The sequence below is a fragment of the Zea mays genome, chromosome 4, assembly GCF_902167145.1.
Source record: "Zea mays cultivar B73 chromosome 4, Zm-B73-REFERENCE-NAM-5.0, whole genome shotgun sequence".
Lineage (NCBI taxonomy): Eukaryota > Viridiplantae > Streptophyta > Magnoliopsida > Poales > Poaceae > Zea > Zea mays.
The window spans coordinates 147,125,890-147,270,068 of NC_050099.1; positions in this window are offsets into that span (position 1 = coordinate 147,125,890).

The following is a 144,179-nucleotide window of genomic DNA, read 5'->3' on the forward strand; positions in this document are numbered from 1 at the left end:
AAGGCTAAAAGGGTTTCTCACCAGCGGGGGAGACCTCGGGGAGGCTGGCCACGACGCCTGGTGGGTCGGCGTTGTCTGCCAACACCGGCGAGAAATCTCGACGATTCCAGTCGATTTTAGACCACAACGGCACCACGCACGCAATCTATATGTCCCGACGAAGCCCCCGACCACAATTGAAGTTCTGGCACTAGCGTAAACGGGAAAACAACTCACAGCGGATTCTGTACAAGCTCCAATCCCCCAGGCAATGGCGTTCTGATAGCTGGCGAGGTTGCAGATTTGGAGGAATAGGGGCGATGGCCTCAGTATTTATCCTCCGGCCAAGAACTCGCCGAGGTGGGGGTGGAGGTCTTCGGCGGTCCATTACAACGGCCTGCCGAACCACGCGGAGAAGGTAGTCCTGTGCAACCGGGCCCACCCACCAGGGAGCACGGGGGAGGCTCAGTTAAATACACCAGGACGGAGCCCAGCACAGGGGGTGGCCGGCGCGCGTTGTCGCAACAACCCGAGACATCCGTGAGTCCGTTGAGGAGAGGTAGGTGATGCTCCTGCGCAGTTGGCCCCAGCAGGCAGCGTTTAGTGAAGCAAAGCTGGCGCGCGACGGGGAAGGACGTGGCTGACGGTGCGGGCCCAACATGTCAGTGAGCGGGAGCGAGTGAGTAGTTGGCCTATGCGACGTGGATGAAGTGGGCCGGTAGGAGATTGGCCCAGAGCGGTTATGGGTTTTATCTTTTTCTTTTCTTCCTTTTTATTCTCTTTTCAAATTCCAAACTCGTGTATTCAAACTTAAATTTTAAGCTCCTGTTTAAATTTTTAGGTTTCCAAATGTTCTAATGGAAATATAAATTCTACTGTTTACAAATTTTATTCTTCTTCCCTTGTTATTTATTTATGGGAGGGATGAACGGTTTCGTAAACATTTCCTTTCTCATTTTCTATTTCATGTTTTTTATTTAACATTGGAGGTCAAGTTTATGTTTTCCATAAAATGCCTCACCACAAAATCAACAAGATATCAATCTTGCTTTATCTATTTATTGGTCACTTAACTAATTTAGTACTCTTAATTGATTATGAAGAGTGAAGGTCCTAATAATTTCCCAAAAAAAACTTCTAGAAACACTATCATAAATATTATTATTTATTCATTTTATTATTTTTTCTACCAAATTTTAGGTCTTACACAGACGATGATCTTCGGAGTGCAGAGGCCTTCTCAGAGCACTATTCTATCACTAAGAGGGATATTGCCGAGGCAGCCATGCAAAATGCTACACGGCGTGCGCTTTCGCAGTACTGCTTGTTGTTCAGCAGGGTAGCTGACAGCCTCGACCTGATGTACTACCCTCGCCGTTCAACCGACAGTGCTCGAGGTGTGATGTCTCGCCCGTTGGTGAGGGCAATCCTAGGCTGAACAACATGGTCAACCTAGTCGTTGTGCTCAACACTGAGCTGGACCACACCCTTGACGAGTTGGGCAAGGTTCGAGCGGAGGTCGCGGAATTGCATGCTGAGCGCGCAGCGCGCCACTATCAGGATGGTGGTTCTCCCGCTCGTGTCGGGATTCAACACCCTTACCGCTCGTCGCCCCGTGGTCGCTTTGAGTATGGCACCCCTGATTGCAGGACCCAAATAGATTTGGAGCCATAGATCGACATAGTCAGAGTTTGTAATAATGCTTAATTCAGTGCCTTAGTCTTATTCAGTCTTAGTTAGGGTTAGTTTGCTGGTCATATGTTTTGATGCTTGTCGTGATGAACTTGTAATGAAGCTGGATCTTTGTAATGATTGTCACTAAGGTGTGGGCATCCCCTGCAACTTGGTGTAGTTATTAATAAAGTCAGTTATTTAGTTGAGCAACCAATTTATTTCCACTTTCTCTTTATCTGAGAAGTTGTGTTGGCTGTGTTGAGAGTCAGTGAAAATGATCAATTGTTCAGTATTATGAAGATTTCCGTATATATTTTCTTGTGCTAAAAGACTGCAGGAGCAGCAGGCACCCCAGGAGGAGGCAGCTCAGCAGCAGTTGCCACCGCTACCCCCGATGACCATTGAGCAGATGTTCCTGATGCAAACTCAAGCAGTCCAAGCGATTGGCCAAACTTTAGCAGCAATGCAGCAGGTGCAGCAGTAGCAACCCCCACCTCAACCCCAGAAGCAAGTTCAGATGCCACCAATGCCTAGAGACAAGAGAGCGGAATTCATGAGGAGCCATCCCCCTGTCTGTGCCCATTCTGCTGTCCGCATGGACGCCAAAGATTTGCTGCGTACCGTGGAGCGTGAGTTGCACACTGCTCAGTGCAACGATCATGAGAAGGTTCTATATGGACCCCGCCTGCTAAGGGGAGCAGCACAGTCCTAGTGGGATTCTTACCTCGCCACCCATGCTGACCCTAAAGCCATCACCTGTGAGGAGTTCAGGGACAACTTCTATCGTTACCATGTGCCTGAAGGACTGATGATAGTAAGGAAGGAGGAATTTCTAGCATTGAAGCAAGGCCCCCTGTCTATCAGCGAGTACATGGACAAGTTCCTGCAGCTGTCACGCTATGCACCCGAAGATGTTAACACAGATGCTAAGAGGCAGTACCGTTTCTGAGAGGTTTGGTTGACCCCCTTCACTACCAGCTGACGAACCACACTTTCCAAACCTTCCAGCATTTGATCGACAGAGCAATAATGACTGAAAGGAAGCGTCGGGAGATGAAGGACCGAAAACGCAAGATTGGTGGATCTCAGACTAGGAGTAGCAGTCGTCCCCGCTACGCAGGCAACCCACCTCAACAGTTCAAGCAAAGTCACCAGCATCAACATCAGTGTTAGCACCAGCAGCAATATCAGAGGCAGTTCCCTCAACAGCAGTACCAGCAGTACCGTAAGAGCAACCAGCAAGGAGGAAATCGGTACCAGCGTCAGAACAACCAGGCATCTCGCCATCCTGCCCCAGCAACCAACCATAACAACCAAACAGCTCCAGCGCAAGGAGGAGGTTGTGCATGTTTCCATTATGGGGAAAAAGGCTATTGGGTGAATCATTGCCCAAAGAAGACAACTCAACAGTCGCCAGCTTTCAACACTTCAGCAAGACAAGGAGCACCGCAGCAAGCACCAGGAGGCTGTGGCCAGGCCTACAACCGTGGAAAGGTGAACCACGTGGAGGCCGAAGCAATCTAGGATGCACATGACATGGCAGTAGGTATGTTTCCAGTTGAATCCTATCGAGCAAAAGTATTATTTGATACTGGTGCCACGCATTTTTTTGTTTCTACATCATGGGTAGAAGCACATAACATCCCCGTAGAACCAATGACTCCACCTTTAAGAGTTAATTCAGTTGGGGAAAGGTTCGGTCTGATAAGATGTGTCTGAATCTAAGGATTGAAATAAGGGGATAGACTTCCCCGCTAACCTAGTACTAATGGGTACTCAAGGGTTAGATGTCATCCTAGGCATGAATTGGCTGCATAGAAACCAGCCACTGTCAGTTGTGACAAGTGGCTAGTAAAGTTAGTGTCCCCATCCGGAAAGGAAGTAGTAACTGAACTATTCATGCCTGAATTCAAAGGAGCCTGTCACCATTTGTCTGTAGACGGCAAAGAGGCCAACCTGATTGAGGAGATTAGAATTGGGTTGGAGTTCCCCGACGTGTTGCCTAAGGAGTTACCAGCATTACCACTCGAGCATAAAGTTGAATTTGCCATAGAGCTTATCCCAGGCACTGTGACACCCCAGGTGTCTAATTCATGTTATGTCGAAAGATTTGTCCCTAACTCGAATCGTCAGTGGAAATTTCTATTTCTTGATCACGTTTATCTCCATTTATCAAGTTACTTGTGAAGGTTTCACCGATTTCTGATTTTATTCGATCTCTAGAAAGGCCGAATTTGGAGCCTGTTAAAACATTTATTTCTCGGAACGAATGCAAACTCGAAAATAATTCTCGAATTATAAATCTCATCTGAAGCTCATTTAATCAAACTCTCGATGACTGTTATTTGATCTGAGCCCGAGTCTAATTTCTCGAACCTCGATCGATGTCCAACTATTTTAATCTAAGTCCGTACTCTCAAACAAAATACTCGATATGTCGTCCTCTAATCAATTTTATCCGACTCGGCCAAATATCTCATGTCCGAACCGAACTCAAAACCCCGTATCGACAGCAATTTTAAAATATCACGATTCGCCTTCTCCGACTAAAAATCCAAAGCCGATCAAATCTTAGGACGATTTATTTTCAAATCACGCGCAGGTAATTATTTTCGAGCGAAATCAAATTAGACTCTCGGCTGATTTAATCGCTCAATCGTCCAATCGTCCGAACTCATTTTTCGCTCTGTTCTCCGTAGAGACGAAATCCGCAGGAGCATTTTTTTCCGGAAAATAAATTAGCGCGGCCCGATTTAGCGTTTTGGGCCAGCCCAACCCAGCCTATTAGGCCCACTAAGGAAACCCTAACCCTAGGGCTCATCTATAAATAGGATCCTTCTCCCTTGCACTTGGCAATTTTGCACTCCCACCCCTCCTTTTCTTTCAGCCGCCAGCAGCTTCTTCCTCCCTGCTCCACGACAGCAGCAGCCAACACGCAAGAGCTCCTCCCCCTTGGCCAGCCATGGCGCGGCGCCCCCTGCTCCTTCTTCCTCGCACAGCAGTAGCCGAGCGCCCTCCCTGCTCCTCCTCCTGGCGAGCGGCTGCAGCAGGGAGTCGTCTTCTCCGTGGTCGGCCAGCAATCGAGCTCCCCCAGCGTTTCCCTCTGATGTCCATGGCGTGGGCGAGCTCTGATCCATCGCGCCCTCCTCCCCTTCTTCTTCCTCAAGCCAGCAGGCGCATCCCTCTACTCCCTGTGCACAGCGCCCCCTTCACCTTTGGCTGCGCCCCCTGCACAGCGACCTGCTCCCCCTGGCTCCATCACGCGCAGGGCATTTTCTCTGGGTCCAAGCTCGAGCAGATGGCCCGCCGTCGCCCATGGCCGACCTCCACTTCCCTGTCCATGGCGTCCAAGTTCCCTGCGCCCAGCTCTTCGATCCAAAAACAGTAGCCCTGCGCAGCGCCCCTCTCCAAGCTCGCCCCTTCGCTGCTCTTTCCCATGACTAGCGCCCCTGTTTTCCTCTCCCAGCCGTGGACAACACCCTCTCCCTCCATGCAATCCGTGGTCGACCCCTGCAGCAGCGTTTCCCTGCAGTCTCGCGCCGCGCATGCTCTGCGAGTGCTCGACAAAATGCCTGTGAAAGGCTTGGTGTTGTAGACAGCTCCGCCCACGACGTCGTCGACCCTCGGTGAGAACCCCGTTGTCCTCGCTGTTTTTCCGGTGTTTATGATGTTTGAGGAACTGTCGTCAACAATGTTTTGTGTTATCGCAGCTAGTGGTCGACGCCGCGCTTCGCGCTTTGCCCGTTCAACGAAACGCCGAGCCGTGTGGACAACCCATCTGACTAGTCTCGGTTCGTCCAGGTTGTTCACTTGGTAATTTGTGGATTAATCTATTTAAGCTTTGGTCGATGTTGTGCATGTGTGTACATGTGTAAGAAAATGTATTGGTATGGATTGAAGTTCGTGGCGAAAGAAAAAGAAGTAGAAAAGAACTCGAACGTTTTATATTTCGATAGGAATATATGCGATGTGTTGTTTGATGCGTGCGATTTGTAGTTTGTAAAATTATTTTTTAGTCGATGTGGTGTACATTGGTGTTGGAGTGTGTGTGGGTATAAAATGTGTTGGTTATATGTTGTAGCAAGGTTGCCTTCACGGTTTGGTAAGCAAACACGTTGTGTTGTTTAATGTGATGAGTAAATTGGAAATGCATGGGATGCAAGGATTTAATTAGTGCACGTAGGTGTGTGTGTGCCGTGGTGTGATAAAGTAGTGGTGGCATGAGATATTTGTTTGAGGTGTGCGGGTATATGCCGTGATATGGTTATACTCGCAACGAGAAAAGATGTACACATTGGGTAACACGACTCTTAGGTCGCTGTTGTATAATCAAATAAAGGATGTATTATTGAGCTTGAGTCAAAATGTGGGGTACTAGTGGTACGCTAGGTAGGCGGTGTTCCAAAAAAATAAATCAGTTGATGTGGTAGTTGTTGTGCGTGATTTATTGTTAGTGAGTAGTTGAATTATGAGTTATGCGAGAATCATGTTAGAAACTAGTGTGCGGCGTGTAACTGTGCTCGGGTGGTAAACAATAGGTCAGTAGGTATTGTTGGTGTCATTGGCAAATGGGGATGATTCTTATTATGCGATAAAATTTGGAAAGGCAAAGAACATGGGTAGTGTATCGATCAAGTTAATCGATAGGTTCCGTAAACACGCTTGTGATGCTTTTATGTGCATGATAAGATCGATGCCTTGTCGTCGTAGTCTTAGGAAATTTTCTGAAATGTGTTAGTGCTCTACTGTTGGGTTGAATGAACTTCAGATGTATTATAATAGTTGTGTGTCGTGCCGGTTATCCAAAAATGGTGAAAGGTGGTGTGTGATGGTAATTGGGAAATAGTCACGTCATTAGCCAACTCATGTTAGGTAGGAGTTGATTGTGTTAAGTGATTGTTATATATATTATGTCTCGAATTGCAATAATAATAGGCAAGCCGACGTGTATGCTGTCTAGCGGGTTGTGTCGTTGCTCTAGCTAGCCGACTCGTTAGATGACTTTAGTTAAGCTTGTAGTCACGGTGAATTGCTTGTTGTGGTCTAAATGTGTATGGTTATGGTCACGGGTAAAAAGTAGTAGTGCTCATGTGATGTCTAATTTAAAACGCAAATTGTTGGGTGATTATCGTGAAGAATGCGTTGTTAATTGGTTGTAGTAATTTTAGTGCACTAAATGACTTGAGTAAAAATTTGTAAGTCTACTTGTTAGTCCTCATTTGATTATTTTAACTCTAACAAATGGTAAAGTGTTAGAATAATTCAAGTTTCTATATCATGGCAATTCTTGAATTGTATAGGAGCTGAAATTTATTAATTGTTGTTTTGGACTGCACGCAGTGATTTCCCCGTGCTGTATGTTTGATGAACTAAATTGTGTTTTCTGTAGATATGTGCTATAGAAAAGTGGTAGATAACTTTATTATCTTGCTGGTGTTAAAATTTGACAGCCATAGGTCTGACAGTTTAGGAGTTATGCTTTTTACAAATTCAGTAACTGAATCTGTCAAAATTCTGTACAGATTTCAGAAACTGTATTGTTTGCTCAACTTAATGTTGCAATCTGTTCATGGTCGTTATAAGAAAGTTGTAGATGCTTTTCTGATCTTGCTTGTGTTAAAATTTCATAACCATAGGCTTGACAGTTTAAGAGTTATGAATTTTACAAACTGGTTGCTGTGTTCTGTCCACTAACAGAACAGATTTCGAAAACTGAATTGTTCGATTCAGTTCAACATAGAATCACTTCTTGGTGATTATAAAAGTTGTGTAGTACTTTTTCTGATCTTTCCAAAAAGTCTTGGATCACTCTTTTTGGTGGCCTGAAGATTAAGTTATGAATGTTTAAAGTAGGAAGACTGAATCTGTCCAGTTCTGGACAGCAAGGTCTTCTAGTGTCTTTTATCCTTAGTTAAATACTGAATCACCTAGAAATGTTTATAAATAATTTGTAGAACGTTTAATTAGCTTTCCAGAAAGTCTAGAATCACTTTGTTTGGATGTCTAAATCTTTAGTTATGAATTTTTAAGGTCATAAGTCTGAATCTGTCCAAATCTGGGCAGAGCTGCTGTGATTGTACTTTTAACTTTGCTAAGTGTTGAATCTTGTTGAGGTGAAAATACCAAAGTTGTAGAGCACATTTTAAGCTTTCCAGAAAGTCCTAGTTTGCTATGTTTGGATTAATATTTGAAGAGTTATGACTGAAACAAGCACCTGCTGTGCTGCTGTCCTGATTTTGTTATGTTTGGTGGATGCTCTACTCTGTTGTGTTTGACTCGAGTCGACTGTTTCCTCGTTTGATGATTGGTTGAACCCGCAGTAATGATAATATAACTAATACAATTGTGCCTAATTATATAAGTAACAAGCATACGTCTCGCTAAGTTAGTGAATCAAATTAGTGATGGTCTAATAAGTGTTTGCCTAGTGAATAATTTTAAAGCTCAATTAAGTGTCTAGTTCCTTCTCAACTAAGTCTATCTATATATAAGTCGTAGCGAACTTGTGTACTTAACTAATTTAATGTTAGGTAACTAATGAATGATTAAAGTGAACGTGGTAAACACTTGTGCTCATGCTTGTGTGGTCATGTTTGTATTGGTTAAGTAAAGTAAGCGTCGTCATCTTTCCAGTGGTAGTAACTACGTATGCCCGACGACGTGTAGATAACTAAAGCTAACATGTGGTTGTCTGTGGTGTCTTCCAATTTAATGATTAGTTCGCCACTGTGTCTTTGTATATCTTGTGCTACTTTGTGCTACTTTCATTATATTCATCCATATGCATCTTGCATCTCATTTAGGACCGAGAGATGCCGATCGTGCAAGTGATGTGGTGCCAACCACAAGATGCAGCTGGTGGACAACCTAAAGAATGATGGACATGACCAGTGGATGCTCGCCAAGCGAGTACCCCCAGCAAACACTGTCTAAGTGTTAAATTAAAGGCAAGCCCCGGTTTATGCATAACCAATTATATTATGCTATTTTACTGCACTTATTGGTTGTAGGCTTGTATTTTGCACTTAAGTGTAGGAGTTGACTGAAACCTTAGTTGCATGAACTTAGGTTTTCCCTTGTGATGGATACTAGTATGCTAGGTCGAGTAGCTGCTTTGCTAATTAGGGATCTCGGTAGAAGTCGAGTGATTTTTCTAGCACTCGCGCGAGGTCAGGAATTGGTTGTATCCATTTTGATAACGAAATGATGATGGTCTGTGGACACGGGTCCATGGGGACGTGTGGTCTACGAGATGGAAATTGGAATAAGGATTAACGTGTGGATACCTATGTCAAGCGTTTGAACGTACTAAGCACATGCCGAGAAATATGGTAAATCGGTAAGCCTAGTACCTGAGTGAACTTGGTAGTAGACTTTGCCCCTCACGCGACCTGAGACGTGGTCTCCCATTCCGGTTATGGTGGGTACAAGTGCGGTCACTGCACGACGGCAGTCAGGGTCAGTGAGGCATTGTACGCCAAGGCGGTGAGCCCTGTTCTGTTGACGGGGAATCGATGGGGACGGTTGATGTGTGTGGGGACGGAGTGCCTCGCCACATCGTGTGTTTAGGTTTACCTTGCAAGGATAAAAACTCGATTCGAATCGTCTGCTACTCGTAGCTAATGAGACTGCTTGATCCATTGTACTGCGTTGAGTAATAAGTGGAAATGTGTTGTGATGGCAAAAGATGTTGATTGAGAAAATGTTTGATACCATGTATGAATAGCTAGGTACACATCTAGTCTAAAAGGATCATACTAAAACTTGAAAAACTAAAACTTGATTTTTGACTCAGCTAGTGCTTTTGGCAAACCAAACCCCTCAGCCAAACAGCTGCATGTCTAGAGGTAGAGGAGTAGACTCCTCATACTGGGTAAGTCTAGCTGAGTATTAGTATACTCAGCCTTGCTTATGGCATAATTTTTGCAGGTACTCCTTAGGATGATTGGTTGATGGTGTGACTTGGCCTTCATCCCTGCCACCGGGATAGACGGTCGAGTGGGTTACTGCTTCCGCAGGAGAGGACCAGGAGGAGTAGCGTGGCCAGGCTTTGCCATGTTACTCGGTTTTCTCTGTTAGTTATTTCCGCTGCATTAAAATTTATGGTTATTATTTCTGAAACTTCGATAATGTAATAACTAATGATACTTATTAAATATGTGGTATTATGTTTTATTGTATCTCTCTGTGCCTCACCTTCGAGTGAGCTAGTGGTATTCGATCCTGGTAAGTGGCTTTATTGGAATAGATCCGAGGGACTGACGTTTTATTCCGGTTTAAGTGTGGTCTAGCCTCTAAGGCGGGACTTAGGCACTTAAGTTGGAATAATTCGGGCGGTTCCGCCACAGCTGGTATCGGAGAGAATACCATTACAAAGAAGTCAATAAGTCATGATTTCCAACCTTTTCTAAAGTAAAACATGCTTAGAAACCAAAGTTGGATAGATGTCAGGACGTTAAGGATAGACCTAGGACGTGAAGCCTTAGGAAATAGATGGGTAGCTATGTGGCTATTTATATAGGCCATAAAGGCTACTACTACTATTAATAAGGATGTTGTAGAAGCAAAAAAATTAGTTAGGTCTGAGAAGACGTCTAGAATGAGCATGCATCATGATTGTCGCATTATAATTGTCCCTTGTGCACCAACATGCTTCTCTCACCTTTATTCCAATAATAAGAAATTGTGAATAATGTGTTGTATCGCTATGAACTGCAAAACAAATGTCTTATCCTGTGTGTCATGATAGTCTTGTTAGGTCGTGCTATGTGTTTATCTTGTCTTGCTAGCTAGGTGGTATTATAATTGTTCAACCCTCTTTGCCAATAAAAATTTGTTGCTTGTTCTGTTCATAAAAAGACCCCCATCCAAACAACCTCGAGTTTAGCAAGTGAAACCTCTTAAAAATCATGCTTATGTGGTATTCTCTACCCCTGGTGTGTTTTACCTTTGAAGTTACACCTGCACAGTTTGTAGACCCCCATAGCTTGACCGCTAGACCAACCCAAGTCTCCTTGTGCACTTGTTGTGTCAAAAAACAATTTGTTGTCGGTGTCTAGTTGCACAAACCCTATCAAGGCCATGTTTCTTTCCATAGATCCTATCTCGAATCTTTATAAGCTTTCTGATGCTCATCCCAATCGATCTCATGCGACTACCTCTCTTTTCACTTGGATCTGGTAATCTTTTTTTTCGTGTGAATCATGTTGTGACCATATTCGTCGAGTCTCTAGATCGTTCATCAGGATCTACCATGTCGTCTTGTAATCTGCTCCAACCGGTTCTCAAGTACCGGATTTGATCAATCTAAATCTCACGTTCCAATCATCCTCACACTCTTTCCCCGAGGATCATGATGTTGTTTTATCAATTTTATCTTTAAACAGTGTATCCATTTAGTTCAATGGATGTTGCTGTTGTCTTTGGTTCTCTGATGTCTCTAAAAGCTCATCAATCCTGATCTCATGGTTGGTTCCTCCTCATATCAAATATCGTATCAATCTTTGACTTGATAATCCATGTTGTGATCATGACAAGTTCGCGGAGTCGAAAATTCTCTTGCGTTGCTCTTTTTGCCAAAAATCTGTGCTCCAACTCTGGTCACATTCTTATTTTCGGAGCCATACTCTCATGGGCTCCATATATCTATGCCACGTGAATTTTTCATTGGTTACGTTTGGTGATGGTGTCATGACTAACGACTGATGGTGCCGCGACGAGACCGAGAGCCTACTATGGTGCACACATGGTTGAGCTACTCGGCACGCGATGGTATCGCGGTTAATAGTCGTGATCCATTACGAGACAATACCGATGTGCTGTCTTTTGTGGACATCCCCTCAAATTGATCAGATCATTTTATATCAATATGTCACGATATCCTATCCAAATCTATCTTCAGTATCTTGTAAGATACCCTCTCATGAATTTGCATCTATCTTCAGTCTGGGAGTTACATGATTCTCCACCCTTGAAGATTCTCATTCGAATCTCGGGACGAGATTCTTTTAAGGGGGGAAGGCTGTGACACCCCAGGTGTCTAATTCATGTTTTGTCGAAAGATTTGTCCCTAACTCGAATCGTCAGTGGAAATTTCTATTTCTCGATCACGTTTATCTCCATTTATCAAGTTACTTGTGAAGGTTTCACCGATTTCTGATTTTATTCGATCTCTAGAAAGGCCGAATTTGGAGCCTGTTAAAACTTTTATTTCTCGGAACGAATGCAAACTCGAAAATCATTCTCGAATTATAAATCTCATCTAAAGCTCATTTAATCAAACTCTCGACGACTGTTATTTGATCTGAGCTCGAGTCTAATTTCTCGAACCTCGATTGATGTCCAACAATTTTAATCTGAGTCTGTACTCTCAAACATAATACTCGATATGTCGTCCTCTAATCAATTTTATCCGACTCGGCCAAATATCTCATGTCCGAACCGAACTCAAAACCCTGTATCAACAACGATCAAATTAGACTCTCAGCCAAATTAATTGCTCAATCGTCCAATCGTCCGAACTCATTTTTCGCTATGTTCTCCGTAGAGACAAAATCCGCAGGAGCATTTTTTCCGGAAAATAAATTAGCGTGGCCCGATTTAGCGTTTTGGGCCAGCCCAACCCAGCCCATTAGGCCCACTAAGGAAACCCTAACCCTAGGGCTAATCTATAAATAGGATCACTCTCCCTTGCACTTGGCAATTTTGCACTCCCACCCCTCCTTTTCTTTCAGCCGCCGGCAGCTTCTTCATCCCTGCTCCACGGCAGCAGCAGCCAGCGCGCAGGAGCTCCTCCCCCTCGGCCAGCCATGGCGCGGTGCCCCTGAAAGGGAATTAGGCTTACACCTATTCCCTAAATGATTTTGGTGGTCGAATTGCCCAACACAAATATTTGGACTAACTAGTTTGATCTAGTGTATAATTTATACAGGTGCCAAAGGTTCACACTTAGCCAATAAAAAGACCAAGAATTGGGTTCAACAAAGAGAGCAAGGGATGACCGAAGGCAGCCCTGGTCTGGCGCACCGGACTGTCCGGTGTGCCACTGGACTGTGTCCGGTGCACCAGGGGACTCCAAGCCAAACTTCGCACCTTCGGGAATTTTCAGAGGCGCTTCGCTATAATTCACCGGACATGTCCGGTGCTCCAGAGGAGAGCGACTCTCAACTCGCCAGCTTCGGATTCCCGCTCCGCTATAATTCACCGGACATGTCCGGTGCACACCGGACTGTCCGGTGGGCCAGCGGAGCAACGGCTACTTCACGCCAACGGTCGTCTGCAACGCATTTAATGCGCGCCAGCGCGCGCAGAGGAGTAGAGCACGCGCGGGTGGCACACCGGACAGTCTACAGGACTTGTCTGGTGCACCACCGGACAGCCAGGCGGGCCCACACGTCAGAGCTCCAACGGTCGGAACCCAACGGCCTGGTGACGTGGCTGGCGCACCAGACAATGTCCGGTGGCGCACCAGACTGTCCGGTGCGCCATGCGACAGCAGCCTCCACCAAATGGCTAGTTTGGTGGTTGGGTTATAAATACCCCCAACCACCCCACATTCAAGTTATCCAAGTTTTCTACCTTCTAACTACTTACAAGAGCTCTAGCATTCAATTCTAGACACACTCAAGTGATCAAATCCTCTCCCAATTCCGCACAAAGCATTAGTGACTAGTGAGAGAGATTTGTTGTGTTCTTTTGAGCTCTTGCGCTTGGATTGCTTCTTTTCTTTCTCAATCTTTCTTGAGATCAAACTCGCTTGTAATTGAGGCAAGAGACACCAATTGTGTGGTGGTCCTTGCGGGAACTTTGTGTTCCAATTGTTTGAGAAGAAGAAGCTCATTCGGTCCGAGGGACCATTTGAGAGAGGGAAAGGGTTGAAAGAGACCCGGTCTTTGTGACCACCTCAACGGGGAGTAGGTTTGCAAGAACCGAACCTCGGTAAAACAAATCCGCATGTCACACTCTTTATTCACTTGCGATTTGTTTTGCACCCTCTCTCTCGGACTCGATTATATTTCTAACACTAACCCGGCTTGTAGTTGTGATTAACTTTGTAAATTTCAGTTTCGCCCTATTCACCCCCCTCTATGCGACTTTCAATTGGTATCAAAGCTCGGTGCTTCATTGTAGCCTAACCGCTCGAAGTGATGTCGGGGGAACACGCCAAGAAGGAGATGGAGACCGGCGACAAGCCCACTACAAGCCACGGGAAGGCTTCATCGGAAGAGTCCCGCAAAAAGGGGAAAGGGAAGGAGAAGAAAGCCTCTTCCCACAAGTCGCATCGGAGTGGCGACAAGAAAAAGAAGATGAGGAAGGTGGTCTACTACGAGACCGATACTTCATCACCTTCCACCTCCGACTCCGACGCGCCCTCCGTAACTTCTAAGCGCCATGAGCGCAAGAAGTTTAGTAAGATCCCCTTACGCTATCCTCGCATTCCTAAACATACACCTTTACTTTCCGTCCCATTAGGCAAACCACCAACCTTTGATGGTGAAGATTATGCTAGGTGGAGTGATTTAATGTGGTTTTGTCACACCCGGTTTTAGAAGGCAAACCGAATGCGAACCATGTACGTGCCAGGATCAGTTATTCACGTACACAGTAGTTACATAACATGGACATCATCACACAGTGCTCAAATAGTAGTAAAAAGGGAAATAATAGTCGATTACATCATACGTCTGAGACGTCCATATAGTCCTTACAATAAATCAAAGTGCGAAAACGAAACGTAGATAACCGCGGCCTTCACAGGCAGCCGACTGGGGGTTGCCGCTAACACACGCCTAGAACTCGTCGTAGTCTTGGAACTCCTGAAAGTCTCCTTCCACAGCTTCATCTTCGCCTGAGCAGTGGTTGCAATGCTGACAACCTGGGGATGGGGGGCTTTGGTGTGTAGAGCAAGGGTGAGTACACATCAACATACTCAGCAAGTATCCTGTTTGGCTGTAGTGGACTAGCTTTATGTGGGGATAAGTCAAGCAGTTGCTTTTAGTTGGTCAGATTATTATTTACTAATAGAAAGCCAGGTTTTAGCATTAACCCAAGTTATTAGCCCGATGTACCCTTTCCAAACGGAAAGAATACCACTTACCAACACCATAGTCATAACCAAAACCATCGATCTCATAGCCACCTGTACCATAATGTCTCTGATCAAGTACCACTAATCACTGGAGCTCCCTTGGCCGCTCATAACCGCGAGCACGGCTGATATATCAGTTTTCAAACACTCTGCAGAGGTTGTGCACTTTACCCACAAGCCGTGATTCCCTTTCTGCCCGGAGAGAGCTACTCCCCATTGACCACTACCTAGGTGGCCTAGCAGGGCATCACTACGTAGCCTTTACAAAGATTCCCCGGAGCTGTAGCCACCCGTTAGGTTTCCTAAATGCACCGCACTCCTCCCCAAGGGGCGAACCCAAACTTGGCAGAGCGAGCCGCATACACCGAGCCCCATTGACGGCACGACGGCTAAGTGAGCTACACCCCGGATCCTCTAATTATTCAGCTAAGGGCATCCCATTCCACCCTCATGGTTGCACTATTTTCTCGGGCGATCATCCATAGAACAGGTCCTTACGGAGAGGCACTCGAGAAACCGCTCGAGCCCCCTTGAAGACCACAAGTATAACATCATCATAAGAGAGGGGAAAACAGCGTATCATAGATAATCTCATCATGTTCATTGATTAGAGTTAAGCAATAGCATAAAGCTAAGCAATAATAATCCAACCCAAATAGGTAAACAAGGACATGGATAACAAAAGCTAGTCAATCCTTAAGTATAAATGTGTAATGCGGGAGGTGAATTAAAGAATGTATAGGACAGAGATAGGTCAAGGGACACTTGCCTCCACCAACCGACTACTGCTCAGGGGCTTCTCCTGCGAGTTCTTCGGGCTCCTCGACCGAATCGTTCTCTATGCGATTGCAAACATACATACATCCACATATTTAATACAAAAGAACAGTACACCATACAATAGAATGCAGTAAGTAAACAGACGTTCCACGCGGGCTCGCAACTACGGTTAAGAGAGAAAGAGAAAAAGACAGTCGAGAAACGATCACGTTACATGATTATAAATTAACCACTCGTTTAATAGAAGGAAGCTAATGTAGACATGTCTAATCATTATAAGCGAATGAAGATAAATAAAAAGAATCGTCGCGCGGCGAGGCGCGAGACATAGCACTCTAAAACGAATTAAGAAATTAACGACTCATCGCGCGACCGAGCACGCAACGAGGCACTTCGCATTAGTTATAAAGAGACGTTAAGCTTCGCGCGACGAAACGCACGACGGCATACGTCGACTAAACTGAGTCTAAAGTGGAACGTCGTGTGAATACACGCGCGACGTTACACCTTAAACAACCTGAAATTAAAATGGATTGTCGCGCGACAAAGCGCACGATGCAACACATAAATAGAATCTGAAATCAGACAAATCCGTCGCGCGACGAAGCGCACGACGCAACACATAAATAGAATCTGAAATTAGACAAATCCGTCGCGCGACGAAGCGCACGACACAACACACTAACTAACGGAGCTTGACATTGACTACCGACCAAAAATAATCACCGCGAGCGCGGGTTTGCGCACGCGAGAACGCGCTAGCGGTAAACGGGGAAGCGCGAGGCCACGCCAAGGCCACGCGAACCACGCCGAGGGCCGGGATGCCGTGCGCAGGGGTCGAGGCCGCGTGCAGGGGGCTGGGGCCGCGCCGGGGCCTGGGAGGCCGCGTCGGGGCCGCGCCGGGGCCGAGCCGCCGGGGGCCGCGCCGGGGGCCGAGCTGGGCGAGCAGGGGGGCGGGGCCGGGGCGCCGCCGCGCGGGCAGGGGCCGGGGCCGCGCGCCTCCGCGTGCAGGGGGCGGGCGGGGGGCCGCCGCGCGCCGGCGAGCAGGGGGACGGGGCGGGGCCGCCGCGCGCGAGCAGGGGGCGGAAGCGGGGCCGCGCGCGCGAGCAGGGGGCGGGCGGGGGCCACGCCGACGAGCAGGGGAAAGGGAGGGCGCGCGGGGGGGGGGGGGGGAGGAAGAAGAGGAGGGAGAGGGAGAGAGAGAGGAGGAGGGGAGGGGAGCTCACCTCGGGGTCCAAATTCCGGTGATCGCCGTCTCCAACTCCTAGGGCACCATGGGGAGAGAGAGGTGGAAGAGGGAGAGGGATGTTGTTGCGCGGGAGATCCAAATGAGAGAGAGAGGAGAGGGGGGCGCATGGGGGGGTGTGGGCGCCAGGGGCGCGCAGGGCCGGGCCGGGTCGGGCCGGGCCACTTCGCGGATCGAAGCCCACGACGTGCACGACCATTAAACGGAATTAAATCGTGAACCGAAATCCAAAACGGAACAAGACGAACACGCAACATCCGACAAAGAAATGCGTCTCGACATGATGCAACACCCATAACACTTAGGTTTTGGTTTATACATGACACGGACACCGTCACTATACGGGTTTGAAATTGGGAGGAAGGAGCGAAACAGGAAAGAGAAAAGAGAGTAACGCCCGAATTTGGTGAGGGAAAAGAAGAAAAAAATCTACCCCCAAATTTAGGGCGTTACAAACCTATCCCCCTTAAAAGAATCTCGCCCTCGAGATTCATGGTTGGCTAGCAAAGAGCTCAGGGTATTTAGCCATCAGATCATCTTCACGCTCCCAGGTTGCTTCTTCCTCAGAGTGATGATTCCATTTGACTTTGCACATTCTGATGGTCTTCCTTCGGGTGACTCTGTCTGCAACCTCAAGGATTTGCGCTGGCTTCTCTGTGTAGGTCAAGTCCTCCTGGACTTCAAGACCTTCCACTGGCAACTGCTCCTCTGGCACCCGCAGACACTTCTTCAACTGAGACACATGAAAGACATCATGCACAGCGGACAAATTCTCTGGCAGACTGAGCTGATAGGCCACTTCTCCACGCCTTGAGAGAATTTGGTACGGACCAATGTAGCGGGGTGCTAGCTTGCCTTTGACTCCGAACCTTCTGACTCCTCTGATCGGTGACACTTTCAGATAGACAAAGTCTCCGACTTCGAAACTCAGCTCTCTTCTTCTTGTATCTGCATAGCTTCGCTGCCTTGATTGCGCTATCTTCAAATTTTCTCAGACCATCTTGATGTTCTCTTCGGCTTCAAGCAGTATGTCCGGCCCAAACACTTGCTTCTCTCCAGGCTGATCCCATTGCAACGGAGTTCTACAACTCCTTCCATAAAGCGCTTGAAATGGTGACATCTTCAAACTGGCCTGGTAACTGTTGTTATAGGAGAACTCTGCATAAGGCAAAATCTTGTCCCATCCGGACTGATCTTGCAATGCACAGGCCCTCAACATGTCTTCAAGAATTTGATTGGTCCTTTCGGTCTGACCATCTGTCTGCGGATGGTAAGCTGAACTGAAATTCAGATGTGTACCCAAGGCTCCATGCAACTGCTGCCAGAAATGAGAGGTGAACTGCGTTCCTCTGTCTGACACTATCTTCTTTGGCACACCATTAAGACAAACGACCCGAGACATATACAACTCTGCCAATACTGCACTGCTATAGTTGGTCTTGACAGGTATGAAGTGGGCTGACTTGGTCAAACGGTCCACTACTACCCAAATAGAATCGTAGCCGGCTCGAGTGCGAGGCAATCCGACTATGAAATCCATACCGATTTCACCCCATTTCCACTGAGGAATTTGCAACGGTTGCAACAATCCAGCTGGTCTCCGGTGCTCTACCTTAATTCTTCGACAACTATCGCACATAGCTACATGCTCTGCGATTTCCCTCTTCATTTCGTACCACCAGAACTTCTTCTTCAGATCCTGATACATCTTCTCACTACCAGGGTGAATCGAGTAGGCTGTCTCATGAGCTTCCTTGAGAATCAACTCCCGAATGGATTGGATATTGGGAACGCACAAGCGGTCTTTGAACCATACCACACCTTCTGCATCCTCTCGAAAATCTTTGCCTTTGCCTTCTGGAATCAGTCGCCGGATCTCGCTGATCTTCCCATCATTCTTCTGTGCTTCTTTGATTTCGCGCTCCAAGGTAGGTTCCAACTCGACTGTGACTCCTCGCGAATTGTTCAGAAATCCGAGACTCAACCTGTCAAACTCCTTGGCCAACTCGTAAGGCATCGGACGAGCGACCATCAGATTGACTTGACTCTTCCTGCTCAAAGCATCTGCCACTACGTTTGCTTTGCCCGGATGGTAATGAATCTCCAACTCATAGTCTTTGATCAACTCTAACCATCTTCGCTGCCTCATATTCAACTCTGACTGAGTGAATATGTACTTCAGACTCTTGTGGTCTGTGTAAACATCACATTTCTATCCATACAGATAGTGCCTCCATGTCTTCAGCGCGTGAACCACCGCTGCCAACTCTAGGTCATGGATTGGATAATTCTGCTCATGAACCTTCAGTTGTCGGGACGAGTAAGCCACAACTTTTCCCTCTTGCATCAACACGCATCCCAAACCTGTGTAACAAGCATCACAATACACCGAGAAGGGCTTGTGCACTTCAGGCAAGACTAGGACAGGCGCTGTGGTCAACTTCTCTTTCAGCGCTTCAAAGGCCTCTTGACATCTCTGGGTCCACTTGAACTCGACCTTGTTGCCTAGCAACGCTGTCATTGGTTTCGCAATCTTCGAAAATCCTTCAATGAATCGCCGATAATATCCGGCCATTCCAATGAAGCTCTTGATTCCTCGAGCATCTATTGGCACTTTCCAGTTCAGAATGTCTACCACTTTCTTCGGATCCACAGCCAATCCTTCTTTGTTAATTATGTGACCTAAGAACAGGACTTCATTAATCTAGAATTCACACTTGCTCAACTTTGCATACAACTGGTGCTCTCGCAATCTCTGCAATACCATCCTCAAATGATCTACGTGCTCTTCTTCGCTATGAGAATAAATCAGAATGTCATCGATGAATACCACCACAAACTTATCAAGATAGTCCATGAATACACTGTTCATCAAGTTCATGAAGAACGCTGGTGCATTGGTCAAACCAAAAGACATCACTGTGAACTCATATAACCCATACTTGGTAATGAATGTCGTCTTCGGAATGTCCGAAGGTCGGATCCTGAGCTGATGATAACCTGACCTCAGATCAATCTTGGAGAACACACTGGCTCCTCTCAACTGGTCGAACAGATCTTCTATTCTGGGCAAAGGATACTTGTTCTTGATCGTGACTTCATTCAAAGCTCGATAATCGATACACATCCTTTTGGTGCCATCTTTCTTTTCCACAAATAGGACAGGGGCGGCCCAAGGCGAGATGCTTGGCTGGATGTAACCTTTCTCTGATAGCTCATCAATCTGCTTCTTAAGTTCAACCAACTCTGGTCCAGATATTCGGTAAGCTCTCTTAAAGATGGGGGCGGTTCCTGGAAGAAGCTCTATGGCAAATTCAACTTTCCGCTCTGGTGGCATACCCGGTAAATCCTTTGGAAACACATCTGGGAATTCGGACACAACCTTGATACTCTCAATTGGGTCTGCTTCACTGCTATCGACAGCTATCTGATAACAACTTCCTTTCTTTGGCTCAGGCGGGACTAACTCGGTCACCACTTCCTCTCCTAGTGGGGACACCAACTTGATTGTCCTTTTATCACAACTGATAACTGCCTGATACTTATCTAGCCAATTCATCCCTAGGAAGACATCTATTCCCTGAGTACCCATTACTATAAGGTTGGCGGGAAATGCTATCCCCCTTATTTCCACACATACATTCAAACAAATGCTATCGGCTCGAATTCTACCACCGGCTGAGTCAATTTGAATGGGGGTTGACATGGTAGTAATCGGAAGATTATGTGCTTCTACCCATGATGCAGTAACGAAAGAATGTGTTGCTCCATTATCAAATAACACTTCTGCAATATGGGAGTCGACTGGGAACATACCTACTATCATGCCGGGAGTCTCCTGAACTGCTTCAGCCTCCAAGTGGTTCAGTCTCCCATGGTTGTAACGTGGCTGAGAGCGGTTGCCTGCTCCAGGCTGAGACACATTCTGCTTTGCTGGGGCATTGGGGCCTGACTGCTGCTGGGCTGCCTTCTTCGGACATTGCATCACCCAGTGGCCTTGCTCTCCACAGTGGAAACATGCCCTGTTTCCAACCTGAGCTGGTGCTGTTTGACTGTTCTGCTGGGTTGCTGGGGCAGGAAGACGAGGTGCCTGCTGATTCTGCCTCTGAAACTGACCTCCTCCTGACTGATTGCTCTAACGGTTCTGATACTGATGCTGAGGATACTGCCTTTGAAACTGCTGCTGCTGCTGCTGAGGTGGACGCTGGTTATGCCTGAACTGCTGAGGTTGATTGCTTGAGAAACGAGGACGACTGCTACTTCCAGGCTGGGGTCCACTGATCTTGCGCTTACGATCTTCCATCTCTTTACGCTTCCTCTCTGTCATGATTGCTCTGTCAATCAGGTGCTGGAATGTCGAGAAGGTGTGATTCATCAGTTGGTATTGCAGAGGGTCAACCAAGCCTCTCAGGAAACGGTACTGTCGCTTGGCGTCGGTGTTGACATCTTCAGGAGCATAGCGAGACAACTGCAGAAACCTGTCCCGGTACTCACTGACGGACAATGGCCCTTGCTTGAGAGCCAGGAACTCCTCCTTCTTCACTGTCATCAGACCTGCCGGAACATGGTACTGACAAAAGCTTCCTCTGAACTCTTCCCAGGTGATGGCGTCGGGGTTGGCATGGGTGGCGAGATAAGACTCCCACCAGGACTGAGCTGCTCCTCTCAACAGACGGGGACCATACAGGACTTTCTCCCTATCATCGCACTGAGCGGTATGCAACTCCCGCTCCACAGTGCGCAGCCAGTCTTCAACATCCATGGGGTCAGAAGAGTGAGCAAACGTTGGGGGATGACTTCTCATGAATTCAGCACGCTTGTCTCTGGGCATCTGAGGCATCTGAGGCTGAGGTGGTGCCTGCTGCTGTTGCTGCTGCTGCTGAATGGCGGCCAGAGTCTGACCGATGGCTTGAACTGCCTGAGTCTGCATCAGAAACATCTGCTCGATCGACATCGGGGGCGGGGGCGGCAGGTGCTGTTGCTGGGGCACCTCATCCTGCGGAGTGGCTCGCTCCTGCTGAGCACGCCTTCCTCCTCTGCGCCTGTTCTCTGACATCTGCAGAATGCAACCATACATCAGAACTGATCTGGCAAATCTTGCAGCATAAGAAAAGAGTATAGAATTCTTCAACAGCACTGAACAGATGAGCATCTTCACTGATCTCCAACACAGACCACACAGCTTCTCAGATAAAGAGGAAAGTGGAATAAAAGGTTTTCCCAACTATATAACTAACTCCATTAACATAATAGGTAAACCAAAATGCAGGGGGTACCCACACTCTGGTGACAGTCATTACAAAGATCCAAACCAAACATAGTTCATCATGACAAACATAAATGCACAGGATATAGAAAACTACCCTGTCTAACTAAGACTAACTAAGAGCGAGACTAACGCTAAGACTGTAGCTTCTACGTATATATTTCGTATTAATTACAAGATCCAACTCTAACGATCTATGGTTCTAGATTTATCTTGGTCTTGCAGTCGGGGTTGCCATAAGGCTGGTGTCCACGCCGAGGTGAGCGGTACGGGTGCTGAGTCCCGACGGGAGCGGGGGAACCATCATCCAGGTGACGACGTTCCGCGCGCTCAGCTCGCAGCTGGGCGATCTCAGCACGAGCCCTACTCAGCTCGTCTAATGCATGGTCCAGCTCCGTGTTTAGCACGACGGCTAGGTTGACTGTGCTGCTCAACCTAGGATTGCCCTCACCGACAGGTGAGACAATCACGCCTCTTGTGCTGCCAGATGGACGGCGGGGGTAATACTTCAGGTCAAGACCGTCAGCTACCCCACCGAGAACCGAGCAGTAGTGCGAAAGCGCACGCCGTGCAGCATCTTGCATGGCCGCCTCAGCTGAGTCCCGCTCAGAGATAGAATAGTGCTCTGAGCAGGCCTCTGCACCCTGGAGACTGTTCTCCGGACGGCGCACCAAGCAGGTTGCCTCCCAGCGGTATGGGTAGACCCCGCGACTATGCTGGTAGACCACACAGCGATACTCGATGGACCAAGTACGCCGGTTAAGTGCCCGACGTAGCAGGGTGTCGAGCGCATCGTGGAAGTGACACCCGCGAGCAGCGTCGCGAGTGATGGGTCGGGCGACCCATCCTTCCGGCTCATGGTCGGTAGAGAAGTCGGTGTCGTGGCTCGAGCTGTCGTCGCCACCTCCGTCGTCTGGGTCTCCTCCAGCAGCTACTCCAGAAGCTGGGGCGCCCAGTGGTGGTGCAGGGGGCGCCTCCAGAGGAAGCACGGGGGAGCAGCTCCTCACGGACTCTATCTCCTGGTGGAGCGAGAAAGAAGAGCCCTGCTGCTCCTGTCGTCGACGTTCCTGCTCCTCATGCAGGCGGTGGTGCAGTCTCTCCAAGTGGCTGGACTGTCCGGCCACGGGACGGCGAAGCGGACGCTCAGCAAGGCGGGAGGGTAAGAAGGGGATGACGGACTTTCGTGCAGTGTGTCTAAGTCGAGCCATCTACAAAAGACATCGCCAGCAAAAGGGTGAGAACAGAATTAATATGACCAGCAAATAATGAATCATAAATAAATGAAGGATTAGAATAAAACACAATTTTCAGCAAGGTATAATGTATAGTAGAACATAGGTTTGGTCGGTATGACCAACTTTTGAAGGGATATCAAAGTCAAGGCAGGGACAAAGGTCTATAGTCCTTAGAACGACCATTCTATTCTAGGTTAGCGGTCCTACAGTCAGCACGGCTTTGATACCAGCTTATGTCACACCCGGTTTTAGAAGGCAAACCGAATGCGAACCATGTACGTGCCAGGATCAGTTATTCACGTACACAGCAGTTACATAACATGGACATCATCACACAGTGCTCAAATAGTATTAAAAAGGGAAATAATAGTCGATTACATCATACGTCTGAGACGTCCATATAGTCCTTACAATAAATCAAAGTGCGAAAACGAAACGTAGATAACCGCGGCCTTCACAGTCAGCCGACTGGGGGTTGCCGCTAACACACGCCTAGAACTCGTCGTAGTCTTGGAACTCCTGAAAGTCTCCTTCCACAGCTTCATCTTCGCCTGAGCAGTGGTTGCAATGCTGACAACCTGGGGATGGGGGGGTTTGGAGTGTAGAGCAAGGGTGAGTACACATCAACATACTCAGCAAGTATCCTGTTTGGTTGTAGTGGACTAGCTTTATGTGGGGATAAGTCAAGCAGTTGCTTTTAGTTGGTCAGATTATTATTTACTAATAGAAAGCCAGGTTTTAGCATTAACCCAAGTTATTAGCCCGATGTACCCTTTCCAAACGGAAAGAATACCACTTACCAACACCATAGTCATAACCAAAACCATCGATCTCATAGCCACCTGTACCATAATGTCTCTGATCAAGTACCACTAATCACTGGAGCTCCCTTGGCCGCTCATAACCGCGAGCACGGCTGATATATCAGTTTTCAAACACTCTGCAGAGGTTGTGCACTTTACCCACAAGCTGTGATTCCCTTTCTGCCCGGAGAGAGCTACTCCCCATTGACCACTACCTAGGTGGCCTAGCAGGGCATCACTACATAGCCTTTACAAAGATTCCCCGGGGCTGTAGCCACCCGTTAGGTTTCCTAAATGCACTGCACTCCTCCCCAAGGGGTGAAACCAAACTTGGCAGAGCGAGCCGCATACACCGAGCCCCATTGACGGCACGACGGCTAAGTGAGCTACACCCCGGATCCTCTAATTATTCAGCTAAGGGCATCCCATTCCACCCTCATGGTTGCACTGTTTTCCCGGGCGGTCATCCATAGAATAGGTCCTTACGGAGAGGCACTCGAGAAACCGCTCGAGCCCCCTTGAAGACCACAAGTATAACATCATCATAAGAGAGGGGAAAACAGCGTATCATAGATAATCTCATCATGTTCATTGATTAGAGTTAAGCAATAGCATAAAGCTAAGCAATAATAATCCAACCCAAATAGGTAAACAAGGACATGGATAACAAAAGCTAGTCAATCCTTAAGTATAAATGTGTAATGCGGGAGGTGAATTAAAGAATGTATAGGACAGAGATAGGTCAAGGGACACTTGCCTCCACCAACCGACTGCTGCTCAGGGGCTTCTCCTGCGAGTTCTTCGGGCTCCTCGACCGAATCGTTCTCTATGCGATTGCAAACATACATACATCCACATATTTAATACAAAAGAACAGTACACCATACAATAGAATGCAGTAAGTAAACAGACGTTCCACGCGGGCTCGCAACTACGGTTAAGAGAGAAAGAGAAAAAGACAGTCGAGAAACGATCACGTTACATGATTATAAATTAACCACTCGTTTAATAGAAGGAAGCTAATGTAGACACTATGTTTAGCGTAAAGTAAAGTCATGTTTCATGTATAATCATTATAAGCGAATGAAGATAAATAAAAAGAATCGTCGCGCGGCGAGGCGCGCGACATAGCACTCTAAAACGAATTAAGAAATTAACGACTCGTCGCGCGACCGAGCACGCAACGAGGCACTTCGCATTAGTTATAAAGAGACGTTAAGCTTTGCGCGACGAAACGCACGACGGCATACGTCGACTAAACTGAGTCTAAAGTGGAACGTCGTGTGAATACACGCGCGACGTTACACCTTAAACAACCTGAAATTAAAATGGATTGTCGCGCGACAAAGCGCACGACGCAACACATAAATAGAATCTGAAATCAGACAAATCCGTCGCGCGACGAAGCGCACGACGCAACACATAAATAGAATCTGAAATTAGACAAATCCGTCACGCGACGAAGCGCACGACGCAACACACTAACTAACGGAGCTTGACATTGACTACCGACCAAAAATAATCACCGCGAGCGCGGGTTTGCGCACGCAGGAACGCGCTAGCGGTAAACGGGGAAGCGCGAGGCCACGCCAAGGCCACGCGAACCACGCCGAGGGCCGGGATGCCGCGCGCAGGGGGCTGGGGCCGCGCCGGGGCCGAGCCGGGCGAGCAGGGGGGCGGGGCCGGGGCGCCGCCGCGCGGGCAGGGGCAGGGGCCGCGCGTCGCCGCGGGCAGGGGGCGGGCGGGGGGCCGCCGCGTGCCGGCGAGCAGGGGGACGGGGCGGGGCCGCCGCGCGCGAGCAGGGGCGGGGGCGGGGCCGCGCGCGCGAGCAGGGGGCGGGCGGGGGCCGCACCGACGAGTAGGGGAAAGGGAGGGCGCGCGCGGGGGGAGTTAGAAGAGGAGGGAGAGGGAGAGAGAGAGGAGGAGGGGAGGGGAGCTCACCTCGGGGTCCAAATTCCGGTGATCGCCGTCTCCAACTCCTAGGGCACCACGGGGAGAGAGAGGTGGAAGAGGGAGAGGGATGTTGTTGCGTGGGAGATCCAAATGAGAGAGAGAGAGAGGAGAGGGGGCGCATGGGGGGGTGTGGGCACCAGGGGCACGCCGGGCCGGGCCGGGCCACTTCGCGGATCGAAGCCCACGACGTGCACGACCACTAAACGGAATTAAATCGTGAACCGAAATCCAAAACGGAACAAGACAAACACGCAACATCCGACAAAGAAATGCGTCTCGGCATGATGCAACACCCATAACACTTAGGTTTTGGTTTATACATGACACGGACACCGTCACTATACGGGTTTGAAATTGGGAGGAAGGAGTGAAACAAGAAAGAGAAAAGAGAGTAACGCCCGAATTTGGTGAGGGAAAAGAAGAAAAAAATGTACCCCCAAATTTAGGGCGTTACAGGTTTCACCTAATCTCACTCCACAAAAGTATATGGGATGTCGTTGAGTTTGGTGTACAGGTACCATCCGTAGGGGATGAAGATTATGACGAGGACGAAGTGGCCCAAATTGAGCACTTCAACTCCCAAGCCACAACAATACTCCTTGCCTCTCTAAGTAGAGAGGAGTACAACAAGGTGCAAGGATTAAAGAGCGCCAAGGAAGTTTGGGATGTGCTCAAGACCGCACACGAGGGAGATGAGCTAACCAAGATCACCAAGCGGGAGACGATCGAGGGGGAGCTCGGTCGCTTTCGGCTTCGCAAAGGGGAAGAGCCACAAGACATGTACAACCGGCTCAAACCTTGGTAAACCAAGTGCGCAACCTCGGGAGCAAAAAGTGGGATGTCCACGAGATGGTTAAGGTTATTCTTAGATCACTTATTTTCCTTAACCCTACTCAAGTTCAATTAATTCATGGTAATCCTAGATATACACTAATGACTCCCGAGGAAGTAATCGGGAATTTTGTGAGCTTTGAGTATATGATCAAGGGCTCAAAGAAAATCAACGAGCTAGATGATCCCTCCACGTCCGAAGCACAACCGGTCGCATTCAAGGCGACGGAGGAGAAGAAGGAGGAGTCTACACCAAGTAGACAACCAATCGACGCCTCAAAACTCGACAACGAGGAAATGGCGCTCGTCATCAAGAGCTTCCGCCAAATCCTCAAGCAAAGGAGGGGGAAAGATTACAAGCCCCGCTCCAAGAAGGTTTGCTACAAATGTGGTAAGCCCGGTCATTTTATTGCAAAATGTCCACTATCTAGTGACAGTGACAGGGGCAACGACAAAAGGGGAGAAGAAAAGAGAAGAAGAGATACTACAAGAAGAAGGGCGGCGATGCCCATGTTTGTCGTGAGTGGGACTCCGACGAAAGCTCTAGCGACTCCTCCGACGAGGACGCCGCCAACATCGCCATCACCAAGGGACTTCTCTTCCCCAACGTCGGCCACAAGTGCCTCATGGCAAAGGACGGCAAAAAGAAGAAGGTTAAATCCAAATCCTCCACTAGATATGAGTCTTCTAGCGATGATAATGCTAGTGATGAGGAAGATAATTTGCGTACACTTTTTGCCAACCTAAACATACAACAAAAAGAAAAATTAAATGAATTGATTAGTGCTATACATGAGAAGGATGATCTCTTGGACTCCCAAGAGGACTTCCTTATTAAAGAAAACAAAAAGCATGTTAAGGTAAAAAATGCTTATGCTCTAGAAGTAGGAAAGTGCGAAAAATTATCTAGTGAGCTAAGCACTTGCCATGAGACTATAGACAACCTTAGAAATGAGAATGCTAATTTGTTAGCTAAGGTTGATTCAAATGTTTGTGATGTTTCAATTCCCAATCTTAGAAATGATAATGATAATTTGCTTGCTAGGATTGAAGAATTAAACATTACTCTTGCTAGTCTTAGGAATGAAAATGAAAAATTGCTTGCTAAGGCTAAAGAATTAGATATTTGCAATGCTTCCATTTCCGACCTTAGAAGTAAAAATGATATATTGCATGCTAAGGTTGTAGAATTAAAATCTTGCAAATCCTCTACATCTACAGTTGAACATACTTCTATTTGCACTAGATGTAGAGATATTGATATTAATGCTATACATGATCACATGGCTCTAATTAAACAACAAAATGATCATATAGCAAAATTAGATGCTAAAATTGCCAAGCATGAACTTGAAAATGAAAAATTTAAATTTGCTTGAAGTATGCTTTATAGTGGGAGACACCCTGTCATTAAGGATGGCATTGGCTTCCAAAAGGGGGACAATGTCAAACTTAATGCCCCTCCTAAGAAATTGTCTAATTTTGTTAAGGGCAAGGCTCCCATGCCTCAGGATAACGAGGGTTACATTTTGTACCCTGTCGGTTATCCTAAGAGCAAAATTAGGAGAATTCATTCTAGAAAGTCTCACTCTGGCACTAACCATGCATTTATGTATAAGGGTGAGACATCTAGTTCTAGGCAACCAACCCGTGCTAAGTTGCCTAAGAAGAAAACTCCTAGTGCATCAAATGATCATAACATTTCATTTAAAACTTTTGATGCATCATATGTCTTAACTAACAAATCCGACAAGGTAGTTGCCAAGTATGTTGGGGGCAAGCACAAGGGGTCAAAGACTTGTGTTTGGGTACCCAAAGTGCTTGTGTCTAATGCCAAAGGACCCAAAATCATTTGGGTACCTAAAGTCAAGAACTAAAATTGTTTTGTAGGTTTATGCATCCGGGGGCTCAAGTTGGATCATCGATAGCGGGTGCACAAACCACATGACTGGGGAGAAGAAGATGTTCTCCTCCTACGAGAAAAACCAAGATCCCCAATGAGCTATCACATTCGGGGATGGTAACCAAGGTTTGGTCAAAGGATTGGGTTAAATTGCTATATCTCCTGACCATTCTATTTCCAATGTTTTTCTTGTAGATTCCTTAGATTACAATTTGCTTTCCGTTTCTCAATTATGTCAAATGGGCTACAACTGTCTATTCACTGATGTAGGTGTCACTGTCTTTAGAAGAAGTGATGATTCAATAGCATTTAAGGGAGTGTTAGAGGGTCAGCTATACTTGGTAGATTTTGATAGAGCTGAACTCGACACTTGCTTAATTGCCAAGACTAACATGGGTTGACTCTAGCACCGCCGACTAGCCCATGTTGGAATGAAGAATCTTCATAAGCTTCTAAAGGGAGAGCACATTTTAGGATTAACAAATGTTCATTTTGAGAAAGACAGGATTTGTAGCGCATGCCAAGCAGGGAAGCAAGTTGGTGCTCATCATCTACATAAGAACATCATGACGACTGACAGGCCACTGGAACTCCTACACATGGATCTATTCGGCCCGATTGCTTACATAAGCATCGGCGGGAGTAAGTACTGTCTAGTTATTGTGGATGATTATTCTCGCTTCACTTGGGTGTTCTTTTTGCAGGAAAAATCTCATACCCAAGAGACCTTAAAGGGATTCTTGAGACGGGCTCAAAATGAGTTCGACTTAAGGATCAAGAAAATTAGAAGCGACAACGGGACGAAGTTCAAGAACTCACAAATTGAAGGCTTCCTTGAGGAGGAGGGCATCAAGCATGAGTTCTCTTCTCCCTACACGCCACAACAAAATGGTGTAGTGGAGAGGAAGAATAGAACTCTATTGGACATGGCTAGAACCATGCTTGATGAGTACAAGACTTCGGATCGGTTTTGGGCCGAGGCGGTCAACACCGCCTGCTACGCCATCAACCGGTTATATCTACACCGAATCCTCAAGAAGACATCATACCAACTCCTAACCGGTAAAAAGCCCAACATTTCATATTTTAGAGTCTTTGGTAGCAAATGCTTTATTCTTGTCAAAAGAGGTAGAAAATCTAAATTTGCTCCTAAGACTGTAGAAGGGTTTTTATTAGGATATGATTCAAACACAAGAGCATATAGAGTCTTTAACAAGTCCTCTGGACAAGTTGAAGTTTCTTGTGACGTTGTGTTTGATGAGACTAACGGCTCTCAAGTAGAGCAAGTTGATCTTGATGAGATAGGTGTTGAAGAGGATCCATGCATCGCGCTAAGGAACATGTCCTTTGGGGATGTGTATCCTAAGGAATCCGAAGAGCTTCCAAATGCACAAGATCAACCATCCTCCTCCACGCAAGCATCTCCACCAACTCAAAATGAGGATGAAGCTCAAGTTGATGAAGTACAAGATCAAGCAAATGAGCCACCTCAAGATGACGACAATGATCAAGGGGGAGATGCAAATGATCAAAACAAGGAGGATGAAGAACCAAGGCCACCACACCCAAGAGTCCACCAAGCAATTCAACGAGATCACCCCGTCGACACCATCCTCGGCGACATCCATAAGGGGGTAACCACTAGATCTCGTGTTGCACATTTTTGTGAGCATTACTCTTTTGTTTCCTCTATTGAGCCACACAGGGTAGAGGAAGCACTACAAGATTCGGATTGGGTGGTGGCGATGCAAGAAGAGCTCAACAACTTCACTAGGAACGAGGTATGGCATTTGGTTCCACGTCCTAATCAAAATGTTGTAGGAACCAAGTGGGTCTTCCGCAACAAGCAAGACGAGCATGGTGTGGTGACAAGGAACAAAGCTCGACTTGTGGCCAAAGGATACTCCCAAGTCGAAGGTTTGGATTTCGGTGAAACCTATGCACCCGTAGCTAGGCTTGAGTCAATTCGTATATTATTGGCCTATGCTACTTACCATGGCTTCAAGCTTTACCAAATGGACGTGAAGAGTGCCTTCCTCAATGGACCAATCAAGGAAGAGGTCTATGTTGAGCAACCTCCCGGCTTTGAAGATAGTGAGTACCCTAACCATGTGTATAAACTCTCTAAGGCGCTTTATGGGCTCAAGCAAGCCCCAAGAGCATGGTATGAATGCCTTAGAGATTTCCTTATCACTAATGGATTCAAAGTCGGAAAAGTCGATCCTACACTCTTCACTAAAACTCTTGAAAATGACTTGTTTGTATGCCAAATTTATGTTGATGATATTATATTTGGGTCTACTAACGAGTCTACATGTGAAGAATTTAGTAGGATCATGACACAAAAATTCGAGATGTCAATGATGGGGGACTTGAAGTACTTCTTAGGATTTCAAGTAAAGCAACTCCAAGAGGGCACCTTCATTAGCCAAACAAAGTATACTCAAGATATCCTAAGCAAGTTTGGGATGAAGGATGCCAAACCTATCAAGACACCCATGGGAACCAATGGGCATCTCGACCTCGACACGGAAGGTAAGTCCGTGGATCAAAAGGTATAACGGTCGATGATAGGTTCTTTACTCTATTTATGTGCATCTCGACCGGATATTATGCTTTCCGTATGCATGTGTGCAAGATTCCAAGCCAACCCTAAGGAAGCTCACCTTACGGCCGTAAAACGAATCTTGAGATATTTAGTTTATACTCCTAAGTTTGGGCTTTGGTATCCTAGGGGATCCACATTTGATTTAATTGGTTATTCTGATGCCGATTGGGCGGGGTGTAAGATTAATAGAAAGAGCACATCGGGGACTTGCCAGTTCTTGGGAAGATCCTTGGTGTCTTGGGCTTCAAAGAAGCAAAATTCCGTAGCTCTTTCTACCTCCGAAGCCGAGTATATTGCCACAGGACATTGTTGCGCGCAACTACTTTGGATGAGGCAAACCCTTAGGGACTACGGTTACAAATTAACCAAAGTTCCTCTTCTATGTGATAATGAGAGTGCAATCCGCATGGCGGATAATCCCGTCGAACATAGCCGCACTAAACACATAGCCATTCGGTATCATTTTCTAAGGGATCACCAATAAAAGGGAGATATCGAGATTGCTTATATTAACACTAAAGATCAATTAGCCGATATCTTTACCAAGCCACTAGATGAACAAACTTTTAACAAACTTAGGCATGAGCTAAATATTCTTAATTCTAGGAACTTCTTTTGTTGATTTGCACACATAGCTCATTCATAAGTATACCTTTGATCATGTCTCTTTTATATATGCTATGACTAATGTGTCTTCAAGTCTATTTCAAACCAAGTCATAGGTGTATTGAAAGGGAATTGGAGTCTTCGGCGAAGACAAAGGCTTCCACTCCGTAACTCATCCTTCGTCGTCGCTCCGAGCCATTTCTCCATTGTTGGTATAATCTTCACTCGTATTTTATTTGCCAAAGGGGAGAAAATAGTAAAAAGGGCTTATATTTCACTCAAGTATCCGTTTTTGGCGATTCATGCCAAAGGGGGAGAAAGTATTAGCCCAAAGCAAAAGGACCGCACCACCACCTAATTTTAAAAGAGTTTTTCAATTGGTATGATTTTTCAAATTGGTATCTCATTATGTTCAAAAGGGGGAGAGAGTAATATTTTCAAAATCAGTATCTTAAAACCCTCTTGAACACTAAGAGGAGGAATTTATCAAGGGGGAGTTTTGTTTAGTCAAAGGAAAAGCATTTGAAACAGGGGGAGAAAATTTCAAATCTTAAAAATGCTTCGCAAAATTCTATTCATTTACCTTTGACTATTGGCAAAAGGACTTTGAAAAGGATTTACAAAAGAATTTGCAAAAACAAAACATGTGGTGCAAGCGTGGTCCAAAATGTTAAAATTAAAGAAACAATCCATGCGTATCTTATAAGTATTTATATTGGCTCAATTCTAAGAAACCTTTGCACTTACATTATGCAAGCTAGTTCAATTATGCACTTCTATATTTGCTTTGGTTTGTGTTGGCATCAATCACCAAAAAGGGGGATATTGAAAGGGAATTAGGCTTACACCTATTCCCTAAATGATTTTGGTGGTTGAATTGCCCAACACAAATATTTGGACTAACTAGTTTGCTCTAGTGTATAAGTTATACAGGTGCGAAAGGTTCACACTTAGCCAATAAAAAGACCAAGAATTGGGTTCAACAAAGAGAGCAAGGGATGACCGAAGGCAGCCCTGGTCTGGCGCACCGGACTGTCCGGTGTGCCACCGGACAGTGTCCGATGCACCAGGGGACTCCAAGCCAAACTTCGCACCTTCGGGAATTTTCAGAGGCGCTTCGCTATAATTCACCGGACATGTCCGGTGCACACCGGACAATGTCCGGTGCTCCAGAGGAGAGCGACTCTGAACTCGCCAGCTTCGGATTCCCGCTCCGCTATAATTCACCGGACATGTCTGGTGCACACCGGACTGTCCGGTGGGCCAGCGAAGCAACGGCTACTTCACGCCAACGGTCGTCTGCAACGCATTTAATGCGCGCCAGCACGCGCAGAGGAGCAGAGCACGCGCGGGTGGCACACCAGACAGTCTACAGGACTTGTCCGGTGCACCACCGGACAGCCAGGCGGGCCCACACGTCAGAGCTCCAACGGTCGGAACCCAACGGCCTGGTGACGTGGCTGACGCACCAGACTGTCCGGTGCGCCATGCGACAGCAGCCTCCACCAAATGGCTAGTTTGGTGGTTGGGGTTCTAAATACCCCCAACCACCCCACATTCAAGTTATCCAAGTTTTCCACCTTCCAACTACTTACAAGAGCTCTAGCATTCAATTCTAGACACACTCAAGTGATCAAATCCTCTGCCAATTCCGCACAAAGCATTAGTGACTAGTGAGAGAGATTTGTTATGTTCTTTTGAGCTCTTGCGCTTGGATTGCTTCTTTTCTTTCTCAATCTTTCTTGAGATCAAACTCGCTTGTAATTGAGGCAAGAGACACCAATTGTGTGGTGGTCCTTGCGGGAACTTTGTGTTCCAATTGTTTGAGAAGAAGAAGCTCATTCGGTCCGAGGGACCGTTTGAGAGAGGGAAAGGGTTGAAAGAGACCCGGTCTTTGTGACCACCTCAACGAGGAGTAGGTTTGCAAGAACCGAACCTCGATAAAACAAATCCGCGTGTCACACTCTTTATTCGCTTGCGATTTGTTTTGCACCCTCTCTCTCGGACTCGATTATATTTCTAACACTAACCCGGCTTGTAGTTGTGATTAACTTTGTAAATTTCAGTTTCGCCCTATTCACCCCCCCTCTAGGCGACTTTCAGCCCCCTGCTCCTTCTTCCTCGCACAGCAGCAGCCGAGCGCCCTCCCTGCTCCTCCTCCTAGCGAGCGGCTGAAGCAGGGAGTCGTCTTCTCCGTGGTCGGCCAGCAATCTAGCTCCCCCAGCGTTTCCCTCTGTTGTCCATGGTGTGGGCGAGCTCTGATCCATGGCGCCCTCCTCCCCTTCTTCTTCCTCAAGCCAGCAGGCGCCTCCCTCTACTCCCTGTGCACAGCGCCCCTTCACCTTTGGCCGCACCCCCTGCACAGCGACCTGCTCCCCCTGGCTCCATCGCGCGTAGGGCATTTTCTCTGGATCCAAGCTCGAGCAGGTGGCCTGTCGTCGCCCATTGCCGACCTCCACTTCCCTGTCCATGGCGTCCAAGTTCCCTGCGCCCAGCTCTTCGATCCAAAAACAACAGGCCTGCGCAGCGCCCCTCTCCGAGCTCGCCCCTTCGCTGCTCTTTCCCATGACCAGCGCCCCTGTTTTCCTCTCCCAGCCATGGACAACACCCTCTCCCTCCATGCAATCCGTGGTCGACCCCTGCAACAGCGTTTCCCTGCAGTCCCGCGCTGTGCATGCTTTGCGAGTGCTCGACAAAATGCCTGTGAAAGGCTTGGTGTTGTAGACAGCTCCGCCCACGACGTCGTCGACCCTCGGTGAGAACCCCGTTGTCCTCGCTGTTTTTCTGGCGTTTATGATGTTCGAGGAACTGTCGTCAACAATGTTTTGTGTTATCGCAGCTAGTGGTCGACGCCGCGCTTCTCGCTTTGCCCGTTCAACGAAATGCCGATCCGTGTGGACAACCCATGTGACTAGTCTCGGTTCGTCCAGGTTGTTCACTTGGTATTTTGTGGATTAATCTATTTAAGCTTTGGTCGATGTTGTGCATGTGTGTATATGTGTAAGAAAATGTATTAGTATGGATTGAAGTTCGTGGCGAAAGAAAAAGAAGTAGAAAAGAACTCGAATGTTTTTATATTTCGATAGAAATATATGCGATGTGTTGTTTGATGTGTGCGATTTGTAGTTTGTAAAATTATATTTTAGTCGATGTGGTGTACACTGGTGTTGGAGTGTGTGTGGGTATAAAATGTTTTGGTTATATGTCGTAGCAAGGTTGCCTTCACGGTTTGGTAAGCAAACATATTGTGTTGTTTAATGTGATGAGTAAATTGGAAATACATGGGATGTGAGGATTTAATTAGTGCACGTAGGTGTGTGTGTGCCGTGGTGTGATAAAGTAGTGGTGGCGTGAGATATTTGTTTGAGGTGTGCGGGTATATGCCGTGATATGGTTATACTCGCAACGAGAAAAGATGTACACATTGGGTAACACGACGCTTAGGTCGCTGTTGTATAATCGAATAAAGGATGTATTATTGAGCTTGAGTCAAAATGTGGGGTACTAGTGGTACGCTAGGCAGGCGGTGTTCCAAATAAATAAATCAGTTGATGTGGTAGTTGTCGTGCGTGATTTATTGTTAGTGAGTTGTTGAATTATGAGTTATGCGAGAATCATGTAAGAAACTAGTGTGCGGCGTGTAACTGTGCTCGGGTGGTAAACAATAGGTTAGTAGGTATTGTTGGTGTCATTGGCAAATGGGGATGATTCTTGTTGTGCGATAAAATTTGGAAAGGCAAAGAACATGGATAGTGTGTCGATCAAGTTAACCGATAGGTTCTGTAAACACGCTTGTGATGCTTTTATGTGCATGATAAGATTGATGCCTTGTCGTCGTAGTCTTAGGAAATTTTCTGAAATGCGTTAGTGCTCTATTGTTGGGTTGAATGAACTTGAGATGTATTACAATAGCTGTGTGTCGTGCCGGTTATCCAAAAATGGCGAAAGGTGGTGTGTGATGGTAATTGGGAAATAGTCACGTCATTAGCCAACTCATGTTAGGTAGGAGTTGATTGTGTTAAGTGATTGTTATATATGTTGTGTCTCGAATTGCGATAATAATAGGCAAGCCGACGTGTATGCTGTCTAGCGGGCTGTGTCGTTGCTCTAGCTAGCCGATTCGTTAGATGACTTTAGTTAAGCTTGTAGTCACGGTGAATTGCTTGTTGTGGTCTAAATGTGTATGGTTATGGTCACGGGTAAAAAGTAGTAGTGCTCATGTGATGTCTAATTTAAAACGCAAATTGTTGGGTGATTATCGTGAAGAATGCGTTGTTAATTGGTTGTAGTAATTTTAGTGCACTAAATGACTTGAGTAAAAATTTGTAAGTCTACTTGTTAGTCCTCATTTGATTATTTTAACTCTAACAAATGGTAAAGTGTTAGAATAATTCAAGTCTCTATATCATGGCAATTCTTGAATTGTATAGGAGCTGAAATTTATTAATTGTTGTTTTGGACTGCACGCAGTGATTTCCCCGTGCTGTATGTTTGATGAACTAAATTGTGTTTTCTGTAGATATGTGCTATAGAAAAGTGGTAGATAACTTTATTATCTTGCTGGTGTTAAAATTTGACAGCCATAGGTCTGACAGTTTAGGAGTTATGCTTTTTACAAATTCAGTAACTGAATCTGTCCAAATTCTGTACAGATTTCAGAAACTGCATTGTTTGCTCAATTTAATGTTGCAATCTGTTCATGGTCGTTATAATAAAGTTGTAGATGCTTTTCTGATCTTGCTTGTGTTAAAATTTCATAACCATAGGCCTGACAGTTTAAGAGTTATGAATTTTACAAACTGGTTGCTGTGTTCTATCCACTAACAGAACAGATTTCGAAAACTGAATTGTTCGATTCGGTTCAACATAGAATCACTTCTTGGTGATTATAAAAGTTGTGTAGTACTTTTTCTGAGCTTTTCAAAAAGTCTTGGATCACTCTTTTTGGTGGTCTGAAGATTAAGTTATGGATGTTTAAAGTAGGAAGACTGAATCTGTCCAGTTCTGGACAGCAAGGTCTTCTAGTGTCTTTTATCCTTAGTTAAATACTGAATCACCTTGAGATGTTTATAAATAATTTGTAGAACATTTAATTAGCTTTCCAGAAAGTCTAGGATCACTTTGTTTGGATATCTGAATCTTTAGTTATGAATTTTTAAGGTCATAAGTCTGAATCTGTCCAAATCTGGGCAGAGCTGCTGTGATTGCACTTTTAACCTTGCTAAGTATTGAATCTTGTTGAGGTGAAAATACCAAAGTTGTAGAGAACATTTTAAGCTTTCCAGAAAGTCCTAGTTTGCTATGTTTGGATTAATATTTGAAGAGTTATGACTGAAACAAGCACCTGCTGTGCTGCTGTACTGATTTTGTTATGTTTGGTGGATGCTCTACTCTGTTGTGTTTAACTCGAGTCCACTGTTTCCTCGTTTGATGATTGGTTGAACCCTCAGTAATGATAATATAACTAATACAATTGGGCCTAATTATATAAGTAACAAGCATACGTCTCGCTAAGTTAGTGAACCAAATTAGTGATGGTCTAATAAGTGTTTGCCTAGTGAATAATTTTAAAGCCCAATTAAGTGTCTAGTTCCTTCTCAACTAAGTCTATCTATATATAAGTCGTAGCGAACTTATGTACTTAACTAATTTAATGTTAGGTAACTAATGAATGATTAAAGTGAACGTGGTAAACACTTGTGCTCATGCTTGTGTGGTCATGTTTGTATTGGTTAAGTAAAGTAAGCGTCGTCATCTTTCTAGTGGTAGTAACTACGTATGCCCGACGACGTGTAGATAACTAAAGCTAACATGTGGTTGTATGCGGTGTCTTCCAATTTAATGATTAGTTCGCCACTGTGTCTTTGTATATCTTGTGCTACTTTCATTATATTCATCCATATGCATCTTGCATCTCATTTAGGACCGAGAGATGCCGATCGTGCAAGTGATGTGGTGCCAACCACAAGATGCAGCTGGTGGACAACCTGAAGAATGATGGACATGACCAGTGGATGCTCGCCAAGCGAGTACCCCCAGCAAACACTGTCTAAGTGTTAACTTAAAGACAAGCCCCGGTTTATGCATAACCAATTATATTATGCTATTTTACTGCACTTATTGGTTGTAGGCTTGTATTGTGCACTTAAGTGTAGGAGTTGACTGAAACCTTAGTTGCATGAACTCAGGTTTTTCCCTTGTGATGGATACTAGTATGCTAGGTCGAGTAGCTGCTTTGCTAATTAGGGATCTCGATAGAAGTCGAGTGATTTTTCTAGCACTCGCGCGAGGTCAGGAATTGGTTGTATCCATTTTGATAACAAAATGATGACGGTCTATGGACACGGGTCCATGGGGACGCGTGGTCTATGAGACGGAAATTGGAATAAGGATTAACGTGCGGATACATGTGTCAAGAATTTGAACATACTAAGCACATGCCAAGAAATATGGTAAATCGATAAGCCTAGTACCTGAGTGAACCTGGCAGCAGACTTTGCCCCTCACGCGACCTGAGACCTGGTCTCCCATTCCGATTATGGTGGGTACAAGTGCGGTCACTGCACGACGGCAGTCGGGGTCAGGGAGGCATTGTACGCCAAGGCGGTGAGCCCTGTTCTATTGATGGGGAATCGATGGGGACGGTTGATGTGTGTGGGGACGGAGTGCCTCGCCACGTCGTGTGTTTTGGTTTACCTTGCAAGGATAAAAACTCGATTCGAATCGTCTGCTTCTCGCAGCAAATGAGACTGCTTGATCCATTGTACTGCATTGAGTAATAAGTGGAAATGTGTTGTGATGGCAAAAGATGTTGATTGAGAAAATGTTTGATACCATGTATGAATAGCTAGGTACACATCTAGTCTAAAAGGATCATACTAAAACTTGAAAAACTAAAACTTGATTTTTGACTCAGCTAGTGCTTTTGGCAAACCAAACCCCTCAGCCAAACAGCTGCATGTCTAGAGGTAGAGGAGTAGACTCCTCACACCGGATAAGTCTAGCTGAGTATTAGTATACTCAGCCTTGCTTGTGGCATAATTTTTGCAGGTACTCCTTAGGATGATTGGTTGATGGTGTGACTTGGCCTGCATCCCTGCCACCGGGATAGACGGTCGAGTGGGTTACTACTTCCGCAGGAGAGGACCAGGAGGAGTAGCATTGCCAGGCTTCGCCATGTTACTCGGTTTTCTCCGTTAGTTATTTCCGCTGCATTAAAATTTATGGTTATTATTTCTGAAACTCCGATAATGTAATAACTAATGATACTTATTAAATTTGTGGTATTATGTTTTATTGTATCTCTCTGTGCCTCACCTTCGAGTGAGCTAGTGGTATTCGATCCTGGTAAGTGGCTTTATCGGACTAGATCCGAGGGACTGACGTTTTATTTCGGTTTAAGTGTGGTCTAGCCTCTAAGGCGGGACTTAGGCACTTAAGTTGGAATAATTCGGTGGTTCCGCCACATGCACCGCCCCTATTTCCAAGAGAGCCTATCAAGTGTCTGGACCAGAATTGGTGGAACTCAAGAAGCAGATTGATGAGTTGTTAGAGAAAGGCTACATCAGACAAAGTACCTCGCCTTGGACGTCCCAGTGTTATTTGTGGAGAAGAAAGATGGGACAAAGAGGATGTGCATTGATTACAGATCTTTGAATGAAGTCACTGTTAAGAACAAGTACCCTCTGCCAAGAATTGAGGACCTGTTCGATCAGTTGAGAGGAGCAGTGTGTTCTCGAAGATAGATCTGAGATCAGGTTACCATCAGCTCAGGATCCGAGCTTCAGATATACCGAAGGCAGCCTTTATCACCAAATATGGACTATATGAGTTCACGGTCATGTCATTTGGTCTAATGAATGCGCCAGCTTATTTCATGTACTTGATGAACATTGTGTTCATGGACTACCTCGACAAGTTCGTAGTGGTGTTCATTGATGGTATCCTCATATATTCCCAAAATGAGCAAAAGCATGAAGAGCACTTGAGGAAAGTACTACAGAGGCTACGAGATTGTCAGTTGTATGCCAAGCTAAGCAAGTGCGAGTTCTGGATCAGCAAAGTCATGTTCTTGGGTCATATTATAAACCGAGAGGGATTAGCTGTGGATCCAAAGAAAGTAGCAGCTATTCTGGACTAGAAAGCACCGAAAGATGTCCGAGGAAGCAAGAGTTTCATTGGAATGGTTGGATACTATCGTCGTTTCATTGAAGGTTTCTCCAAGATTGCCAGGCCAATGACAACCTTGCTGGCAAAGAAAGTTGAGTTCAAGTGGACCCCAACGTGCCAAGATTCCTTTGAGACGTTGAAGAGGAAGTTGACAACAGCGCCGGTATTTATTCTGTCGGATGTTCACAAGCCATTCTTAGTGTATTGTGATGCGTTGTACACTGGACTGGGATGTGAGTTAATACAAGAGGGAAGAGTAGTGGCGTACTCATCCCGACAATTGAAGATTCGTGAGAAGAATTACCCTACTCATGATCTAGAGTTAGCAACAGTGGTTCATGCACCGAAGACCTGGAGGCACTATTTGTATGGGCAGAAGTGTGATATCTACACAGACCACAAGAGTCTCAAGTACATATTCATCCAGTCAGAGTTGAACATGAGGCAGCGAAGATGGCTGGAGTTGATCAAAGACTACGAGCTGGAGATACATTATCACCCAGGCAAAGCAAATGTGGTTGCAGATACTCTCAGCAGAAAGAGTCAAGTCAATATGTTAGCCGCTCACCCGATGCCATACGAGCTAGCAAAGGAATTCGATAGGTCGAGTCTCGGATTTTTGAACAACACTCAAGGAGTGATAGTCGAGCTAGAACCCACTCTAGAGCAAGATATCAGGAAGGGTCAGAAAGATGATGAGAAGATCAATGAGATTTGACAACTGATCATAGATGGGAAAGGCTAAGATTTCCGTGAAGACGCGGAAGGCATGGTATGGTTCAAAGATAGACTGTGCATTCCCGACATCAAATCGATCCGAGAACTGATTCTCAAGGAAGCTCATGAGACAGCGTATTCTATACACCCTGGTAACGAGAAGATGTACCAAGACATAAAGAAAAGATTCTGGTGGTACGGTATGAAAAGGGAGATAGCAGAGTATGTTGTCAGATCCGACAATTGTCAGAGAATCAAGGCAGAACATTAGAGGCCCACAGGTTTGTTGCAATCGTTGTTGATTCCTCAATGGAAATGGGATGAGATTGGGATGGACTTTATAGTCGGTCTGCATCGCACTCATGCTGGTTATGACTCCATCTGCGTAGTAGTGGATCGTTTAACAAAAAAGACCCATTTCATACCAGTCAAGACCACCTATAACAGTGCAGTGTTGGCAGAACTATATATGTCTCAGATTGTATGCTTGCATGGCGTTCCAAAGAAGATAATATCAGACAGAGGTACCCAATTCACTTCTCATTTTTTGTAGCAGTTGCATGAAGCTTTGGGCAAACACTTGTAGTTCAGTTCATCTTATCACCCGCAAATAGATGGCCAGACAGAGAGAACCAACCAGATCCTTGAAGATATGTTGAGAGCTTGTGCATTGCAAGACAAGTTAGGTTGGGACAAGAGGTTACCGTATGCAGAATTCTCCGACAACAACAGTTATCAAGCGAGTCTGAAGATATCCCCATTCCAAGCACTCTATGGGAGGAATTGTAGAACTCCGTTACATTGGGACCAACTTGGTGAAAGCCAGGTGTTCGGTCCAGATATTTTGCTTAAGGCTGAAGAGGACATCAGAATGAATTGAGAGAATCTGAAGACAACACAGCCCAGGCAGCGAAGCTATGCTGACACCCGAAGAAGAGAATTGAGTTTTGAGGTAGGAGATTATGTCTACCTAAAAGTGTCACCCATCAGAGGAATCAAAAGGTTTGGAGTCGAAGGAAAGCTAGCACCTCGATACATCGGACCATACCAGATTCAAGCAAGGCATGGAGAAGTGGCATATCAACTTAGCCTACCAGAAAGTCTGTCAGATGTGCATGACGTGTTCCATGTGTCTCAGCTAAAGAAATGGTTGTGAATACCAGAAGAGCAGTTGCCAACAGAGGGCCTTGAAGTTCAAGAAGACCTGACTTATATTGAGAAGCCAACTCAGATTCTGGAGACAGTAGATCGGGTCACTTGAAGAAGCACCATCAGGATGTGCAAAGTCAAATGGGGTCATCACTGAGAGGAAGAAGCAACCTAGATAAAAGAGAAGATGGTCTGAAAGCCAAGTACCCTGAACTCTTTGCTAGCCAACCCTGAATCTTGAGGGCGAGATTCTTTTTAAGGGGGATAGGTTTGTAACACCCTAAATTTGGGGGTATAAAATTTATTTTTTAAATGCCTACCAAATTCAGGTGTTATCTCTTGTCTCTCTCTCTCTAGTCTCTCTCTCTTTCTTTTGATTAGAATTACGTTAATTAGCAGAGGGATTAATTATTTATTTTGTCAAAACTATGTGAGTCATGAAATGTTGCACCATGTTGAGCCTTAATTATCCTTTTGTTTGATGCACATGTTTGAAATGGTTTGAACTTGCATTTGGTTTGAATTTGATTTGAAAACCCTAGAGAAAATAAATAGAAAAGCCATTAGAAATTTCAGGAAAAATAGAAAACCCCATTTTAGCCCAACTTGGCCCATCGAAGACCCCGCGCCCGCGCACTCTCCTCTCTCCATCTCGCTGCCCGGTGGGACCGAGTTGTCGGCGCCAATTCCCCTCGTGCACGCGTCCCCCTCTCTCTGCCCCATGGGCCCCGCTCGTTAGCCCGGCCACCCGTTTGCTTGCCCGCTCTCGCCGACCCGTGGGTCACGCCTGTCAGAACCAACCCCCTGCCCCAAACCACCCGCGCCCTCCACCGTGGACGCGCCCACGATAGCGCGTTTTCCGGCCACGCCCCACACGCCTGAGCCTTTTCTGGAGCCCGCCCCACACTCACTTGCCCTCCCCCGTTCAATTGCGCCCTTAGCCGAGCACCCTTGCCCCCTCTCTCGCTCTGCCTACACACCCAGGGAGCTCAGCCGTCGTTCGCCGTAGTCTCGCGCACGTTATTCGGTCGCCATCGAGCCCATGCCGTGTCTGTTGTCGTGGTGAGCTTCGCTTCGTCACCCACGACCCGGGACACCCTCGGTTCTCTAATACCCAAAAATGTAAAACGAAAACATAGTGATACATACATGTTTTTGCCTATGTTTATTATAACATGTGAACCAACACTTCAAAAGTCATTAATTAATAAATGACACCCAAAAACAATATGTGCATCATGATGGGTTTTCATTTTGTGTGCATTTTGTGACAATATAAAAAAATAATAATGTAAAAAGAAATATGTTAATACCCAAATTGGAATTTAAGTCCTAAAGAAAATTCTAGATTTGAGAAAAGAGAAGAAAACACTAAACAAATGAGATAAAATAAATATATAAATAAGAATATATTTCTTACACTAACATTTGAATTTGGTATATTTTGATCCATGGCGAGACTCAAAAAAAATTTAAATTTGAAAATCAAGAGAATGAAATAGGGAAAGAAAAGAAAAAGGAAAAAGAAGGGAGGCACATGGGCTCATAGTGACCACGCGGCCCATCTAACCGAACCCGCGCACACAGCCCAACTCCAGGAACGCAGCACCGACCGAGGGGGCCCACTGGCAGCCGCTTACCAGAGTTCACGCGCGCCGCTGGCACTGACAGCGGGGGACCCACGGGTCAGCACGATCCTCATCACCGCGCGCATGGCAGACCCCGTCTAACCACCACGCGAGAAAGTGGGCGCAGCTGGTGGCACTCCCCTCCAAACTGACTCGCACACATAAAAGGGTTTGGGCCGAGCCGTCTTCCTCTCTTCCTCCTCGCCGCATAGCCTTAGCCGCCAAGCACCGGGCGCTCGTAGGGAGAAAACGGACTCGTCGTCGTCCAACTCGTGGTTAGCGGGCACTCGGGCATCCGTGGGGCGTTCTAGAGCTGCGTCGAGATCCCTGAGAACCTCAGCGGCCACTAATTTCACTATGGGTGTCGCTGCGCCAGAGCAATTGCTCGTCGGAGCTCTGCGCCGCCGCAGATTCGTGTTGGTGCGTGGGCGCGCTTCATCTTCACTTCGACTCCGGTAAGAAGCCTACTTACGCGTTCGTAATGATCTCTGCCTTGTTTCGGATCGAAGGGGGTCTCATTAGTGCGCCAGGGTACGGAATTGGCTCATCCCGGTAATGGCGGCTTCATTCCACCGCCGGAGTCCGGCGGGCTGGGCGAACAGATCGTGGGCGTCGATTTGTAGATGGACGGCTGTCATCATTAAGGCGTGTACCGATTCGCGGTAAGGTTTTGTGTTCGCTGGATGTCAATCGGATGGTATAGATTGGATCAGACATATTTTAAATCATAACCCTTGGTCATTGATCCGATGGACCGGATCGCGTACCGCTTCGTGATATGATAGATCTAATCACGTCTGTTGGATTTAGATCTGACGACCAGAATGGCGCTGTCGGCGTTTCGAGACAGGGGGGTCCCTAAGCCGACGAGTGAGTGTGCTGCGTGCCCCAGCCCAGATGGGTCGAGCGCGTGGGCGAGCGCGAAGGGGGGAGAGGCGAGGTGGCCGGAGTCGAGCGTGAGAGAGGTGGAAGTCCCGCGGCCTTCGTGTTCGTCCCGCGCCCAGGTCAGGTGCGCTTGCAGTAGGGGGGTTACAAGCGTCCACGCGGGTGAGGGAAGCGAGCGGCCCCAAGAGAGCGCCTGTCCCGTCCTCGGTCCCGTGCGGCCAACCTTCTCTAAGAAGGCCCTGGTCCTCCCTTTTATAGTCGTAAGGAGAGGATCCAAGTGTACAATGGGGGGTGTAGCAGAGTGCTACGTGTCTAGCGGAGAGAGAGCTAGTGCCCTAGGTACATGCCAATGTGGCAGCCAGAGAGATCTTGGCACCTTGCTGGCGTGATGTCGTGGCTGTCGGAGGTGCGACGGAGCCTGGCGGAGGGACAGCTGTTGGAGCGGTCAAGTCCCTGCTGACGTCGTCCTGCTTCCGTAAGAGAGCTGGGGGCCGCCGTCGTCACAGAGCTGGTGGAGCGCCATCATTGCCCATCCGGCGGAGCTGGCCGGATGGGATGCCGGTCTTGTTCTCCGTGACCCGAGTCGATTCGGGGTAGGATGATGATGGCGCTCCCTGTTGACGTGGCGGGTCTGTGCCCTAGGCAGGGTGACGTGGGGGCTCCTCCGAAGCCGAGGTTGAGTCTGTCTTCTGTTGCCGAGGCCGAGCCCGAGCCATGGGGTCGGGCGAGGCGGAAGTCGTTCGGCCGAGGCCAGGGCGGAGTCCGAGCCCTGGGGTCGGGCGAGGCGGAGTTTCGTCGTCTTCCGGGTCTTAGCCAGAGTCCGAGCCCTGGGGTCGGGCGGAGCGGAGTTCGCCGTCTTCCGGGTCTTAGCCCGAGTCCGAGCCCTGGGGTCGGGCGGAGCGGAGTTCGCCGTCTTCCGGGTCTTAGCCCGAGTCCGAGCCCTGGGGTCGGGCGGAGCGGAGTTCGCCGTGGCGCCTTTGGCAAGGCCTGACTGCCTGTCAGACTCACTCTGTCGAGCGGCACCGCAGTCGGAGTGGCGCAGGCGGCGCTGTCCTTCTGTCAGACTGGTCAGAGGAGCGGTGGAGTGACGGCGGTCACTTCGGCTCTGCCGGGGGGCGCGTGTAAGGATAAAGGTGTCAGGCCACCTTTGCGTTAAATGCCCCTGCAATTTGGTCAGTCGGTGTGGCGATTTAGTCAAGGTTGCTTCTGAGCGAAGCCAAGGCCTCGGGCGAGCCGGTGATGTGTCCGCCGTAAAAAAGGGGGGCCTCGGGCGAGACGGAAGTCTCTCGAGGTCGGCTGCCCTCGGCCGAGGCTAGGCTCGGGTGAAGCGTGATCGAGTCACTCGTGTGGACTGATCCCTGACTTAATCGTACCCATCAGGCCTTTGCAGCTTTATGCTGATGGGGGTTACCAGCTGAGAATTAGGCGTCTTGAGGGTACCCCTAATTATGGTCCCCGACAGTAGCCCCCGAGCCTCGAAGGGAGTGTTAGCACTCGCTTGGAGGCTTTCGTCGCACTTTTTTGCAAGGGGACCAGCCTTTCTCGGTTGCATTTTGTTCCGGTGGGTGCGCGCGAGCGCACCCGCCGGGTGTAGCCCCCGAGGCCTCGGAGGAGTGGTTACACTCCTTCGAGGTCTTAATACCTTGCGTAATGCTTCGGCTGGTCTGGTCGTTCCCTCATGCGAACTGGCCGTAGCCCGGGTGCACGGTCGGGGCCCAAGCTCTCGGGCTGGTATGTTGACGTTGTCAACGGGTTGGCCGGAGCCGGTTTTTGCGAGAGCAGCCCCCGAGCCTCTGCACAGGGCGAGAGGACGATCAGGGATAGACTCGACTTTTTACATACGCCCCTACGCCGCCTTTCCGCAAGGAGGAGGGGGGGAGTGCGCCATGTTACCCTCGATGGGCACCGAACATGGTGTCTCCGGTGAGCTGCAAGCGGGTAATCCGAGTGGACGTCCGTGCCCCGTTCGTTGGGGGTCGGCTAGGGGCCCAGAGGCACGCCCAAAAGTACCTGCGGGTGATTTGCCGGACCCGGTCCCCTGGCGACGGGGTCCGAGGGCTCGATGCCTCCCTCCGATGGGATTCCGTTACAAGATCGTTCCCGCTGGTCTCGGAAATGTCCTAGGGTACCTCGGGAGCGCAGCCCGAGCCTCGGTTATGTATCGAACGTACCCCTGGTCATCCCTCGCTCGGTGTCTGAGGCGACTGTGAACCCTTCGGGGGCCAGCCTTCGAACCCCTGATCAGTAATGGGCGCGGAGCCCGAGTAGCCTGAGGCGGCCATGGAACCCTTCGGGGGGCTGGCCTTCGAACCCCTGACCAGTAGTGGGTGTCGGGCCCACGCGATCTGAGGCGACTGTTGAACCCTTCGGAGGGCCAGCCTTCGAACCCCTGATCAGTAGGGGGGGCTCGGAGCCCGGTTCCTTCGCGGAGAAGGATCCTTTTCGGGGTATCCCCCTTTCCCGGTCCCTGTTGCAAGAGATAGAGAAAGAGGAAAAAGGAAAAGGATACGAAATCGAACGACGTGGCGTACCTTTTCTGACGCGGTCATTACGGCGAAGGCGAAGCGTCGCGCGCTCCTCCCGTCAGAGGCGCCGCCTGTCCCGCCGCGGAGTTAATGCGACGGGGCGAGTGGTTGTCGGGGTGACCGTTGCGCGTGCGTGATCCGTTCGAGGAACGGGTCACGGGTGCACCGTCTTCACGCCGTGAGAGGAGGCTCTCTTGCTGTCCCAGGATGGGACGTGAGCCTGGCTGACGACGTGACGGCTGCGCCTGCCCGCCTGCCACCGCCATTACTGCCGGCCCACTTTCGTTCGCTTTGACCGACGCGCCAGGCTGGCGCTGTTGAGTCGTGCGCTGGGTCGCCTCAAGTCGCGACATAGGCTCCACAACCGAAGAGGCGCGACGGTGGCACAAGTGGCGGTGCGGTTGCTTGCATGCAGCAACTGGCGCGCCGGTTGCTTGACGCGTGGGCCTGGGCTTCCAAGCTGGCGTGTCAGAAGTCGGAGAAGCGCGTCCACCTAGCGTGGTTGCATGCCGCCTGCATGGCTGCCTGCCCCTTCCGCCCGTTGGTCTGGGCAAAAGTGGGGGGTCGCTTGTAACCGCTGGACGGTCGTGCGCACCACGCGCGGCGGTTTGGCTTCTTCTGCCCTGAGCCGGTTTGCATGACATGCGGGACCTAGCCCCCGAGTCGCAGGGGAGGGCCTTGGAGCGTGTTAGAGAAGACTCAGCCCGCGGCGTCTGGGGGCGCACGTAGGGAGAGTTGCCTTTAAAAGGAGGGAGACTCCTTTCGGAAGGCAGCCATGTCTTCTTCCTCCCTTATGCGTCGTGTCTTTCCATCTTCCAAGCCCCCGGATGGGGGGTATCCGCCGCCTTTCCGCCTCCTCGTTGGAGGGACGCAACTCCATGGGAGTTGGTACCTCTCAGCCATCGTTCGGCTTCAAGGATTTTCATCATGCAGCCCGGCTGCTCCCCTCCGCCGGCGGTCACCTGAGATGGCGACCTCCGGCTTGATGGTGGGGGAAAGCGAGCCGGGCTGCGGCCTCTGCCCCTCCCTCAGCCTCAAGGATTTTCATCACCAGGGCTGGGGAGGGGAGTGCGCCGAGTTGAGGTCGGCCCCCGCGTGGGCGGCGGCCCGCTCCTTCACTCAGTGATCGGAGGGAAAGGCGGCCGTCGTCCGTGGCGCTGGCAGCTGCAGCGTGCCTGGCTTTCAGGCGCGAGTGGCTTCGGAGCCGCTCGCGGTGCCGGCATCCACCACGACAGCTTGAAGAGGTTCTGCTGCCGGCGAGATAGCCGGGGCCGGCCACGGACTGACCTCCAACTCTACGGCCTTCTGCCCGTCCTTGCCTTACGAGTTTTGGCATGGGCGGGGGCCTCCTGGCAGCGGCATCTAGCCTGAGGTCAGCGTTGCCGCTGCTTGGCCCCTCGGAGCAGAAGTCGTCGTCGTCGCCGCTGCTGGAGCAGGTGACGGCGCACCATTCGTCGGCCTTCCGTTGCTCCGCAGGCCTTCCCCCTCGGAGGGGGGTTGTTCGTACCTGCGGAGGGGGAACCGGAGTTCCGTTTGTAATGGCACTTCGAATGCCAGTGTTTTTTGTTCATTGTGGCTGTCGGGGCCTGAACATGTACGTAATTTCGGCACGGAGCCGTGTTTTTTCCTCATTTTCGAGCACTAAGTCTCGCCTGTTGATTATCTGAACCGCTTTACCAAGCATGAGTCGCCCCGTGTCAAGGTGACGAGTGAGGTATCCGTATCCCGGAGGCGTAGGAATCCCTCGGCCCGATCGGCCTTGTTGTCTGGGGCTCCTCTAGCTTAGTTAAAGAGACCCCTCGGCCGCCCTTCGATGGGCCGAGGCCAGGGGTAGCGATATCAGTATGAACAGAGGCGGAGTCGGCTTCGAGAATGGGAACCTGGTTGGCCGGAGCCCAGTCGTGTTGTCCGTCAGTGGAGCCGACGCCAAAGTCGATCAGCCGAGGCCTCGGGTCGGGCCGGCGCCCTTGGAAGCCGGTTGGCCGAGGCCCCAGGGGTAACCGGCCGAGCCGCCTGCTCGGGCCGGATTCCCGGAGGAGTCCTTGGACCGCGTCGCCGTCCGAGGCTGGGTCGGACTTTGCTGAAGACGTCGTCGATGCCGAGGGTGCTATGGCTCCCTTCGGCGTGAAGACCCGAGCCTGCAGGATCAGATCGTCTTGTAGCGTGTGCCTTCTGCGGCCGCCGAGGCCAGAAAAAACACACCCTCGCCGCGCTTGCGAAGCTGCATCTTTTTTCCTCTTGTTTCGAGCATCTGGACTCTGTCGGTAACAGGGATGTTTGTGTGAGCGAGAGTTGCTTCTCGCGGAAGGGACGAGTGAGGTATCCGTATCCCAGAGGCGTGGGAATCCCTCGGCTCGGTCGGCCTTGCCGTTTATGCGTACTTTCACCCGTTCATGAGGCCCTGTCCCCGACTTAGTCGAGAAAGCTTGAAGGACTGCTTCGGCAGGAGAGCTTCCGAACGTGAAGACTTGTTCAGTCCACGGAGTCGCTTTATCCAAGCGCGAGTTACTTATCGCAGAAGGTGATGAGTGAGGTATCCGTATCCCGGAGGCGTAGGAGTCCCTCGGCTCGGTCAGCCTTGGCTGCTTACGTGTACTCCGTCGTTTCCAGGATCCGCTTTCCGAAGTAGTCAAGAAGCACGAAAGAAATCCTGCTAAAAAGAGATCCTTTTTCGAGGAAAAAATTCGACGCAGAGGGGGTCTCCCCCCTTTTAGCCCCCGAGGGAGGGTCGGGCTTTGCCGAGGCTAGGCCGACCCTTCCTTGACGACTAAACTTTGCGTAGGTGCGAGGTATATGAACAACTTGAAAACATCTTAAGGGTAGAAGCGACGTAGTTGTTTGATGTTCCAAGCGTTGCCGTAGATCTCGCCTTGATTGTTGGCCAGCTTGTATGTTCCGGGCTTCAGAACTTTGGCGATGACGAATGGCCCTTCCCAGAGGGGCGTGAGCTTGTGCCTCCCTCGGGCGTCTTGCCGCAGCCGAAGCACCAGATCGCCCACCTGGAGGTCTCGGGACCGGACCCCTCGGGCGTGGTAGCGTCGCAGGGACTGCTGGTACCGCGCCGAGTGCAGTAAGGCCCTGTCCCGAGCCTCCTCCAGCTGGTCCAGCGATTCCTCTCGGCTAGCTTGGTTGCTTTGATCGGTGTAGGCCCTCGTCCTCGGGGAGCCGTATTCCAGGTCAGTGGGCAAGATGGCTTCAGCCCCGTAGACCAGGAAAAACGGCGTGAAACCTGTGGCGCGACTCGGCGTCGTCCTTAGGCTCCAGACCACCGAGGGGAGTTCCTTCATCCATCGCTTGCCGAACTTGTTGAGGTTGTTGTAGATCCGAGGCTTGAGCCCTTGTAGAATCATGCCGTTGGCACGCTCTACTTGCCCATTCGACATGGGATGAGCCACGGCGGCCCAGTCCACCCGGATATGGTGATCCTCGCAAAAATCCAAGAATTTTTTGCCGGTGAACTGGGTGCCGTTGTCGGTGATGATGGAGTTCGGGACCCCGAAGCGATGGATGATGTTGGTGAAGAACGCCACCGCCTGCTCGGACCTGATGCTGTTCAGAGGTCGGACCTCGATCCACTTGGAGAATTTGTCGATGGCGACCAGCAGGTGCGTGTAGCCCCCGGGCGCCTTCTGCAAGGGACCGACGAGGTCCAGACCCCATACAGCGAAGGGCCAGGTGATGGGTATTGTCTGCAGAGCCTGAGCGGGCAGGTGGGTCCGCTTCGCATAGAATTGGCACCCTTCGCAGGTGCGGACAATTCTAGTGGCGTCAGCCACCGCCGTTGGCCAGTAGAAGCCTTGTCGGAAAGCATTCCCGACAAGGGCTCGGGGCGCTGCGTGGTGGCCGCAAGCCCCCGAGTGTATTTCTTGCAGCAATTCCCGACCTTCGGCGATGGAGATGCATCGCTGGAGGATGCCCGAGGGGCTGCGATGGTAGAGCTCCTCTTCATCGCCCAGCAAGACGAATGACTTGGCGCGTCGCGCTACCCGCCGAGCCTCGACTTGGTCGAGGGGTAGCTCTCCTCGACGGAGATATTGTAGGTACGGGGCCTGCCAATCCCGATCTAGCGTGGCCCCGCTCTGCTCTTCCTCGACATCCAGTGCCTCGCCCTCGGGGGCCGAGGGTACCTCGGGCTGTGCCGAGGGTGCCTCGGGCTGAGCCAAGGGTGCCTCGGGCTGAGCCGAGGGTACCTCGGGCTCGGGCGCGTCGTCGATCTTGACGGAGGGTTGATGCAGATCCCGGGAGAAGACGTCCGGGGGGACCGTAGTTCGCCCCGAGGCTATTTTAGCCAGCTCGTCTGCAGTTTCGTTGTAGCGCCGAGCGATGTGGTTGAGCTCGAGCCCGAAGAACTTGTCTTCCAGGCGCCGAACCTCGTCGCAGTAGGCCTCCATCTTCGGGTCGCGACAGTGGGAGTTCTTCATGACTTGGTCGATGACGAGCTGCGAATCACCGCGGGCGTCGAGGCGTCTGACCCCTAGCTCGATGGCGATCCGCAACCCGTTGACCAGAGCTTCGTACTCGGCCACATTGTTGGACGCCGGGAAATGGAGGCGCAGCACGTAGCGCAAGTGCTTTCCGAGGGGCGAGATGAAGAGCAGGCCCGCGCCGGCTCCTGTCTTCATCAGTGACCCGTCGAAAAACATGGTCCAGAGCTCCGGTTGGATCGGAGCCGTCGACAACTGGGTGTCGACCCATTCGGCCACGAAGTCCGCCAACACCTGGGACTTGATGGCCTTCCGAGGGGCGAACGAGATCGTTTCGCCCATGATTTCCACCGCCCACTTTGCGATCCTGCCCGAGGCCTCTCGGCACTGGATGATCTCCCCCAGGGGGAAGGATGACACCACAGTTACCGGATGAGACTCAAAGTAGTGTCGCAGCTTCCGCCTTGTCAGGACCACAGCATACAGCAGCTTTTGAACTTGTGGGTAGCGGATCTTGGTCTCGGACAGCACTTCGCTGACGAAGTAGACCGGCCTCTGAACGGGCAATGCATGCCCTTCCTCTTGCCTCTCGACTACAATCGCGGCGCTAACCACCTGAGTGGTCGCGGCGACGTAGACCAAGAGGGCTTCTCCATCCGCCGGGGGCACCAAGACAGGCGCCTTTGTAAGGAGCGCCTTCAGGTTGCCGAGGGCTTCCTCGGCCTCAGGGGTCCAAGCGAAACACTCGGCCTTCCTTAAGAGGCGGTACAGGGGCAGACCTCTTTCGCCGAGGCGTGAGATGAAGCGGCTCAGGGCCGCGAGGCATCCCATGACCCTCTGTACACTTTTTAAGTCCTTGATGGGTCCCATGCTGGTGATGGCCGCGATCTTCTCTGGGTTGGCTTCAATGCCTCGCTCGGAGACGATGAACCCTAGGAGCATGCCTCGGGGCACCCCGAAGACACACTTCTCAGGATTGAGCTTGACTCCTTTCGCCTTGAGACATCGGAATGTCACTTCAAGGTCGGAGAGGAGGTCGGAAGCCTTCCTTGTCTTGACTACGATGTCATCGACGTAGGCCTCGACTGTGCGACCGATGTGTTCGCCGAACACATGGTTCATGCACCGCTGGTACGTCGCGCCCGCATTCCTCAAACCGAACGGCATGGTGACATAGCAGTACATGCCGAACGGCGTGATGAAAGAAGTCGCGAGCTGGTCGGACTCTTTCATCCGGATCTGGTGATACCCTAAGTAGGCATCGAGGAAGGACAGGGTTTCGCACCCAGCGGTGGAATCCACGATTTGGTCGATGCGAGGCAGAGGGTAGGGAACCTTCGGACATGCTTTGTTGAGACCAGTGTAGTCTACACACATCCGCCATTTCCCCCCTTTCTTCCTCACAAGCACAGGGTTGGCAAGCCATTCGGGATGGAATACCTCTTTGATGAACCCTGCTGCCATTAGCTTGTGGATCTCTTTGCCAATCACTCTGCGCTTTTCCTCGTCGAATCGGCGCAGAGGCTGCCTGACGGGTCGGGCTCCGGCCCGAATATCCAGCGAGTGCTCGGCGACATCCCTCGGTATGCCGGGCATGTCCGAGGGACTCCACGCAAAGACGTCGGAGTTTGCGCGGAGAAAGTCGACGAGCACTGCTTCCTATTTGGGGTCGAGCCCGGAACCGATCCGGACCTGCTTGGAGGTGTCGCCGTCGGGGTCGAGAGGGACGGCCTTAACCGTCTCCGCTGGCTCGAAGTTGCCGGCATGGCGCTTCACGTCTGGCACCTCCTTGGAGAGGTTCTCCAAGTCGGCGATGAGGGCCTCGGACTCGGCGAGGGCCTCGGCGTACTCCACGCACTCCACGTCGCATTCGAACGCGTGTTTGTACGTGGGGCCGACGGTGATGACCCCGTTGGGGCCCGGCATCTTGAGCTTTAGGTAGGTGTAGTTGGGGACGGCCATGAACTTCGCGTAGCATGGCCTCCCTAGTACGGCGTGGTAGGTTCCTCGGAACCCGACCACCTCGAACGTCAGGGTCTCCCTTCGGAAGTTGGAGGGCGTCCCGAAGCAGACGGGGAGGTCGAGTCGCCCGAGGGGCTGGACGCGCTTCCCAGGGATGATCCCGTGGAAGGGCGCAGCGCCTGCTCGAACGGAGGACAGATCGACGCGCAGGAGCTTGAGGGTCTCGGCGTAGATGATGTTGAGGCAGCTGCCCCCATCCATCAAGACCTTGGTGAGCCTGACATTGCCGACAACGGGGTCGACGACGAGTGGGTATTTCCCCGGGCTCGGCACATGGTCGGGGTGGTCGGCCTGGTCGAAGGTGATGGGCTTGTCGGACCAGTCTAGGTAGATTGGCGCCGCCACCTTCACCGAGCAGACCTCCCGGCGCTCTTGCTTGCGGTGCCGAGCCGAGGCATTCGCCGCATGCCCTCCATAGATCATGAAGCAGTCACGGACCTCGGGGAACTCTCCTGCTTGGTGATCTTCGTTCTTGTCGTCGTCGCGGGCCCTGCCACCCTCGGCGGGTGGCCCGGCCCTGTGGAAGTGACGCCGAAGCATCACGCACTCCTCGAGGGTGTGCTTGACGGCCCCCTGATGGTAGGGGCATGGCTCCTTGAGCATCTTGTCGAAGAGGTTCGCACCTCCGGGGGGCTTCCGAGGGTTCTTGTACTCGGCGGCGGCGACAAGGTCCGCGTCAGCGGCGTCGCGTTTCGATTGCGACTTCTTCTTGCCTTTCTTCTTGGCGCCACGCGGAGCAGACGCCTTGGGAGCCTCTTCCGATGGGCGGCCCTGGGGCTGCTTGTCCTTTCGGAAGATAGCCTCAACCGCCTCCTGGCCAGAGGCGAACTTGGTGGCGATGTCCATCAGCTCGCTCGCCCTGGTGGGGGTCTTGCGACCCAGCTTGCTCACCAGGTCGCGGCATGTGGTGCCGGCGAGGAACGCGCCGATGACATCCGAGTCGGTGATGTTGGGCAGCTCGGTGCGCTGCTTCGAGAATCGCCGGATGTAGTCCCGGAGTGACTCCCCCGGCAGTTGCCGGCAGCTTCGAAGGTCCCAGGAATTCCCGGGGCGCACGTATGTGCCCTGGAAATTGCCAGCGAAGGCTTGGACCAAGTCGTCCCAGTCGGAGATCTGCCCCGGAGGCAGGTGCTCCAACCAGGCGCGAGCAGTGTCGGAGAGGAACAGGGGGAGGTTACGGATGATGAGGTTGTCGTCGTCCGTGCCACCCAGTTGGCAGGCAAGGCGGTAGTCCGCGAGCCACAGTTCCGGTCTCGTTTCCCCTGAGTACTTCGTGATAGTAGTCGGGGGTCGGAACCGGGTCGGGAATGGCGCCCGTCGGATGGCCCGACTGAAGGCCTGCGGACCGGGTGGTTCGGGCGAGGGACTCCGATCCTCCCCGCTGTCGTAGCGCCCCCCACGCCTGGGGTGGTAGCCTCGGCGCACCCTTTCGTCGAGGTGGGCCCGACGGTCGCGCCGATGGTGCTCGTTGCCGAGGTGGCCCGGGGCCGCAGGCGCGGTGTTGCGCGTGCGCCCGGTGTAGACCGAGGCTTCCCGCATGAATCGGGAAGTCGCGGCATGAGGTTCCGAGGGATATCCTTGCCTTCGGGAGGCAGTGCTCTCGGCCCATCGGGCCGCAGTGCCTTCCAGGAGATTCTTGAGCTCTCCCTGGATTCGCCGACCCTCGGTGGTTGATGGCTCCGGTATCACGCGGAGGAGCATCGCTGCGGCTGCCAGGTTCTGACCAACCCCGCTGGATGCGGGCGGCGGCCTGACCCTGGCATCGTTGGCGACGCGGTGCTGGAGACCTTGGGGCAGGTGACGTATTTCTCCGGCCAGGGGTTGGCCCGCCCATACCTGCCCGACGTCCCGACGGACCGGCTCAAGCGCTCCTGTTCCCTCGTTGAGCCTGGCCTGCGCCTCGCGGACTTGCTCGAGTTGTGGGTCGTAACCCCCCGCCGGAGCGGGGACCACAGCTAGCTCCCGTGGGATGTCGGCGCGAGGCACCGGCGTAGGAAGACCACCGTCCTCCGGCATGCCGAGATGGTTGCCTTCGGAGGGATCCCCTAGCTCGATGTGGAAACATTCGCGGCTTGGGCCGCAGCTCTCGTTGCCAAGGCTGCGGCTTCCGTCGGAACAGTCGGATAGGCAGTAGTCACATGCGGTCATGAAGTCCCGCATGGCACTGGGGTTGCCAAGTCCGGAGAAATCCCAACAGATGCTGGGATCGTCATCTTCCTCGGACCCAGAGGGCCCGTAGGTCGAGACGTCCGTCAGCCGGTCCCAAGGCGACCGCATACGAAACCCCAGTGGGGTTGCACTCGCCTCAATGAGAGCGCCCGCCAAAACGAGGTCGTTTGGCGGGTTGAGGCCGAGTCGAAATGATGCAAGATGGGAGTTAGTCGGTACCTTTTGGTCGACGAGGAGCAACGTAGTCACATCGGGGACTGGTTGCATCGTCGTCTCAGGTACAAGGGCGACGTCCTGCAGGCTTTCCGCGAGCGCGCCGGCGTCGTCTTCTTGTTCGGGGTCAGCGTGTCGCGGGGGGACGGCGCTTGCCTCCGTCTTGAACGCGAGGTCGACGTCCGGCGTGCCTTCCGTCGGGGCGTCGGGGGCGTCGATTCGCTCGACGGCCAACGAAGCGCGGCCTCCCGCCTGGCCTTGATGGCCCCGCCTCCTCCTCCGTTGGCGGGGGAGAGGACGGTGCGAGCCCGAATGTTGCTCTTCCACCACGCGGGGAAGATGTCGTCGATTCCACCGCCGGCGGGCGGGTTGTCGGCCGCCATTGTCGTCGTCGCGCGGCGGTGGAAGAAGTATCATGTCGTAGCTGCCGTCGAAGGACATGAACTCAAGAGTCCCGAAACGAAGCACCGTCCCGGGCCGGAGATGTTGCTGGAGACTGCCCATCTGGAGCTTGACGGGGAGCTATTCGTCAGCACGCAGCAGGCCCCTACCTGGCGCGCCAACTGTCGGCGTTTCGAGACAGGGGGGTCCCTAAGCCGACGAGTGAGTGTGCTGCGTGCCCCAGCCCAGATGGGTCGAGCGCGTGGGCGAGCGCGAAGGGGGGAGAGGCGAGGTGGCCGGAGTCGAGCGTGAGAGAGGTGGAAGTCCCGCGGCCTTCGTGTTCGTCCCGCGCCCAGGTCAGGTGCACTTGCAGTAGGGGGGTTACAAGCGTCCACGCGGGTGAGGGAAGCGAGCGGCCCCAAGAGAGCGCCTGTCCCGTCCTCGGTCCCGCGCAACCAACCTTCTCTAAGAAGGCCCTGGTCCTCCCTTTTATAGTCGTAAGGAGAGGATCCAGGTGTACAATGGGGGGTGTAGCAGAGTGCTACGTGTCTAGCGGAGAGAGAGCTAGTGCCCTAGGTACATGCCAATGTGGCAGCCGGAGAGATCTTGGCACCTTGCTGGCGTGATGTCGTGGCTGTCGGAGGTGCGACGGAGCCTGGCGGAGGGACAGCTGTTGGAGCGGTCAAGTCCCTGCTGACGTCGTCCTGCTTCCGTAAGAGAGCTGGGGGCCGCCGTCATCACAGAGCTGGTGGAGCGCCATCATTGCCCATCCGGCGGAGCTGGCCGGATGGGATGCCGGTCTTGTTCTCCGTGACCCGAGTCGATTCGGGGTAGGATGATGATGGCGCTCCCTGTTGACGTGGCGGGTCTGTGCCCTAGGCAGGGTGACGTGGGGGCTCCTCCGAAGCCGAGGTTGAGTCTGTCTTCTGTTGCCGAGGCCGAGCCCGAGCCATTGGGTCGGGCGAGGCGGAAGTCGTTCGGCCGAGGCCAGGGCGGAGTCCGAGCCCTGGGGTCGGGCGAGGCGGAGTTTCGTCGTCTTCCGGGTCTTAGCCAGAGTCCGAGCCCTGGGGTCGGGCGGAGCGGAGTTCGCCGTCTTCCGGGTCTTAGCCCGAGTCCGAGCCCTGGGGTCGGGCGGAGCGGAGTTCGCCGTCTTCCGGGTCTTAGCCCGAGTCCGAGCCCTGGGGTCGGGCGGAGCGGAGTTCGCCGTCTTCCGGTCTTAGCCCGAGTCCGAGCCCTGGGGTCGGGCGGAGCGGAGTTCGCCGTGGCGCCTTTGGCAAGGCCTGACTGCCTGTCAGACTCACTCTGTCGAGCGGCACCGCAGTCGGAGTGGCGCAGGCGGCGCTGTCCTTCTGTCAGACTGGTCAGAGGAGCGGTGGAGTGACGGCGGTCACTTCGGCTCTGCCGGGGGGGGGCGCGTGTCAGGATAAAGGTGTCAGGCCACCTTTGCGTTAAATGCCCCTGCAATTTGGTCAGTCGGTGTGGCGATTTAGTCAAGGTTGCTTCTGAGCGAAGCCAAGGCCTCAGGCGAGCCGGTGATGTGTCCGCCGTAAAAAAGGGGGGCCTCGGGCGAGACGGAAGTCTCTCGAGGTCGGCTGCCCTCGGCCGAGGCTAGGCTCGGGTGAAGCGTGATCGAGTCACTCGTGTGGACTGATCCCTGACTTAATCGTACCCATCAGGCCTTTGCAGCTTTATGCTGATGGGGGTTACCAGCTGAGAATTAGGCGTCTTGAGGGTACCCCTAATTATGGTCCCCGACAGGCGCTATACCCCTTCGCAGGACAGATTTTCACATGAGACCTTCTATTTTTAGGAAATGAACCCACAGTCCGTAGTTACTGTGGATTGAGTCTAGGAAACATTCCGCAGAGGCCCCAGTACTTTCCAGAAATTGGCGCGCAGACCAGACATTTAATAAAACCGAGAAATCCATTTAGAAAATTATTTTCAGTATAAAATTAATTGCAGAAACTTGTTTAATTCATAGAAAATTCATATTAGGTCCAAATTGATCCATTCTAGTTTCTATAATTCTGTAATATTATTGTGTATCAACTAGTGTCTCTGTTTTGGCATGAAAACCATATTAAAATTTATCTCTTAATTAATCTTGTATCAAATACATAATGTGACGGAACCTCCCAAGTAATTAGGCCCACCTACAGTTGTCCTTGTCCAACGGACCTCAGACAACCCTGTAGGTGCCCCTGAATCACTTGACAAGTTCGGTATATGCTTTTCTCACCTTTCCCAAAAGCGTTTCACCCGTCACGCAGACATTACAAGCATCGGAGTTATGAGAATGCGGAAGCAATTACATAAACTTACCTTTATTTTAAAGTAAGATCAAGTTGAATATGTACAGACCAGATTATATCCTAGGAGTGCAGAGTAATATTATTACATATACCAAGGAAGGCAAAAACTCCTCCCGATAAGTTCTTACATAAAAGTTCTAAATGGAGGATCCTTCCCTCCCGCACTTCATTCCTTGTGTTCTTCCTTTGGTACCACCTTAGAGCAGAAGCAACAAAAATTTGTCGCTTCCTCACCTAAAAACAATGGGGGAATAAACCCTGAGTATGGAATTACTCAGCAAGACTTACCTGACTAAAGAAAAGACTCTCAAGGGTATGTTGGCTTAAGGGTGTCAAGGTAAGGCTTCTCAATAATCAAAGACTCTGTTTTGCAGAAATGCTTACTAAAGTGGATCCTTAAAAATCCAGTTTTATTTGTTAAGTTAAGTAAAATTACCTGCACTAGAGTTCTTTCTACCCTAGTTCAATCACTTGACCAGCACTAGCCAATTTCTTAACAAACCCATCATCTTTACTGGATTGCTACGTGTAAGTCAGTGACCAAGTCTTCATAACCGCGAAGGTACGGCGATTCGAATCGATTATACTCAGCTGAGGATCTCCAATCACACGACATTTGTAGCACTTAACCCTTGCATATGTCAACCCGCCACCGGGGTTCTTAAGACCAGATCAGGTTCACGCGAACCGAGAGCACAGATACACCACCGTCCAGCCTCTTGCCACGGAGGGTACATGCTACTCTCGCCACCGCTCCACGCCCATTCCGTGTTATCTTATTCTGGCCTTAGTCTGCCCAAGGCAAGGCTTACCCATGACGAGGCATGTGACCAGTTAAAGGGTCCTCGGTCATCAAGCCTACATCGAGACAGTCCTTAATCGACTCAGACGGAGACACTACACCGAGACTCCTTTATCGTGCAAGTCACCCGCCCGGTCTCAGCTTAATCATTTCAAACCCAAAGTTTGGTACCTGGCAGAGGTACATCTTTTCCGATCTTGAACCCATCAAGGCCCTGATGGATCCACCATCAAATTTTATTTTCGAAAACATCCCACCCACTTTTGCCACATCATCTTTTGTAAAACAAAACATTTTGTTTTCTAAAGCAAGGCTAAGCATCAAAAATCTTTTGTAAAACGGGTGATCAAGGAAGGTAATGCAGAAATTGTTTTATCAATCAACTCCTATCACCTAATGCATCAAACAAGTGAGAAAGATTTTAAAAACATCAAGGAAGGTGGCAAATGCACCGGGGCTTGCCTTCGTTTATAGGTGAGTCAGGCTCGGATCCACAGATATCAAAGTAGAAACAATTTCCTGCCTGAGATTCCGAAGGTGGTGGTGTCTTCTCTTCGGTCACTTCGACTTCTTCTTCGTTTTCTAAATATAACCATATAGGTATATATAAGAATGAATGCCATGTAATGCTCATGAGAGTGCAAAGATAATAAGGATTTATTATCTAAAGTCTTGAATCCAACTTTCCTTCCTGGAACTCCGAGAACTTAGGGTTTCCGGAGTCAGTAAAGGAGTTCAAAGGGCAGGGGTGGGGATTTTGGGTTCTAAGTATCAAACAAGGTCCAAATCATACCAAACCCTACCCAAGGCTTCTAAATAATGTGTAGAGCTCATAGAAAAAGTTTGGGCATTTTTGGACTTATTATCTATTTTCTAAAAATCCAGAATCAATGCTTTAGGCTATTTTAAATACTCCAAAATTCCTTATTTAATCTAAAAATCATGAAACTATTTTTATTAAATACTATCGAAAATAAGAGGTCTAGGAAAATTGGTTTGACATTTTTAGAATTTTTATATAATTTTCTACAATTTCCTAAAGCTTTACTGAAAAGAAAAAGGAAAAGCTTCAATAGTACTGGGCCAATTCTAGCCCAACCGGCCCACAAACACAGGAAAAGGGGGCGCGCCCACGCCTGCGTTGGCAATCTTGCAGAAGGGCCCTCGGGGTTTTGACTAACTGGGGATAGGTTCAGTTACTATTTTTCTATGTCACTGACAGTTTGTGCAAAAACCCTTCATGTTCTATTTCTTCGCAGGGGGAGGTCCCCGACAACGGCGCGCGCTGTGAAACTCCGGCGAGCACCAGTACCAGCCGGAGAGAGCCAAGACTGGCGGCCCCGAGCGGCGGACACGAACTTGGACCTACCCCGACCATTTCCCCCAACACAATTTCATCTATGGCCAAATGGTTTGCCCTGGCCACGGTGACCGAGAGTGTTGCGGACAGATGAAGGTGTTCCCAGTGATCTATGGCGATTTAGTTCAATCTAAAGGGTCAATGAGTTTGAGGGAAGCTTAGGGATGCTAGAACAAGACTAAAGGCAATATGATCAGACCTGATTTGCGTTGACCACAGCGAAGTGTCTTTGCGGCTTGTTTGAACCAATTTGGGGAGAACTCAAAATTCGTGGGCGCTAGTGAATGATCGAGGCTAATTCATGGTGGCTGGATAGTTTACTGCCCTACGGAGCTTGCGGTGCTCTCAATTTATAGGCGTATCGAGCGACGGTGATGAATTCGGCCGAGCGATGCTGGCGGCCGGAGAGGGGAGGCAAGCTCAGCGCGTGGAAAAAGTGACTTTCACCGTGGCAGTTGCTTCGGTGATCGCCGGACATGCATCCAGTGAGTCACCTCGATGAAGTCTAGCGCTTAGGCACGTGGCGCGCAATGGCGGTAGCTCGACGGCGGTGAGATTTATCCGATCGATCGACGGCTAGGGGGGTACGGCAAGCTTAGCCGCAATCCGAGCACAAGTTGATCAGACGCCGAGATTTTTACTGGGCTGTGCTTATCTGATGGCCACGACGCACGAATCGCGGCGAGCAATCGATCAACGGCGATGGGCCACCGGCGACGAGATCTTTTTGGCATTAGCGGTCTGATCATCTCGGGACACTGTACCATGGCGAGCACCCATCAGATGAACTGACAGAGCGACTTGGAGCACGATTTACTCCAGATTTTGTGTGGTGACCAGACCAGATCTCTGTACCAAAGTCATAGCTTAATAAACCAGCTTTAACTTTGTTACATGGTGCACACAAAAAAGATCACAGGATCATACCCAAAATCGAGCACTAAGTTCATCCAATCTTACTGTTATTGGAGAATTCAGACTTAAATCGACCTGACATCCCATCTTTAGGTCTGATTTTCTCCAATTTCTTCATAACAACTTTGCTTACATTCTTAAGCAAAGTTGTTCTCCTTTGTTTGATCTACAAGTTTGATGTGGTGACCTAGGGCAAAAACCCTAGAATTTGAAAGTTACAAAGCTCAAAAGTTGAGCCCATAACACTGTTTTCTAGACTTAGAGTGGAATCACAATTGGGGTCTTTTTGCAAATTTGTCCAAAACTGAGGGTTTGGCTTGCAAATCTTCATAAATGTGAACCTTGTGACCTTATATTGTAGTTTTTACACTTTAGTCCAAATGGGCACTACTTTTGCACATAGGCCCCTAGGGTTTAAATTTAGGGTTTTCCAGGGTTTCAATTAGGGTTTTTGGTATCTCAGGGGTATGAATGTAATGTAGATCCATCTTTGGTAACATTCTATGATTGTTTTACTTAAACCTTAGGGTTTTCTCAATTTGGGTCATGTTTTCCCTTTTTGGTCCCTGTTTAGGGTTAAGTATCCTATTCCTGGGTTCTATTTGCAAAACACCAAAACAATACAACTTGCTTGAAATTTTTGCCTAGTGAATGCACTCTAAGTGTGTCAAACATATGCAATGCCAATGCTTATGATGTTATGCTCAAGTTTTAGTTACAGTAACACCAGGGGTGTTACACATAAAACCTTTGGAAATTCATAACTTAAAATTCATAACTTAAAATCCATAACTCCAAAATTAATGATTCCTGTTCCTATTATCTTATTTTATTATTTAGATTATTAATATGTATTTTGTATATATGTTTGGTGTGATGTTAATATCCTCTTTATATACTATGCTTGTTTGTATTGTGGCGAGTAGAAGAGCCAGTGGCTGTGGATCCCGGTGTTCGGCGGGTAGAAGTTGCTGAGCAGGAGCTCATTGAAGGCAAGTTGTGCCCTTGACCACTTTTATTACCCAATAATGTTCTTTATAATCATTTATTTATGCATAGGTTTAATTTTGATGGGACCCAATAGATCACCCTAGACTGGTTATCCTTTTTATCTTGTTTACCCCTGAATCATCTGGGTAGTTATGCTATTGCTCTATATGGTTTTGGGATTAATATTACATTATGTCCATGTTCCAATTATTCTGTTATTTTATTTATGTTCATGTCAAGATCATTATTTTTAATTGGAACATGGAGCTTAACTTGAGAAACACGTGCCACCATAAGGGTGGAATGGGACGCCCTTGGCTGACTAACTAAAAAGCTAGTGGAGGACTACCTTACCCGATAGGGGCAAGGGTAGTAGGGGAGTAGGCGTGTAGGGAGGTTCCCAGGTTGATTTTGCTGCGACGACAATCAGACGGAGGATTCCTGCATTACTCTTCCAAGAAACTGTAGCTGGTTTTCTGAAGCTAGTGGAACTAGGTAAAGGCCTCGTAGTGTTACCCTACCTCGCTTCCTTGGTAGAGGTGTATGGGATTCATGACCCCTTGGCAGATGGGTAACATGACTTGTGGGTACAGGGTACAACCTCTGCAGAGTGTAAGACTGGTACACTAGCTGTGGTCGCGGTCATGAGCAGCTCAAGACTCTCGCATGATTAAATTATGGAACTAAATTCAATTTGTCATATGCATTGCATGGGAATTATTATTAATTTTGTTCTATTATTTCTATTATGGTTTGGTATTTACTTACATCTAGTAATTGCTAATAAATTTTGACCAACTAAAAGCAATGCTCAGCTTTAACCCCTATTATTGATCAGCATTACACATCACATGAACTCTCACCTTTGGTGAGTTCATGCACATTATTCCCCACGACTTGTTGAGCTATGATCTTTTGTGAGCTCACACTTGTGATATATAAACCCCCACACAGGAGAAGAACAGGTGGCCCAGGAGGAGCCGCACAATGAGAGTTCGACTTGATCTAGGTGGCGTCTCCCAGTCGACTTTATGGCGCCAAGGATGGACTTTAGTTTGTTTTATATTTATCATTTATTTTGTAAGACTTCCACTATGTAATAAGTACTTTTATGATATTGTGACATTTATCTCTATACACTCTGTTATTATATGTGTTGTCTTCTTTGGCACATATATGAGATGCACCCGGCTTTATCCCTTAAATCCGGGTGTGACAGAAGTGGTATCAGAGGAAATGTTGACTGTAGGACGAAACCTAGATAGAAATGGACAAAACCATTACCTTCTTATCTTACTCTGATTCTTTATATACTTATCTTGATCCTGTCTCACCTTTTTTTGTTCTACTCTGATTACTCTTATCCTTTCTACTCTAAGACAAGATGGATTTCACACCTTGGAATCTACATTTATGGCCTTTTTAAGAGATAGGAGGCCTAAGACAAAATCAAAACTATTTTCTCTATTTAAAAATGTTGGTTGATTGTTCTGATGATTAATGCCTGATTTGCTTCTTTGATTGATTGAAACATTATAGTTGGGCATCTTAGCTTGTACCACCATAAGGTAATGTATTAGCTTTAGTAGGTAACACACTAATCTACTTAGCTAATAAATCCCCCCAAAGTAACATGATTCGTAATTACTTGCCTTGTCTACAATTCCTTCTTACCATACGTTCCTAACTCAGATGGTCAATACCAGGAAGGGTGGTGGAATTGATCTACCCCCCATCGACACAATCGGAGGGTACTTAGACAGCAACAACAACAAGCAGAGATGGATCCTCCAAATCCTCCACAAGCCGGAGTTGATCCAGCAGTTGCAGCCCAGATGCGGATAATGCAACAGATGGCTGATACTATGGCGGATATGCATGCGCAGATGCGACAGGAGCATCAAGAGATGCGCCAAGAGAAGGAGGAGATGCGCTAGGAGCGAAGGGTGCAACAGCAGCAAGCACCACTACCAACACCACCACCAGTTCCACCCCGGGACAAGCACCGGGAGTTCATGAGCCATAAGCCACCGACGTTCACCAACTCTTTAGATCCTCTGCACGCAGATGATTGGCTAAAGTCTGTGAAGAAGATGTTGATCAATGCACAGTGCTCTGGCCGGGAGAAGGTTCTCTATGCTTCTGGTCGTCTTACTGGTCCTGCTGCTGATTGGTAGGATTCCTATACCGTTGCCCATGATGCTGCTGATACTATCACACGGGCAGAGTTTGCTACTTAGTTCAGGAACTACCACATACCTGTTGGACTGATGAAGATTAAGAAGATGGAATTTCTGTCGCTGAAGTAGGGGAGCATGTCAGTCAGCGAATACCACGACAGATTCATTCAGCTATCCAGATATGCACCGGGTGAAGTGGTTGAAGATGAGAGGAAGCAGGAAACACTTCATCGAAGGACTCAATGGGACACTAAAGTATGCACTGGTTGCTCATACATTTCCATCATTCCAGAGGCTGCTTGACAAGGCCCTAGCTATTGAACACAAGCGTGTTCAGCTGGGGGACCTAAAGAGGAAGGCGATATCCTAGGGTTAGGGGAGCAGCAGCGTTCGTCCTCGTTATGTTCCACCCCAAGGTACACCAATTCGTACTGGAGGAGGTCAGCGTCCAGCTCAGTACACACCACAAGGGACTCCACCGACTCGTCAGGCTGCCCCCACTGGCACCCCAACGAAATTCTCAGGGCAGAGTGTAGGTACCACATGCTACAAGTGTGGTAAGACAGGGCATTATGCTATTGTTTGTCCATAGAGGATCGCTACTACACGCGTGCAGAACAAGCATCAGACTCCAGGATTTGGCAAGGGATTCTCTATTGCTAGAGTTAATCAAGTCAGCGCTGATGCTACTACTGAAGGAGCTGACATCGCACTTGGTATGTTTTATATTAATGCAATTCCTGCGACAATATTATTTGATTATGGTGCTACACATTCATTTATGTCTGCTCGATATGCCAACACAAATGAGTTACCACTGCAAAATATGAAAACATCCATGGTAGTAATTACACCTAAAGGGCATGTTGAGGCAAATTGTATGACACATAGATTGACATTGACAATTATGGGAAGAGAATTTTGGGCTACCCTTGTAGTATTAGAAGAAAGCAGTATAGATCTGAACCTTGGTATGTCATGGTTAAGAAAGGAAAAGGTCGTTATACATTGTGCTAGAGGTACTATAGAACTTACCAGCTCTAAAGGAGAAATATTTGAAGTTGAAATTATAGTAATTGTCTCTACCAGACCTGTTGTATTCTTAGTAGATGGGAAGTTTGTTGGTGATAACATCTGTGTGGTTAGGGATTTCCCCGATGTCTTTTCAGAGGAGTTACCAGGGATGCCACCAGATAGAGAAGTTGAGTTTGTCATTGATCTCTTACCTATGACTGCTCCTATTTCTAAACGGTCATATAGGATGTCTGTAGAAGAGTTAAAAGAACTTAAGAAGCAGTTAGCGGAGTTACAGGAGGCTGGGTACATTCGTCCGAGTTCCTCACCTTGGGGAGCGCCTGTTCTGTTTGTACAGAAGAAGGATGGATCACAGAGGATGTGTGTGGATTATAGATCCCTTAATGATGTTACTATGAAGAATAAGTATCTGTTACCCCGCATTGAGGATTTATTTGATCAGGTGAGAGGTGCAAGGGTATTCTTGAAGATTGATCTCCGATCGGGTTACCACCAAATAAAGATTAGGCCTTCTGATATTCCCAAGACGACTTTCTCAACCCGATATGGTTTATATGGATTCACAGTTATGCCATTTGGTCTAACTAATGCACCAGCCTATTTTATGAATCTGATGAATAAGGTGTTCATGGAGTATCTTGGCAGATTCGTCGTGGTATTCATCGACGATATTCTTATTTATTCCAAGGGTGATAGTGATCATGAGGAACATCTGAGATTGGTGCTACAGAAGCTACGTGATAATCAACTCTACGCCAAGTATAGCAAATGCGAGTTCTGGATTGACAAAGTGCCATTCCTTGGACACATCATTTCTAATGGTGGAATCTTAGTGGATCCTGCCAAAGTCAAGGAGATAGTGGAGTGGAGCATACCCAGTACAGTTACTAAAGTCCGGAGTTTCTTGGGGCTTGCAGGCTATTATCGGCGATTTATTGAAGGGTTCTCTAAGATTGCTAAGCCTATGACCTCACTTCTGGAGAAGGGGAGAGAGTTTAAGTGGGACTGGAAGTGCCAAGATAGTTTCAATCAACTAAAGTTGAGATTGATGTCACCCCCTAGTGTTGGTTATGCCAGATCTACAGAAGGGATTTGATATCTATTGTGATGCGTGCGGCCAAGGCTTGGGATGTGTGCTTATGCAAGAAGGACACATGATTGCCTACGAGTCTCGTCAGTTGCGGAAACATGAGTTGAACTATCCCACTCATGACTTAGAACTGGCAGTTGTAGTGCATGCGCTCAAGATATGGAGACATTATATTATGGGAACCAAGTGTCAAGTGTACACTGATCACAAGAGTTTGAAGTACATATTCACTTAGAAGGATCTCAACCTTAGGCAACGCCGATGGTTGGAACTTATTAAGGATTATTATTTGGAGATTCATTATCACCCAGGCAAGACGAATCTAGTTGCGGATGCCTTGAGTCGGAAGGAACATGTCCATTCAGCTATTGTTGCCCAGCTACCCGATGAGTTTGTTGAGGATTTCAGGAGACTCAACCTGGGAATTGTTGCACACGCTGAAGGAGTCACTATTGATGTGGAACCTACCTTGGAGCATGAAATTCACAAGGGTCAGATTGATGATGCTAAAATACAAGAGATCAAGGATCTAATTACTGAAGGTAGAGGTCCAGAATTTATGGAGGATGAGCAAGGCACGGTATGGTTCAAGAACCAGATATGTGTTCCTAAGATTGACAGCCTCTGTGAGACTACACTGAAGAAAGCCCATGATTCTGATTATTCTATATTCATCCCGGTAGCACTAAGATGTATCAGGACTTGAAGCAGAAGTACTAGTGGTATGGGCTGAAAAGAGATGTGGCTGCACGTGTGGCTGTGTGATGTGTGTCAACGAGTCAAGGCCGAACACCAAAGACCAGTTGGACTATTGCACCCGTTAAAGATACTCGAATGGAAGTGGGAAGAGATTGGTATGGATTTCATTGTCGGGTTGCCTCGCACCCTGAAAGGATATGATTCCATATGGGTGATTGTGGATAAACTGACCAAAGTAGCTCATTTCATTCCGGTCAAGACTACTTATAAAGGTTCTTAGTTGGCAGAATTATACATGGCTCGGATTGTGTGTTTACATAGAGTACCCAAGAAGATCATTTCAGATAGAGGATCATAGTTTACCCCTAGATTTTGGAAAAGCTTTCATGAGAATATGGATACGAAGTTGATCTTCAGTTTGGCCTATCACCCTCAGACCGATGGTCAGACTGAAAGGACTAATCAAGTATTGTAAGATAGGTTGAGAGTTTGTGCCCTCCAGCATGGAGGCAGTTGGGACAAGAGTCTACCTTATGATGAGTTCTCATATAATAATAGTTATCAGGCCAGTCTGAAGATGTCACCATTTGAAGCTTTATATGGCAGGAAGTGCATGACTCCACTATACTGGGATCAGACTGGAGAAAGACAGTTCTTTGGGCCTAAACTTATTCAAGAGGCAGAAGAACAAGTCTGTTTAATCCGGGAGAACTTGAGGGTGGCACAGACCCGACAAAAGAGCTATGCTGATAATCGAAGAAGACCATTGGAGTTTGAGGAAGGTGATCATGTGTACCTCAAGGTGTCACCACTTCGTGGAATGAGGAGAATCAAAGTTAAAGGCAAATTATCCCCCTCGCTTTATTGGACCCTTCAGAATCTTTAGGCGAGTTGGGGAGATGGCATACCAACTTGAGCTACCTGATCATCTATCTGATGTGCATGATGTATTCCATGTGTCAGAACTCAAGAAGTGTCTGCGTGTCCCTGAGGAACAACTACCAATGGAGGAACTCAGTGTTCAGGGTGATTTGACTTATACAGAATATCCTATCAAAATTCTTGATACTTTGACTCGAGTAATAAGAAATAAAGTGATAAAGATGTGCAAAGTGCAATGGAGTCACCATGGAGAAGATGAAGCTACCTGGGAGAGAGAAGAAGAGCTTCGCATAGAATTTCACTATCTTTTTCCTAGTCCTTCCTAAATCTCGAGGACGAGATTCTTGTTAAGGGGGGTAGGATTTGTAATACCTAAAAATGTAAAATAAAAACATAGTGATTTACATACATGTTTTTGCCTATGTTTATTATAACATGTGAACCAACATTTCAAAAGTCATTAATTAATTAATGACACCCAAAAACAATATGTGCATCATGCCGGGTTTTCATTTTGTGTGCATTTTGTGACAATATAATAATAATAATAATGTAAAAAGAAATATGTTAATACCCAAATTGGAATTTAAGTCCTAAAGGAAATTCTAGATTTGAGAAAAGAGAAGAAAATACTAAACAAATGAGATAAAATAACTATATAAATAAGAATATATTTCTTACACTAACATTTGAATTTGGTATATTTTGATCCATGGTGAGACTCAAAACAAAATTTAAATTTGAAAATCAAGAGAATGAAATAGGGAAAGAAAAGAAAAAGAAAAAAGAAGGGGGCACATGGGCTCATAGTGACCACGCGGCCCATCTAACCGAACCCGCGTGCATAGCCTAACTCCAGGAATGCGGCGCAGACCGAGGGGGCCCACTGGCAGCCGCTTACCAGAGTTCATGCGTGCCACTGGCACTGACAACCGGGGACCCACGGGTCAGCACGATCTTCATCACCGCACGCATGGCGGACACCGTCTAACCACCACGCGAGAAACCGAGCGCAGCTAGCGGCACTCCCCTCCAAACCAACTCACGCACATAAAAGGGTTTTGGCCGAGCCGTCTTCCTTTCTTCCTCCTCGCCGCGTAGCCTTAGCCGCCAAGCACCGGGCGCTCATAGGGAGAAAACGGACCCGCCGCCATCCAACTCGTGGTTAGCGGGCACTCGGGCATCCGTGGGGCGTTCTAGAGCTGCGTCGAGATCCCTGAAAACCTCGGCGGCCACTAATTTCACTGTGGGTGTCGCTGCGCCAGAGCAATTGCTCGTCGGAGCTCTGCTCCCCCGTAGATCCGTGTCGGTGCATGGGCGCACATTATCTTCACTTCGACTCCGGTAAGAATCCTACTTACGCGTTCGTAATGATCTCTGCCTTGTTTTCGGGTCGAAGGGGGGTCTCATTAGTGTGCCAGGGTACGAAATTGGCTCATCCCGTCAATAGCGCCGCCGGGGGAGCTTCATTCCACCGCCGGAGTCTGACGGGCTGGGGCAAACAGATCGCGGGCGTCGATTTGTAGATGGACGGTTGTCATCATTAAGGCGTGTACCGATTCATGGTAAGGTTTTGTGTCCGATGGATGTCAATCGGATGGTCTAGATTGGATCAGGCATATTTTAAATCATAACCCTTGGTCATTGATCCGATAGACCGGATCGCGTACCGCTTCGTGATATGATAGATCTAATCGTGTCCGTTGGATTTAGATCTGACGGCCAGAATGGCGCTATACCCCTTCGCGGGACAGATTTTCACATGAGACCTTCTGTTTTTAGGAAATGAACCTGCAGTCCGTAGTTACTGTGGATTGAGTCTAGGAAATATTGCGCAGAGGCCCCTGCACTTTCCAGAAATTTGCGCACAGACCAGACATTTAATAAAATCGATAAATCCATTTAGAAAATGATTTTCAGTATAAAATTAATTACAGAAACTTGTTTAATTCATAGAAAATTCATATTAGGTCTAAATTGATCCATTCTAGTTTCTATAATTTTGTAATATTATTGTGTATCAACTAGTGTCTCTGTTTTGGCATGAAAACCATATTAAAATTTATCTCTTAATTAATCTTGTACCAAATACATAAAACCTTTGGAAATTCATAACTTAAAATCCATAACTTCAAAATTAATGATTCATGTTCCTATGATCTTATTTTAATATGTAGATTATTAATATGTATTTTGTATACATGTTTGGTGTGATGTTAATATCCTCTTTATATACTATGCTTGGTTGTATTGTGGCGAGTAGAAGAGGCAATGGATGTGGATCCCGATGTTCAGCGGGTAGAAGTTGCTGAGCAGGAGCTCATTGAAGGCAACTTGTGCCCTTGACCACTTTTATTATCCAATAATGTTCTTTATAATCATTTATTTATGCATAGGTTTAAATTTGATGGGACCCAATAGGTCACCCTAGACTGGTTATCCTTTTTACCTTGTTTACCCCTGAATCATCTAGGTAGTTATGTTATTGCTCTATATGGTTTTGGGATTAATATTACATTATGTCCATGTTCCAATTATTCTATTATTTTATTTATGTTCATGTCAAGATCATTATTTTTAATTGGAACATGGAGCTTAACTTGAGAAACACGTGCCACCACAAGGGTGGAATGGGACACCCTTGGTTGACTAACTAGAAAGCTAGTGGAGGACTACCTTACCCGATAGGGGCAAGGGCAGTAGGGGAGTAGGCGTGTAGGGAGGTTCCCGGGTTGATTTTGCTGTGATTGCGGTCAGACGGGGGATTCCTGCATTGCTCTTCTTAGAAACTGTAGCGGGTTTTCTGAAGCTAGTGGAACTAGGTAAAGGCCTCGCAGTGTTACCCTGCCTCACTTCCTTGGTATAGGTGTATGGGATTCATGACCCCTTGGCAAATGGGTAACATGACTTGTGGGTACAGGGTACAACCTCTGCAGAGTGTAAAACTGGTATACTAGCCATGGTCGAGGTCATGAACAGCTCAAGACTCTCACATGATTAAATTATGGAACTAAATTCAATTTATCATTTGCATTGCATGGGAATTTTTATTAATTTTGTTCTATTATTTCTACTATGGTTTGGTATTTACTTACATCTAGTAATTTCTAATAAATTTTGACCAACTTATTAAAAGCAATGCTCAGCTTTAACCCTTATTATTGATCTGCATTACACATCACATGAACTCCCACCTTTGGTGAGTTCATGCACATTATTCCCCACGACTTGTTGAGCTATGATCTTTTGTGAGCTCATACTTGTGATATATAAACCCCCACACAGGAGAAGAACAGGTGGCCTAGGAGGAGTCGCACAACGAGAAGTTTAACTTGATCTAGGTGGCGTCTCCCAGTCGACTTTATGGCGTCAAGGATGAACTTTAGTTTGTTTTATATTTATCATTTATTTTGTAAGACTTCCGCTATGTAATAAGTGTTTTTTGAAATTGTGACATTTATCTCTATAAACTCTGTTATTATATGTGTTGTCTTCTTTGGCGCATATATGAGATGTACCCAACTTTATCCCTTAAATCCGGGTGTGATAGGTTCGCCTCCTCGCCGTCCGTTTCTCTCGATCCACGCTCACTGGTCCTCTCTCTGCCCCGTCGTAGCTCCGCCGCAGCTCCGCCGTCGTCGACACGTGTCCTTGTCGTGCCCCGGACGCCATTCGTGAGTCCGGAGGACCCGACGAATCCTATGGCAGGATCGGGATAGCAGGAAAGGGCTGAGGCGACCAGACAACGGAGAGGGAGTCCTCGGCCGACCAGGGAATATTCTGGCGAGCAATCGTGCGAGACTAAGGGCATACCAGGGGAAATTAGGGGCGGGGTTAGATCGGTTACCTTGAGAGAAGGCCCGGATTCGTGGATAACGGTTCGTGGAACCAGAGTCGTCGATCTGCGATCCAGTGGCCAGCGCACCCCGCGCCCTCGGCATATTGCTGGTGTGTGGGCCCCGCATGTCAGCGTCTCGACCCCCCCTGAGCCCACCTGTCAGCACCCATCGCACGTCCGCGCGCGCTCGCGGGAGGATCTGCCCTCGACCGTTGATTTCAGTTATGCCGGCTGAGCAAGCCCGATACCCCTTCACGTGTAATTTTGTTAAAGAGACCCTCGGTTTCCCGAGAATCAACCCGTCGTCCCTGGTTTTCACGCGCAGGCCCCTATATTCTTGTAAACAGACCCCTGACCTTTTAATTAATCACAGATTTGGACCTAATTTTGTATTTTAAACTTCAAAACTTGTTTATTTCATATCCTTTTCATATGAACTCCAAATTGAGTGATTCGAATTGCAAAATGTTCATAGAATTATTCTCTGTCCAAATAAATTATGATCATTCACTGTCTGTACACTTTAATTTTATGCCTAAGCTATAGGTTAGTGTATGTAATAATTTGTTTATGAAATAAGAAAATAAAAAGGAAAACCCTAATGGTACTTAGGTATTTAACTTTGAGAGATTAATAATATGTCATGTATGAAGTTATCCCTGGTATAATCTTTGTGTCCCATTAAAATGAGTGGAATTAAATTGTGTAATCTATGGAGATAGATAATATTTAAGGAATCACAAACCTCTAAGTGTGTCAGTTCACCCTAGCACCTAGGTTTACCTTTTTGTGTTTATACAACTCTATCAAACTTGTGTTCACTTGATTGCATTTGTTTGGTGTATTGTTCTTTTGTTTTTATCCAAATGTATTGAATGCATGATCGCTTTGTTTAGACAACGAGCAGCCCATGGTTCCTGAGTGTGTTGCCGAAGATCTTCCTGAGCAACCACCCTTTTGAAGGCAAGTGTCTTCTGACCTATTATGTCCTAGTTACTTTATAATTCACTGTCGCACATTACTTTATTGAAACCTAAGGATTGACTAGTATGTATTTACATTATCCTTGTTTACCTTTTGGGTTATCATGGTTAGCTTTAAGCTATTACTTTACCTTAATCAATGAACATGATATCAATATTTATGATGCGATGATGTTATCCCGATGGTGATCTTGTGTTACTTTAGGGTACTCAGTCTGTTTCCTAAGTACCTCTCTGTAAGGACATGTTCATTGAGTGACCACCGGGGATAACAGTACAACCATGAGGGTGGAATGAGACACCCTTAGCTGATTAATTAGAGAAACTTGAGGTGTAGTTGGCTTTGTCGTAGGGCTGTCAATGGGGTCCGGGCATAGTACTTGCTCTGTCGAGGCTGGTTGCCGAGGTTCTTTCGATTTGGTTTTGTTAGTCACCCTTCCTATGGGGAGAAGTACTGTGTTTATCAAACTGGAGAAACCTAATGGACGACTATGACCTCTAGGGAATCTTTGTAAAGGCTACGTAGTGAGACCCTGTCAGGTCACCTTGGTAGTGATCAATGGGGAGTCATGATCTCCAGGCAAAACGGGAATCATGACTTGTGGGTAAAATGTGCGACCTCTGCAGAGTGTTAGAAACTGGTATATCAGTTGTGCTCAAGGTTAAGAGTAGCCTTGGTATCCTCTTTGATTAGAAAAACTTTTATGATGATGTTTAATGATGATTGTTATAATTATGATCTCTGGTATTTCCTCTTGGAGGGAGTACATTTTGGTAATAACCGAGTTGGTTGTTGCTAAAACTTGGCTTCTACTAATAATAAATACTTGACCAACTAAAAGCAACTGCTTAACCTTAACTCCACATACAACTAGTCCACTTTAGCCGAATGGGACATTTGCTAAGTACGTTGATGTCTACTCACCCTTGCTTTAAAAACCACCCCCACCCTAGGTTGTCCCCACTGTATTCAGTGCTCAGGAGGGGATGCAAGCAACATGGAGGACTTTGAGGAGTTCTAGGACAACGATGAGTTCTAGTTGTATTAGTGGCAAACCCCTAGTCAGCTACCTATGAGGGCCTTATCTGCTATGTTTCGTAATCCGCACTTTGATAATGTTAACGACTATATTAAGTATTGACTTTATGGATGTCTTGGACATCTTGATGTAATAAAGTACTATTTCCGCTATTTACTTTGAGCGATGTGTGATGATGTCCAATTATGTAATCGTTGTGTACATGAGTTTCTGATCCTGGCACGTACATGGTTCGCATTCGGTTTGCCTTCCAAAACCAGGTGTGATAGACTAGTACTTCATTCACCTGGTATGCCACGCTACCTCATAACTCTATTTTTCGTGGGGAGATTTAGAGCAAAATTTTCATGATCATTTTTCCGGCGATTATGAGTTAGACCCGGTAGACTTAGTAGCTTTACGACAAGGGAAGGACAAATCGGTTAATGATTACTTCAGGAGGTTCTGTGGCACAAGAAATTGATGTATCCAAATTCACTTTTGCAGAAAAAAAAAGTTAGCGGAATTAGCTTTTAATGGGATGCAATGCTATTTAAAGGAAAGATTAGAAGACATTCATTTTTTACTCTAGCCTAGTTACACCAAAGGGCTTTGGCTTGAGAAAGCTGAGGCAAAGACATGACTAAAGCGGTTCGTCACAACATCCATGTGGTAGAATGTGACCAAAGTAGCTTGGACGATGAACCACAACAAGTGTACATTGCTGAGATGTTTTGGCCGAAGCAGGTCAAATCTCCAGTTTGTTCCTCTCTACAGCCAATTCAAAAGAAACGTCAAGAAGAAGTGAAGTTTACATTTAATGTCGGCAAAGATGATAGAATATTCGATGAATTACTCAAAAGCGGCAACATTAAAATAAATCATATTATTCCATTCGACGACGAACTTAAGAGTCATGCTTACTGTAAGTGGCACAATTCATTCTCTCATGCCACTAATGATTGTAACGTGTTTCGACGACGGGTTCGATCGGCCATTAAGGAGGGCGGATTGAAAATTGAGAAATGCAGGTGGACACAAAACCCTTTTCAATGAATATGATTAACTTTGACGATAAAAAAGTCCTGGTTTGGCCTAGCATAGTTGATAAGGGCGAAGACAAGAAGATCATCATCAGTGACTTACGAGAGGCCGATGAAAACACTAAAATTTTTTGCAGGAAAGTGGTTGCAGAAAAGACCTCGGATGGAGGGGAGATATTAAAGATCACCATCACGACCTCCAATACTAGGGGAAGGCACAGACAGGAGTGCAAGTACAGTGCCCTGTTCTGCGCACTACAGATGGTCCGGCGCGCTAGCATGGATGGTCCGGAACACCACCGGACAATACGATGAGCTCTGCAAGATGATCCGGCAGCGCTCAGGAGTAACGACGACCATGTACCTTCAAGCCACGACGACCAGAATTAGGTACGTGTAAGATCAATACATCTAAAGCATTATCTAAAGCATTAGGTCGGCTAGTCAAAGTTAGCCCAACTTTTGGTTAATTATTATCCAAATATGTGAAAAAGGTTGGTCCAATCGGCCAGCAAAATGACCCCATTCACCTCCCCATGAGAGATAGGTATGATCTATTGAGCCACCTAAGAATAATGTCCAATTAATACCCAATGTACCTACATGGACACCTCCAGCCCCATATCCACCTATGTCATATCAGTATGCATACATACCGCCACCGTATGTCCCAAACCAAATGTGGGGCATGCCACCATATCCATATGGGATGCCATAGTACCCTGCTTCGGGGCACCTCAAACTTCTATGTTTAATAGGTTGGCACCACCGGTGCAAGACCGATTGAGTTCACCTCAATCTAGTCAACAGGGATAGGTCCAGCAAGGATGTCGGACTACTCGGCCATAAAGGTCGACCAATCCGGTAGGGGGCATGGAGAGAAAATATCCTCAAGTGCCAAGAGAACAACAAATGGAGATATCATCAAGATAGGCACAACAAATATCGTCATACATTGGAACAATGAAGGCCCGATGATTCTTGGTAAATCGGCCAAGACAGACACAGGAGCAGACACAAGAGGAACAAGTAAAACATGTGATTCTGAAAAGGAAATAGGGTTTAACCTTTTCCTATAAATAATTTTGGGCGTCGAATGCCCAACACAAATAATTGGACTAACTAGGTGAATAAAGGTTCAACATAAACCAATAAAAGATCAAGTTAGGGTTCAAAAAGAAAGGAGCAAAAGAACCGAAGTGTGCCCTGGTCTTGCGCACCGGACAGTGTCTGGTGCCCCAGGACTGTACAAGTCCAAACTCGCCACCTTCGGGTTTTTGATGGTGTGCTCCGCTATAATACACCAGACTGTCCGGTGTGCCACCGGACTGTCCGGTGCACCAGCAGAGCAATGGCTCTCCAGCGCAACGGTCAACTACACAGTGCCCTGACAGTGCTACAGTACGCGGCAGAAGTCAGAACAGAAGTCAGAGGCGCAACGGACAGTGAATAGTGTATGTCCGGTGCGGCACCGGACTGTCCGGTGCCACTAGAAGACAAAGTCTCCAATGGTCGTCTGCGTCCGAACCCTAACGGTTGGGTGACGTGGCTGGCGCACCGGACAGTGTCCGAGGGCGCACCGGACTGTCCGGTGCGCCCATCGACAGCAGCCACCCCCAATAGTTGTTTTGGTGGTTGAGGGCTATAAATACCCCTCAACCACCTCCACTCCAACCATCCCAAGCATTCATCACTCTCCATTCAATACAAGAGCAAAGTGCAACACTCCAAGACACAAATCAAAGCCACCGATCCGATCAAAGTCCCCAATTCAATTCTAGTGCTTTAGGACTTGTGAGAGGATCGTTCTTGTGTTTCTTTGTTGCTCTTGTTGCTTGGTTGGCTTTCTTCTTTCTCTCATTCTTGTTCTCAAAAGCCTTGTAAGCGAAGCAAGAGACACCAATTGTGTGGTGGTCCTTGCGGGGTCTAAGTGACCCGAGAAATCAAGGAAGAAAGCTCACTCGATCTAGGTGACCGTTTGAGAGAGGGAAAGGGTTGAAAGAGACCCGGTCTTTGTGACCACCTCAACGGGGACTAGGTTCCTTGGAACCGAACCTCGGTAAAACAAATCACCGTGTCATTCGCTTTATTTTCTTGGTTGATTTGTTTTCCCCTCTCTCCCGGACTCGGATTTTATTCTAATGCTAACCCCGGCTTGTAGTGTGTTTACAGTTGTAAATTTCAGTTTCCGCCTATCCACCCCCCTCTAGGCGACTTTTAATTGGTATCAAAGCCCAGTACTTCATTTAGAGTCTAACCACTCGAAGTGATGTCGGGAGGATCCGCCAAGAGGGAGATGGAAACGGCCACAAGCCATGGGAAGGCTCCATGAAGGGAGTCCGGCGCCAAAGGAAGGGTGGAATCGCCTCCCCGCGTCAAGTCACATTGGAGTGGCGACAAGAAGAAAAAGATGAAGAAAGTGGTCTACTACGAGACTGACTCTTCGTCGCCCTCCACCTCCAGCTCCGACGCCGCGTCCGTCACTTATAAGCGCCATGAGCGCAAGAAGTTTAGTAAGATCCCCTTACGCTATCCCCGCATTTCTAAACGTGCTCCTTTACTTTTTGTTCCATTCGGCAAACCACCAGTTTTTTATGGTGAAGATTATTCTATGTGGAGTGTTAAAATGAAAGGTCATCTAACATCACTCCACGAAAGCATATGGGATGTTGTTGAGTATGGAGCGCAGGTACCACAGGTGGGAGATAAGGACTATGACTTGGACGAAGTCACCTAAATACGACACTTTAACTCTCAAGCAACTACTATACTCCTCGCCTCTTTAAGTAGAGAGGAGTATAACAAAGTGCATGGGTTAGAGACCGCCAAATAAATTTGGGACGTCCTCAAGACCGCACATGAAGGGGACGAGGTGAACAAGATCACCAAAAGGGAGACGATCGAGGGAGAGACCGGTCGATTCGTCCTCAACCATGGGGAAGAGCCGCAAGCCATGTACAACCGGCTAAATACCATGGTGAACCAAGTGCGCAACCTCGGGAGCACCAAATGGGATGACCATGAAATGGTCAAGGTTATTCTAGGATCACTCGTTTTTCGCAATCCTACGCAAGTTCAATTAATATGTGGTGATCCTAGATATAAGCTAATGTCTCCCGAGGAGGTTATAGGAAAGTTTGTGAGCTTTGAATTGATGATCAAAGGCTCCAAACAAATCGTCAACTTGGAGCAAGGCGGCACCTCCACACTCGAGGTGCAACCCGTTGCATTCAAAGCGACGGAGGAGAAGAGAGAAGAGTCTACATCAAGTAGGCTCCCCATCAACGCCTCCAAGCTCGAAAATGAGGAGATGGCACCCATCATCAAGAGCTTTCACCAAATCCTCAAGCAAAGGAAGGGGAAAGACTACAAGCCCCGTTCCAAAAGGGTGTGCTACAAATGTGGTAAGCCCAGTCACTTTATAGCAAAATGTCCTATGTCAAGTGATAGTGACAGGGGTGACGACAAGAGGGGGAAGAAGAAGGAGAAGAAGAGGTACTACAAGAAGAAGGGTGGCGATGCTCACGTATGTCGGGAATGGGACTCCAACGAAAGCTCCACCGAGTCCTCCTCCGACGAGGATGCCGCCAACATCACCGTCAACATGGGCCTCCTCTTCCCCAACATCGGCCACAAGTGCCTCACGACAAAGGACGGCAAAAGGAAGAAGGTAAAATCTAGAGCCTCCACTAAATATACAACATCTAGTGATGAGGGTAGCTCTAGTGAAGATGAGGATAATTTGCTTACCCTTTTTGCCAACCTTAACATGCAACAAAAAGAAAAATTAAATGAATTGATAGGAGCTATTCATGAGAAGGATGAACTCTTGGATAGCCAAGAGGAATTCCTTATTAAGAAAAACAAAAAGCATGTTAAAATTAAAAATGCTTATGCTCAGGAGATAGAAAAATGTGAAAATTGACTAAGGAGCTTAGCATTTGCCATGACACTATTTCCAACCTTAGAACTGAGAATGTTAGTTTAATTGCTAAGGTTGAAAAATCAAATGTTTGCCATGATTCAATTGCCAATCTTAGAAATGAAAATGCTAATTTAATTGCTAAGATTGATAAACTTGATTGAATCAATTTCTAGCCTTAAAACTGAGAATGCTAGTTTAATTTCCAAGGCTAGAGGCTTAAATGTTTGCAATGATTCTATTTCCTGTCTTAGAGATGAGAATGCCATATTACATGCTAAGATAGAAGAATTAAATACTTGCAACCCCTCTACATCTAGTGTTGATCATGTTACTATTTGTACTAGATGTAGAGATGTTAATATTGATGCTATTCATGATCACCTTGCTTTAATTAAACAACAAAATGATCATATAGCTCAATTAATTAGTAAAATCAATGAGCATGATATAGAAAATGAAAATTTTAAATTTGCTAGAAGCATGCTCTATAATGGGAGACGCCCTGGCATCAAGGATGGCATTGGTTTCCAACAGGGAAGCAATGTCAAACTTAATGCCCCTAAAAGATTGTATAATTTTGTTAAGGGTAAGGCTCCCATGGCTCAGGATAACGAGGGCTATATTTTATATCCTGCTGGTTATCCCGAACACAAAATTAGGAGAGTTCATGCTAAGAAGTCTCATTCTGTTACTCACCATGCTTTTATATATAAGAATGAGGCATCTAGCTCTAGGCAATCAACCCATGTTAAATTGCCTAAAAAGAAAACTCCTACTGCATCAAATGAACCTAATGTTTCATTTAAGACTTTTGATGCTTCTTATGTGCTCACTAACAAATCAGGCAAAGTAGTTGCCAAATATGTTGGGGGCAAACACAAGGGCTCCAAGACTTGTGTTTGGGTACCCAAGGTGCTTGTTTCTAATGTGAAAGGACCCAAGACCATTTGGGTACCTAAGAACAAGGCCTAAATTGTTTTGCAGGTTTATGCATCCGGGTGCTCAAGTTGGATTATTGATAGCGGATGCACAAACCACATGACAGAGGAGAAAAGGATGTTCTCCTCCTACGAGAAAAACGAAGATCCCCAAAGAGCTATCACATTCGGGGATGGAAATCAAGGTTTGGTCAAAGGACTTGGTAAAATTGCTATATCACCTGACCATTCTATTTCCAATGTTTTTCTTTTAGATTCCTTAGATTATAACTTGCTTTCAGTTTCTCAATTATGCAAAATAGGTTACAACTGTCTTTTTACGGATATAGGTGTTACTGTCTTTAGAAGAAGTGATGATTCAGTAGCATTTAAGGGAGTATTAGAGGGTTAGCTATACTTAGTTGATTTTAATAGAGCTAAACTCGATACTTGCTTAATTGCTAAGACTAATATGGGTTGGCTCTGGCATTGTCGACTAGCCCATGCTGGGATGAAAGAATCTTCACAAGCTTCTAAAGGGAGAACACATTTTGGGACTAACAAATGTTCATTTTGAGAAAGACAAGGTTTGTAGCGCATGTCAAGCAGGAAAGCAAGTTGGTGTTCATCATCCACACAAGAACATAATGACAACGGACATGCCACTGGAGTTACTCCACATGGATCTATTCGGCCCGATAGCTTACATAAGCATCGGCGGGAGTAAGTACTATCTAGTAATTGTGGATGATTATTCTCGCTTCACTTGGGTATTCTTTTTGCAGTAAAAATCACAAACCCAAGAGACCTTAAAGGGATTCTTGAGATGGGCTCAAAATGAGTTTGGATTGAGAATCAAGAAGATAAGAAGCGACAACGGGACAGAGTTCAAGAACTCTCAAATTGAAGGCTTTCTTGAGGATGAGGGCATCAAGCATGAGTTCTCTTCTCCCTACACTCCTCAACAAAATGGTGTAGTGGAGAGGAAGAATAGAACTCTACTGGACATGGCAAGGACCATGCTTGATGAGTACAAGACTCCGGACCAGTTTTGGTCTGAGGTAATTAACACCGCCTGCTACTCCATCAACCGGCTCTACCTTCACCGAATCCTCAAGAAGACATCTTATGAACTCCTCACCGATAAAAAGCCCAATGTTTCATATTTTAGAGTCTTTGGTAGTAAATGTTTAATTCTTATTAAAAGAGGTCGAAAATCTAAATTCGCTCCTAAGGCTGTAGAAGGCTTTTTACTTGGTTATGACCCAAACACAAGGGCATATAAAGTCTTCAACAAATCCATTGGATTGGTTGAGGTTTCTTCTGACATTGTGTTTGATGAGACTAATGGCTCCCAAGTGGAGCAAGTTGATCTTGATGAACTAGATGATGAAGAGGCTCCATGTGTAGCGCTAAGGAACATGTCCATTGGGGATGTGTGTCCTAAGGAATCCGAAGAGCCCACTCAAGCACAAGATCAACCATCATCTTCCATGCAAGCATCTCCACCAACTCGAGATGAGGATCAGGCTCAAGATAATGAAGATCAAGAGGATGAGCCACCTCAAGAAGAGGACAATGATCAAGGGGGAGATGAAGACAAGGAAGATGAACAAGAGATACAGGGTCAAAGACCGCCACACCCAAGAGTCCACCAAGCGATTCAAAGAGATCACCCCGTGAACTCAATTCTCGGTGACATTCATAAGGGGGTAACCACTCGATCTCGAGTCGCTCATTTTTGTGAACATTACTCTTTTGTGTCCTCTATAGAGCCATACAGGGTGGAGGATGCACTAAAAGATTCGGATTGGGTGTTGGCAATGCAAGAGGAGCTCAACAACTTCACAAGGAATGAGGTATGGCATTTAGTTCCACATCCTAATCAAAATGTTGTAGGTACCAAGTGGGTATTCCGCAATAAGCAAGATGAGCATGATGTGGTGACAAGGAACAAAGCCCGACTTGTGGCCAAGGGTTATTCACAAGTCGAAGGTTTGGACTTTGGTGAAACCTATGCACCCGTAGCTAGGCTTGAGTCAATTCGTATATTACTTGCCTATGCTACTTACCATGACTTTAAGCTTTATCAAATGGACGTGAAAAGTGCCTTCCTCAATGGACCAATCAAGGAAGAGGTCTATGTTGAGCAACCTCTTGGCTTTGAAGATAGTGAGTACCCTAACCATATTTATAAACTCTCAAAGGCGCTTTATGGGCTCAAGCAAGCCCAAAGAGCATGGTATGAATGCCTGCGAGATTTCCTTATCACTAATGGCTTCAAAGTCGGTAAAGTCGATCCTACACTCTTTACTAAAATCATTGCAAAAGATTTGTTTGTATGCCAAAATTATGTTGATGATATCATATTTGGGTCTACTAACAAATCCACTTGTGAAGAGTTTAGTAGGATCATGATTCAGAAATTCGAGATGTCTATGATGGGGGAGTTGAAGTATTTCCTAGGATTTCAAGTCAAGCAACTCCAAGAGGGCACCTTCATCAGCCAAACAAAGTACATTCAAGACATACTTAACAAGTTTTGGATGAAGGATGGCAAACCTGTCAAGACACCCATGGGAACAAATGGGCATCTCAACCTCGACACGGGAGGTAAATCCATAGATCAAAAGGTATATCGGTCGATGATAGGATCTTTACTCTATCTATGTGCATCTCGACCGGATATTATGCTTTACGTATGCATGTGTGCAAGGTTCCAAGCCGATCCTAAGGAAGTTCACCTTAGGGCCATGAAAAGAATCATGAGATATTTAGTTTACACTCCTAAGTTTGGACTTTGGTACCCCAAGGGATCACTTTTGATTTAATAGGTTATTCAGATGCTGATTGGGCAGGGTGTAAAATTGATAGGAAGAGCACATCAGAGACTTGTCAGTTTCTGGGAAGATCCTTGGTGTCTTGGGCTTCAAAGAAACAAAACTCAGTAGCTCTTTCTACCGCCGAAGCCGAGTACATTGCCGCAGGCCATTGCTATGCGCAATTGCTTTGGATGAGGCAAACCCTCAAGGACTATGGCTACAAATTGAGCAAAGTCCCTCTCCTATGTGACAATGAGAGTGCTATCCGCATGGCGGATAATCCCGTTGAACACAGCCGCACTAAGCACATAGACATTCGGTATCACTTTTTGAGGGATCACCAACAAAGGGGGGATATCGAGATTGCTTATGTTAGCACCAAAGAACAATTAGCCGATATCTTTACCAAACCATTAGATGAGAAAACCTTTAGCAAACTTAGGAATGAGCTAAATATACTTAATTCTCGGAATTTTGATTGAAACATTGCACACATATCTCATTTATATACCTTTGATCATATCTATTTTATGTCTACGACTAATGTGCTTTCAAGTGTATTTCTATGCTAAGTCGTAGACTGAAAGGGAAATGGAGTCTTCGGCGAAGACAAGGCTTCCACTCCACTCTATCGGTATCATTTACCCTTCGCCATCACTCCACATCACTCTTCGATTGGTATAATCTTCACTCATATTTTATGTACCTGTTGGGGGGCCTTCGTCTTCCGAAGGTCCTCAAAAACATGATTTAACAATGTTTCCGGAGTGTAATACCTGAACAGGTACCTTCGGACTCGGATCAGAACCACAGTGTGAGAAGCATGAACAATACGAAGGTTGATGCAGCGCCGAAGCTACGCGCAAGGGAGCTTCGGCATGACAGCAGGAAAGGGAACCGACTTAAAGGGGAAAAGGCTATTTAGACCTCGATGAATTACCTTAGTCATTAGCAAATGTAAAGGGCATGGATGTAATTTCACATGGGCTGCGTCCCATGCCTATAAATAGATGAACAGTACCCCGTACTGTTCACGCTGACTTGGTATTTTGCTTTTGCGTCACGCTCGTACCTTTGCTTTCTGTCAAGCCGAAGGTATCAAATGTAATTCAATATTGTTCTTATATTAATTTGCGATTATATGTTAAGAGACATATGTGATAATGTTATTGTTTATACTGTTTCTTATGCTTTACATGCTCCATTCATTGTTAATATTTATACATATATGTATGTTGATATTATGAAGGTATGTCCTTCATAACCTTCGTCCGAAGATCATTATACCCTTGGGGAAATAATGCTTCGAAGGACGAAGGGCTTTAACAAGTAACCTGTTTTTGGTGTTGCCTTGTTCTCAATTTATAGCATCTAAGAGCAAGAGCCCAACATTGGCGCCCACCTCCGGTAAACCCTTTTTGACCACCTTCGGCAAGCACTGACCTTCGTCATGCCACCGAAGAAAGCTTCAACGACAGGGGCTGCTGCTCTGCAGCCACTGGACCCAAATCAGGAGACCCTTTCTCTTCGAGAGGCCCAAAGCCAGAAGCGGAAGGCCACTAATCCAACACTCCAAGAGAAAGAGTTGGACCAAGAAATCAGAAACATGGAGATAATCCATCAGCAAGTGCAAAGGAAGAAGGAGAAGATGGCCCGACTGGCTGATCTTCAAAGGCAAATCGACGAAGCCACTGAAGAAGTACGCCATCTTGCTCAAGACGAGCAAGATCGAAGGCCCCAACACAGGGAGCTTCATCAAGAGGGCTTGTTCAATGACGATGGATGGTATGATGATTTTAATCATGATACCTTTACTTTTGATGATGCTTCTTCCTTGGCAGCAGAACTGCAGGCTATCTCATGGCCCCCATCATACAAGCCACCTCAGCTCCCCATGTATGATGGGCATTCAGACCCGAAGCAGTTTTTGATAAGTTATGAAGCAACTATATCTTCATACGGAGGCAATGCAGCTGTCATGGCCAAGTTCTTCGTTATGGCAGTTCGAAATGTGGCCCAAACGTGGTATTCTTCTCTTCGGCCAGAAAACTATTACTTCATGGCAGAAGCTCAAGGATATGCTAGTGACAAGTTTCCAGGGTTTTCAGACGAAGCCAGTCACAGCTCAAACTCTATTTCAATGCACGCAAGATCATGAGGAGTATCTCTAGGCATACATACGAAGGTTTTTGCGTCTGAGAGCACAAGCGCCTACAGTGCCCAATAAAATTGTCATTGAGGCCATGATCAAGGGGCTTCGTCCAGGACCTACAGCCTAGTATTTTGCTAGAAAGCCTCCATAGACTTTGGAGAAGCTGCTCCAGAAAATGGATGAGTACATCCGAGCTGACAATGACTTCCGCCAAAGAAGGGAGGAAGCATACAGGTTCTCTGAAATGACCAGGGGCTTCGGAGGAAGAATCCACCCGAGGCACGTCAGGTCAATTCACAACTCTACTCAGAGTGATGACAGAGGAACTCAACAACAGAGGCCACAGTATTCCTCGCAAGCTTCGGGGCAGCAACAAAGCTCTTTCCGACCGCCAGCTCCAACGGCCAGAGGCGCCAGGGGCTTCGGAGGAAGGTTTGGGGATCAGCCTAGAAAAATTTATTGCTTATTCTGTGGTGAGGACAAGGACCATACTACAAGGATGTGCCATGTCACCATTCAGAAACAAAAGGAAATAGCAGAAGTTGCAGCTCAGCAGAAACAACCGAAGCAGGGCATGCATACTGCTTCGTATCACTCACCATACATACCAGAGTACGTGGGTAACCATCATGCAACTTCTGTTGCTTCGGCTAGCCAGCCACAGGCATCTTGGCCACAGCCTCCACCTCCGCCACCACTACAACCTACATATTCACGAGGCCAGCAGCCAGAAGGGAGCCAACAGACCCATCACCAGCGAGATTTCAGGGAGGAGTCCGAAGCTCGCATAGTCAACAGTATTGTGCTAGAATCGAAACATATCTATTGAGAGATATCCTACCCCTGAAATAGTTTTTACATTCATTGTCATTTTCTTTTTTAATAAGGAACAATTATTGTAAACCTAGTTTTCTTGCTATTTTCAATTTCTTGTAATAGCTTCGTTCTTGCCACAGTGAAATATATCTTCTCCATAGACTCACGAAGTCCAAAAATTGCTGAAGCTCAAAAGTCGTTCCTAAGTGAATGCGGGGCTAAAAATCACATTGCAAGTACCACCGAAGCTACAAAAAAGTCGTTCCTAAGGAACGCAGCGTAAGTTTGCCAAAGCTACAAAAAGTCGTTCCTAAGGGAGCACAATGTAAGTTTTCTGCTCAAAAGTCGTTCCAAAGGGAATGCAGAGCCAAATACCGCCGAAATATAAGGCGAAGCGCGAAAAGTCAACGCGAATACTGCCGAAATAGAAGGCGAAGAAGTTCAAAAGACGTTCCTTAGGGAATGCAGAACTTACAGCGAAAAGTCAGCGCTGATACACTGAAAAATAAGCGGTGAAGCCGAAAAATAAGCGGCAAAGAGATTGTGTATTCCACTATGGGGGTGTCAATGTGTGTCTTCGGCATAAATATCATTTCGCATAACATAACATCATCACATCATTTCGCATAACATAACATCATACATCATATTGCATCAATGGCACAAGAAGGGGATACAATATTGATCTTCGGAGAATGCTTCAAAAAAGTGAAATTGTGCTAAGGCACCAAATAAGTTTTGAAGAAGTACAGCTTCATCAGCTCTGATGTGGAGGAAGAAATCTATTTTTTATGAAGCATTAATGTTTTTACGACGCTTGGAGGATTTTTTACGAAACATAAAAGCTCTTCTTTACGAAGCATGGAAAGAAGGGAAGGTGTTTTTTCGCCGAAGGCTCAAAAACGGTATGTACATAAAAGTTTCATGCATCGCAAAGAACTAAATTACAAACCATTCATATATTACATTCAAACTTATAAGCACCAAATATTATTGTTGGGGGCCTTCGTCTTCCAAAGGTCCTCAAAAACATGATTTAACAATGTTTCCGGAGTTGTAATACATGAACATGTACCTTCGAATTCGAATCAGAACCATAGTAGGAGAAGCACAAAGGATACGAAGGTTGATGCAGCGCCGAAGCTACGCGCAAGGGAGCTTCGGCATGACAGCAGGAAAGGAAACCGACTTAAAAGGGAAAATGCTATTTGGACCTCGATGGATCACTATAGAGTAATTAGCAAATGTAAAGGGCATGGGTGTAATTTTACATGGGTTGCGTCCCGTGCCTATAAATATATGAACAGTGCTCCCGTACTGTTCACGCTGACTTGGCATTTGCTTTTGCATCACGCTTGTACCTTTGCTGTCTATCAAGTCGAAGGTATCAAATGTAATTCAATATTGTTTTATTTCCTCATGATAATATAATGAAGATAAGTTGATAATGTTACACGATTGTTTATGTTATCTTTTGTATTTGTTTCCTTCTATTACCTTCATACTTTCGATGTACGAAGGTATGTCCTTCATGACCTTCGTCTGAAGATCATTATATCCTAAGGGAAATAATGTTTCGAAGGACGAAGGGCGTTAATATTTAACATTTTGTGTTGCCTTGTTCTTAATTCATAGCATTTGAGAACAAGTCCCCAACATTGGCACCCACCTCCGGTGAACTCTTTTCGACCACCTTCGGCAAGCATTGACCTTCGTCATGCCACCGAAGAAAGTTTCAGCGCTAGGGGTTGCCGCTCTGCAGCCACTGGACCCAAATCAAGAGACCCTTTCTCTTCGAGAGGCCCGAAGCCAGAAGAGGAAGGCCACTAGTCCAACACCCCAGGAGGACGAGTTGGACCAAGAAATCAGAAATATGGAGATGCTTCATCAGCAAGTGCAAAAGAAGAAGGAGAAGATGACTCGACTAGCTGACCTTCAAAGGCATATTGACGAAGCCACTGAAGAAGTACGTCACCTTGCTCAAGACAAGCAAGACTGAAGGCCCCAGCACAAGGAGCTTCATCAAGAGGGCTTGTTCAACGACGATGGATGGTATGATGATTTTAATCATGATACCTTTACTTTTGATGATGCTTCTCCCTTGGCAACAGAACTGCAGGCTATCCTGTGGCCCCCATCATACAAGCCACCTCATCTTCCAATGTATGATGGGCATTCAGACCCGAAGCAGTTTTTAATGAGTTATGAAGCAACTATATCTTCATACGGGGGCAATGCAACTGTCATGGCCAAGTCCTTCGTCATGGCAGTAAAGAATGTGGCTCAAACGTGGTATTCTTCTCTTCGGCCAGGGACTATCACTTCATGGCAGAAGCTCAAGGACATGTTGGTGACAAGTTTCCAGGGCTTTCAGACGAAGCCAGTCACAGCTCAGGCTCTGTTTCAATGCACGCAAGATCATGAGGAGTATCTCCAGGCATACGTCCGAAGGTTCTTGCGTGTGAGAGCACAAGCACCTACAGTGCCCAATGAAATTGTCATTGAGGCCATGATCAAGGGGCTTCGTCCAGGACCTACTGCCCAGTATTTTGCTAGAAAGCCTCCACAGACTTTGGAGAAGCTGCTTCAAAAGATGGATGAATACATCCACGCTGACAATGACTTTTGTCAAAGAAGGGAGGAAGCCTACAGGTTCTCTGAGATGACTAGGGGCTTCGGAGGGAGAATCCACCCAAGGCATGTCAGGTCCATCCACTCCACCTAGAGTGACGACAGAGGAAGTCAACAATAGAGGCCACAATATTCCTCGCAAGCTTCGGGGCAGCAACAAAGCTATCTTCGGCCGCTAGCTCCAAGAGGCAGAGGCGCCAGAGGTTTCGGAGGAAGGTTTGGGGATTAGCCTAGAAAAATTTATTGCCTATTCTGTGGTGAGGACAAGGGCCATACTACAAGGATATGCCATGTCACCATTCAGAAACAGAAGGAAATAGCAGAAGTTGCAGCTCAACAGAACCAGCCAAAGCAGGTCATGCACACTGCTTCGTATCACTCACCCTACATACCATAGTATGTGGGTAACCATCCTGCAGCTTCTGTTGCTTCGGCTAGCCAGCCACAGGCATCATGGCAACAACCTCCACCTCCGCCACCACTACAACCTGTATATTCACGAAGCCAGTAGCCAGAAGGGAGCCAACAGACCCATCAGCAGCAAGACTTCAAGGAGGAGTCCGAAGCTCGTACAGTCAACAGTATTGTGCCAGAATCGAAGCATATATATTGAGAGATATCCTACCCCTGAAACAGTTTTTACATTCATTGCCATTTTTTTAATAAGGAACAATTATTAAAAACCTAGTTCTTTTGTCATTTTCAATTTCTTATAATAGCTTCGTTCTTGTCATAAGTAAAACATATCTTCTCCATAGACTCACGAAGTCCAAAAAGTCGCTGAAGCACAAAAAGTCGTTCCTAAGGGAACACGGGGCTAAAAATCACATTACAAGTATCACCGAAGCTACAAAAAGTCGTTCTAAGGGACGCAGCGTAAGTTTGCCGAAGCTACAAAAAGTTGTTCCTAAGGGAGCGCAGTGTAAGTTTTCTGGTCAAAAGTCGTTCCAAAGGGAATGCAGAGCCAAATACCGCCGAAATAGAAGGCGAAGCGTGAAAAGTCAACGTGAATACCACCGAAATAGAAGGCGAAGAAGTTCAAAAGACGTTCCTAAGGGAATGCAGAACTTACAGCGAAAAGTCAACGCTGATACACCGAAAAATAAGCGGTGAAGCCAAAAAATAAACGGCAAAGAGATTGTGTATTCCACTATGGGGATGTGAATGTGTGTCTTCGGCACAAACATCATTCTGCATAACATAACATCATCACATCATTTCGCATAACATAATATCATACATCATATTGCAACAATGGCACAAGAAGGGGATACAATATTGACCTTCGAAGAATGCTTCGAAAAAGTGAAATTGTGCTAAGGCACAAAATAAGTTTTGAAGAAATGCAGCTTCATCAGCTCTGATGTGGAGGAAAAAATCTATTGTTGACAAAGCATTAATGTTTTGGCGACGCCTGGAGGATTTTTTACGAAGCACTCTGATGAGGAGGAAAAAACCTATTGTTGACGAAGCATTAATGTTTTTGCCAGGATTGGAGGATTGTTTACGAAGCATAAAAGCTCTTCTTTACGAAGCATGAAAAGAAGGGAAGGTGTTTTTTCGCCGAAGGCTCAAAAACGGTATGTACATAAAAGTTTCATGCATCGCAAAGAAATGAATTATAAAGCCATTTATATATTACATTCAAAACCCATGAGCACCAAATATTACAAGCATAGTCCAGCAAATGTTACATTAATATTCTAGCAATGTTTTTACAATAGCTATTCTTCTTCTTTCAAAACTTTATCTGCAGCTTCGGTTAGCAGTTGGGTAATGACTTCGTCCATAATAGTTTCGGCTATACTAATAATTTCTGTTGATTCCTTTGCCTCTGGATCGGCCAGTGACTCGAAGGGCTCTGGGGGAGGAGATAGTTCAGCTGCGGTAGAAAACGTAAATCAGTTCAAAGTCACAAAAAATAAACAATAAAGTGAAAAACTATTAAGTAATACCTATCCGCCTTTCGAGTTCCGCAGGTTTTTCAGCTGCTTTCGTTGCTTCTCTAGCGTCATGAGTATCTTTTTCGCTCTTCCTTATTATTTTGTGAGCCATCCCTCAGCCGCTATTTTCCCAGATGTCAGTGAAAATTTTTCCGCCAATTAAGCTCGCTTCGGCCGAGGGGTCCTTCGTATCGTCAACAGAGAAAGCAGCTTCGGCTTGGGCCAAAATTTTCACATGTTCGCACCCTGCTTTCTCCAAAATAGCCGCAACTCCTCTCGCACCAGAGAAGGCACAGACGTCCTCGCGGTCGCTCAAAATTTCTTCAAAAGCTTCGGCTTCGCTGCTGATCCACTCAATTGGACCTTCGGGGTCGCCCCGGATGAAGTTATCTTCGCTTGAATATGCGCCAATGTTGGCGAAGCTAGTTTTTATCTTTTTCATGCATTCTACAGATTTTTCAAAACATCTTTCTTTTGATGAGCGAAGTTCTGCAACTGTTTTTTCCCAATAATTTTTCCAGTAATCACTGGCATCTCGTTCAGCTTCGACAATAGCGCATTTTAATTTGGCTTCAGCCAGCTGTTCCCGAAGGTCTTCAATTTCACATTTCTGGGCTTCAGCTTGGGCTTTGGAAGTAGCTTCGTCTTCTTTTATTTTGCTCATCAATGAAATTAATATTTTATCTTTTTCAAGACCTTCGTTCCTTAGTTCAATTACTTCTGAACAAAGGTTGTTCAGAGCTATAGTGCATCCTTCGTCTTCAGTATTTTTCTGCGCCCTGAGGGCATTGCTAAGGATCAGGCCCTGCAAAAGAAGTACAGTATTGAGTATAAGCAAATGAAAAAATTCGTTTTTAGTACAAAAAATTGATTTTCACACCTTTATACTATTATATGCTAAACTGTCGGCCAATTCATCTTTTGACAGCACTGAAAGCCCGTCTTCTAATGTCGGGAATCCGAAGCTTCTGCTCATCTCCCGGCAGATAGAAATCTCCTTGCTGTCTAGGAGACAATACAAGAAATTCTCTTCTCCGCTGCCGTTGAATACTAATGCCCCCTTTGGATATTTCAGCTTCTAGGCATAGTGTTGAGCTTCTCGTTCTTCTTCTTTAGAGAGCTTTTTTCCCGAAGCATGACGGATAATATATTCAATATTTTCTTTCAAAGCTTCGGGAGAAGGAACGGTAGCTTTTTCAGGCAAATTCTGTTCTATAGCTTCTTCTTCCGCTGCCTTTTCTCCAATTTTCGAGGATTTCTCCTTGGTGGGCTTTGAAGGCCTAGCTTCGGCATCGGCCATGCTCATTGAAGCTTTGGCTTTGGTCGGCTTTGTCTTGGTTTCAATCTGTGTTTTCGAAGCCTTGGCAATTTTTCCTGGAGTAGAGCTTGAAGTTTTTATCGTCTCCAGCACATCTAATACGCTAGCCATCCTTTTCTCTTGGGGGTTGCTGCCAGATCTTTTTGTGTCTTCGGTGCCTCCATTCCTACCGAAGGGCTTAGAACTTCTGATGTTTTCATCTCTTCGGTTCTCGGTTCTTCAATTTTGTCAGGCTTCGGCATTGTAGCCGGCTTTTCAATCCTCTGCGTAAGAGCAGGTCCTTTGACTTCAGTAGCCGAAGAGGTCTCATCGCCAAATTCAGGCACTGTGGCCAGTTCAATGTAGTGCTGTCGGTGAGTAAGAACCTTCACCTTTTTCCTCTTCGGTGCCGGCTCGCTTGGAGCAGCTGAAGCAACATCCTTCCCAGAAGTTGCACCCTTTCTTTTCTGCCCCCGCAGCGGGTACCGATAGTCAGGGTACACAAATCCAATAGAGTCAAAAACCCTATTTAGTCTTTTCTTTTTTGGCTCCCGAAGGCCACGGATAATGCATTATCTTCAGACTTGGAGTATGCTCCAAGTAGTTCATCACTAGTATTTTCAACACATTTCAGCCAGTCATCGTCTGGTTCGATAAATTGGTCTCTAAACCTGAAGGAATATTTCAATTGAACCAAACCACCTTCGCTAGGATTGCTGATGGTCTCTTTTGGCATCTCCCAGTTGTCTATCAATGGCCATATCCTGTAGGCCACGTATTCTTGGACTAAATCCCTTGTCCCGATGAAAGAGCAAATTGTGTCGAAGGCCCTTCGGCATTCTTCGGCTGCTTCATCAATTTCTACCTTCGGTTTCCGAAGGCCGAAGCGGGACCAAATGGGGCGCATGATGATCTTTGTAATGTCTTCTCTCGCCTTTAAATCATTCTTCACATAGAACCATTCTTTCATCCAGTCTGGGCCATCTCTTCCGAAAAGTTGGCACCAGGCAACTTGCGCCAGAGCGAGCAACGAAGCTATAGCACCCAAACTTGTTATGATATTGTTCATTGCCCCAAGGTTTCGTCTTGTACGAAAGCTCGTGCAAACTACAAAAACATCTTGCGCTTGGTTCTAAACCTTGACTCCTCATGGCCCAGACGAAGATCCCCATTCTGAAAATTGCTTCGAGAGTAATCTGGTGAAGGAAAATTTCATATATCCTTAAAACTTCAACCACAAATCTGCTTAGGGGGAATCGAAGTCCAGCTTTGAAGAAGCTTCGGTAGATTACGACTTCATTTTCTTCAGGAACAGGAACAGTCCTGTCTCCGTTGTCAGCCCTCACAATAGACATATCTCGAAAATACCTTCCTCTCATATTATCAAAATGACTCTGTCTGATAGTCGATTTCCCAAAAATTGCATGACTTGGTCGCCAGGGCCGATCTTCGGAGTCTTCGCCCCCACTTTCTGCATCATAACTGTCGTTGTCATCAGTATCTTCAGACAAGCCTTCTAGAATCTCCTTAGTAATTTTTTCTGTATTTGTCTTTGCTATTGATTCAATAAATCCAGTAGTCTTCTCCTCAAGGAGCTTCTCCTCTTCGCTCAGCTTCGTCTCAGCAACAACTTTTTTATCTTGAGACATCTTTTCTTCAGAAATGGTAAAAATATGTCCTTAAAGCCGAAGCTTAGAAAGTCTAAAAACCAAGCAAGCGTTGGTAGGCAAGAGCTAAAAAATTGAACAAGCAAAACAGGAGGCAGAATAGCGTATCAAATGTGCTCGGGGTGGGCTCTTATTTATATGCCCAGTGCGCTCCAAGTTGGAGGGCCCCGTCTGTCATTAACTATTGCTATTCTAGCAAAGGGAAGGTGTTTTTTCGGACCTTCGGCTTAGGGCCTTCGTCCATATCGCAATCTGAATTCGTTATTCTAACAAATTAACCTTGCGAGGGGCTACTGTTGGGGACCTTCGTCTTCCGAAGGTCCTCAAAAACATGATTTAACAATGTTTCCGGAGTTGTAATACATGAACAGGTACCTTCGGATTCGAATCAGAACCACAGTAGGAGAAGCATAAAGGATACAAAGGTTGATGCAGCGCCGAAGCAACGCGCAAGGGAGCTTCGGCATGACAGCAGGAAAGGAAACCGACTTAAAAGGGAAAAGGCTATTTGGACCTCGATGGATCACTATAGAGTCATTAGCAAATGTAAAGGGCATGGGTGTAATTTTACATGGGCTGCGTCTCGTGCCTATAAATAGATGAACATTGCTCCCGTACTGTTCACGCTGACTTGGCATTTGCTTTTGCATCACGCTTGTACCTTTGCTGTCTATCAAGTCGAAGGTATCAAATGTAATTCAATATTGTTTTATTTCCTCATGATAATATAATGAAGATAAGTTGATAATGTTACACGACTGTTTATGTTATCTTTTGTATTTGTTTCCTTCTGTTACCTTCATACTTTCGATGTACGAAGGTATGTCATTTATGACCTTCGTCTGAAGATCATTATATCCTAAGGGAAATAATGTTTCGAAGGACAAAAGGCGTTAATATTTAACATTTTGTGTTGCCTTGTTCTTAATTCATAGCATTTGAGAACAAGTCCCCAACAATTACAAACATAGTTCACCAAATGTTACAATAATATTCTAGAAATGTTTTTACAAATAGCTAATCTTCTTCCTTCAGGACTTTTTCTGCAGCTTCGGTTAGTAATTTGGTGACAACTTCGTCTGCAATAGCTTCGGCCATATTAATAATTTCTATTGCTTTCTTTGTCTCTGGGTCGGCCAGTGGGTCGAATGGCTCTGGGGGAGGAGATAGTTCAGCTGCGGTAGAAGACACAAATTAGCTCGAATTCACAAAAATAACAACAAAGTTAAAAGCCATTAAGTAATACATATTCGTCTTTCGAGCTCCACAGCTTTTTCAGCTGCTTTCGCTGCTTCTCGAGTGTCATGAATATCTTTTTCACTCTTTTTCATTATTTCATGAGCCATCCCTCGGCCGCCATTTTCCCAGATATCAGTGAAAATTTTTCCACCTATTGAGCTTGCTTCGGCCGAAGGGTCCTTCGTATCGTGGCAGCTTCGGCTTGGGCCAAAGTTTTAACATGTTCGCACCCTGCCTTCTCCAAAATAGCTGCAACTCCCCTCGCACCAGAGAAGGCACAAACGTCCCCGCGGTCACTCAAAATTTCTTCAAAGGCTTCGGCCTCACCGCTGATCCACTCAATTACGCCCTCAGGATCGCCTAGTATGAAGTTGTCTTCACTTGAGTACGCGTATACGTTGGCGAAGCTAGTTTTTATCTTTTTTACACATTCTGCAGACTTTTCAAAACATCTTTCTTTCGATGAGCGAAGTTCTGCAACTGTTTTTTCACAATAATTTTTCCAGTACTCACTGGCATCTCGTTTCCAAAGGTCTTCAATTTCACTTTTCTAGGCTTCAGCTTGGGCTTTGGAAGTAGCCTCGTCTTCTTTTATCTTGTTCACCAATGAAATTAATATCTTATCTTTTTCAAGACCTTCGTTACTTAGTTCAATTACTTCTGAATGAAGGTTGTTCAGAGCTATAGTGCATCCTTCGTCTTCAGTATTTTTCTGTGCCCTGAGGGCATTGCTAAGGATCAAGCCCTGCAAAAGAAGCATAGTATTAAGTATAAACAAATGAACAAATTCGTTTTTTAAAATACAAAAATTGATTTACACACCTTTATGTTGTTATATGCTAAACTATCGGCCAATTCATCATTCGACAGTACTGAGAGCCCATCTTCTAATGTCGGGAATCCGAAGCTTCTGCCCATCTCCCGGCAAACAGATATCTCCTTGCTGTCTGGGAGACAATACAAGAAATCCTCTTCTCCGTTGCCGTTGAAAAGTAATGCCCCCTTTGGATATTTCAGCTTCTGGGCATAGTGTTGAGCTTCTCGTTCTTCTTCTTTAGAGAGCTTTTTTCCTGAAGCATGACGTATGATATATTCAATATTTTCTTTCAAAGCTTCGGGACCACACGCGGGAGTTTTCTCAGGCAAACTCTGTTCTGTAACCTCTTCCTCAGCTGCTTTCTCTTCGAATTCCGAAGGTTGTTCATCAGCAGGCACTGAAGGCCCGGCTTCGGTACTAGCTTGGCTCATTGCACCTTCAACTTCGGTCGGTCTTGTTTTGGCTTCGATTTGTATTTTCGAAGCCTCGGCAATTTTCCCTGAAGGAAAAGAACTTGAAGCCTTTATCGTCGCCAGCACATCTAGCACATTGGCCATCCTTTTTCTCTTGGGAGTCGCCGCACTACCTTTTTGTGCCGACGGCATTATTACTTCTGCTGAAGGGCTTAAAACTTCTAATGTTTTTGTCCCTTTGACTCTTGTCTCCTCAATATTATCAGTCTTCAGCTCAGCTAATTTGGCTGAGGGTGCCTTCGGCATTGCAGCCAGCTCTTCAATTTTCTGCGTGGGAGGAGCAGGTTCTTTTACTTCAGCAATTGCAGAAGTTTCCCCACCAAACTCAGGCACTGTGGCCGGTTCAATGTAGCGTGGTCGGTGGGTAAGGACCTTCAACTTTTTCCTCTTTGGCGCAGGCTCGCTTGGAGCAGCCGAAGCGGCAACCTTTCCAGAAGTTGCACCTTTTCTTTTCTGCCCCCGCGGCGGGTAGCGATAGTCAGGGTACACAAATCCAATAGCATCAAAAACTCTATTTAGTCTTTTCTTTTTCTGGCTCCCGAAGGCCGCAGATAGTGCATTATCTTCAGACTTGGAGTATGCTCCAAGTAGTTCATCACTAGTATTTTCAACACACTTCAGTCAGTCATCATCTGGTTTGACAAACTGGTCTCCAAACCTAAAGGTTTATTTCAATCGAACCAAACCACCTTCGCTAGGGTTAGTGATTGTTTCTTTCGGCATTTCCCAGCTATCTATCAGTGGCCATATCCTGTAGGCTACATGCTCTTGTACTAAGTCTCTTGTCCCAATAAAAGAGCAAACTGTGCTGAAGGCCCTTCGGCATGCTTCGGCTGCCTCATCAATTTCTACCTTCGGCTTTTGGAGACCGAAGCGGGACCAGATGGGTCGCATGATGATTTCTTTAATATCTTCTCTCGCCTTCAAATCATTTTTCACATAAAACCATTCTTCCATCCAGGCTTCGGGCCACCTCTTCCGAAACATTGGCACCGGGTAGCTTGCGTCAGAGCGAGCAACGAAGCTATAGCATCCAAAATTGTTATGATATTGTTCTTTACCCCAGGGCTTCATCTCGTACGAAAGTTCGTGCATGCTACAAAAACATCTTGCACTTGGCTCTAGACCTTGACTCCTCACAGCCCAGACGAAGATCCCCATTCTAATAACTGCTTCGGGAGTGATCTGATGAAGGAAAATCTGGTACGTCTTTAAAACTTCAACCACAAATCTGCTCAACGTGAACCGAAGTCCAGCTTTGAAGAAGCTTCGGTAGATTACAACTTCGTTTTCTTCAGGAGCAGGAACGGCTCTGTCTACATCAGCCCTCACAATAGACATATCTCGAAAATACCTTCCTCTCATATTATCAAGATGACTCTGTTTGATAGTTGATTTCCCGAAGACTACATGACTTGGTCGTCGGGGCCGATCTTCAGAGTCTTCACCTCCACTTTCCATATCATAGTTGTCGCTATCATCAGTCTCTTTAGACAAGCCTTCTAGTATCTCTTTAGTTATCTCCTCTGTATTTGTTTTTGCAATTGACTCAATGAATCCAGTAGTTTTCTCCTCAAGGAGCTTCTCCTCTTCGCTCAGCTTCGTCTCAGCAACAACTTTTTTTATCTTGAGACATCTTTTCTTCGGGTATGACGAAAACGCGTCCTTAAAACCGAAGCTTAGGGAGTCTGAGAAACTAAGCAGGCGGTGGCAAGCAAGAGCTAAAAACTGAGTAAACAAAACAAGCGACAAGTAGCGTACCAAATGTGCTCAAGGTGAGTTCCTATTTATATGATCGACGCGCTCCAACTTGGAGGGTCCCGTTTGTCATTGACTGTTGCTATTCTAGCAAAGGGAAGATGTTTTTTCGGACCTTCGGCTTAGGGCCTTCGTCCATATCGCAATCTGAATTCGTTATTCTAACAAATTAATATTGTGAGGGGCTACTGTTGGGGGGCCTTCGTCTTCCGAAGGTCCTCAAAAACATGATTTAACAATGTTTCCGGAGTGTAATACCTGAACAGGTACCTTTGGACTCGGATCAGAACCACAGTGTGAGAAGCACGAACAATACGAAGGTTGATGCAGCGCCGAAGCTACGCGCAAGGGAGCTTCGGCATGACAGCAGGAAAGGGAACCGACTTAAAGGGGAAAAGGCTATTTAGACCTCGATGAATTACCTTAGTCATTAGCAAATGTAAAGGGTATGGATGTAATTTCACATGGGCTGCGTCCCGTGCCTATAAATAGATGAACAGTACTCCGTACTGTTCACGCTGACTTGGCATTTTGCTTTTGCGTCACGCTCGTACCTTTGCTTTCTGTCAAGCCAAAAGTATCAAATGTAATTCAATATTGTTCTTATATTAATTTGCGATTATATGTTAAGAGACATATGTGATAATGTTATTATTTATACTGTTTCTTATGTTTTACATGCTCCATTCATTGTTAATATTTATACATATATGTATGTTGATATTATGAAGGTATGTCCTTCATAACCTTCGTCCAAATATCTTTTCACTCTTTTTCATTATTTCATGAGCCATCCCTCGGCCGCCATTTTCCCAGATATCAGTGAAAATTTTTCCACCTATTGAGCTTGCTTCGGCCGAAGGGTCCTTCGTATCGTGGCAGCTTCGGCTTGGGCCAAAGTTTTAACATGTTCGCCCCCTGCCTTCTCCAAAATAGCTGCAACTCCCCTCGCACCAGAGAAGGCACAAACGTCCCTGCGGTCACTCAAAATTTCTTCAAATGCTTCGGCCTCACCGCTGATCCACTCAATTACGCCCTCAGGATCGCCTAGTATGAAGTTGTCTTCACTTGAGTACGCGTATACGTTGGCGAAGCTAGTTTTTATCTTTTTTACACATTCTACAGATTTTTCAAAACATCTTTCTTTCGATGAGCGAAGTTCTGCAACTGTTTTTCACAATAATTTTTCCAGTACTCACTGGCATCTCGTTTCCGAAGGTCTTCAATTTCACTTTTCTAGGCTTCAGCTTGGGCTTTGGAAGTAGCCTCGTCTTCTTTTATCTTGTTCACCAATGAAATTAATATCTTATCTTTTTCAAGACCTTCGTTCCTTAGTTCAATTACTTCTGAATGAAGGTTGTTCAGAGCTATAGTGCATCCTTCGTCTTCAATATTTTTCTATGCCCTGAGGGCATTGCTAAGGATCAAGCCCTGCAAAAGAAGCATGGTATTAAGTATAAACAAATGAACAAATTCGTTTTTTAAAATACAAAAATTGAATTACACACCTTTATGCTGTTATATGCTAAACTATCGGCCAATTCATCTTTTGACAGTACTGAGAGCCCATCTTCTAATGTCGGGAATCCGAAGCTTCTGCCCATCTCCCGGCAGACAGATATCTCCTTGCTGTCTGGGAGACAATACAAGAAATCCTCTTCTCCACTGCTGCTGAAAACTAATGTCCCCTTTGGATATTTCAGCTTCTGGGCATAGTGTTGAGCTTCTCGTTCTTCTTCTTTAGAGAGCTTTTTTCCCGAAGCATGACGGATGATATATTCAATATTTTCTTTCAAAGCTTCGGGACCACACGCGGGAGTTTTCTCAGGCAAACTCTGTTCTGTAACCTCTTCCTCAGCTGCTTTCTCTTCGAATTCCGAAGGTTGCTCATCAGCAGGCACTGAAGGCCCGGCTTCGGCACTAGCTTGGCTCATTGCACCTTCAACTTCGGTCGGTCTTGTTTCGGCTTCGATTTTGTTGGGGACTTGTTCTCAAATGCTATGAATTAAGAACAAGGCAACATAAAATGTTAAATGTTAATGTCCTTCATCCACGAAGCATTATTCCCTTAAGGATAATGAACCTTGGATGAAGGTTGATGACAGTACAGTTACGAAGGTTAAGTCTTCGTAATTGTGTTTTAATAAATTGTATAAGGTAACATAAAATAAAGAGTATCCAAAGGTAAATGAATCATAAATGAACCATATCATATTTACTCAATATATTTAATTATTGAATACAATTATACCTCTGCCTTGACAAAGATTGGTTCTTGAATGATGCGATTGCAGGAAAACAGGAATCCGTGAACAGTAAGAGAATACTGTTCACTATTTATAGGCACAGGACACAGCCTCTGAGAAATTACAATTATGCCCCTTATAAAGGATTACAACAGCGACCTAAGCACTTATGGACTGGAGGGTCATTCTACTTTTAAGTCGGTTTGTAATACCGAAGCTTCATGAGTAGGAACCTTCGGTCATCTCATACGAACAGCTTCAGCCGAAAGCTGCTTCTTCCTTCAAGACCTTCGGCGACGAAGCATAGTCCCAACAGTAGCCCCTTTCGCGGTACTAGATCGTTTTTCGTAACGAGCTTGATCCGTGAAAAAAGTCTCTTAAGCTTCGGGAAGCCGAAGGTCCAAAAAACACCTTCCCTGAGCTCGTTGTCGAGAAACGATTTAGTTTCCCAGCGCGTAACGGTCCCACCTTGTAGAGTTACTGTTTGGTCTCTGCGGTCCACCACGCAGGGAGTGCAAGCGGCTGTCCGCCTGGTGTAAAAATCCTGGCGTTTCGCCTTCTTACCTGCAGCACTATATAAACAGACGAGTAGGTGTGAAGTTACCACAGCATTCATTGCTATTTGCACTGTTTTGCTGCCAAAATTTTTAACCATAGCCGAAGCTTGACTCTCGGAATCGAACGAAGCTCCAGCTTGAAGCCTGCTTCGTCAGACGAAAAACTTCGGAAGAAAAAGTATTCAATTGCCACAAATTCAGAATTAAATGGCCAGAGTGCGCTCTACCGCTAGGGTTGAGCGTGAGGGAGGCGAAGCTGAAGGTTCGGAGACTGTTCCTATCTCCGAAGCGATGCAACGATCCGGGCTGGTAACTTCGGAAAAAATCCCCAGTGATGATGCAGAACAAGCAGAACAAGCAACTGCCGAAGCAGAAGAAGAAGATATTGAGAAAACTGATCCCGAAGATGATTATCGTATTGCCATGCCAAGCAAGCCCAGCCACTTGGACTTCGGAAAGTCTACTGTTTCGAAGGCTGATCTTTCCAAGATGGTAAAGTCGGGTTTTTTCAGTGAAAATCAGAAGAAGTTATTACGCTTCGGGGGAGACGAAACTACCCCAAAGCCGGAGAAGGATGAAATAGTCATTTTCAAGAGTTTTCTAAAGGCTGGATTAAGATTCCCCCTACATGGGATTATTGCAGAGGTACTGAAGAGATTTGGTATCTACTTTCATCAGTTGACTCCTAACGCTATCGTTAGGCTTAGTGTTTATATCTGGGCCCTCCGAAGCCAGGCAGTGGAGCCGTTTGCGGACAGCTTTTGCCGAGTTCACGAGTTGCACTATCAGACGAAGGCTAGAAAAGATGGGTTGCATGACAATTTTGGTTGCTATAATTTTGCTTATCGAAAAACCACAAAATTTCCTGTAATCAGCTACCGAAGCAAATGGGCAGCAGGCTGGAAGTCGGAGTGGTTCTATGTCAAGGTTGATGACGACAAGGAGAAGCTTGTGCAGAGTCCGCTTGAACTTATCTTCGGAGAAACCCGACCTCGCTGCAACATGACACCAGAAGGCCCAACTCAACAAGCGTTGGATGAATTCAGAGTTATTGCAGAGCATATCAGTACAAGAGACCTGGTTCAGGAGTTCTTAGCTTTCAGGGTTTTTCCTAGTTTAAAGGAATGGGAAATGCCGAAGCTAGAGGGGGAGAAAAAAGAAGGAGAACTTGTGCGGTTACCTTACTATTTCAAGTTTAAGAAATACTTTAAAACACCTTGCCAAGAGTGGCTGGATACAATTGAAGTAATGTGCAATGAAATACTCGGCAATTATTCCAAAAAAGAAGATGAGTTGATGACCGCAGCCTTCGGCACCCGTCCGAAGCGAAGACTAAATCGAGTGCTGGACGCCTTGGGTTTTGAATACCCTGACTACAAAAATCTGAATAAACGTGTCGGAGGCCGGAAAAGGAAAAGGATAACCGAAGCCTTAAATGAAGATGAGAAAGAACTATCAAAAAAGAAAATCCTGAAGAAGAGGAAAGCGTCTTCTCCGAAGCAAAAAATATCCGATGAAGAAGAAACCCCCGCATCACACTCTGCCACTGACGTGGAGGACATTTTGAAGGTAATGACTGAATCCCTGCCCGCGAAGCTAAGTCCATTGGGGCCTCAACTGACAAAGTTTTTTCAGAAGGAAAAGGAGCCCGAAAAAACGAAGAAAACGACTAAAGCAAAGAGACAAAGAATCATCGGTGTGACAGAGGTCATTGACAAGACGCCACCGAGAGCTTCAGCTCAGAAGATACCAGCGGCTGAGGGAATGACAAATATTGAAATCACACCTTCGGAGGTTGCGGCTGCCGAAGCTACCTCAATTGAAGATTTGAACTTGGAAAGCACAATTGAACATATCGACAAAATGCTGCTAGACATGGCCGCAGAAGAAGCTACTACTGCCGCCGAAGAGGCCGTGGCCGCAGCGTCGGGGAAAGGAAAGGAAATTGCTGACGAAGCTTCAGAGGACGAAGCCTTCATGTTCCAAAATTTAGTTGGAGAAAAATTGTCAAAAACCGAAATAGAAGAGCTTAAAGAGTATGCCAAATCTTGCGGATATAAACCAGGAGCACTCCTCTTCGGAGGTATTGATGATAAAAAATTGGACTGTATCCGGAATCAAACTGGTGCTAAGGTTATCGGTACATTGTCAAAGAGTATCGGTTTTCCGAAGCTAGAAACGGATATTAGCCGCTACCGACGACAACATATCGTTGGTAGTTTATTCTATTCCAATTTCAAGGTGAACTATTTTTCCCCTGACTTTTATTGTTTTGGATAATGAAGACATGTCTAACGAAGGTTGTTTTCGTGCAGAGTATGCTGTTAAGCAAAGCTTTGAAAATGCAGCAAGATCTGGAAGACAAGAAACACGAAGTTATAATTGAAAATTTAGAAGGCAAGATAAAAGAGCAATCAGCTGATATTGAAAAGAAAAACTTCGAGCTTCAAGCAACTGAAGGCTTACTGGCAGAGGCCGAAGCTAAAATAACAGAACTGAACACGAAGCTTCTCTGCCAATCTGAACAGTTTGAACGAGAAAAGCAAGAACTTAATGCAAAACTTGAAGCCGAAGTCCAACAAAATTCAGTTTTGAAAGAACTGCTGGCGGGCCTTCAGGACAAATGTTTAGAATTTAGCAACAAATGTATTCAACGGTTGAGAAAAATTTTCCATTCAGTCGGAGCTAGCAGTGAGAAGTTCACCCCGTCAGCTGAAGATTTACCAAAGACCTTCGAACATATTGAGGGTGAAATTGATGAGCTTGACGAAGTTATAGCCGGGCATGGTGACTTCTGCGCCTGGGTAGCTTCTCGGGGCACTACTGCAGCTTTCCTAAAAGCTGGCTGCGATCATGGAAAGATTGTCAATAGGCCCAATTTCACTTTATCGCCATCAATTCTAGATGACATTCCTGATCTCGCCCGAAGCATTTCCAATAGATTTGTAAAAATGATATGGACAAAAGGCGGGCGAGAAAAGGCTGGAGACGAAGCTCGGAGTCATCTAGAGCCAGTAAGAAATCATACCTTGTGCTTACCTCTTCCTTCAAGTTCGATTTTGACTTACAACAACTTAATTCATGTAGGATGACGAAGCCGAAGCCGATGATTAAAAAGAATGACGCCGAAGCTAAAATCCCTCGAAGATTAAATAAGAGTAGACTGTAGACAGACTCAGGAAACTTTTGAGATAACTTTTGTAAATGTAACTAAACTTGTCTTTAATGAATTCCGTTCATACCTTGTATTATGCTCTTATCCTTCCATTAATGTATGAGAAATGCTTTGTTGTGGACGAAATTATCTTTTTTGAGCCGAAGGCGAAAAAACACCTTCACTTCTTTTCGTACACAGCGAAGCATAGAACATAACATTTCCCTTTCTTCCGAAGCTCTTCTTTTCGTACACGAAGAAGCTCTTCTCTCTCTCTTTTTTTTCTTTTTGTCGAAGCAACCACTTATGCTATGATGATGATTATCCTACATATGTCTGGATGAATGTTTATGAATGCAAATGTTATGATGTAATGTGATGTGCAAATGAATGTCCAAACACATATCCGAAGCCATAATCACAGCCATTATTCCCTTAGAAACAGTCACATATCAGCGCTAACTTTTCGCTGTAAGCTCTGCATTCCCTTAGGAACGACTTTGGAGCTTCTTCGCCTTTTACTTTCGGCGGAATCAGCGTTGACTTTTCGCTGTAAGCTCTGCATTCCCTTAGGAACGACTTTGGAGCTTCTTCACCTTTTACTTTCGGCGGAATCAGCGTTGACTTTTCGCTGTAAGCTCTGCATTCCCTTAGGAACGACTTTGGAGCTTCTTCGCTTTTTACTTTTCGACACTCGACGGTGCGTTCTCAGCTTTTACATTTACATTCCTTGGGGGATTTTGCTCTTATAGAACTAAAAAAGGAAATTACATTTGATGGCCCCATTAAAAACCTTTCTCCCCCTTCGGAAAGGAAAAGGGTGCCATGAAATAAAAAAATAAAAAATGTAAAAAATTACATCAAATTATACATAATATCGTCGAAGCTCATCCGCATTCCAAGATCTAGGAATGTCGTTGCCGTCCATATCCTTCAATCTGTATGAACCGGGTCTTGACGAAGATACTACCAAAAAAGGTCCCTCCCATTTCAACTGCAACTTGCCCACTGTGTCTGGGTTGGCCACTCTCCGAAGCACCAAATGTCCTGGCTCAATATTCTTTAGCCGAACCTTTCTATCACGCCATTTGATTGTTTCGGCTTGATATTTATTGATATTCTCCACAGCTTGAAGCCTGATCCCTTCTAAAGCATCTTTTTCCACAGAATAAGCGTCTTCAGAACCTGATTCTGCCGAAGCTACTACTCTTATTGATCCAGTTTTAGCTTCCTCCGGAGTTATTGCCTCGTCACCGAATAATAACTTGAATGGAGTAAAGCCTGTTGACCTTGATGTTGTTGTGTTGTGGCTCCACACCACTTTGGTTAACTGATCTGGCCACTTTCCCCTGGGTTGATTGAAGATTAACTTCATTATTCCTGTCATTATAATGCCATTGGCTCTTTCAACGAGTCCATTTGACTACGTATGCCTGACTGATGCAAAATGGATCTTCGTACCAATTTGATCACAGAAATCTCTGAAAGCTTCGGAGTCGAACTGTGTTCCATTATCTACAGTAATGGCCTTTGGTACCCCGAAACGACAAACAATATTCTGCCAGAAAAACTTTTGGATGGTAGCCGAAGTTATTGTGGCTAAAGGCTTTGCCTCAATCCATTTAGAAAAATATTCCACAGCCGCTACAACATATCTTAAGTTCCCTTGGGCCGGTGGTAATGGACCTAACAAGTCAAGGCCCCACCTTTGCAATGGCCAGATGGGTTGTATGAGCTGTGTTAAGAACGAAGGTTGTTTTTGATCTCTTGCACATTTCTGACAACCTTCGCACTTTTGAACTAATTCTGCTGCATCCGAAGCTGCCTTCGGCCAATAAAACCCTTGGCGGAAAACTTTTCCAAGTAACGGCCTAGATCCAATGTGAGATCCACACAGGCCTGCATGTATTTCTTTCATCAACTCTATGCCTTCGGTTCTAGATAAACACTTGAGTAGCGGAGCACAAACTCCATGCTTGTACAACTCCCCTTCTATCATGACATATGGACGAGCTCTTGCCTCTATCCTCCTGTTATAAGTTTCGTCATCTGAAAGGAATTTACCCTGAAGGTAAGAGATGATCTCAGTTCTCCAATATTCGCTATAAACAGGAGATATATTGAGGACTGCTCTTTCAAGAAGTTCTACTGAAGGTGCTTTTATTGTTTCGAAGAACACATCCGAAGGTAATGGCAGCCCCTGTGTTGCTGACTTGGCTAGCAAATCAGCATGCTCATTTTGTCCTCGAGGAATATTTTTGACAGAAAATCCTTCTAAGGAAACTTCGACTCTTCGAACCATGTCTAGATATTTTTCAAGCTTCGGATCTTTAGCCTTGCAACTCTTGTCGATATGACCCGAAACAACCTGGGAATCAGTTTTAAGAATGGCCCTTCTGATTCCCATTGCTTTTAGCTTCCAAAGACCCAAAAGCAGGGCTTCGTACTCAGTAATATTGTTTGTACAACTGAAATCGAGTCTTGCCGCATAACAAGTTTTAACTTTGGATGGCGAGACCAACACTGCAGCTGCTCCTGCCCCGAAGGTCCCCCAAGACCCATCGCAAAACACTGTCCATACTTCGGCATCTTTATTTGTTTCTTCATCCTGAGCCCCTGGCGTCCAATCGGCGATAAAATCTGCCAATGCTTGGGACTGGATCGAAGATCTATGCACATAATCAATGCAAAATTCATTGAGCTCTGCAGCCCATTTTCCAATCCGCCCAGTAGCTTCTCTATTTCTCATAATATCCTTCAACGGCTGCGAAGAAGGAACAATAATGTTGTATGCTTGAAAGTAATGCCGAAGCTTCCTGGATGCCATCAAAACAGCATATAACACCTTCTCTAACTCTGTATAGTTTTTCTTTGATATACTAAGAACTTCAGATACAAAATACACTGGGACCTGCTTCCTGACCTGGCCGTCAAGCTTCTCCTGGACAAGTGCTGCACATACCGCTGAGTGCGAAGCTGCCACATATAACAACAACGGAGCCCCTGGCGTTGGTGGAGTTAAGGTTGTTAAATCTATCAAATATTGCTTCAGGTCCTCGAAGGCTTTTTGTTGGCTTGGTCCCCATTGAAAGACTTCGGCTGATTTCAGTACTTCGAAGAATGGTAAATTTCTTTCTGCTGATCTGGATATAAATCTATTAAGAGATGTCAGCCTCCCTGTCAATCTTTGGGCCCCTTTTTTGTAGTTGGTGGCTCCATTCGAAGTATAGCTTCAATTTTACTTGGATTAGCTTCAATTCCCTTTGTTGAAACCAAGCATCCAAGAAATTTCCCCTTCTTGACTCCGAAGACACATTTTTCTGGATTCAACTTTAGGCCAGCTTGCCTAAAACTGGCGAAGGTCTCTTGCAAATCAGCAATGTGATTTTCCTGCTTCGTGCTTTTTATAATGATATCATCAACATAAGTTAGCACATTTCTGCCTATCTGAGATTGGAGAACCTTCGCAGTCATTCTGCTGAAACTTCCTCCAGCGTTCTTGAGCCCCTCAGGCATCCGAAGGTAACAATATGTTCCACTAGGGGTTATGAAACTGGTCTTTGGCTCATCCTCCTTCATCCAAATTTGATGATAGCCTGAATAACAATCGAGAAGACTCATAAGCTCTGACGAAGCTGCTGCATCAACTAAGGAGTTTATCCTTGGCAATGGGAATTCGTCCTTCGGACAAGCCTTGTTGAGATCTGTAAAATCGATACACATTCGTCATTTGCCATTGGCCTTTTTTACCATAACAGTGTTAGCTAGCCATTCTGGGTACTTTACTTCTCTGATAACTCCTGCACTGAGGAGTCTTTTGACCTCATTACGAGCACCTTCGGCCTTATCATCAGACATTTTCCGAAGCCTCTGCTTTCTGGGTCTGAAGGATGGGTCAACATTGAGAGAGTGTTCAATAACATCCCTATTAACTCCGCAGAGATCATTGGCTGACCATGCAAAAACATCTTTGTTGTTGAACAAAAACCTTATCAAGGTTTTCTCCTGTTCTTCGGATAATTGAGAGCCCAACAGCACCTTCTGCTCTGCTATATCCTCACATAAGAGCATGGGCTTCGGCTGATCTGCTGAAGCTGCTTTCTCCCTTCTGAATTTGTACTGTTCACAAGCTTCAGCTCCATCTATGTTATGGATTGCTTTTGAGTCAGTCCAGTTTCCTTCGGCCCTTCTGGCAGCTTCCTGACTTCCATGAATAGCGATGGGTCCTTGATTCGAAGGTATCTTCATGCAAAGGTAAGCAGGATGAAGAATTGCTTCGAAAGCATTAAGGGTGCCACGACCAATAATTGCATTGTAAGGGTACTCCATGTCAACAATGTCAAACACAACTTGCTCAGTTCTAGTGTTGTTGATGAATCCGAAGGTCACTGGCATGGTGATCTTGCCCAGTGCTACAATCTGTCTTCCTCCGAAGCCACAGAGAGGATGTGTAGCATCATGAATCTTATCTTCTGACTCTTGCATTTGTCTGAAGGCCTTAGCAAATATGATATCAGCTGCACTGCCTGTATCAATCAAGACATTGTGGACCAGAAACCCTTTGATAACGCAAGAAATAACCATAGCATCGTTATGAGGAAAATCCTTGAGCTGAAGGTCCTCCTGGGAGAAGGTGATTGGGATGTGAGACCACCTAGACTTGATAAAGGGTCCTTGCACTCCAACATGTTGTACCCTTCTCTGCGCCTCTTTCTTCTGCTTTTTGTTGGCTGGTTCTGAGCACGAACCACCTATAATCGGGAGCACCAGCTTCGGGTCCGAAGCAGCTCCAGCTTGATCATTGAACGAAGCCATCAGCTCAAAAAAGTGGAAGTGAGTTCACCGGAGGTGGGCGCCAATGTTGGGGACTTGTTCTCAAATGCTATGAATTAAGAACAAGGCAACATAAAATGTTAAATGTTAATGTCCTTCATCCATGAAGCATTATTCCCTTAAGGATAATGAACCTTGGATGAAGGTTGATGACAGTACAGTTACGAAGGTTAAGTCTTCGTAATTGTGTTTTAATAAATTGTATAAGGTAACATAAAATAAAGAGTATCCAAAGGTAAATGAATCATAAATGAACCATATCAAATTTACTCAATATATTTAATTATTGAATACAATTATACCTCTGCCTTGACAAAGATTGGTTCTCGAATGATGTGATTGCAGGAAAACAGGAATCCGTGAACAGTAAGAGAATACTGTTCACTATTTATAGGCACAGGACACAGCCTCTGAGAAATTACAATTATGCCCCTTATAAAGGATTACAACAGCGACCTAAGCACTTATGGACTGGAGGGTCATTCTACTTTTAAGTCGGTTTGTAATACCGAAGCTTCATGAGTAGGAACCTTCGGTCATCTCATACGAACAGCTTCAGCCGAAAGTTGCTTCTTCCTTCAAGACCTTCGGCGACGAAGCATAGTCCCAACAGATTTGTATTTTCGAAGCCTCGGCAATTTTCCTTGAAGGAAAAGAACTTGAAGACTTTATCGTCTCCAGCACATCTAGCACATTGGCCATCCTTTTTCTCTTGGGGGTCGCCGCAATACCTTTTTGTGCCGGCGACATTATTACTTCTGCTGAAGGGCTTAAAACTTCTAATGTTTGTGTCCCTTCGACTCTTGTCTCCTCAATATTATCAGTCTTCAGCTCAGCTAATTTGGCTGAGGGTGCCTTCGGCATTGCAGCCAGCTCTTCAATTTTCTGCGTGGGAGGAGTAGGTTCTTTTACTTCAGCAATTGCAGAAGTTTCCCCGCCAAACTCAGGCACTATGGCTGGTTCAATGTAGTGCGGTCGGTGGGTAAGGACCTTCAACTTTTTCCTCTTTGGCACAGGCTCGCTTGGAGCAGCCGAAGCGGCAACCTTTCCAGAAGTTGCACCTTTTCTTTTCTGCCCCCGCGGCGAGTAGCGATAGTCAGGGTACACAAATCCAATAGCATCAAAAACCCTATTTAGTCTTTTCTTTTTCTGGCTCCCGAAGGCCGCAGATAGTGCATTATCTTCAGACTTGGAGTATGCTCCAAGTAGTTCATCACTAGTATTTTCAACACACTTCAGCCAGTCATCATCTGGTTCGACAAACTGGTCTCCAAACCTAAAGGTTTATTTCAATCGAACCAAACCACCTTCGCTAGGGTTAGTGATTATTTCTTTCGGCATTTCCCAGCTATCTATCAGTGGCCATATCATGTAGGCTACATGGTCTTGTACTAAGTCTCTTATCCCAATAAAAGAGCAAACTGTGCTGAAGGCCCTTCGGCATGCTTCGGCTGCCTCATCAATTTCTACCTTCGGCTTTCGGAGACCGAAGTGGGACCAGATGGGTCGCATGATGATTTCTTTAATATCTTATCTCGCCTTCAAATCATTTTTCACGTAAAACCATTCTTCCATCCAGGCTCCGGGCCACCTCTTCCGAAACGTTGGCACTGGGTAGCTTGCGCCAGAGCGAGCAACGAAGCTATAGCATCCAAAATTGTTATGATATTGTTCTTTACCCCAGGGCTTTGTCTCGTACGAAAGTTCGTGCATGCTGCAAAAACATCTTGCACTTGGCTCTAGACCTTGACTCCTCACAGCCCAGACGAAGATCCCCATTTTAATAACTGCTTCAGGAGTGATCTGATGAAGGAAAATCTGGTACGTCTTTAAAACTTCAACCACAAATCTGCTCAACGGGAACCAAAGTCCAGCTTTGAAGAAGCTTCGGTAGATTACAACTTCGTTTTCTTCGGGAGCAGGAACGGCTCTGTCTACATCAGCCCTCACAATAGACATATCTCGAAAATACCTTCCTCTCATATTATCAAGATAACTCTGTTTGATAGTTGATTTCCCGAAGACTACATGACTTGGTCGCCGGGGCCGATCTTCAGAGTCTTCACCTCCACTTTCCATATCATAGTTGTCGCTATCATCAGTGTCTTTAGACAAGCCTTCTAGTATCTGTTTAGTTATCTTCTCTGTATTTGTTTTTGCAATTGACTCAATGAATCCAGTAGTTTTCTCCTCAAGGAGCTTCTCCTCTTCGCTCAGCTTCGTCTCAGCAACAACTTTTTTATCTTGAGACATCGTTTCTTCGGGTATGACGAAAACGCGTCCTTAAAATCGAAGCTTAGGGAGTCTGAGAAACTAAGCAGGCGGTGGCAAGCAAGAGCTAAAAATTGAGTAAACAAAACAAGCGACAAGTAGCGTACCAAATGTGCTCAGGGTGAGTTCCTATTTATACGATCGACGCGCTCCAACTTGGAGGGTCCCGTTTGTCATTGACTATTGCTATTCTAGCAAAGGGAAGGTGTTTTTTCGGACCTTTGGCTTAGGGCCTTCGTCCATATCGCAATCTGAATTCGTTATTCTAACAAATTAATATTGCGAGGGGCTACTGTTGGGGGGCCTTCGTCTTCCGAAGGTCCTCAAAAACATGATTTAACAATGTTTCCGGAGTGTAATACCTGAACAGGTACCTTCGGACTCGGATCAGAACCACATTGTGAGAAGCACGAACAATACGAAGGTTGATGCAGCGCCGAAGCTACGCGTAAGGGAGCTTCGGCATGACAGCAGGAAAGGGAACCGACTTAAAGGGGAAAAGGCTATTTAGACCTCGATGAATTACCTTAGTCATTAGCAAATGTAAAGGGTATGGATGTAATTTCACATGGGTTGCGTCCCGTGCCTGTAAATAGATGAACAGTACCCCGTACTGTTCACGCTGACTTGGCATTTTGTTTTTGCGTCACGCTCGTACCTTTTCTTTCTGTCAAGCCGAAGGTATCAAATGTAATTCAATATTGTTCTTATATTAATTTGCGATTATATGTTAAGAGACATATGTGATAATGTTATTATTTATACTGTTTCTTATGCTTTACATGCTCCATTCATTGTTAATATTTATACATATATGTATGTTGATAATATGAAGGTATGTCCTTCATAACCTTCGTCCGAAGATCATTATACCCTTGGGAAAATAATGCTTCGAAGGACGAAGGGCTTTAACAAGTAACCTGTTTTTGGTGTTGCCTTGTTCTCAATTTATAGCATCTGAGAGCAAGAGCCCAACATCCAATAGAGGAGAAAGTAAAAAGGGCTCACAAAGTCTCTGTTTTTGGCGATTAATGCCAAAGGGTGAGAGAGTATTAGCCCAAAGTAAAAGGACCGCATCACCACCCAAAATTTTCAAAAATTTTGAAATAAAGTTTTTAATTGGTATCTTGTTATTGATATATTCCAAATTGGTATGATATTTTCAATTGGTATAATTTCAAAACTAGTATCTAATGTATAGGTTCCAATTGGTATCTATTAAAACCCTCTTGAAAACTAAGAGGAGAATTTATTCAGGTGGAGTTTTGTTTAGTCAAAAGAAAAGCATTTGAAACAAGGGGAGAAAATTTCAAATCTTGAAAATGCTTCTCGCAATCTTATTCATATACCTTTGACTATTTGCAAAAAGACATTGAAAAGATTTTCCAAAAGAATTTGCAAAAACAAAACAAGTGGTGCAAGCGTGGTCCAAAATGTTAAAATAAAAAGAAACCAACCATGCATATCTAATAGAAGTATAAATTGGTTTAATTCTAAGCAACCTATGCACCTACCTTATGCAAACTAGTTCAATTCTGCACTTATATATTTGCTTTGGTTTGTGTTGGCGTCAATCACCAAAAAGGGGGAGATTGAAAGGGAAATAGGATTTAACCATTTCCTATAAATACTTTTGGTGGTTGAATGCCCAACACAAATAATTGGACTAACTAGTTTGCTCTAGATTATATATTCCACAGGTGCATAAAGGTTCAACACAAACCAATAAAAGATCAAGTTAGGGTTCAAAAAGAAAGGAGCAAAAGAACCAAAGTGTGCCCTGATCTGGCGCACCGGACTGTCCGGTGTGCCACCGGACAGTGTCCAGTGCACCAGGACCGTACAAGACCAAACTCGCCACCTTCGGATTTTTGATGGCGTGCTCCGCTATAATTCACCGGACAGTCCGGTGTGCCACCGGACTGTCCGGTGCAACAACGGAGCAACGACTCTCCAGCGCAACGGTCGACTGCACAGTGCCCTAACAGCGCTACAATACGCGACAGAAGTCAGAACAGAAGTCAGAGGCGCACCGGACAGTGAACAGTGCCTGTCCAGTGCGACACCGGACTGTCCGGTGCCACTAGAAGACAAAGTCTCCAATGGTCATCTGCGTCCAAACCCTAACGGTTGGGTGACATGGCTGGCGCACCGGATAGTGTCCGGTGGCGCACCGGACTGTCCAGTGCGCCCATCGACAGCAGCCACCCCCAACGGTTGTTTTGGTGGTTGAGGGCTATAAATACCCCTCAACCACCTCCACTCCAACCATCCCAAGCATTCATCACTCTCCATTCAATACAAGAGCAAAGTGCAACACTCCAAGACACAAATCAAAGCCACCGATCCGATCAAAGTCCCCAATTCAATTCTAGTGCTTTAGGACTTGTGAGAGGATCGTTCTTGTGTTTCTTTGATGCTCTTGTTGCTTGGTTGGCTTTCTTCTTTCTCTCATTCTTGTTCTCAAAAGCCTTGTAAGCGAAGCAAGAGACACCAATTGTGTGGTGGTCCTTGCGGGGTCTAAGTGACCCGAGAAATCAAGGAAGAAAGCTCACTCGGTCTAGGTGACCGTTTGAGAGAGGGAAAGGGTTGAAAGAGACCCGGTCTTTGTGACCACCTCAACGGGGACTAGGTTCCTTGGAACCGAACCTCGGTAAAACAAATCACTGTGTCATTCGCTTTATTTTCTTGGTTGATTTGTTTTCCCCTCTCTCCCAGACTCGGATTTTATTCTAATGCTAACCCCGACTTGTAGTGTGTTTAAAGTTGTAAATTTCAGTTTCTGCCTATCCACCCCCCCTCTAGGCAACTTTCAGATTCAAAGTACTCCATGCCCCGATGGTGCCTATCGGGACTAACACATTCTCAAAAGCAAAAATTGCAGCACCTAAGAGCAAAAGAAAGTAGGGAAAGAAGGCAAAGAAAATATTTAATGACACACATCTACAATACCCGCCGATAAGAGATGGAAACCTAAGACCACCAAAACAACTCAAGTAGCCACAAAAATAGAAGAAAAAACAGCAGTTGTATAAATCTCTGCAGGTACGATGAACCGTCCGGCTCCAGCAACCAGACCATCTAAGCCTAACGTGGACCGTCCAACCCTGAGTCCAGACTATCTGTGCCTCACTAGGAAGCCTTCGATGACATGCCATCACCTATTGATGAGGACAACATCGAGGAGGACGATCTATTGGGAGAGGATCTGGTCGACTACGGGGCCTAGCTCGAGCACGCAGGTATGGATGTTAATGTAATTACATTTTTAGCTGATTATGATATCATTGGCAATGATGAACCTCTAGTTGCTCAATTCGATTTTGGTCCTAAAGAGATCGTCTTCACCAAACCAAAAGAATCGATCAACCATTTAAAGTCGCTCTTTGGGCGCGACCACATTGATGAAATACCGATTGGATCCATGCAAATCAATGTATACCTTCTACTTTGCACCAAAGGTTGTTACAATGGGTAGGAGGCGATGGCTTCGTATCACCCATATAAACACTCCAAGCCGCATTATGGCACTAGGCGCAAGCTGATGAAAGAAGATTTCATATTTATTTAATGCATCTATAACCATCAGATGCATCAAGAACCGAAGACCGACACAAAAGAAGCTTTTGAACACAACTATTTTGTTTTTGTGCGGTCACGGGGTTGTGTCTTCACCACTAGGACGAACCATGTATGTACTCTTAAAATACCCTAGCTTCATCAACAACTTCATATGTCCACTCTTAATCAGTGAATTTCTCATTTCAACATATCTAGGCTTCTTTGACCGAAGCTTCCCTTCCTCTTCTTCTACATCATCCTCAAAGCTAGAATCCTTGTCTTCTAGTTCTGACCCTATTGCTTGGGATTCATCGGTCTAGTTGTCACACCCAGATTCAAGGGCAAACCCGGGTGCATCTCAAATGTGTGATAGAATCAAGTCTCACATGTATGATGACTCATGGTACAAAAATCAATGTCACATCTTTATTACATAGTAGGAGTTATGTACAAAATAGCTACATAAATACATCATATGACGACAACGATCCTCCGCAACCATAGTTGACTGGGAGACGATGTCCTAGACCTCTCCGAACTCATAGTAGCATCCTTCATGCTCCTTCAGCGGTACCAGTTCTTGACTTAGTGTGAGTTTAGCAATAGTGAGCTCACATACGTTCATCACTCAACAAGTTGTGGGGAATAACGTGCATGAGCTCACTTACGGTGGGGGCTCATGTGAAGTGTAAGTCTTAACAAGGAATAATGGTTAAGGCTGAGCATTTCTTTTAATAAGTTGGTCAAAATTTTATTAGCAATTACTAAGTATAAGTGTATACCAGCCCAATTAAATAATTGATCACAATTAATAGTAAATCCCATAATGCAATGCAAATGACAGGTTAAGTTTAATTCCATAAATTACTCATGTGAGGGTCCAAGCCGCTCTTGACCGTGAGCACGGCTGATGTCCAGTTTTACACTCTACAGAGGTTGCACATCTTTACCCAAAAGTCGTGCTACCCATCTGCCACGGGGTCATGAATCCCATACACCTCTACCGAGGAGGCGAGGCAGGGTAGCATTACGAGGCCTTTCCAAAGTTCCACTAGCTTGAGAAAACCCACTATGGATTTAGGAAGAAGGAAGCATAGGAATCCCTTTTCCGAAAAGCTATTACAGACATTACAACCCGAGGACCTCTCTATACTCTGCACCGACGCACTCCCCGCTTTCCCCTTTCGGATAAGGTAATATCTCCCTAACTTTCCTAATTACTTGGCCAAGGGCATCCCATTACACCCTTATGGTAGCACTTTTTCCCCGAGTGGTTGCTCTATGTTCCAAACATGCATGAGTGTAAACCAGCAATAATAAATCATATTGGAACATGATCGTAAATCATATATATATATATATATATAACATTAATCCCAAAACCAGGTAGAGCAATATGAAGACTACCCAATAATTTATTTGTTTTCAAGGTGTAGGGTAAACAAACTAGGTAACCTATTAGATCCCATCATCTTAACCTAATAGTGCTACGGTGATTAACAGAACATTATTAGGTTAAAGAAAGTGACCAAGGACACAACTTTCCTTTCTGGTGCAACTCCAGATACTTCTCCAATTTGGTCTCTAGTTTCATTGTGACCTCACTTCAATCGTAGCAATACATACAAATAAACAAATAATGTATATGATAACATTACACCAAATCATGAGAACAAACTGTGTAAGAATTTTCTACGCATCATTACGAGGTTGTAGGATCGAGAACCACTAAAATTGAAGTTAAAACGTAGGAGTTATGGACATTCTAAGGTTCTAGAATTATTGTTATACTTAAAAGTCATTTTTAGAATTAATTCTATAATTTATTAAGCACTAAGGACTGCATGTTTTATTTTAATGAAGCGTGGTGTCTAATTTGCGAGAAAAAAAAGACTTATTTGTAATAATCTTAGAACATCGGTTGATGGCGGGTTAAATCACATAGATCTCAGGGTCTCTTTAGCAAAAAGGACTCGACCTAAAGGGTATCCTGCTATCTGGGCCACTGGATCTGATTCTTGTGACCACGATTATATCGGACAGACTAAAGTCGAGACGCTCATCTCAAGATCGACAACTATGATCTAATGAGGCCTATCTCAACCCCGACTGCACGATCCAAGATTAACAGACCTGAATCCCCCCTGAACAATCATTGCTCAATCTAATCCCATCCATCCGAAGGAGACCGGACAACCACAACTCTTTCTCCTTTCTCCGACGTCAAGCAGCGGCGGCGCACGACATCTATGGTGGCACCATCACCGGCCCTCACCACTTCTTTGATTCCTCCGTCTAAACTCAAACCCGAAGAGCGCTACGTGAAGCAGAGTAAAGGTAAGAGTATAGAAGGATCACTCACCGAGAATCAGACAGACAAGACTTCTAGCCACAATGTTGGGTGGATCCACGACGGCGAGCCTGTGCCGGCGAGAAATTCAGTCTGCCCTGACAGCTATCCCTTTTCGATGCAGCAACGAGCACGTTCCAGGGAACTATGTGAAGCCCCCCCCCCGGTTCGGACCATGTGCTCCGAACAACCACGCACGCGAGTGGTTACGGCTGTGCTTGTGCCCCATCTCTTTCTCGACAATGGCGGTTCACGACTCTCAGCGGTGGTTTCTACCTACGATTCTAGTGGCTAGCTCTGGCGAACGTGGCATGGGAGACACTACCTAAATAGAAGGGGTGGCTAGATTGCAACGAACCCCACACTAGTACAATTTGGCTCTATACAAGCGGTAGGCTTTTTACATCACAGGCGGTTCGGTTAGAAAACCGCCTGTGATGTCCCAGGCGGTTCAGTACGCCTGTGATGTAATAGTATCACAAGCGGTTTTTGTTTAGGACCGCCTGTGGTGCTCTATCCTTTTCACAAGCGGACCCTAAGACAAAACCGTCTGTGATTGTAAAAATATGAAAAAAAATTTAAATATGAAAATAATTTTAATTTTTAACAGAAATATGCAAATACAATTTAAATGAATTAATATTTAATTTTTAACAATAATATGCAAATACAATTTAAATGAATTATAATAGCACACATAGATAACTAGAGAGATTTTACATTAATTGGCAACCACAATTCATAGTCGATCATACATGATAACAAATACAATTTGATTCATACAATTTTTCATGAACTACCATTTTTCCGCATGTATGGCTTTAATTTCTTATCAACTTTCTTTTCCACACGCTTGATTCTCTCTGGACCGTTAAAGACGAACATCTCTTCATACTTATTGTATTCCTCATCTTGTTCTCCCACATTCTCAACTCCAACAATTTTTTGCTTTCTAGAAATAACTACATGCATCTTCTCATCTGCTGGATCGAGTACATAGAACACTTGTGCAACACATTCGGCGAGAACCCACGGGTCATCTTTATATCCTACTTTCTTTAAGTCTACCAGTGTGAGTTCGTAGTTATCCACTATCACCCCCACGGGATGTTGTACCCATTGGCACTTAAATAAGGGTATTTTCATGCTTGGGCCATAATCAAGTTCCCATATTTCCTCTATGAATCCAAAATATATGGTCTTCTGTCCATGTAGGTCAAAAGCATCGATACGAACACCGCTATTTTGTGCAACACTTTTCATGTCTTTTGATTTAGTGTAGAATGTGTACCCATTGATGTCATATGCTTGCCATGATGTCACAAAACACGATGGCCCAGAAGCCAAATTCTTCATTGTTTTCTCTTCCAAAGAGTCTCCGAATGGGATGTTTTTGTCCATTAACCATTCGCTGAAACGATGTTTGTGCTCCCTCATGATCCAGTCCTCTGTGCGGTTCTGATTTTCTTTACAAAGCTCATCTAGGTGTTCCTCTATGTAAGGCTCGGCTATCGTGAGATGTTGTAGTACACTACCATGAGCACAATGTACTAGCTTGTAATCCTCAACGCGAAAAGTTTTCTTGCCCATTCTCCCTCTCCCACATAGTTTACCCTCATGTTTAGGTACAGACACACCTATCATTGTTCCGTCACTGATGTAATCTATACAGCTCTCAATCACTTCTTCTGTAGTGTATCCCTCCATGATTGAACCCTCTGGGTGAGCGCGATTTCGCACATAACCTTTTAATACTCCCAGGTATCGCTCCAACTAAAACATATGATGTAAATATAGTGGCCCTAATATTTTTATCTGATCCACGAGATGTATGATTAGGTGTACTTGCATATCAAAAAATGATGGAGGAAAACACATTTCAAGCTTGCACATAGTCTCGATGATGTATGCCTTTAGATAGTCCAAGTCTTCTAAAGCTATTACTTTTTGTGAAACCGCATTGAAAAAGTAACAAGCGTGTGATGACAACTTTGACATGCTCTGTTTCGAGGGCTCTTACCGCAATTGGGAGGAACACCGTCATCATCACATGGCAGTCATGAGAGTTGTAGCCAAATAGAGACAAGTCCTTCATCCTGACTAGTCTGCTGATATTGGATGAGAAACCTGTGGGCACTTTGACCCCACGCAAACATTTGCAAATCTTTGTTCTCTCCTCAACTGACAAGTTGTAGCTAGCTGGAGGGAGGTAAGGCTTCCCTTTGCCACTATCCACTGGATGAAGTTCCGGTATGATTTGAAGATCTACTAGATCATTGCGTGATTTGAGTCCGTCTTTTGTCTTACTCGGCATGCCCAGCAAGGTTCCAATGATGCTGTCAAAAACATTTTTTGTTACATGCATCAAATCAATGCTGTGGCAAATTTCCATATCCTTCCAGTACGGGAGGTACTTGAAAAAAATTGATTGCTTCTTGAAAGTTGTGTAAGTTGAAGGGTCAGTTCTCTTTCTCTTTTCTCCTTTGTTTTTTCCCTTTCCGAATACAACATGAATGTTCTTTACAATTTCAAAAACAAGTTTCCCACTATAAGGCTTTGGTGCACCTTCACTTTCCAGTTGATTGTTAAATTCCGCTTTCATCTTTCGATACTTATGTTGCTTCATCAAGAACCGTCTGTGTCCCATGAACACCAACTTCTTGGATGATTTAAGGTACATGGAAGCAGTTCCATCGACGCACACTACACAACCATTCTTTCCTTTAGTCTTTTGCCCTGATAGTGTGGCGCCACCGGGAGAATCATGGATGGTAACAAATATAATTGCTCTTAAGTTGAAATACTCATGGCAATACTCATCCCATATTCTAACTCCTTCATTCCAGAGCTTTGTCATATCTTCCATAAGAGGTTCTAGGAACACATCAATATCAACACCAGCTGATTTCGGACCTTGAATAAGAATAGTCAACATAATGTACTTTCTTTTGTGACACAGCCATGATGGAAGGTTGTACATCGTTAAAGTCACGGGCCAGGTGCTATGTACACTTCTTTTTTCACCAAATGGATTCATTCCGTCTGTACCCAAAGCAAATCTTACATTTCTGGTTTCTTTGGCAAACTCAGGATACATAAGATCGAAATTTTTCCATTGTGATGCATCAGCAGGGTGTCGAATCTGATTGTTATTCTGCTTGCGATTTTCAGCATGCCAACGCATAAGCTTAGCCTCCCTAGGATTTGAGAACAAACGTTTTAAGCGATCAATTACTGGAAGATACCACATCACCAAAGCTGGGTTCTTTGACTTCTTTTTCCCATCCATGTCATCAAAAGTGTCATCGTCACTTTCAGGTCCAATAGTGGATTTCTTGTTTTTATTTTTCTTCGGGAATTTTTTTACACAGTCTTGATTGTAGCTCTTCTTGTATCGACTGACATTGCAAACTGGGCATCTTGATGCGTTCTCAAAATCGCCACGATACAGAATACAATGGTTCGGACATGCATGAATTTTTTGCACACCCAGAGCTATGGGAGATATAAGCTTCTTCGCTTTATAAGTGCTTGTTGGTAGTTTGTTGGGTTTTGGTAGTAATTGGGACAGAAAATTCAAAAGATCTGTGAAGCTAGTATCAGACCATCCGGCGCTAGCCTTCAACTTTAGAAGTTCTAGAACTGTACGCAGTGTAGTAAACTCTTTGTCACAACCCTTTGATTCATCATATAAAGGTTCTTTTGAGGCACTTTCCAGTCCCTCCATTTTAGATAGCCCTTTCTGCGATCCCACAGAACTCAACATTTCTGGTTCCATATGGCGCAACATCTCTTCGCAATCAAATTCTTCAAAATCTTGATTAGCATCCACATTATTCACTTTACCATCAACTTTAAGATCTAAAATTCCGACAACTCTCTCGTCATTACCAGGCACTTCACACGGATCCAACTCACCATGTTCTGACCATATCGTGTAATTGTTTTTAAACCCTCTTTTTAGCAGATGTGATTGGATTACTCCTGTATCTCTCCAAGCTATCTTATTATCACAATCGATGCACGGACATAAAATCTCCTTGCTCTTTCGCAAATTCGCGTGCTTGTTGGCCGCTTCAATAAAGCTTCTCAAATTTCGAATATACGACGGATGTGGTCTTGGCACATTGTACATCCAACCTCGGTCCATTACCTATCCCTATATTGATTAACATCAATAAAATCATTAATTAATTGAATTCATCCATAAAACATGAAGCAAATTGATGTGCATGAAAATGAAACAAACATTGCAACAATAGGTACCTTGAGGTGAGACAACTGTGTTTTTAAAGAATCTTTAAACTAGATCAACTATTATAAGTCCAAATCTTGAATTCCAAAGCTTTTCTTCAAATCCGGTCTATATTACAAAATTGAGGCAAAAAATCGCATCAAAATGAGAAAGAAAACAAATGGAGATCATATATATGCATAAACTATTGAAATCAATCAATAAACTCAAAAACAAAACCTTCTCCCTGTAGATCTCAAATAAAACCCGCCGCCACTATTGAAATTAGGGTTCTGCAAGTTAGGGTTCTGGAACCCGTCGGGGGGCTAGCCCTTTTATAGTGTACACACATCACAGGCGGTTATTTAGCCAAACCGCCTGTGATAGACAACATCACAGGCGGTTTTTGTTGTCGACCGCCTGTGAATTTAATTTATCACAGGCGGTCGGAATTAACAACCGCCTGTGATGTTGTCTATCACAGGCGGTTTGGCTAAATAACCGCCTGTGATGCTTTACAATATAAAAAGCTGAGCGCCGCCAGGAACCCTAACTCTTCCCGCCCGAGCAAGAACCCGAGCGCCGCCAGGCTGCCGCCGTGTCCCCGTCCCCGAGCACGAACCCGAGCGCCGCCGTTCTAGTCCCCGAGCTCGAGCGCCGCCGTCCCCATCCCCGAGCCTGAGCCCCACCGTCCCCGTCCCCGAGCCCGAGCGCCGCCGTCCCCGAGCGCCCGAGCAACGCCGTCCCCTTCACCGAGTCCGAGCGCCGCCATCCCCTTCACCTAGCTCGAGCCCCGCCGTCCTCGTCCCCGAGCCCGAGCGCCGCCGTCCCCGAGCGCCCGAGCAACGCCGTCCCCGAGACCGAGCCCGAGCGCCGCCGTCCCCTTCACCGAGCCCGAGCGCCCACCGTCCCCGAGCTCGAGCTCGAGCCCCGCCGTCCTCGTCCCCGAGCCCAAGGGCCGCCGTCACGGTCCCTGAGCCCGAAGCGCCGCCGTCCCCAAGCTCTTAAACTTCTTCCTCTCGTAGTAAGGTCAAAGTTGAGGTTCATTTCTTCTAAGTTCATAGCTCGAATTTCCTATATGTGTTTGAATCATATATGTGTTTGAATCATATATGTTAATTGATGGCAGATTACTTGTGTTTGAATCATATATGTGTTTGAATACACAGCTGGATATATATGTGTTTGAATCATAGCTTAGGTTAATCAAATGGTTAGGTTAATCGAATGCTTAGGTTAATCAATGGTTCAAACACATTAAGGTTTTAATCAATGGCTATCCCTGATTATCAGTTCTTAGATTAATTACTGTTGTTGTTTTCACTTACATATTTTGTTTGGTTGTCAATATGCTTATTGCTTATTGCTTGGTTGTCAATTACTTGCTTGGCTATCCCTGAATTTTGTGTCCCTCCATCGATTGGGATCTATTTTTATCCCTTCTGATTAAATGTTTTTTCACTTACATATTCAGTTATAAGAAAATCATGGAAGTACATAGCCATGACAATGTTATTATCTCCCTATGTTATAAGACTTGTTCTTATCTCCCTTCTTAGTTTTTTGACTACCTATCTTTGCTTCCCATCCCTATGTTATAAGACTTGTTCTTATCTCCCATCTTTGACTTGTTCATAGCCATGACAATGTTATTTGGACCCCTCTTTTTGCCCTATAAGCCACATCCTTGTTTTCCCTTTGATCCCTGCCTTTGTTGCGATCTCAATTTTGATTGTGAGACTTGGCCATTTTCAGTTTTAGAGATGGAAAAAGAGCCACTTGACATGGTTGAGAGCTCAGTTCGAGTCATCGAGACACATGTTGACATCATTCGCAGTCTAGTGACTGATGGGGTTGTGGATACTAGTGAACCGGAATCAGTGTACACACTTAAGACCACTTTGTTTCAAATTGGAGATGTATGTGACATGCTTGAGAAGTGTGCTCTGTCCATCAAAAAGTATGCTGACTCCAAGAGGGCTAAAATTATTCAAGATGAAGCCCTGCAATATGCTGAAGATGATGAAGCTGCAGATGATTTGGAGGAACTCCCAAGCCCAGATCTCCTTACTCAAGCCGACATATTGGAAAAATATTTTGGAATTGAGTATGATAGCGACCAGTCAAGGGGTTGTTGATGTTTAGTCCTAAACAATACGATATGAGTATCGTAGGTTTCACTCTTAGAGATAATGTATTTTGTATGAACCTCTTAGAGAGTGTCAAGTCAATGAACTATCTTCGAGTATTATTGGGAAGTGGATCTCTTTGATGTATTTTTTTTCTAGTGATATCGATGGTGCCGAGTAGCACCAAATTTGGACTTGTGTCCATATCTATAGATGCTAGTAGTTGAGCACTAGCGCCTACAATCTTGACTACCTCATCCCTATTCTCTGTTTGGGACTTATATGGAGAATGGCATCGGCGGAATGCCTGAATCGGGTCGGGAAGCAAGCTCGCAGATAGAAGTGCACTTTCCAATGCAGTTAGACAGAGAAGGCATGGCTGTGATGTTATAATGCTGAAGGACCCCAAGAAGAGATTAAGTCCTGTAGTCTACCACCTCCCGTTATTTGTGGGCTTCACCGATGGCTGGAAACCTTTGGTGATAGCAAACGACCTTCGGGCTGAAGACGTCTGCGAGCTTGTTAAGGGGCCAGACGATGGTGAGCCGGTGTACTATGTCCGGATGTGTGGTCACAAAATTTAAAGCTGCCCCGGCTGCATGTGTGTGCTTCTCTTCTCTTAGGTGGGGTGCTAAGTGATCTTAGTAGCCGACATAAGAGAAGAGAAGCGCACAGATGAAGCCAGGGCGGCTTTAAATTTTGTGACCACACATCCGGACAGAGTACACCGGCTCACCATCGTCTGGCCCCTTAACAAGCTCGCAGACGTCCCCAGCCCGAAGGTCGTTTGATGTCACCAAATGTTTCCCGCCCTCGGTGAAGCCCACAAATAACGAGAGGTGGTAGACTACAGGGCTTAATCTCTTCTTGGGGTCCTTCAGCATTATAACATCACAGCCATGCCTTCTCTGTCTAACTGCATTGGAAAGTGCACTTCTATTTGCGAGCTTGCTTCCCGACCCGATCCTGCCCCGGAGGCGGGTTTGGGCTCGATTTCTTTTGAATCACCTTTTCTCCAAGTTCCCTTATTGATGGAACCTACAATCTTGACTACCTCATCCCTATTCTCTGTTTGGGACTTATATGGAGAATGGCATCGGCGAATGCCTGAATCGGGTCGGGAAGCAAGCTCGCAGATAGAAGTGCACTTTCCAATGCAGTTAGACAGAGAAGGCATGGCTGTGACGTTATAATGCTGAAGGACCCCAAGAAGAGATTAAGCCCTGTAGTCTACCACCTCCCGTTATTTGTGGGCTTCACCGATGGCTGGAAACATTTGGTGATAGCAAACGACCTTCGGGCTGAAGACGTCTGCGAGCTTGTTAAGGGGCCAGACGATGTTGAGCCGGTGTACTATGTCCGGATGTGTGGTCACAAAATTAAAAGCCGCCCCGGCTGCATGTGTGTGCTTCTCTTCTCTTAGGTGGGGTGCTAAGTGATCTTAGTAGCCGACATAAGAGAAGAGAAGCGCACAGATGAAGCCGGGGCGGCTTTAAATTTTGTGACCACACATCCGGACAGAGTACACCGGCTCACCATCGTCTGGCCCCTTAACAAGCTCGCAGACGTCCCCAGCCCGAAGGTCGTTTGATGTCACCAAATGTTTCCCGCCCTCGGTGAAGCCCACAAATAACGAGAGGTGGTAGACTATAGGGCATAATCTCTTCTTGGGGTCCTTCAGCATTATAACATCACAGCCATGCCTTCTCTATCTAACTGCATTGGAAAGTGCCCTTCTATCTGCGAGCTTGCTTCCCGACCCGATCCTGCCCCGGAGGCGGGTTTGGGCTCGATTTCTTTTGAATCACCTTTTCTCCAAGTTTCCTTATTGATGGAACCAGTATATCAGACTAACAGTATATCCCTTTATCGATGGAACCAGCTTGAATGGCAGACAACGAGCAGCCTAGTATGGATGTGGTCTGCACCGGTGCATCTAACAAAGTTGATGAAGACGCGACCAAACTTGAATGGCAGACAACGAGCAGCTCCGGTGAAGGGAGCGGGGAGGATAGTTCTAGTGACGACAATCCTTGTACTCCTATACCTCCAAGGAAGAAAAAAACATCAGATGAGCTTGATGCCGACTATATTCCCAACGATGAAGAGGTAAATAGAAATATGCCGACTATATTCTAAAATAATGTTCATATATGAAAGGCCATTAATTTTTTCACTATATAGATTTCAAATGAAGAGAAGAAAGAGGATGCATCTTCTACACGAAACACGGAGGATGCTCCGATGCCTGAATCATCCGTTTCACATAAGCGGAAACGAGGGCGACGAGGTCCAAATCAGATGAAAGAAGTGCAGTTATGTACGTAACAAAATTAAATGCAGAGGGGTTTCCTGAAGAACCACTTGACGTGGTTACAAAGTTTCGAAATTCCTACGGGTCTACTGTTAGAGATATAGTGCCAATCACACTTCAAAAATGGAAGGATTTAGATGAAGACACCCGCAACAAGCTATGGGCTAAGTTGTCTGAGTCATTCAAGTTCCCAAAAGGCACAGAGGATGCAGTAAGGAAGTCGATGCTCTCTGCTATGGCCAAGATGTTTCATGGGTGGAAGGCCGAGATGAATAGGGAATTTTTTAAGAAGAATAAGGTTCCTCCACCCAAGAAAATGGGGAAAATCACTCAAGCTCAGTGGGAGGAATTTGTTCGTCAGAAGACCAAACTGAAGGCCAAAGAACTGGGCGAAACTAATTCTCAGAGAGCGAAGATGAACAAACACCCCCATCGCCTGGGGTCAACCGGATATCACCATAAAATTGTGCAGTGGAACAGGATAATCGAGGAAGCTATAACTAACGGCACTTTGGACCCAATATTAAAAGATATCGATGAGAGAGCTATTCGTTGGATCTTAGGTCGGGCAGGTTTGAGTGAGGACGGCAAACTTTTGCATCCAGAATTGGTAGGCGAAGTTTCGACCAAAATTCAAGAATATGCAGATAAGAGAAAAAAAGGAGAATTTAAGCCTCGGAGGGAGAATGACATACTAACTGCAGCACTAGGCAATCCTGAACACACTGGACGGGCTCGGGGAATCTCTTCTAAGATTTCCTGGAGAGAGGCGTTTCCAGAGTATGCGTCGTCATATAGGAAACACGAGAAGTCGAAAAGGACCCTTGAAGAGACTATTGATGAAAGGGTACAAAAGGCTATTAATGACGTGATGAACAAAATGAAGAAAACAGAATGCATATCATTTGAACTCAAGCCAAGCCACATGAGTCCACCTATAGTCCCTAGCAGCGTTGGATCTGTGCAAGACTTGACCAAGTACCCTGTAGACGATATTGTTGAGGACAAGCCTTGCTTTCTTCATATTCCAATCAATCGATCTGGGACAAAAACAAAGCAAGCTGCTACTGGTTTGGTAAAACCAGGACTTGTTAACTACAAGGATAATCCTGTCCCGCCACACTATGCTGTGGTCCAAGTTCTAGAAATCACAGACAGTGGTTGTGAAGATTGGGAGATAGATTTTCCAGTTGAGGGGATCATAACTTTGCAGGAGGCAATGAACGAGTTGGTCCTTTGGCATCGACGCGACATCAAGTTGGGTGATGAGCCGAATTCAACACCAATGCAACAAAAAGATAGTTCGATCATTCCACACCCCATGGTGCAGGAAAATATGACACCGACCTCCAAAAAAATCGTTGAAACAATCATATCGCCTCTTGCGAAGGAACTCGACGAGGGGGACGTAGACAAAATTGTTCCTCAGAATGTCGACGTCAACATCAAAAAGGAACCAAAGGTTGGCACCAATGTTGAAGGGCCAACTATTTCAAAGAAAATTCATAAGCGAATCGCCACTGACGATGTCAAGAAACCGTCAGAATCAGTGGCACGCTACCTGCATAAATTGCAGAGAGTTATGACAAATCAATCAAAAGCGGAATCAGCATCTCATGGAGTAGGCACACGGTCGACCCAAATAGACAATTTCGAAGTATGGGAAGAAGATGGAATGATTCATACTCGAGAATCATTACGTCTTAAAACCAATATCTCGGTATACAAGAAGGAGGATGTTCCTCCTAAATTTGTGAATGGGAGGTCGTTCTTAACGACGGTGCAACTTTCTAAGTTGTCGACTCTGGAGATTAGAATGCATGAGTGGTACATGGTGGCTAGCAACAAATACAAACTCGAGGAATTCACATTTGTTGTGCCAGAAGATGCATTTTGGAGCAATGATCATATAGATCCTGTGCGGCATTTATTCTTTGACGATCTCTGGTCGTTGTACCACCGACAAAGGATGGAAACCAACTACTTAACCCTCTTTTGCTTGTAAGTACCTCTAAACTTTCATATTTGTTAGTTTTGTACACGCACACATAAACGAGATTCTAACGATGAACACTATTACACGTAGGATGCAATACATGGATGATAAGAAGAAACAACTTAAGACAGGGTTTCTTGACCCGTTGATGATATCCCAAGCTCGCTACAAAGTAGTTGCTCGGAGGCATGGAGAAGAATATAAAGACTTGAACGATGCTGAATTTGAGAAAGCCGTCAAACAGAATCAGAGAAAGAAAACGAAGGTAATGGCGGCATACATTGGACGAGCCATGTATAATCATGTACAACATGGCAAGGACTTAATAATAGCTCTGCACCACTTTAAGTAAGTTATCGACATGGTTTAATTTTGAACTATAAATTATGGCAATCGTGATATTAACATGTGTTTTCGTCTATGTCTATATAGTGACCACTACATTTGTATCATGATCTGGCCAAAGGATGGTAAAGTCGTGGTCTTCGACTCACTGAGAATGGAAAAGACTACGTATAATGACTTCTTGAAGATTTTAGAGAAGTATGATTATTATTGCACACTTGTACTTATTACAACTTAACAAATGTATTCTTAATCTCACAATGCTATTCTTATATGCAGTGCATACCGTTTTTATTGGAAAGATCTTGGCGGCGAACATCCAGAGGACAAGCCTAATTTGTCAATATCATTATTTCCATATGGTGACAAACAACCTCCGGGTACTGTCCTGTGCGGTTATTATGTATGCGAATGGTGTCGTGTCACCTTCCATTACATGGTCAATCGTGAGGATGTAAGTTCGCTATCATTGTCTATGTTGCAATTTTTATTTTATATTGTTGCTCATCACATTACTCTTAGCACCGATTGCTTTTTGCTTTCATTGCAGGTTCCTAAATCCAAGATCAATGCTGAATGGTTAGAAAGAGATATGGTTTCCGTCGGCGTTGCTAAGGTTGTAAGAGACTTGCTTTACTTTATACGTCGTGAAGTTCTTCATCAACAAGGGCTATTCTACAATGTAAATGGAAATTTGCAAAAATTCCCAGAACTAAGTTTGTACACAATATCACACAGTGTTTAGGTCTTTAGTTAGTAACTTTAGATGTTTAGTTGTCTATGGAACTTTGAGATGTTTAGTTGTATAATTCTGTGTATGACGATGGAACTTGATATGTGGATGAATCTGTGTATTATCCCTGTTATGGAACTTGTAATCTGTGTATTATACCTGTTATGGAACATATGTGTAAATCTGTGTATGTGGATGAATCTGTGTATTATGCAATCTGTGTATTATGCAATCTATGTGAATCTGTGTATAATCTGTATATATGAATCTGTTTATACCTGTTTGAAAATTCTGTGTATTATACCTGTTTGAAAATTATGTATATATGAATCTGTATAATGAAAATCGTCTGTGATTTATAGTGTATGCAGTCGGTTCCTTTGAACTGGACCGCCTGTGATGTGTGTCTATCACAGGCGGTTCCGTTGAACTGGACCGCCTGTAATCTGTGTTTTTCACAGGCGGTTTTTGATTGACCGCCTGTGATGTTGTTTTACATCACAGGCGGTGCACCACAAGCGGTTCCTGGAACCGCCTGTGTAGTGGCGAACCAGACCGCCTGTACAGACGTGTGCTGTAGTAGTGCCAACTGAAATCCACGCGGATTTCAGCATTTTCGTTACGAGCGCGAGGCACCCTGGCGAGAAGAGGGATGAAGATGAAGGCATTGCAAAGATGGTCCCACGTGCCAGAGACTCCACTCTGTGGGGAAAGAAGGCGACTGACTTGCAGGCCCCAACCTACAGCAACCGAGATCCCATCTCAGGTGCGCGCGACAAAGTCTGATGAGTTGGGCCCACCCGTCGGCGCGTAGGTAGTGTTCATGCGGGCGCAGACATGGGCCGCTGTGCGGGGTATCTGGGGCGCTCGTAAAGAGGTGGCCCAAGCGCACAATGAGTAATTCCCTTTTCTTTTCTTTTTCTATTTTCTACTTTCCCATTTCAGAATGTGAATTCCAATTTGGTTTAGCAACGCTAATATGAATGCAACAAACAAAGAAATCCAACATGCAATGCAAAGTTTATATACATAGATTTTATATTATTTGTCGGGGACCATAATTAGGGGTACCCCAAGACTCCTAATCTCAGCCGGTAACCCCCATCAGCACAAAGCTGCAAAGGCCTGATGGGCGCAATTCAGGTCAAGGCTCCGTCCACTCAAGGGACACGATCTCGCCTCGCCCGAACCCAGCCTCGGGCAAAGACGGCCGACCCAGGAGGATTCACGTCTCGCCCGAGGGTCCCCTCAAGCAATGTTGACACCTTCGACTCGCCCGAGGCCCAGCTCGGGCATGCTTCGCGGAGAAGCAACCTTGGCCAGATCGCCTCGCCAGCCGACCGGATCGCAGGAGCATTCAATGCAAGGATCGTCTGACACCTTATCCTGACGCGCGCTCCTCAATCGACAGGGCCGAAGTGATAGCAGTCACTTTGCCGCTCCACTGACTGACCTGACAAGAAAACAGCGTCGCCTGCCCTGCCCCGACTATTGTGCCACCCGCCAGGGTGAGGCTGACAGCAGCCAAGTCCAGCCTCGGGCGCCATAGGAAGCTCCGCCTCGCCCGACCCTAGGGCTCGAACTCAACCTCGACTCCGGAAGACGGTCTCCGCCTCGCCCGACCCCAGGGCTCGGACTCAACCTCGACTTCGGAAGACGATCTCCGCCTCGCCTGACCCCAGGGCTCGGACTCCACCTCGACCTCGAAAGACGGTCTCCGCCTCGCCCGACCCCAGGGCTCGGACTCAACCTCGACTCCGGAAGACAGTCTCCTCCTCGCCCGACCCCAGGGCTCGGACTCAGCCTCGACCTCGGAGGAGTCACCACCTCGCCGACCTCGGGCTCGGACCGACCACGTCACGGGGGGGCCATCATTACCCTACCCCTAGCTAGCTCAGGCTACGGGGAACAAGACTGGTGTACCATCTGGCTCGCCCCGGTAAAACAAGTAATGATGACACCCCTCGTGCTCCATGACGACGACAGTTCTCAGCCCCTTACGGAAGCAAGGAGACGTCAGCAAGGATCCGACAGCCCCGACAGCTGTGCTTCCACAGGGCTCAAGCATTCCTCCGACGGCCACGACATCACATGAACAGGGCACCAACACCTCTCCAACAGCCACGTCGGCATGTACATAGGACTCTGGCTCCTCTCTGCTAGACACGTTAGCACATTGCTACGCTCCCCGTTGTACACCTGGACCCTCTCCTTACATCTATAAAAGGAAGGTCCAGGGCCCTCGTACGAGAAGGTGGTCGCGCGGGAGGACGGGCTGACGCACAGGCTCTCTCTCTCTCTCTCTCTCCCTCGCGAACGCTTGTAACCCCCTACTGCAAGCGCATCCACCCTAGGCGCAGGACAACACGAGGCCGCGGTTTCCCCTTACTGTTTTCCCCCTTGTGTTTCGTCTCGCGCCGACCCATCAAGGCTGGGACACGCAGCGACAATTTACTCGTCGGTCCAGGGACCCCCCGGGGTCGAAACGCCGACAGTTGGCGCGCCAGGTAGGGGCCTGCTGCGTGTTGACGAACAGCTTCCCGTCAAGCTCCAGATGGGTAGTCTCCAGCAACCTCTCCAGCCCGGGACGCTGCTCCGTTTCGGGAGTCTTGAGTTCATGTCCCTCGACGGCAGCTACGACATGATACTCCTTCCTCCGTCGCGCGACAACGACAATGGCGGCCGTCAGCCCGCCCGTCGGCGACGGAATCAACGACGTCTTCCCCACGTGGCAGAAGAGCAACATCCGGGCCTGTCCCGTCACCTTCCCCACCGATGGAGGAGGAGGCAGGGCAGCCATGGCCAAGCAGGAGGCGGCACCTCGTCGGCTGTCGAGCGAGTCGACGGCGCCGGCGCCCCAGCGGGGGACACGTCGGGCGTTGACCTCGCGTCTGAGACAAAGACGAGCGCCGTTTCCCCACAACACGCCAACCCCAAGCAGACGGACAACGCCAGCACGCTCGCGAAGAACTTGCTAGGCGTTAGCCTCGTACCTGAGACAACGGTGCAGCCCGTCCCCGACGCGACTTCGTCACCATCCATCGATCAAGAGGTACCATCCGTTTTTCATCCTGTGCCTTTTAGATTCAGCTTCGACCCACCAAGCGACCCCGCTTCGGTGGATGCTTTCATAAAGGCATATCCAAACCTTTCGGGGTACCATATGTGGTCAACCTGGGACCGACTGACGGTCTTCTCGACCTACGGGCCCCCGGGTTCCGAGGAAGATGATGAGCCTGACTCTGGTTGGGATTTCTCCGGGCTCGGTGACCCCAGTGCCATGCGGGACTTCATGACCGCATGTGACTACTGCCTCTCCGATTGCTCCGATGATGGCCACAGCCTTGACGACGAGGACTGTGGCCCAAGTCGCGAATGTTTCCACGTCGATCTAGGGGGTCTCGGCGAAGGCAACCACCTTGGTATGCCGGAGGACGGCGATCCCCCTAGGCCTGTGCCTCGCGTTGACATCCTTCGGGAGCTAGCTGTGGTCCCAGTCCCTGCGGGGGGTCAGGACGCACAGCTCGAGCAAATCCGCGAGATGCAGGCCAGGCTCGACGAGGAAGCAGGACAACTTGTGCCGCTCCGGCAAAATATCGGGCAGGAGTGGGCAGGCCGAGCACCCGCCGGAGAAGCATGTCATCTGGCCTAGAACATCCAGCACCGCATCACTGACGATGCCAGGGCAAGGCTGCCCCCGGCTTCCAGTGGGGTCGGCCAGAACCTGGCTGCAGCAGCAATACTACTCCGAGCGATGCCGGAACCATCCACCACCGAGGGGTGGCGTATCCAGGGAGAGCTCAAGAATCTCCTGGAAGATGTCGCAGTCCGACGGGCCGAAAGCTCTGCCTCCCGAAGGCAGGGGTACCCCCCGGAGCATCGCGCCACGACTTCCTGATTCATGCGGGAAGCCTCGGTCCACACCGGGCGCACGCGGAACAGAACGTCTGTGGCCCCGGGTCACCTCGGCAACGAGCACCACCGCCGCGATCGTCGAGCCCACCTCGACGAGAAGGTGTGCCGAGGCTACCAACCCAGGCGTGGGGACGCTACGACAGCGGGGACGATCGGAGCCCATCGCCCGAACCACCCGGTCCGCAAGCTTTCAGCCGGGCCATACGACGGGCGCCGTTCCCGACCCGGTTCCGAACCCCGACTACCATCACCAAGTACTCGGGGGAAACAAGGCCGAAACTGTGGCTCGCGGACTACCGGCTGGCCTGCCAGCTGGGTGGAATGGACGATGACAACCTCATCATCCGCAACCTTCCCCTGTTCCTCTCCGACGCCGCTCGAGCCTGGCTGGAACATCTGCCCCCGGTGCAGATCTCCAACTGGGACGACCTGGTCGAAGCCTTCGCCAGCAACTTCCAGGGCACATGCGTGCGCCCTGGGAACTCTTGGGATCTCCGAAGCTGCCGCCAGCAGCCGGGAGAATCCCTGCGGGACTACATCCGGCGATTTTCGAAGCAGCGCACCGAGCTGCCCAACATCACCGACTCAGATGTCATCGGCGCGTTCCTCGCCGGCACCACTTGCCGCGACCTGGTGAGCAAGCTGGGTGGCAAGACTCCCACCAGGGCGAGCGAGCTGATGGACATCGCCACCAAGTTCGCCTCTGGTCAGGAGGCGGTCGAGGCCATCTTCCGGAAGGACAGGCAGCCTCAGGGGCGCCAGCCGAAAGACGTCCCCGAGGCGTCCGCTCAGCGCGGCGTGAGGAAGAAGGGCAAGAAGAAGTCGCAAGCGAAACGCGACGCCACCGACGCGGACCTTGTCACCGCCGCCGAGCACAGGAACCCTCGGAAACCTCCCGGAGGTGCCAACCTGTTCGACAAGATGCTCAATGAGTCATGCCCCTATCATCAGGGTCCCGTCAAGCACACCCTTGAGGAGTGCGTCATGCTTCGGCGCTACTTCCACAAGGTCGGGCCCCCGGCGGAAGGTGGCAGAGCCTATAACAACGACGAGAAGGAGGATCACAAGGCAGAGGAGTTCCCTGAGGTCCACGACTGCTTCATGATCTATGGTGGGCAAGTGGCAAACACCTCGGCTTGACACCGCAAGCAAGAGCACCGGGAGGTCTGCTCGGTGAAGGTGGCGGCGCTAGTCTACCTAGACTAGTCCGACAAGCCCATCACCTTCGACCAGGGTGACCACCTCGACCGCGTGCCGAGCCTGGGAAAGTACCCGCTCGTTGTCGATCCCGTTATCGGCAACGTCAGGCTTACCAAGGACCTCATGGACGGAGGGAGCAGCCTCAACATCATCTACGCCGAGACCCTCGGGCCCCTGCAGATCGATCTATCCACGATCCGGGTCGGCGCGGCGCCTTTTCACGGGATCATCCCTGGGAAATGCGTCCAACCCCTTGGGCAACTCGATCTGCCCGTCTACTTCGGGACTCCCTACAACTTCCGAAAGGAAACCCTCATGTTCGAGGTGGTCGGGTTCCGAGGAACCTACCACGCAGTGCTGGGGAGACCATGCTACGCCAAGTTCATGGCCGTCCCCAACTACACCTACCTCAAGCTCAAGATGTCAGACCCCAACGGGGTCATCACCGTCGGCTCCACGTACCGACACGCGTACGAATGCGACGTGGAGTACGTGGAGTACGCCGACGCCCTCGCCGAATCCGAGGCCCTCATTGTCGACCTAGAGAGCCTCTCCAAGGAGGTGCCAGATGCGAAGCGCCACGCCAGCAACTTCGAGCCAGCAGAGGCGGTTAAGTCCGTCCCTCTCGACCCCAGCAACGACGCCTCCAAGCAGATCCGGATCGGCTCCGAGCTCGACCCCAAATAGGAAGCAGTGCTCGTCGACTTTCTCCGCACGAACGCCGAGGTTTTTGCGTGGAGTCCCTAGGACATGTCTGGCATACCGAGGGATGTCGCCGAGCACTCGCTGGATATCCGAGCTGGAGCCCGACCCGTGAAGCAGCCTCTGCGCCGATTCGACGAAGAAAAGCGCAGAGCCATAGGCGAGGAGATCCACAAGCTGATGGCTGCAGGGTTCATCAAAGAGGTATTCCATCCCGAATGGCTAGCCAACTCTGTGCTTGTGAGAAAGAAAGGCGGGAAATGGCGGATGTGTGTAGACTACACTGGTCTAAACAAAGCATGTCCGAAAGTTCCCTACCCTCTTCCTCGCATCGATCAAATCGTGGATTCTACTGCTGGGTGCGAAACCCTGTCGTTCCTCGATGCCTACTCAGGGTATCACCAAATCAGAATGAAAGAGTCCGACCAGCTCGCGACTTCTTTCATCACACCTTTTGGCATGTACTGCTACATTACTATGCCATTCGGTTTGAGGAATGAGGGTGCGACATACCAAAGGTGCATGAACCACGTGTTCGGAGAGCACATTGGTCGAACGGTCGAGGCTTACGTCGATGACATCGTAGTCAAGACGAGGAAAGCCTCCGACCTCCTCTCCGACCTTGAAACGACATTCAAGTGTCTCAAGGCGAAAGGCGTAAAACTCAATCCTGAGAAGTGTGTCTTCGGAGTCCCCCGGGGCATGCTCCTAGGGTTCATCATCTCCGAGCGGGGCATCGAGGCCAACCCGGAGAAAATCGCGGCCATCACCAACATGGGGCCCATCAAGGACTTGAAAGGAGTACAGAGGGTCATGGGATGCCTTGCGGCTCTGAGCCGTTTCATCTCGCGCCTCGATGAAAGAGGCCTACCTCTGTACCGCCTCTTAAGGAAGACCGAGCGCTTTACTTAGACCCCCGAGGCCGAGGAAGCCCTCGGGAACCTAAAGGCGCTCCTTACAAGCGCGCCCATCTTGGTGCCCCTCGCTGCCGGAGAAGCCCTCTTGATCTACGTCGCCGCTACCACTCAGGTGGTCAGCGCCGCGATCGTGGTCGAGAGACGAGAAGAGGGGCACGCATTGCCCGTCCAGAGGCCGGTCTACTTCATCAGTGAGGTACTGTCTGAGACCAAAATCCGCTACCCGCAAATTCAGAAGCTACTGTACACCGTAATTCTGACGCGGCGAAAGTTGCGACACTACTTCGAGTCTCATCCGGTGACTGTGGTGTCATCCTTCCCCCTGGGGGAGATCATCCAGTGCCGAGAGGCCTTGGGTAGGATTGCAAAGTGGGCGGTGGAGATCATGGGCGAGACAATCTCGTTCGCCCCTCGGAAGGCCATCAAGTCCCAAGTCTTGGCGGACTTTATGGCTGAATGGGTCGACACCCAGCTTCCAGCAGCTCTGATCCAAAAAGAACTTTGGACCATGTTTTTTGACGGGTCGCTGATGAAGACAGGAGTGGGCGCGGGCCTGCTCTTCATCTCACCCCTCGGGAAGCACCTCCGCTACGTGTTGCGCCTCCATTTCCCGGCGTCCAACAACGTGGCCGAGTACGAGGCTCTGGTTAACGGGTTGCGCATCGCCATCGAGCTAGGGGTCCGGCGCCTCGACGCTCGTGGCGACTCGTAGCTTGTCATCGACCAAGTCATGAAGAACTCCCATTGCTGCGACCCGAAGATGGAAGCCTACTGCGATGAGGTTCGGCGCCTGGAGGACAAGTTCTACGGGCTCGAGCTCAACCACATCGCCCGACGATACAACGAGACTACGGACGAGCTGGCTAAGATAGCCTCGGGGCGGACAACGGTTCCTCCGAACGTCTTCTCCCGAGACCTACATCAACCCTCCGTCAAGACCGATGACACGCCCGAGCCTGAGGAGGCCTCGGCTCAGCCCGAGGCACCCTTGGCCCCCGAGGGTGAGGCACTGCGCGTCGAGGAAGAGCGGAATGGGGTCACGCCTAATCGAAACTGGCAGACCCCGTACCTGCAATATCTCCACCGAGGAGAGCTACCCCTCGACAGAGCCGAAGCTCGGCGACTGGCACGGCGCGCTAAGTCGTTCGTCTTGCTGGGTGACGGAAAGGAGCTCTACCACCGCAGCCCCTCAGGCATCCTCCAGCGATGCATATCCATCACCGAAGGTCAGGAGCTATTGCAAGAAATACACTTGGGGGCTTGCGGCCACCACGCAGCACCTCGGGCCCTCGTTGGAAACGCCTTCCGACAGGGTTTCTACTGGCCAACCGCGGTGGCCGACGCCACTAGGATTGTACGCACCTGCCAAGGGTGTCAATTCTACGCAAGGCAGACGCACCTACCCGCTCAGGCCTTGCAAACAATACCCATCACCTGGTCGTTTGCTATGTGGGGTCTAGACCTCGTCGGTCCCTTGCAGAAGGCACCCGGGGGCTACACGCACCTGCTGGTCGCTATCGACAAATTCTCTAAGTGGATTGAGGTCCGACCCCTAAACAGCATCAGGTCCGAACAGGCGGTGGTGTTCTTCACCAACATCATCCATCGCTTCGGGGTCCCGAACTCCATCATCACTAACAATGGCACCCAGTTCACTGGCAGAAAGTTCCTGGACTTCTGCGAGGACCACCACATCCGGGTGGACTGGGCCGCCGTAGCCCACCCCATGACGAATGGGCAGGTAGAGCGTGCCAACGACATGATTCTGCAGGGACTCAAGCCAAGGATCTACAACGACCTCAACAAGTCCGGCAGGCGATGGATGAAGGAACTCCCCTCGGTGGTCTGGAGTCTGAGGACGACGCCAAGCCGAGCCACGGGCTTCACACCGCTCTTTCTAGTCTATGGGGCCGAGGCTATCTTGCCCACAGACTTAGAATACGGTTCGCTGAGGACGAGGGCGTACGACGACCGAAGCAACCAGTCCAGCCGAGAAGACTCACTAGACCAGCTGGAAGAGGCTCGGGACATGGCCTTACTACACTCGGCGCGGTATCAACAGTCTCTGCGACGCTACCACGCCCGAGGGGTTCGGTCCCGAGACCTCCAGGTGGGCGACTCGGTGCTTCAACTACGACAAGACGCCCGAGGGCGCCACAAGCTCACACCTCTGTGGGAAGGGTCGTTCATCATCGCCAAGATTTTGAAGCCCGGAACATACAAGCTGGCCAACAGCCAAGGCGAGGTCTACAGCAACGCTTGGAACATCCGACAGCTACGTCGCTTCTACCCTTAAGATGTTTTCAAGTCGTTCATATGCCTCGTTCTCTTTGCATACACAAATAAAGTCTAACCATCAAGGAAGGGTCAGCCTTGCCTCAGCAAAGCCTGACCCTCCCTCAGGGGCTAGAAGGGGGGAACCCTCTCTGCGTCAAAATTTTCCTCAGAAAAAGTCTTTCTGCCAGAACATCTTTCGTGCTTTTCGACCACTTCGATAGTGGGATCCTGAAAACGACGGAGTACACGTAAGCGGCAAGGTCGACCGAGCCGAGGGACTCCTACGCCTCTGGGATACGAATACCTCACTCATCACCTTCTGCGATAAGTAACTCATGCTCGGATAAGCGATTCCGCTGACCGAACAAGTCTTAACGCTCAAAAACTTTTCTGCCGAAACGATTTTTCGTGCCTTCTCGACTATATCGATAACAGAATCCTACGGACGAGTAAGAGTACACGTAAGCGGCAAGGCCGACCGAGCCGAGGAACTCCTACGCCCCCGGGATACAGATACCTCACTCATCACTTTCCGTGAAAAATAACTCTCGCTTGGATAAACGATTCTGCTACCGACGAACAAGTCCTGATACTCGAAACAAGGGGAGAAGAAACACAGCTTTACAACACGACGACAGTATGTTTGGGCCTCGGTGGCCGCAAAAAACATACGCACACTACAGATAAACTGTTCCTGCAGGATCAGACATCAGTAGGGGGAGCAGCAGCACCCTCGGCGTCAACTCCACCTTCGGCGGAATCCGACCCGGCCTTGGACGGCAACACGGTAGGAGGATCTCCACCTCGAATGAAGATGTCGGCACCGCGCCTGGGCCATCATCGTCGGGGTCTCCTCCAGGAACCCGGCACGAGCAGACGGCTCGACCGGCCGCTCCGTAGCCTCAGCCAGCTGTCCCCCGAGGACATCAGCTCGCCTCATGGCCTCGGCAACCCGACTCCGGCGTTGGTCCCGCTAGTGGACGACCCGGCCAGGCTCCGGCCGACGAAGCTTCTTTTTGAGCCAACTCCACCTCTGTCCATGCTGACACCGCTGCCTCCGGCTTTGGCTCATCGCAGAGCAGCCGAGGGTTCCTCCAACAGCAGCAAGACGAAAGCAACGCAGGCGCTCCCCATCCGGGGGCTCGGAAGGTGGAAGGGTGCAATGCATGAGGGGAGTGCGAAGGCATGGCTGCCATCCAAGGGGGTCGCCCCCTTTTTAAAGGCGACTCTCCCCACTTGCGTCCTCAGCCGTCGCGGAATGAGTCTTCACCAACACGCTCCAAGGTCCTCCCCCTACGACACGGGGGCTGGGTCCCGCGCGTCATGCAAGCTGGCCCAGGACAGAAGAAGCCAAACTGCCGCGCGCGGAGCGCGTAACTGCCCAGCGGTTACGAGCACTCCTCCACTTTCGCCCAGACCAGCGGGTGAAAGGGCGGGCCGCCATGCAGGCGGCATGCAACCGCACCAAGGGGGCACACCCTTTCGACTTCGACGCGTCCAGCATGGGGCCCAGGCCCACACGTCATGTAACCGGCGTGCCGGTTACTACGTGCGAGAAACTGCACCGCCACTTGCGCCAGTACCGCGCCTTCTCAACTGCGGAACCGGTGCCGTGACTCGAGGCAACCCTGCGCATGGCCCAACAGTGCCAACCGAGCACATCGGTCACGGGTCAGTCCGCCACGGGAGAAGGCGCGACGGTCGATATGGCCAAAAGTCGGCCGGCAGTAATGGCGGCGGCTGGCGAGCGGAAGCAGCAGTCAAATCGTCTGCAGGCTCACGTCCCCTCCTGGGACAGCGAGAGAGCCCTCTCCCACGGCGTGAAGACGACGCGCCCGTGTTCCGTTCCTCGAACGGCTCGCGCAACGGCTGCCCCGCCAACCACTCGTCTCGTCGCATTAACTCTGCGGCAGGGCAGGCAACACCTTTGGCAGGCGAAGCGGGCGACGCTTCACCTCTACCATAATGACCGCGTCAAAAAGGTGCGCCACGTCGTTCAATTTCGTATCCTTTTCCTCTTCCCCTTTCTCTCTCTTGCTACAGGGACCAGGAAAGGGGATACTCCAAAAGGGATCCTTCCCCGCGAAGGAAGCGGGCCCCGAGCCCTCCTACTGATCAGAGGTTCGAAGGCTGGCCCCTCGGAAGGGTTCGACAGCCGCCTCAGAGCACTCGGGCTCCGCGCCCACTACTGTTCAGAGGTTCGAAGGCTGGCCCCTCGGAAGGGTTCGACAGCCGCCTCAGGCCACTTGGGCTCCGCGCCTACTACTGATCAGGGGTTCGAAGGCTGGCCCCCCGAAGGGTTCAACAGCCGCCTCAGAGCACGCAGAGCGAGGGATGACTCTGGGTACGTTCGATACATGGACGAGGCTCGGGCTACGCTCCCGAGGTACCCTAGGACATTTCTGAGACCAGTAGGAGCGATTCTGTAACGGAATCCCATCAGAGGGAGGCATCGAGCCCTCGAACCCAATCAAACGGGACCGGGTCCGGAAAATCACCTGCAGGTACTTTTGGAGCGCGCCTCTAGGCCACTAGCCGACCCTTATCGAACGGGGCACGGACGTCCACTCGGATCACCTATTAGCAACTCACTGGAGACACCATGTTCGGCGTCCTCCGAGGGCAACATGGCGCTTCCCCCCCTCCTCCTTGCGGAAAGGCGACGAAGGGGCGTATGATAAAAGCCGAGTCAGTCCTTGACCGTCCTCTCACTCTGTGCGGAGGCTCGGGGGCTGCTCTCGCAAACCCGGCTCCGGCCAAACCGTTGACAGCGTCAACATACCAGCCCGAGAACTCGGAACCTGACTATGCACCCGAGCAACGACCAGTTCGCATGAGGGAACAACCAGACCGGCCGAGGCGTCACGAAAAGCGCTAAGACCTCGGAGGAGTCAAACCACTCCTCCGAGGCCTCAGGGGCTACACCCGGCGGGTGCGCTCGCGCGCACCCATCGGAACGAAATACAACCGAGAAAGGCCGGTCCCCTTGCAAAAAAGTGCGACAAAAGCCTCCAAGAGAGTACCAACACTGTGACACCCCAGTGTCACCTAGGGTTTCTCTTAAAAAGCCACACCAAGAACCATTATGTTATGTGAACCAAAGTAAGCATGAGCATCAAAATAACTTAAGTGATAAAGAATTCACCAAGTATATGGTTAAAAGTGTCATGATCAAAACAATTGAGTCTTTGAAAAGATAAGAATGTGCAACCCTAATTAAGAACTCTAAGTGAACCCCATGAACAAAATTCAAGAAAATAAGCAAAAGGGAATGAAAAGTTTAAAATTTTGAGTTGAGCCAATTATATAAGTTAAAGTATATTTGATAAGCAACAAGATAGATTGAGAAAGCTTAGCCAAAATAATTCAAGAAAACCCCCAAATCCAGCTTCTTTTGTTGGGACTCATTGGGAATTCTGAATTTTAGAATTCTGAAATTCAGACCTTGAGCCAAAGATCAGGGATGTTCACCTTGATCCCTAACTCGAATCCTAATGGCCCCATTGACAAATTTGTGTCTAACTAACCCCTCTGTCGTGTGCCAGAAGATGGCATTGGGATGCGAGCCCTAGACACGACAAAACTTGGGATTTGCCTCGGGTTTGGGCAGGGAGACAGACCAGATTTCCTGGCTCCATATCTCTGCAACCAGTAGGCAAAATCCTATGACCTCCACACAAGAATGGTAGCTTGTAGGGAGGAGAAGAGGTTTCGTGCACTGACCAAGGCGAGAGCAGGCTCGGATGAGCGACCACACGCGCCAGAGCTTGGGCAGAACGCACGGGCACACGTGTTCGACCCTGGTCGGCACGCCAGAGCTCGCCCAACCCGCGCGCGCGCTCGCCCCGGCGTCCGGTCAAGTCCGCCGCGCGCCCACGCCCTCGGTCGTGCCCGCCCGCGCCTATAAAGCCTCCCCGAGCGCACCTCTCTTCGCCCCGCACTCACCCTCACCGGCCAGCCACCGTTCCTTAGCTCCGGCGAGCGTATTTCCGCCCGCCATTGCCGCCAGAGCTACGGCCACCGTGGCCAGCCCACTCCAGCCGCCCTCCAGCCCAACCTGTGCTTCGGCTAGCTCCGCCAGTAGCCCGTGAAGCTCGCCAAGCCCTCGGACCCGACCGGACTTCACCGGAGGCCCGAGATCAACCTCACCGGACTTCGGTCTTCCGCCGCCGCGCGTGGACCGAGCTATCCAGTGAGTCTCCGCCCAATTCCTTTCGCTCATGTCTTCTCTGGCATCCCGTGGACCTCTCTGACCTATTTGATTGAACTACCTCGCCGTGATCAGGCCGGTCTCCTCGCCGCCGACGAGCATCCCCGCCTGCGCGCGTGGACCGACCGACTCCGGCCATCTCCGTCGACGTTCCGCACACCGTTGTGATCCCCGCGACCTCCCCTTCACCCTCGACCACTTCACCGGAACAGTCTCGCCGCCGGTAAGCCCCTCCGCCCTTTTCTTCGCCGCGGCTACTGTTTGAGGTAGAAGAAGGACCTCGGGTTAGGTTTTGTAGAACCCGAGGGGTTTTCTGTAATGTCAGCGACTCATGTGAATAGTAACCTAAGGACTGAATTGCGAGGAAAACTTAGAAAAACCGCCAGGGACCCCAGTGCAAAGTGTTTTTCCCTTTAATCAATTCTGTTATTCTTTTAAAATAACCAGAGAACTTAGAAAATTCATAACTCGATGAAATCTTAATGAAAAGTTGTCAAACCAATTTTGCTAGCTCTGGAATATTATGATCTATCATTTAAAATTATTAAACCATATGCTTCTGTTCTAAATTTTAGAGCTTAAAATTAAAAACAGAAACCTCCTAAACCTTGTTTAATTAAGACAAATTAGTTTTTCTTCTGTACTGAGCTTAAGAAAATTTGTAGATGCTTATACCCTAATTAGACACTGTTTAAAAAATAGTAGGACCCCCAGCATTAGAGATTATGGTGTAGTTATTCATTTAAAGCCATTTTGTCCACAACTTAGAGAAAATCAGAAAAGCATTAGAAAATGTTGAACAGTGATTAGTAATATTTTTCCTAGTTTACTTATGCAACCAAGAACCTAGGAAAAATGCAGAGACCATTAATTAGGACCAGTTTCTAATTAAGATGCTTTAATCAGCCTTATGTAGACTGAAAATCAATTATTAAAATTTCAAAACCATAACCAAAGTGGTTAACAAAAATCCAGTGAACTTATAACCACCAGAGCCCCACTACAAAAATACAGAGCACCCCAGCCTAACTTTTTAAGTAAGGAAAATAAATACAAAGTGGTAATAAGGCATTTTCCCAATAAATCATAAACAACCTCAAATAATGAGATAATGGGCAACCAAAAATTAGCTAAGTCCATGATGAGATAAACCACCAGAGAAAAATACAAACCCATGAAAAAGAAGTGAACCCATGCCTTTTGCTAGCAATTTGTGAGAAAAGGCCATTTGACTTAAATAATGCAAACCACCCCTTCCCTTAAGCAAAAAGAAACCAAACTCCAGAATGATTGCTCTTGCACAAAATACTAGCTAAGAAAAATAAGAACTCTGTTGTTTGATGTTTTTCAAACATAGTGGTAGTAGAAAGCACCCCTTTGGCTAGAAACCTTAAGAAAACCATAGGAAAAGAATTAAAAGGTATTAATGACTAGAAATTTGTATCAAGTCATGTTATGACACCTAAAAGCCAGCAAAAATAAGTTTTAAAGAATTACCCACTGTTAAATAATAGTTGTAGTTCAAAGTACCCCTTCTGCCCTAAAATTTGGTAATTTTGCCCAGAGAAAACCATTTACTTTCTGAACCCCAAATTTTGAGACAGAGAATCATACACCAGTAGCAAGCCACTGTAATTTTTGCAGAATTTTTGGAATTCTATAAAAGCAACTTGTAGTTCAAACCTACTCCAAAACATTAAAGAGAATAAAAGAAAAGAGAAGAAGGAATAAACCTCATCCCATTAAAACTAACCCAATTTACTAAGTATACCACTAAAAGGGTTTTACATAAGTAAGGTTAACTTGTTTAAATTCAAAAGACCCTACATCTTTAAAGGTTGTAAATTCTAAAGCACCTATTGTATCATGCATATATCTTACGCATTGCATTCATTAGATTGTAATCTTGCCGACGGAGAGTACGTGCTCATCCCCGAGCAAGGACCTGTCCAAGAGGAGGACCAGGAGCAGGCTTCAGAGGCTGCTATTGAGGATCTCCCCGCAGCCCCAGCAATTGAAGGCAAGCCCCGGTTTTATGCATAACCATGTTATTATATGCTACTTTACTACACTTAATGTTTGTAGGACTGTAATGTGCACTTAAGTGTAGGAGTTGCTTGAAACCTCTAGTTGCATGAACTTAGGACTCCTTTTTGAGATGAATACTAGTATGCTAGGTCGAGTAGCTGCTTGCTAATCAGGATCTCGGTAGAAGTCGAGTGATTTTTCTAGCACTCGCGCGAGGTCAGGAATTGATTGTATTCATCTTGATAATGGGATATATATATATATTGGTCTATGGACTTGGATCCAGGGAGGATGCCTTGTCCATGAGACGGGAAAAATGAATTAAGGATTAATGTGTGGATACCTG